The sequence below is a fragment of the Podarcis vaucheri genome (assembly GCF_965113315.1).
Source record: "Podarcis vaucheri genome assembly, chromosome: Z".
Taxonomy (NCBI): domain Eukaryota; kingdom Metazoa; phylum Chordata; class Lepidosauria; order Squamata; family Lacertidae; genus Podarcis; species Podarcis vaucheri.
In genome coordinates, this window is record NC_138758.1 from 17078974 (window position 1) to 17223152 (window position 144179).

Genomic DNA, 144179 nt, shown 5'->3' on the forward strand with positions numbered 1-144179 from the left:
AAGAGCTACAATTTTATCTCTCTACCAAGTGAACTCTCTAAATTGTGGCTCGCAGGGGGATACTGATCTCCTTACAACTCACAGCGACCTTAACAAACTACAACCCCCAGAATTCTTTAGGGGAAGCTGTACCTTTTTAAAGTGGTATCATAGTGCTTTAAACATAGGGTGTGCGTGTGGCCTTAGTGTAAGCATTTTTGTGCATGTTCGTTAGCTGGAGAAGTGTATTCCAAAATTTGGAGAAGTGTGAGTTTTTGGGAGTGGGGAGGAATGGGCTCTGTTTCAGTTTGCATGTTGCTTTGGAAACTGCAAATGACACAAGTTCACACTGAAATGTTAATTGGATCAAATTTGTCCCCCCACCCACGGACATAAGAGTTTTTCCAGACACTCAGAAATGTTCAGTGCCTTCAAGTTCCCTTTGTTTTCAGTGTGAATTGAGATCATACAACCTCTTCCAGTCTTTGCCTCCTAAATCTGCAAATTGCCAGCTTTAATATCACTTTTGACCTTTTTAATATTCTGTGTTTAGACAGTTCCCTCCCCCCTTGCTGCAGTGTTTTACAAACGAGGAAGCTACAGCAGAATCCAAGATGCCTACTCTGTGTGTGTCTGTGTCAGGGGGTGGGAGAAAGTGAAACCTGAAAGGGGATTTTAATATAGTTTAGCTTTTTTGGGGTGTGTGTGTAATTGTTGCAGTAGTACAAGTGTAATCTCTGCTAATTATACCATCTTCACATTGTTAGTGAATCTGTTTCCTACCCAGATTCTGTTGCTGCTGACTTCAAAGCAAGTGTGCAAAGCACACTTCAAAGCAACTGAGCAAAGCTGCCTTATCCTGAGTCAGATCATTAATCCATTTAGATTAGTATTGTCTATTCTGACTGGCAGAAGCTCTCCAACATTTCAGGCAGGAAATCTTTGTGGTGATGCTAGGGATTGAACCTGGGACCTTCTGTGCAAGACAGATGCTCTACCACTGAGGCACAGTCCTCCCTGCCCACCTCACCATGTTGATATTTATTTCTTTCTTAAATTTTATTTTATTCATGCATTTTACATATCTTAGTAAATCAGTTATACAATTATCTTGCAGTCCTTGACTTCAACACATATCCCTCTGCGGGGTCTTATTTAGTCCTTGTTAAGCTGCATCTCCTTAATTACCACACCTCATAGATTATTTTCATTGCTGCTCATATATCTAACCCCACTTGGAAATTTATCTGATTTTTAATTCCATCCCAAATTTTAATATAGTTATCTTTTAAAAAATTCAAATTCATAGTTGAGATCCAAATTCCCAGGTATTTTTCTTCACTGTTTTTATCTCTGATAAGTTTCTATTGTTTCTTTAGTTTTGTGGTCTAAGTTTTTTTGCTAGTATCTTTGTTTTATTTTTGTTTATATAAAAACCTGCCAAATTTCTGAGGTTGGTTATAGTTTCCAATGCCTTGGTTACACTCCTCAGAAGATTTTCCAAAGTTAAGACCATGTCATCTGCGAAGACTCTTAATTTATAATTTTGCTGTCCTATTCAGATTCCACTAATTCCACTGTTTTCGTGTATTCTTCTTGCCAGGACTTCTATTGTTAGGATAAAAAGTAAGAGGGATAAAGGATACCCTTGCCTTGCATCTTTAGTTGTATTACATCTTTCTGTCAGAGTTCCATTGATTAGTATTTTCACCTATTGTCCCATATATATGGCTTCCAGCCCTTTAATAAATGCTGCCCCAAAGTCCATCGTTTCCATAACTCTCTTCATGAACACCCAAGAAATGTTATCAAATGCCTTTTTGGCAACAAGGAATATTTAGATAGCTTCTTTTTCATTCTTCTTTTCTAAGATTTCAATAAAGTTCAATACATTTCTGGTATTGTTTCTTAATTGTCTTGTTGGTAGGAAGCTGTCTGGTCTTCATGTATATAGGTTTTTAGAATTGCTCTTAATCTTCTTGCCATCATTGCCACATAGATTTTGTAATCGTTATTTAATAACGAGATTGGTCTTTAACTTTTGGGGTCCAGTGGGTCCTGATCTTGTTTGGGAACCAAATTAATATATGCTTTCTTCCAGGTAATTGGTAATAGCTTTCCATGCAGTAGTCCATTCATTAGATCTTTCATTGGAGCAGTGAGTTCCTTCTGAAATACTTTGTAATAAGAGGCTGGAAGGCCATCTGGACCTGGTGATTTTCCCATTTTTGCTTGAGTAATTGCCAGATTGACCTCCATCGTTGAAATTGGGGCATTTAAGAGTGATGCTTGATCTTTCACAAATTGTGGTAGATTATACTGTTATTTATTTATTTATTTATTGCCGTCTTGTTACTGTACATGTAACAGCCAGTTACCATCAATATACCATGCTTTAGTGTGACCAAGAAGCAGATGGGACTAGGACCCTGCAAGGGGCTGGGGTAGCTGGGAACACTTGCCCCAGGTCTTGGAGGTCTAAGGCAGTGGGTGGAGCACCAGGGACCTGGCAGGCTTATGCTGTCATGCCAAGAATGTACAATGCCTCCCAGCCATTCAGGGTCTTAGTGAGTGAAACGGCCATGGGCAAAATACCCTTGCTTGTCTGTATGCTCCGCAAGGCTTTGATAGTTAAATCTGGAGCTGTGTTACTGCATACTAGTGTGTAGCATCAGATCAGATTAGGTAGCAGTGCCGTGCTGGTGTTTCTCATGAACAAGACTCAAACAAGCTCTGCATGGGCCTGGATGGGCTTCTGCTGACAAGGCAGAGGTAGAAAACTATGATCATCTACTAGCTGTGGACATCATCTACTTTCATCCCTGACCATTACCCATGCTGGCTTGAGCTGATGGAGGCCACATCTGTAGAGCCACAGCTCATTCCTGTGGAAAGAGGTGTATCAGAGCTGGGCTGCAAGCATCTGTCAAGATGGAAATAGAAGGCAAAAGTCAAGCTTGGGGTGAAGCCAGAAGATCAAGCCAGCCCAAGCAATGAAGAAGCCTTTCTATACCTCCTGCTTAGTAAAGGCCAGTCAGTCTGAGTGGGAAAAGCTAGAAATTTTTAATGCTTAGGAAGTTGCTGTAAGCTGCAGTCCTCCTGGTGGTTCGAAGCACAGGGTCAACCCCTGAATACTCATTCTAGGACACAGAGCATTGAGACATACTGTACACCCTCCAGATGCCCTTTCAATTTGCTAACCTTCTTTCCATAGGTATTCCACCCATCATAATGAGTTAAATTTTGTATTAATAGAACATATTCTCTTCAGTTACTTATACAAACTGTATGCATCCTATATTCAACAGATGCCTTTCAAATTTGCATTGATAATGCTCACTTCATCTTCTGCAAGGGATAAATATGTCTTTCCTGTTTCCAGTGGGTCAGAACCCTACTGTTGCTGTATTATGGGATGAACATATTCATTTGCCACATCTGACGTCAGCTGGTAGCTGTTCACATATCTCTAACCATGGTATTTATCTGGATTAAGACCTACTTCCATTTAAAAGTCACAGATTTCTGTATAATTCAATAATGACACATTTCCCCCCAGCCCAATGGAAAAATCTATGTGACAAAAACTTTTTAAGATTATAATGCTGCCAGATTAATCTATTCATTCAATAATTCCTCTCTGCTATATTGCTAGAAGAGTTACTTGAGGATTTATGGCTTTGGAAGAAGGGTTTAATATTTATCTGAGGGGCTGAATTGGATGGGGTGGTGGAAACAAGGAATAAAGCTGAATTAACTTGTAGACAGGTGCCTTGATCACACTAAGGAGATCTGTAAAAGTTATCAGGATTATGAATGTGTATTACTTTTTGGATAAGGAATCGGAAGCATAAATCTGATATGCATCAAATGTGCAACAGCATGTGTATTCTGGCTGCAATCCTGTGCACACTTTCTTAGAAGTAACACCACTGAAATCAATAGGACTTTGGTAAACATGCACTAGATTAGGCTGCCAAGTGTGGATGCTCACTATCTAGCTAGAATGTTTAGTTGCTGCCTTCCATTTTTAAAGGTATTATTATTTTTGCAAATATAACAGAAAAAAGAAAGAAAGCTGATAATAATAAAAATATTCAATCAATCCCAACTTTAACTTATAAATTGATTAGGCATTCCATATGTCCAAATAGATATGCAAATGAGATTGATGATTATAAGATATACATTTAAACATAGAAAAGGCAGTGAGATCTTCAGACTACTGAGTAGTAGATGCTGGCTCTATCCTTTCACCCTTTCAGTGCAAGTCTCTTTCCAAATAATGGACTCACAGGATCCACTTTTGTTGTCCATCTGTTAGTCCCCACACCACTGAAATATAACTTTAAAATATGTGAATATCACAGTTATCAAGGATTTTTCCAAAACACAAAGAAGACACCATGAGCATACCCATATCATGTGCCTTTCGGTTCTAAAAGTCACACACACACACACACACACACACAGCAACTAACAAAAATCATAGCTAAAAAAACAAAAACAAAGAACAGAAATCAGAGAAAGTAGCACAAATTATTGTAGAGAGAAGTCATTTGGGCTTCTTTTTCTTCTTCTAGTACTTAAGATAGCTTAGTCGGTAGACCCACAATCTCAGGGTTGTAGGTTTGAGCCCCACTTTGGGCAAAGGATTCCTCCATTGCAAAGAGTTGGACTAGATGACCTTCATGGCCACTTCCAACTCTACGATTCTCCTCCTTCTTCACTTCTTTTCCTCTAATGAACTTAAGGAAACATATATGTTTCTCCCGCTCCTAACTGTATCTTCACAACAGCCCTTTGGGAGAGATTAAGCTAAAAGACAGTGACTGGCCCAAAGTCACAAAGTGAAGCTCATGGTTGAGTGAAGCTTTGAACCCTGTTTCACCAGGCCCTCACCCAACACTGTAACCACTACAACCACATCGGATTTCATAAGCATGATGGAATTAGATAGCTTTCACCAGAGAATCCTTATAAGGCAAGATGTCCCATAATTCTTCTCCCACTCTCATAATGCTAGAACTTGGGCCATCCAATGAAGCTAAATGATGGAAGACTCAGGACAGACAAAAGAAAGTCTTTCTTCAAACAGCACATGGTCAAGCTGTGGAGTTCACTTTCACAAGGTAGTGATGGTCACTAACTTGAATGGCTGTAAAAGAATTTTAGAAAAGTTCATGGAGCATAAGGCAAGCAATAGCTGCTAGCTATGATGTCTATGTCCTGTCTCCACTGTCAGAGGCAATATGCCTCTTAATGCCAGTTGTTGTGAATCACAAGTGGGAAGAGTGCTGTTGCACTCAGAACATTTTTGAGGGCTTCCCACAGGCATCTGGTTAGCCACTGTGAGAAGAGGATGCTGGACTAGAGGGGCTGTTGACTGATAGTGCAAGGCTCCTCTTTTGTTCTTCCTTTTGGTGGCCTTAAGTCTACTAGACCGTTGGAGAAATAAGCAAAATATTATGACATTTGCTCTTTGGCCATGTGCTCTGCAATGCTGGGTAGTGTTCATATGACATTCTGCCTCTCTTTCTCTTTTCTCTCTGCCCCCTCTCTCTCCTTGACATATCGTATCCCTTACATCAATCATATATATTGGTGTCAGATCCCTTTGGTTTTTCTTGGATAGCTTCAGGCTGATTTGGTATTCATTTTTCGTAGGATTCCTTTTGATTCTCTCTCCCTCCTCCTCCCCACCACCCTTCTCTCTGACTTTAATTAAGCTCTTGAGCTTTGTGGATTTGGACAATCTTTATTAAAAATAATAAATGGGCACTTTTTTTGGAGGCCCTCCAATTCCACTTGAGGTCTCCCATAGGTTCAGAAAGGAAGCAATTGCATCTGATCAGAATAAAAATGAGTTCTAGAAGGTGCATTTGAGATCAAATATTTCAACCTGCCCTTAACATGCAAAAAGATAATTGAAAAGTATTTGTGGTTTTTTTAAAAATGTCAAAATTATTTGGACAATTAGTTATACAACTTGCATTCACAGTTAACAGTGATTTCCAGAACACTACAAGTATCATGTGGTACCTAGAGTTTTAACACACACACACACACACAAAAAAGGAAGAGAAGAGAAGATGGACATTTTTGTTTAGCCAGTTCTCATGCATATTTCTGCAGAAGCAAGCCCGAATTTGAAGGAGCTTAGTCCCAAGAACGTATGCACAGGATTACATTTGGCTTTGTTCCAGTTGCTCAAAGTTTGTGTCCTACCCGGAGGACTGAAACCAGGTCAGGGTTGTGCCAAGAATTATGTCCCCCTTAAGATGCTGATCTACAGAGGTGACCATCCTAAGATTGCAACTGGGCTTGCTTCTTCTGCCAATGGCGCTGAGGGCATCCAGTGCAGCTGGCTTAAATGCATCGCTGTCCAACCAGGCATGAAAGTGAACAGTGGCCAGCCAACTAGCAAGGCACAGACCAGCCATAAGGGCCTCTGAATGGCCCATTTAAACTTCAGGTCTTGGCAGGCAGTCATACCCAGACTGGCCAGCCAAGTAAATTACCAGCTAGCCAGCTAGCAACATAAGCTCTGACCGCCCAGGGAGGATGGCTAGAAGCAAGGGGGTTGCAACCATCACCCATCTGGGAAAGGGTGAGTGGCCATTGGTGCACTCCAGCTCCAGTCAGCCCCATTCAACATGGCCAATGGTCAGGGCTGAAGGGAATAGGATTCCAACATCATCTGGAGTGCCACAGGGACAGGGCCTCCATCCCTGGTTTTCATTTTGAATTGAAACAAAGCCAGATGATGTAATCCTGTGCACATTTACTTCTGATTGCCTTTAGAATTAGCGAGATTTTTTTGAAGGCACCAGACTGCATTGAGCCAAAGACTTCACTGAAAATCTGGGTTTTGAGCAAGGTTTGGAAGAGAGACTAAGAAAGAGCATGTGGTAGATCCCCACCCCCTCCATAACCTTGAGAACAATTCTGAATGTGTGTGTGTTTGCATGTATAGTGGTACCTCGGTTTAAGAACAGCCCTATTTACGAATGGTTTGGTTTACGAACTCTGCAAAACCGGGGTTTGCGAACTTTACTTCGGTCTAAGAACAGACCCTGAATGGTGGAAGGGCAGCGGTGGTGGGAGGCCTCATTAGGGAAAGCACGCCTCAAGAACAGTTTCGGTTTAAGAACGGACTTCCAGACTGGATTAAGTTAATAAACTGAGGTACCACTGTATGCATTATTCTTTTAGGATAAAAATAGGCAATGAACAAAAAAATAATAATTTACAGCTTGGAAGCTTTGACATTAGTATCTGGATCACATTTTGCTTGTCCATGAAAAGTGGCTGGGGATTTTGAAGTGTTGCACCCAGGTCAATGCTCTCCTGAAAATACTGAAATCTTGACCCTTTGTTCTTATTAAATGGCTTTTAAAATAGCATTTGTGGTGTGTAGAGAGCACTCCAAGAATCTTGAGTCATTAATGCATAGTGCAATGCAGCCATGAGTGTTCCCTGAGAACTGATTCATTGCTGCCGAACAAAGGCCTACATCAGAAGGGTCTTCCCACTTTTGACACCAATCTCCCTTCAGAAGAAAAAGGACCTACAGTGGTACCTTGGGTTACAGACGCTTCAGGTTACAGACTCCACTAGCCCAGAAATAGGACTTTAGGTTAAGAACTTTGCTTCAGGATAGGAACAGAAATCATGTGGTGGCGGTGTGGTGGCAGTAGGAGGCCCCATTAGCTAAAGTGGTACCTCAGGTTAAGAACGGACCTCCAGAACAAATTAAGTTCTTAACCCGAGGTACCACTGTACATGTCTATATGCAGTGATGCACAAGTGTTTATTTTGGCACATGAACCCTATATGTCACCCCTGTAAATTGGTTAATTAGCAAAATAATCTATAGTCTTATGCTTGAACATGGAATTCTGATTATGAGTAGGTGGCAAAGCGGGGAATGCTCACCATTCTGCCCCAACACCCCTATTTGCATTGCCCCTATTTTCCACTGCTGACCTTTCTACATATAATGAGAAGGTCTGAAGGGGAATTGTAAGCACATTCTGTAGAATGTACTAAAAATCCTTCCCTGATCCCTGGAGTCATTGTAAGTGCATTGAGGTCATATCTACACCATACATTTAAAGCACCATTATACTATTTTAACAGCCATGGGGAATCCTACAAACTGTCCAGGGTTTTCCACTGACGTGTTATAATGGTATGGCGTGAACACATTATGTGGGTGTGGCCTTAGTTGAACATGTTCACAAACCCGCTCTAGACATTCCCACTCCACATGTGAAGGGTGAGAACATTAGGAGCAGGGCTTTCAAGCACAATTTGCCACTCTCGGCATACAATGTCCACCATTCCTGGCCACCTTTTCTGGGACTGATAGGAGCAGCAACATCTGGAAAGCCAAAGGTTCCCCATACTTGGTCTAAAGTGTCAATGGCTCTCCAGGGTTTCAAACAGGGAACTGCTCCTAACCCTATGTCGAGATGCCAGGGTTTGAACATGCTACCTTGTGTATGTAAAGCAAGTGCTCTACCACTAAACTATACTTCTTACACCATTTGGGATCCATATGACCTGACACATGAATCATTCCATGCACGTTGTGTCATAAAATGAATGTGTTTTTTTATATAAAAAAAATGGTTAGGCGAACGTAATTGTTGATACCCTCATCTTCCCCCGCCTCCTCGCCTCAGCATCTGGCATATCTCGTTTAGATGCGTAATAAATGCCAGAAAGTCAAGATTTATCTTGGATTTCCTTGGGAGTTTTGTTGCCGCAGACATAATTTATGGAGAAATGGTGCTTTTTCCCTAGGCTTTATTCTGCTGTCACTCACACCACATGCATCTTAGCCCATGGTGCAATTGGAAAGAGAAAGCTCCATTGCTCAGGTTTTTCTTCCTGCTGTCCCTTCACTATCCATGTGATACCAGATCAATATCTTCTTTCTGCTCAAAACTGCTTTGTAAACTGGGGCAAGGTCCCAACCACAGAGAGTCCTATCAATAAAGGCCAAGACAAGAGTGACGTACTCGAAATTTGGCTCAGTTATGAAATCCAGTCCCTTTAATTTAGTGTCAAAAGCTGCAGGTAGCCATGGCAATCTATTACACAAAACCCAAATATTTATCTTGTTCTTTACTTGCTGTATTTATATGTTATCCAGTAAAATAATGGCAGTTAAAATACCCATAATATCACAATATCTCTATTTGCAACACAGAAGTAGGAGAGGTATTGATAATTCTAACATATACAGATCATTATTAGTGAATAAAAAGCAGTAAAATCAAATACGTACTTGTTAAAATTGCAAGCTTTTTTGAGAGATTGGGGGATATATATATTTTTAAGTCATCAACTGGCACTAAAAAGACCACAATGATGACACCAGGCAAGCCTTTCTGAAGAGGTATTCCAAAGCTGGGGTGCCAATGCTTTTACTCAGAAGAACCTTTCACCAAGGTGAAAGCAATAGTAGCCTACGGTGTGGTCTGAGGCACAGGACACAGCTTGCTGAAAATAAGCAGGCCTGGATCTGATCAGTACCAGGATGTGGGCATAATGCATTCTGGATGCATTCTGGATGTGGGCATAATGCAGAATTCTCCATTTTTATTTACATATTTTGTACTGCATGTATCCTTCCGTTCCTCCATATCTTTTTTTCCCATTCCTTGCATTGTGGATGCACAGAAGAGATGAAATTCCACAATTACTGTTTTCTTCCTCTTTTTTATCATCATAATGGAAGAACCAAACTAGATGTGATGGCAATTTCCTAGAATGCCCTAAGATTTGTATTTTTAATGCTATGTAAGTAGAAAATAAGGGGAAACCCTGTTCAGACTAAGAGCCATGAAGAATGGAAAGGAGGACTATTTCTCTCCCTATCACATTCTTGAGGAAGATCTCTCCTGAGCTGCTATTTGCAATAAAAGCAGACAATCTGGCCTTTCACATTACAGCTTTGGAGAAGGGATTTTTGTAAGGATTTTGTTAGGATTCCCTACTTGCAACTCCTGGTATCAAAACTGAACAGACTTACCAACAGCTGCGATTTTCATTTAAAACATGCATATAAAAACTGCTGGTATCATATTGTTGTTATACAGTGGTGCCCCACAAGACGAAATTAATTCGTTCCGCAAGTTTTGTCGTCTAGCAAATTTTTCATCTTGCGAATCACGAAATCCCATAGGAATGCATTGAAAATCAATCAATGCGTTCCTATGGTCAAAAAAAGTCCAAACAAAGCCAAATTTGGTACAACAACAGTTTATTAACTGCTCTTTAAAGTCACACATACTGTAAAGAGCAGTTCAAAAATTGAAGGGAAAATAAATTAACTTTATAAACAAAACATGTCTTTGTTTTTAGACAAAGGAAACAAAGTCGCGAGACGTTTTCGTCTTGCAAAGCAAGCCCATAGGTGAAATTCGTCTTGCGAGGCAAATCGAAAACGGAAAAACCTTTCGTCTAGCGAGTTTTTTGTCTTGCGAGGCATTTGTCTTGCGAGGTACCACTGTACAAATCTATGGTGTACTGTGTATAGTATATACCCTACACAAATCTATTAGGAATACTGTGTACGGTTCTAGTTGTCTCGCCTCAAAAATGATATCGTGGAGCTGGAAAAGGTTCAGGAAAGGGCAATCAAAATGATCAACAGGATGAAACAACCCTCCTAAAAGGAAAGGTTGCAGCATTTATGATTATTTAGTTTAGAAAAAAGTAATAGACCATGAGATAGAAATTTAAATTGTGCATGGAATGGAGAAAGTGGCTAGAGAATGCAATGTTGTCAGTTCTCCTTGATCTGTCAAAGACTTTTGACATCATTGACCATGGTGCTCTTCTAGAGCAACTCAAGGAGTTGGCAGTACTTGACTTCTACCCTGCAGTGTCACTACCAGAAAGTAGCACTAGGAGACCGCTGATCAGCTCTGTGGCTTTGGGCTCCCCAAGAGTCCGTTCTGTCTCCTATGCTATTTAATTTCTATATGAAACCACTGAGAGATGTCATCCAGGGATCTGCAGTATCATCATAGTGTCATAATTGCATATAATGCCAATCCTGGCCTGGCTGCACTAGCGGCAAATTAGTTTCTGGGCCCAATTCAAAGTGCTGGTTTTGACCTATAAATTTGTAAAAGGCTCAGGACTGAAATAAGGGATGCGGGTGGCATTGTGGGTAAAACCTCAGTGCCTAGGACTTGCCGATCGCATGGTCGGCGGTTCGAATCCCCGCAGCGGGGTGCGCTCCCGTTGCTCGGTCCCAGCGCCTGCCAACCTAGCAGTTCGAAAGCACCCCCAGGTGCAAGTAGATAAATAGGGACCGCTTACCAGCGGGAAGGTAAACGGCGGCGTCACGCTGGCCACGTGACCTGGAAGTGTCTCTGGACAGCGCTGGCCCCCAGCCTCTTGAGTGAGATGGGCAACCCTAGAGTCTGTCAAGACTGGCCCATACGGGCAGGGGTACCTTTACCTTTACAGGACTGAAATACCTCAAGGACTGCTTCTCCCTGTATGAAGTGGCCTGGAGCCTGCATAATAATTTATGTTAAATTTGTAACTTGTGTAAATTGCCAAAATAATTGCACTAATTGCATTAAACAGCAGACAGTGAGATGAATAACGGTCTTTGTCAGAAGCCTAACAGGAATAGAAACACTGTTGATTGGCCAGGGCAGAGATGAGTTGTAGTAAAGCAGCTGTACGGATTTTAAGGGGTGCCAATTTCAATAAAATTTACAAAATTACTTTGTATGTGAGCTGGGGTGCCAATATTGGGGGCAGGCAAGCTCCACCCCACATAATCTCAATATATGGAACATGCACACCATTTGAATGGCAATGCCCATCAATTTGGGAGTAGAGCAAATATTTTATTGGGGGGCCTGAAGGGACCTTAGCTCCTATTTATGTGAGTCAGATCTGCTTGACACATGTTCTCTCTCCCAACTGTGCCATTTTGGTAAAGATAGTGTACTTTCTCTCTGCTTCTTCAAAGGGAGATGAAGTTTTTGTTGTCTGAATCAGGGTCTAAATGCCATAATGCAGTCAGAATTGTGATTAATATGACTTGAGGGGGGAAGCCATTCTGCAAGACCATAATTACAAAATGACAGATATTGTACAAGTGTCCTAAAGATGCATGCATCCCAAGAATATTTATGATAAATAATTACAGGGAAATTCTTTCATTAAAAATAAACTGGATTAATTAGCAGACAATCATAATTTTTCTCAAATTACTTCTGCACACACTTCATTCATTTTACTTGTAATGGTTTGACATTCAGTTAAAAATTTAAGGGTTGGTCGTCGGGGCTGAGGAAGGGAGAAATCTGACTAAGTTCTCCAGATTCCTGGCCATGGAAAAAGCAGTATCTGGCTATGATGAAGGCCCAGTTCCTCTTTGAAATATCCCAGTTTTAATGCTTAGATAAGGAATGGAAGGATCTGCAGGGAGGGGAAGAGAGAATTTGCCAGGAAATGGTTATCTTTGATATGCAGGCTCTTAGAACAATGAAGCCCTGTTTCTTCTTATACTCTCATTCTGAGACAACCTGTTAATATGCAGAAGCTGTCGTCCAGACTGAGAGTTATAGCTCTCTTATATTCACAGCCCATATAAGTGTATCCTCACCAGCCGGTTCTGCCAACTTTCCCCAAGATGCCACGCCTCCTGAATGAGTCCAGGGCTGGTTCTAAGGCCAGTTGAGTGGATATCTGGAAAAGAAATAGGGTGAGAACTGGAAGATCAGTAGAGCCAAACTGGCCAGGAGATGGTGTCAAACATTGGTAAGAATGGTTCTTAATTCCTTGCAACATTTATATATTACCTTTTGGCCAAAGCACTTGAGTCAGCAATGGCTTAGAATCTGAGAGACTAAGACCACTGATGAAGTTCTGTGAGGGGGAAAAGCTGGAAGGGCAGTTGATCACAGCCAAGCTAATAAAAAAAGCCTTGGCATTTGACCTAGAATCACTGAATTCTAAATATACTTCAGAGGTCCTCTAGCTCTCTATTTGATGCAGGGCCCCATCCAACCACTGCTTGAATTCTGAGGTTCTTTGTTATAAGAGGCTGCATATCTAGAACATAGGAAGAGCCATGGTGGAGCATATAATCCAGCATCTTTTCCTCACAGTGGCAAACCAGATGCCTATAAGTAGCCTACACAAAGGACCTGGATGCAACAACATCTTTTCCTCCTGTGGTTTCCAGCAGATGGTATTTGCGGCTAGCACTTGTTGATAGCCTTTCTCCATTAATTTGTCTTATCTTCTGTTAAAGCCGTCCACGTTAGTGGCTATCACAACTACTTGGTGGAGCAAACTGCACAGTTTAATTATACACTGTGTGAAGAAGTACTTTCTTTTGTAAATCTCCCATTAGTCAACTGCATTGGATGTCTACAAGATCTAACGTTCATAGAACATGCATAATTTTATACACCATTATTAGGTCTCCAAAGATAGCTATGGCCTGTCTAATCCTTTCCATTGCAAGCAATTTCATTCTTGTTATCCTGTTCAGGCCTTGTGCAGATACAGTGAGTTTCAGAAACAGGAAGGAAAGGGCACCTTTTCCAATTCACCTGTGGCCTTCTCCTGCTATGCTATAGACTGCTAAAGGGTTTCTAGCTTCAAACACTAGATTTTTATAGCTGTATAGTGAGGGATGGCAGATGGAGTGACAGACTTCTGCTTGTGGGATTGACTTTGCTTTCTTACTAGAATCTAGAGATCTACCAAACATAGTTAGGTGCAAAAGGCATAGAGAGAGAAAAAATTCTGAGCCCAGGAATTTCTTTTGTGTACCAGAACTGAATGTTGACCTGAGAATGGGAAGATCCAATGAAGCTCATTGACTCAACAAGGTCAGATGTTCTCTCTCAGCCTGAACTACCAGATGGTTTCAAAGAAAGAAAGAAACATTTGGGGGGGCAGGGGGGCATGCTGTTTTTATTGTAATGATTGGCATGGTTTAAATAGGTTTAACATATGTATATAGTTTAATTCTATGAATGTTTAATTGTTTTTAAATGATTGCTCTTTCTATGCTTTCATCAGTTGTTGGGGTTTTTTTCTGTTTTAAGTCCCTTCAGGGGAAAAGGCAGGACACACACACACACACACACGAAAAAATAATTCCAGGTCAACCCAAGCATTCTTCATTTTTGCAATAGTATAGGGAAACAGAAGAAGTGGAATAATTTTGTTGCTGCTAGGGTTGGAAGGATCTGCCAATTTCAGTTCTCTTACATTCTCATTTTATCAGTTTTAAGTTCAGTACTCCATATTTTGCAACCATTTGTGATAAAAAAAACTTTATGGAAATTCAGCAGCATTTTAGTGTGATTTTTTTCCTAATATAATTTTATATGCTGTTTTGACTAATACATAAAACGGTTTTGCAAGCCATTTCCCCTAGTATAGTGCATCTTTGTATGTTATTTTCATTAATATATCCATGGTTATGCATGCCTTCCCTTAATACATGCATTTTTGTAAACATTGGTTGGAGAAATGCATTGCAGAATTCAGATAAGTGTGAATTTCAAAGAATAGCTGTCTTTCTGTTAGCATACCATTTAGGAAAGTGTGAAATTGATAGATCTGGCTTTCAATGCATACTGAATTGAATTTCTCCTCCACCCACAGCTGCTGCTATTGTTACACATCCTTGCCAATCAACTGCAAACTATCCAATAGATCCAGATGTAACTTCTTCTTACCCCTGTTCTAAGGCATAGGAAAACAGAAAGCTGCCCCTTCCTTTACTCTTAAAATATTTCCATATAGTGCTGAGAAGTCGCTAACCTCATGGCATTTATCTCCCGTCCAGGATACTCACTGGAAGCTGTTAAAGCAAGGATGGGGGAATTCTGTTCAGTCCGGCAACATTCTGGGGCTACATGCTGGCAGTGGATGAACCAAGTGGCAAAAGTAAGAAAAGAAATGGAAGCCTTATATGGCTTAGGACCCCAATACCTCAAGGACTGTTTCTTCTTACAAGATGTCACCTGGATCCTGTAATAATCCTCTGGTGGTAGAGAGGCCTCTGACTCGACTGGATAAACTGGCGAATCCATCCGTAGTCTTTTATAAACAGGTTGTTCTTCTTCAGATGCTGGGCGTTTCTGACAAAGGTCTTCTTCTGTGGATCTCACCACAACTTCCAGGAGCGGTTTTTCCATGGTCCTAATCTGGGCCTCAGCTCATAGCATCCTCTCACCTCCTTCCCCAAGTTTGCAAGGCTGAGCCTAATGTGACTTGCCTAAGGCTATCATGTTTTCTTATGGCAGAGGAGAAATCTGGACTCCTGACTTCTCTGCTTCACATACAGCTTTCTTAGCCATGGATGCTATTTAAAAGATGCTTAATAACTTATCACAAGTAAACTCCTGTCTAAATTAATTCAGATTCCTGTCAATTCCAGAAGGGTTTTGATGCCAGATGTGTTTGATGTGCTTTGTATTCAGCTGCTTAGAAATACTTTTTTTTTACATGTCTTCAAAATTTAATGTTAAGCAAGAAGAAGAAACAACAAACAAACAAACAAAACAACATCAGCAACCCAGCAACAACCCATCACCCTTGGCGTCTGTTGCAGATGGTCACTAACTTGCCAGTGCACTCAGTGAAGCATGCATTTCCAATCCGCTGAAACTCCACTTCCCTTTGTGCTCAGGAGACTTCTAGTGTAACGAGGAGTGACAGTATGCTTGGGTACGCGAGCAAGCACATGATATGCAGAGCATATGTTGGGTCTCACCTTCATCTCATAGCAAAGAGAATCAAAGTGGGTGGAGGAAAGAAATGATGCCTTAAGGGAAGTTCCTTCTGGTATAAGCACTGTTTGTAATAGCTCTCAGACAGTTCTAAATTGTAATCTAGATTGTGATACAATCTCTAAAGTTGCAATCTTACACTGACAGCAATCCTCAGAGAAAGAGTATAGGCACCTTGGGACGTTAAAGGGATGGCTGTACAGAAACTCCCTGGGAAGTTATGCTGGCCTTATCAAAAACTCCGAAGTCTCTACTTGAAACTCCTGAGATGTTTCTAAGGCTGGCCCAAGGCCAAATGGCAAATCCCTGTGAGGAAGAATTTTAGTGTAGGGTTACCAGACATCCCCGGTTCCCGGGCACAACACATCATATGGGGACTTCCGGAAAGGAAAAAGGGCGGGCGCCATGACCGCAAGCAGCTCCTGAAGCCAGCCAGAGCCAACTGTGCTACTAGGCTGGCTCTGGGCTTCTGACTGCCGCCGCCACAGCCGAAGGGGAACTGGGGGTGTCTGGCGGTACAGATCTCCTGCCCCCTGCCCCCTTTGTTTTGACTGATCAGGGAAGGCTCGGGAGGTGCGGGTGGGTGGCCATTGCCCAGTTTTTTTAAAACTCTGCACATTTATGTTTCACAGGGTGCGAAAGAAGGGCTTTGCACCTTTATACAATATGCATGTGTGCTTGGGGCCAGGGTCTTTTGCCTCACTAGCCCCGCTACTGACTCCCTGTTGCTACTCAGCTTCAAAAAAAAAAAAAAAAGGGTCCCCGGATTCATTGAAAAAAATCTGGTCACCATAGTTTAGTGACCTACTGCTATTTGCTCAGATACGGAATACCAGAATCTTAACCTACTTCACAACCTTGAAGCACAGTCTTCATGTATTTTTTCCTGCCATATATGATAGGGCACATTTAAAGACACTCATGGGCATACCTTTTGTTGAATGGGTATGGATGTTGTAAACTTTACAGCAAAAAGAAAAGAAATCATGTAATGTTGGTCATATGCAGAGCAGTATTGCCAGTATTACAAATAAAGATAAGGTGTTTGTATTATTTGTTCCAGCTGTTTAGGGGATAGTTGAATAGGTAGCCCATCTACGAATGAGAGTTAAATTTGATTCAGTTAGCATTTAAAGGTGAACCAACCAAATTCACACTTTTGAAAACAATATGCAAATAGAAACACAGCTGTCCTTCAGAATCTCTACTTACTGGAATGTTGTAATGCAGTTCTCCAGTAAAACAAGTGTGTGATAATGCATCTATTAGGGGAAAATAAAATCAACATATTAATGAAAATAACATACATTGAATGCATTGCCTTGGGAAAAATTGCATGCAAAAATTCATATGATAGTCAAAAGTGCATTCAAAAATGTGTTTGTTATGGTAAATTTGCATTGAAATGCTGGTGAATTATTACGCCATTCTCCAAAAGCATAGCAAAGTGACTGAGGGACAAAAGGAATTGGGGGAAAAGAACACACTGGCCTTTCTGCTCACAAGTCAGAACCATAGGACCATTTGATCTAGCATGCCTCCTAGCTGTAGTTCTGCCTATATAAAAAGGAACAGGCTGAATTTCATTTGGTTGAGAGCCAGCATGAAAGTGGGGAGGAAGGAGAGAAAATAGCTGGACAACAGGTGGTTGCTTACCTTGTCTTAAAGTATCAAGTTGTGTTATACACACACACAGAGCATATATACTTTTTGTATTACTAGTTTGTACTGTGATATTGTTTATTAGTAGTGCTGTAGCGTCAAAGGTCAGGTGTGCTGTTTCATTCTTACCTGGCTCTGGGTGATAATTAATGGCCCTTAAAGGTAAAGGTACCCCTGCCTGTACGGGCCAGTCGTGACCGACTCTGGGGTTGCGTGCTCATCTCGCTCTAGAGGCCAGGAGCCGGCGCTGTCTGAAGACACTTCTGGGTCACGTGGCCAACGTGACGAAGCTGCGTCTGGTGAGCCAGCACCAGCGCTGCACACGGAAACGCCGTTACCTTCCCGCTATTAAGCGGTCCCTATTTATCTACTTGCACCTAAGGGTGCTTTCGAACTGCTAGGTTGGCAGGAGCCGGGACCGAACGACGGGAGCTCACCCCACCGCGGGGATTCGAACTGCTGACCTTCCGACTGGCAAACCCTAGGCTCAGTGGTTTAGACCACAGCGCCACCTGCGTCCTTAATAAATACTTCACTTTTGATGAGGTTTAAAAAAAGAAATTGCCATAGAACTGAATTGAAGGTTGGGAAAATGAGAAATTGAGAGAACTAATATTGATAGGTATTTCCATCACACCCCTTGACACATGCCCCCTGAGACCAGTATTACAGGCAGTTAACTGATTTCACCTTACCCTAATTCCAGATCCAACCTTGGAAATTTGTGACAGAGAATTCATTTATAATTTGAGAAAGAGTCAGGCAATTGCTTGAGTTGCTGCTACCGAGCTCATCAAAGACTTTGTTTTGCCTGCCAGATGTTTGGTGGTCTGGGAGTTTATAGCATGTCAGTAGCTCAACACATGGCCCAGTTTCATCACCTTGCAGCAGAACAGGCAACATTTCCACTTATGTGGCATCAATCAAAGTGGGATTTCTCTTTTGGCAAAATCCAATGACAAACTAGCTTTGGGCAGAACCCATTCCACCCTCTTGAGAAATGTCAAAATGCCTTTGACTTACTTTGAAATTCAGATGTTTAGCCTGAGGAAAGTCCCACCAATTCATTCCAAATATTGTTTTTGGGTGAGATTTCAGTGGCAGCTCTAACAAAGATCTCAGGTCTTCTAATGAACGATAAGAGTATTAAGTTGGGAGTTTGGCAAGTTTGCTCAAGTCAGGCCCAGATGCAAACAGTGACGTATTTCAACAGCCCTTGGAAGAACTACATCTTTCATGGTCCTCTGTGATGCAGCATGGTGATGAGGAAAGTGGCAGAGAGAGAGAGCAAAGGGGGGAAAACCATTTGCCTTTCCTTTCTTTGTTCTAAGGCTTTGTCAGCATTTGGATCCATGCCCCATATTGCTACTCCATAGAGGATCTGGGAAATAATTCATACTGTAGGTGTTGCACCTGCACATTCCAACAGCAGTCTGCACATGGCACCAACCTCACACTCAACAGGGGCCAGTACCCCAATAACAGAGCACCTACACTCTGCTCCAACCAAAGAGTTTTTTTCCAGTGAGTCTGGGTCTTGCTCCAAGGCCAGCTGGAGAAGGCCTTGCAGCAGGGAGCAGTTCCTTCAGCCTTCACTGCAGCAGATCTTCCATTAAGGGTCTCCTGTTAAGTCCTGCTGATTTCATAGCATCATCTTGGCTGTATTGCTCTGAGGAGTACCGTAAATTTCGCTCCATAACACACAGTTTTTTCCTCCTAGAAAGTAAGGGGAAATGTCTGTGCGTGTTATGGAGCGAATGCCTACAGATGGCGGGGGAATCTGCTGCAGTCGTGAGCAGTCCGTGGCTTGCTTTGAAACAGCAAAGCGGGTGTAAGTGGCTCCTGTCAGCTAGCGGAGCCGGGGAGGAGGGAGAGAAGCAGAGCGGGAATTGGCTGCTTTAAAACAACCCCTGCTCTGTCCCTGCCTGCAGTTTTTTGCTGTCTGATTTTGGATTAGCCACTGTAGGGGCTGTGTGTGTGTGTGCTTGAGCTATCGTTCTCCTCCTCCTGCTTCCCCTTCACTCTCCCAGCGCCCCTGCGACTTTAGAACTGACACTCTCTCTGTGTGTGAGGGCTCCTTCTCCTTCTCTTGCTTCTGTTCACTCCCCCAGCGCCCCTGAGACTTCCAGCGCCCTAAGCCTTTAGGGCCAGTTCTCTCTCTGTGTGTGTTTTGACCTCACTGCGCTTGTTGGGGGAGAGTGTTGGTCACAATTTTTCTTGATTTGTCTCAGGGTGGTTACTATCGTGGTTTCCTTGCCGGGGAGGAGGGAGAAAAGCAGGGCCTGCTTGTTTTAAAGGAGCAAAGCCAGAGAGGAGACTCTCCTGCATTATTAGCAGCATCCTTCTCCACCCACCCCACGCGTGCTCCTTGTCCCTTGAGTGCTTTTCCTTCCCTCCCCACTTAAAACGTGGTTACAAAACACGGATCCACATGGATCCTCAGGATTTTTGCACTGGGTCACCCCAAACTCACCGTCAGATCACATGTTTGTGGCCACAGCATGAACCACAAAAAACATACATCCACTGTTTCGTTTAGAATATTTTTTTCTTGTTTTCCTCCTCTAAAAACTACGTGCGTGTTATCGTCAGGTGCGTGTTATAGAGTGAAAAATACGGTAAGTGGTAGGACTGCATAGCTTGAGAAATGACAGAAAGACTGGAAGACAGACTGACTGACTCTCACACCTGCATGCAGCTATATAAGGAGGGCTCAGATAGCCTGGAACCTTCTGGTCAACAATGATTACTAATAAGAAAGGACTGCTGAGTCACTACAGTGGTACCTCAGGTTAAGTACTTAATTGGTTCCAGAAGTCCGTACTTAACCTGAAGCGTATTTAACTTGAAGCGGCCTTTCCCATTGAAAGTAATGAAAAGTAGTTTGATCCGTTCCAGACAATGAAAAACGCCCCCTAAAACAGTAATTTAACGTGAATTTTACTGTCTAAGGAGACCATTGAACCATAAAATGAAGGCAATAATCAATGTATTGTACTATAAAATAAATAAGACAGTATTTTAGATGGAAAAAAATTAACATTGTTTTTTCTTTTGTGCACTGATGATAGTCAGTTTGGATGGGGGGGGGGATTTTATCCATTTCTGCAGCCACACAATCAACCAGTAGCTGAACTGGGTTCCACACAGTCAGAAAAACAAGTCACAAAAATGAAGTCACAAGCCACAGTCACAAAAGCAAAGCCACAAGTCAGTCCCATAAAATGAAGAACAAGTCACAGTCAAAAAACCAAAAAGGCCACACAAACCAAAATGCAAAAAAATAGCAAAAACAAAACCTCCAAATATAACTTCTGTGTTGCGTGGGTGCTCAGGACCCAACAGCTGGTAGACTCAACAGGAAGCCTCTGATTAGCAGCGAAACACTCAACAGGAACCAGACGATGAAAAGCGACCCCTAAAACAACAATTTTACATGAATTTTACTATCTAACAAAGCCATTGATCCATAAAATGAAATCAATAAAACAGTACAAAATGAAAATGTGATTTTTTTCTTACCTGTGCTGATGATAGTCACTGTTTGGATGGGGGCTCAGGGTTCTCTTCCACAATAACAATCGGTGATTTCTCTCCTGCCATTCCTCCCCTTGCCTTTTTTACACCACTGCCACCTGGTTCAGACTCCCTGGATCTTTTCCTTACCAAATTTTTTTTTATTGAGACTTGCTTTTGTCATTGTTTTAAGATTTGTCTAAAGTGAGAGATTACGTTATCATTGTAGGTGTTAGCAGCATAACTTAGAGCAGCTTTATCAGGGTGATATTTTTCAGCAATAGCTTGCACTTCAGCCCATTTTGCAAGCAGTTCTTTGATTGTTGCTGTAGGTGCAGTTTCTCCCCCCCCCAAATATTTTTATTAGTTTTTTCACAAACATAAATAAAACTTAATATTTTACAATCATCATTTTATGTCATCTTATTTACACTGCGTAAGTTCACGCCCGGACTTCCTTCCTTCCCTGCTTCAGTTTTCTTAGTTTATATCTTCTCTTGCCTTCTATACACATCACAATATTTATGTTAACGCTGCTACAGTTTTTAGACTTCTACAGTTAATTCTTATATATGGAACAAATTTACCCCACTCTTCAAACTTTGTCCCTTTTTGGTCTTGAATTTTATGTCATTTTATGTCATTTTAGCTAATTCTGTATATTCAAAGTGTTTGGTCTGCCACTCCAACACCGTTGGGGTCTCCTGTAATTTCCACTTTTGAGCCACAAGGATCCTAGCTGCAGCCGTAGCATATTGAAATAGTTTACGATCCTCCTTTTCCACCTCCTCCCCTATTATCCCTAATAGAAAAGCCTCCGTTTTTTAAAGGAAATGTATACTTAAAAAGTTTCTTCAGTTCATTATATATTAGATCCCAAAACTTTTTCATCTTATCACATGCCCACCACATGTGGTAGCGATCCCCATCCTTTAGTTTACATTTCCAACAGGCTTTGTTACTCAATTTATACATTTTTTGCCAATTTAACCAGGGTGATATATCACTGGTACATCATTTTTAGTAAATTTTCTCTTAAGGTGGAGCACGCTGTAAACTTCATACCTTCGTTCCATAATCTTACCCATTTATCGTATTCAATATTGTAACCGAAGTCGACCGCCCACTTTATCATGACTTCTTTTGTTAACTCATCCTTAGTGTCCATTCCAGGCTGTAGGTGCAGTTTCTCTGCTCTCCTCCTCCGAAGATATTTCCTCAGTTGCCACCATTTGCTGCTCCATCATAATGTTTTGAAGTTCTTCTGTGGCTCCTCCACTAACTCCTCCACATCAGCACAACTCACTTCCAAACCCATGGAATTTCCCAGAGACACAATTTCCTCAACAATAGGAGCATCCTCTTCAACAGCCTCTGTTACTTGTTCTGGGACTGTTTCTGGCCACAATTTCTTCCATGCTGCCTTCAGTGTTCTCTGAGTCACATCCCTCCATGCTTTGTCTATCATATGCAAGCAATGGAGGATATTAAAATGATTCTTCCAGAACTCTCTCAGCGTTATCTCTGTGTCCGAGGTCACCTCAAAGCCCTTTTGGAACAGGGCTTTGGTGTAAAGCTTCTTAAAATTAGATATGACCTGCTGGTCCATGGGCTGGATGAGAGAAGTTGTGTTGGGGGGCAAAAACTTTACACTGATGAATGCAAACTCTTCCAACAACTCATCCTTCAATCCTGGAGGTTGACCTGGAGCATTATCCATAAGAAGCAGGCACTGCATTGGAAGATTTTTGTCCTGGAGGTATTTTTTCACACTTGGCCCAAACACTTCATGAACCCACTCAATGAAAAATTGCCTGGTTACCCAAGCTTTGCTGTTTGCCCTCCACATCCCATGCAATTTGCTTTTTATGATATTGTTCTTCTTAAATATCCTGGGGTTCTCAGAATGGTAGACTAGCAAAGGCTTCAACTAAAATATCCACTTGCATTTGCACAAAATAAAAGGGCTAGCCTGTCTTTCATGGGCTTGTGTCCTGGCAATGCTTTCTCCTCTTTTGTGATATAGGTCGTCTTTGGCATTTTTTTTCCAAAAGAGGCCTGTCTCATCACAGTTGAAAACTTGCTGGGGAACGAAGCCCTGCGACTCAACATAATCTTTAAATTCCAAAACAAATTGGTCAGCCTCTAATTTGCTGGCACTGGCAGCTTCACCATTTCTCACAACACTGTGGATGCCAGTTCTCTTCTTAAATTTGTCAAACCACCCATGGCTTGCCTTGAAACTCTCAATCTCAGCACTTGGTGCAGGGGCGTTTGCGATGAGGTCAGAATGCAACTGTAAAGTATGTCAGGAGTGCTCTGATGGTGTTTCCTGCTTGGCAGGTGGTTGGACTCGATGGCCCTTGTGGTCTCTTCCAACTTTTTGATTATATGATTCTATGATTCTAAAGCTTTTTCACAAATTATGCTTTCAGAAATCATAGAATCATAGAATCATAGAGTTGGAAGAGACCACAAGGGCCATCGAGTCCAACCCCCTGCCAAGCAGGAAACACCATCAGAGCACTCCTGACATATGGTTGTCAAGCCTCTGCTTAAAGACCTCCAAAGTAGGAGACTCCACCACACTCCTTAGCAGCAAATTCCACTGTCGAACAGCTCTTACTGTCAGGAAGTTCTTCCTAATGTTTAGGTGGAATCTTCTTCCTTGTAGTTTGGATCCATTGCTCCGTGTCCGCTTCTCTGGAGCAGCAGAAAACAACCTTTCTCCCTCCTCTATGTGACATCCTTTTATATATTTGAACATGGCTATCATATCACCCCTTAACCTCCTCTTCTCCAGGCTAAACATGCCCAGCTCCCTTAGCCGTTCCTCATAAGGCATCGTTTCCAGGCCTTTGACCATTTTGGTTGCCCTCCTCTGGACACGTTCCAGTTTGTCAGTGTCCTTCTTGAACTGTGGTGCCCAGAACTGGACACAGTACTCCAGGTGAGGTCTGACCAGAGCAGAATACAGTGGTACTATTATTTCCCTTGATCTAGATGCTATACTCCTATTGATGCAGCCCAGAATTGCATTGGCTTTTTTAGCTGCCGCGTCACACTGTTGGCACATGTCAAGTTTGTGGTCAACCAAGACTCCTAGATCCTTTTCACATGTACTGCTCTCAAGCCAGGTGTCCCCCATCTTGTATTTGTGCCTCTCATTTTTTTTGCCCAAGTGCAATACTTTACATTTCTCCCTGTTAAAATTCATCTTGTTTGTTTTTGACCAGTTCTCTAATTTGTCAAGGTCGTTTTGAAGTGTGATCCTGTCCTCTGGGGTGTCACCAGCCTCCTGTTTTCCAGTTACCCACATTAAAAGCATTTTTTTTTCCATTTCTTCCATTGTCTGTGTTCGCTGCTTGAGTGTTTTAACACCCTTTGAAACGCTGGCCCCCTTAATAGCATCCTTATTTCTTAAGATGGTACCAATTGTAGATTTGGGCATCCCAAACTGTGTTGCCAGATCACTTTATACGGACCCCATTTTCATGTTTAGAAATAATTTCCTTCTTTACCTCAACACTTATCACAGTTCTCTTCTTGCCTTTGCTGCTTTGCTTCATGTCAGCAGTCCCAGAAAGCTGAACTGAGTTCCACAGATCCCCAAAACAATGGCAGAAGGCAGAGACCCCCAGAAGTCCCCCAAACGAAGGCACAAAACAGAGACAAAGCACAGGGCACAGGCACAGGATAAATAAATCCCCAAATCCCTTGCAGAATCCTAACATTTTCCACTCCCCCCCCCACAACAGGGTAGGTGGGCTTACCTGGCTAGGTGCCACCCATCTTGCTACAGCTAGGGGTGGGGCAAAGGGCTTTCCAGCAGAGGCTCCTGTTGTTTCTTAACAGCTTCATTGCTCTATGTCTTCGCTAGGTAAGTGATCCTTACCTAACTTTGGGGTTGGGATCCTGTGGATGTCTTGGGGTTGTTGCGGACGCCTTCTGTGGCTGGAGCAAAGTCACAGAGCCTTTGCAGGCTTGTGAATGTTGGGGCCTGGCCCCCCGGCCTCTGCAGGCCCTGTGGATGTTGGGCTTTGTCTGCCGGCATCCATTGAGGCCTACGGAGGCCTCCTTGGAAGTCGGGCTTTGTCTGCTGGCATCAGAGGAGGCCTTGGCCTCCTCGGATTTTGGACTTTGTCTGCCAGGATCCACGGAGGCCTATGGAGACCTCCTCGGAAGTCGGGCTTTATCTGCTGGCATATGGGGAGGCCTCGGCCTCCTTGGATTTCGGGCCTTGTCTCCTGGCACCGGCAGAGGCCTCGGGAAGCTCTCACAACTTACTTCCGGGTTAAAAACGTTCGTAACCTGAAAAAACGTAAGTTGAAGCGTTCGTAACCCGAGGTACCACTGTACAATACATTTTGCATCTAGGATGCACTCTAGGCCATTTTTAGGCCGTGGCAGATCTCACTCCCATCTCTCAGTTAAGAAACTCAGTAGATGGTGATTAAATCTGAGAAATACAAGACTTTGGGGGACATTTTCTTGATTTTCATTCTCTCAGTTATGAAATCCATAAATAGAAAGATATATTATTCACAATAAAGTTTTTTTTAAATGTTACAGAAACAACCTGAAAACATTTCCACATCTCTATCCAGATGGTCTCAATGACACTATTTCAAGAACCATGCAGTGAATTTGGTGCTGCCTTCCCAAATAATTCAAAATGAAGCCCTAAAACAAGAGTTTCAAGATAGTATATACTGCTTGTGATTCTTGTGAGCCGTGGTGCTCATCTACCCTATGTTCCCTGTGTTTGCCCATTCTCTTTGTGCTGCTTTTGATTTGTTGAGATTCTCTTCTGGTGGCACATATCACAAGCAGAGAAGTTCAGAGGTCACCTATGAAGCTCCACAGCTTAAGGGGAAGCTTCCATTAGATTCAGTGTTCTTTATCTGAGGCAGGCCCCAAACACAAGTCATCTTAGAAAAAAAGACTAAGCATGCTAATACCCTGAAAAAATGCTTTTGTCAATAATGGCAAGTCCTTGATCAGTGCTTTTTACCCCTCCAAGAAACTTATTTTTCAGCCTATATGTACAAATACAGAAGAAGATTTATTTTATATGTGACAATAGCAAGGAAGCAAACAAGTCTGAAATTAAAAGCAGAGACAACAAAAACAAGGCTATTTTTTATATATGGTTACAAGCAGTTACCTTGGAAGGGCTAAATTACTTTATCTCTGTATCGTTAATTACTAATGAGAGCTGGTGGCTACTTGTTACTGAACAGGCTGCCCTTCTTGAGTGTAGGATGAATAGAAACAGATGAATGTTGATTTCAGGTTTTTTCCCAGTTTGCCATTTTTCCAGTCTTACATTTAGTTCTACACATTTCAAAATCAATTTGCAGTTTTTTTAAATCCTCAAGAACATTCATCAGCATTTCAGTGCACATTTCTTCATACATACAAAAATTTACTCTGTGATTTTACCTAAGATACACGTTTTTGCAAACAAATTATCTTCTACATACAGCATGTTATTTTCACTAATATATTCATTTTTATCCACATCTTGGTCTGATTTACTGTATGCATTTTTGCACACACTACATGGCTGGAGAACTGCTTTTCAGATTTGGGAAAAGTATGAATTTTGAAGGATGGCTTTTGTTTGGTTTATGTATTGTTCCAGAAAGTGTGAAGCTCACTTGTAAATGCAAACTGAATTGAATTTCTGCCTCATCCTCAGGAGAGTTTGGCAATCTGAGTGCCAACAGAAAAGGAGATATAAGTAATGAAGGTCCCAAAACTTTTATTTTTAAAAAATCTGAGACTTAGTCTTAGGGTTTTATAATACTTATATGAAATACAGTGAGAGCCTGGGCCTGGATGGGTGGGATGTAAGCCTGGAAATCAATGTAGCTTGACTATGATATAAGCCAAGCTATTTCCTGATTTTTAAAGAAATCACTCAGCTTCAACCAAGACTATTCAATTTGAGCCAAGATGAGATCCTCCCATCACAGGAAACAAACAAAAATTTTTTTTTCCAAGCTGACAAAGAAGCAGCTTTAATGGGAGGCAAGGCAAGGTCTAAAGCTGCTCTTTAGGAGGGCAAGGTTGTTGCTCTCAGGGTGATGGGGTAGCCAGTGTGATGTAGTGATGGGGTAGCCAGTGTGGTGTAGTGGTTAAGAGCAGTAGTCTCGTAATCTGGGGAACCGGGTTTGAGTCTCCGCTCCTCCACATGCAGCTGCTGGGTGACCTTGGGCCAGTCACACTTCTGTGAAGTCTCTCAGCCCCACTCACCTCACAGAGTGTTTGTTGTGAGGGAGGAAGGGAAAGGAGAATGTTAGCCGCTTTGAGACTCCTTCAGGTAGTGATAAAGCGGGATATCAAATCCAAACTCTTCTTCCTCTTCTTTAAAGACAAGTACAGAATGCCTAGCCCAGTTGAATTCAATATAATTTACTCTTGGGTAAAGGTAAAGGGTAAAGGGACCCCTGACCATTAGGTCCAGTTGTGACCGACTCTGGGCTTGCGCGCTCATCTCGCTTTATTGGCTGAGGGAGCCGGCGTACAGCTTCCGGGTCATGTGGCCAGCATGACTAAGCCGCTTCTGGCGAACCAGAGCAGCCCACAGAAACGCCATTTACCTTCCCAGAGCAGTACCTATTTATCTACTTGTACTTTGATGTGCTTTTGAACTGCTAGGTTGGCAGGAGCAGGGATTGAGCAACGGGAACTCAACCCATTGCGGGGATTTGAACCGCCAACCTTCTGATCGGCAAGTCCTAGGCTCTGTGGTTTAACCCACAGCGTCACCCGTGTCCCTTACTCTTGGGTAGATGTGTATATATGTGCTTCCATGTGGCAGTTCATGGACTCAGTGCTGTTGCTGCCTGTAGTTTTGCACAGGGTCCACAAAACAACAGCCTCAACAAAATGCCATTCTATATCTTTTCCCATTTCACCCAGGATTGACCGCTTTCACAAAAGAACCCAACACATAAAAGAACACCACCGCCAAAAGCTAGTGTAAATCACAAACAGCCTAGGCATAGCTGTCAAATGTCCCTTATTTGGCGGGAAAGTCCCTTATCCCAGTGCGGTGTCCTGCTGCTGTCCCTTATTGATGATGTCCCTTAAATTTCCTGGGTTTCAAAGGAAGCAGCTTCTCTCTCTCCCTCCCTGCCGGCCAGGGAGGAGGGAGGCTCCAACTGTGTTGCTTGGCTGCGTTGCTCACCCAATAAGGCGTCTAAGAATGACTGGGGGGTGGAGCTTGCATGCCTTGTGCCAATCAAATCAGCTGCATTGCCTGGGGACTCGCCTTTGCTCAGTGCTTCCCAGCGGAGAGGTGACGGTGTTTTTCCTTGCTGCATCCCCTTTGCTGGGTTGCTGCTCTGTGAGAACCACTGCTTGAGGCTTTGTTTGGCTGCTGGCTGGGTTTTCTGCCTTTGGCTCGGAGGGGCTCAGAAGTTGAACATACCTGTGTTCGGAAAATCCCTTATTTTGGCTGCTGATCCCTTATTTTCGAGGCTGCTGGTCCCTTATTTTCAAATCTGAAGGTTGATAGCTATGAGCCTAGGAAGAATGCCAAATGCCAAAAAGTGAAGGCTGAAGGCATTAAGACCCTAGGCCTGAGATCCCCCACATCTGACCTAAGGCTTCTTAGCTTACATGTTATAGGATAATGTTGTAAGCCTTTGGGACTTTCCACTGGCCTTTAGCCAATCAGCATTGTGGCAAGGTTGGGGGTATTTACTTGGCAGTGCGACAATTCTATCCTAATGTTAAGGTGGCTAGATTTTTGTGGGAAGGGTTTTCCTTTGGTTTCTGCATACCTGTTGCATTTTCTCCTTCTTCGCAGAATCTTCCTGTTAAAAAATCCATTAGGGAAAGACCTGAGGTAGCTAGGAAGAAGACTGCGAGGGAAATAGCTTTGGGGTGCATGGCGGGGCCATTTGACGTCCCGCCTATTAAAAATTTGCATTTGTCACCAATAGGGGTAGTTCCTAGGAAGGCCCCGGGGGAGTTTCGTTTAATTCATAATCTATCTTACCCCAGGGGTAGTTTGGTCAATGATGCTATTCCTGGAGAGCTTTGCTCTGTCAAATATGCGTCTTTTGACCAAGTGGTCAAGCTCGTTCGTAAATTTGGTCCTGGTGCCCTTTTAGCAAAATGTGATGTGGAGTTAGATTACTTCCCATTAATCCTATGGATTTTCGTTGGTTGGGCTTTCAATTTGGGGGAAAAAATTATGTTGATAAGGCTATGCCTATGGGGTGTTCAGTTGCCTGTGCCACTTTTGAGGTTTTTAGTTCCTTTATCGATTGGGCCTTGCGTTTTAGGACAGGCCTGACAGGGGCACTCATTATTTGGATGATTTTTTTATTGGCCGGACCTGCAAATGACCTTTCCTGTTTTAACCTTTTGGAAGCCTTGGTGGCCCTTACAGAGGAGTTGGGGGTTCCGCTCGTGGCCGAAAAAAGTGAGGGCCCAGCTACAAAGTTAACATATTTGGGTATAGAACTAGATACAGTGGCCCTAACATCTAGGTTGCCCCCCCCCCATTGTATGCTTTTAAATTAGTCAGTTGATTCCTTTCAAAAAAGTAACTTTGAGGCAAATTCAGTCCTTGCTGGGATACTTAAACTTTGCTTGCCGGGTGGTCTCTCCAGGACGTCCTTTCTGTGGCTGACTGGCTAGGCTTTCCTCAGGTTTAAAATTTCCTCATCCTCGTGTGCATCTTTCTAAAGAGGTGAAGTTGGATCTGGAAATTTGGTGGTTGTTTTTGGACAAATTTAATGGTGTTTCTCTTTGGCAGAACACACTAAATCTGCATGCAGACTTTCAGGTGCATTCCGATGTGGCTGGATCCCTGGGCTTTGGGCTGTATTTCAGAGGTCATTGGTGTGCACAGCCATGGCCAAAGGAGTGGCTTGGCAGGTCCATCACGAGGGACCTCACCTTTCTTGAGTTTTTCCCAATCGTAGTGGCCGTGCATATTTTGATGGAGGAGTTTAGAGACCGCCGTGTTTGTTTTTGGACGGATAGCCAGGCTGTCGTGAACATCCTGGCCCGCCAGTCTTCTCGTTCCTCCAGGGTCTCTGGACTCCTTCGATCCTTTGTCCTTCAATGTTTGAAGTTTAACATTACCTTTTCAGCAAAGTTCATTCCTGGTATTACTAATGACATTGCTGATGCATTGTCTCGTTTTCAGGTAGACCGTTTCAGGGAGTTGGCTCCAGAGGCACAGCTGTTGCCAGAATTTTTTCCGGATCACCTCTGGAATCTTGGAAAAGTTTAGTGGTTAAGGGAGTATTCTCTTCTGTTTCCTCTTCCCCTTTTAGATCCTATAGAAAGGCTTGGACAGATTTTACAACCTTTCACTTTAAGTCATTGGCTATAGGCTGTGAACGCTCCTCCTCCATTGACCACGTCTTACAGTATTTAGCAAATCTATATCAGCTGGGATGTACGCCAAAGACGATTAAAATTCATGCAGCTGCTATTTCATTTTTTAGTAAAGTCTTATTTGCTTCAGATCCCTGTGCAGACTTTCTTGTGCGTAAAGCTTTGGAAGGTTGGCACAGAATGCAACCTATTAGGAAGTGCGGCAGAAGGCTACTTATGATATCCTGTGCAGGATTCATGCCAAATTGAGGTTGATATGTTGGTCAAAGTATAAGGCTCGCTTGTTTGCAGCTGCATACTCCATAGCATTCTTCGGTGCTTTGAGGGTGGGCAAAGTTGTTTGTGAAGTGGCCGTGGGAGGACATACTAGGGGTCTGCTACTGAGTGACATATCGGTGTTGGACACTGACCTGCAGTTTGATATTTCTAGGTCAAAAACAAAGTTAGGGCAGGGTGCCTTGTTAAGGCTGCCAGTGACTCTTCAGGCTGCTCCCTGCCCAGTGAGGGATGTTAGGAGGTTTTTGAAATTGAGATCTCCTGGTGTTGGTCTGCTCCTCATTCATCAGGATGGTTCCGCATTAACTAGGCAGCAATTTACATGTGTTTTGTGGAAGGCCATTGCGGACTGTGGGTTACCTGCAACAGAGTTTGCTGCCCATTCATTTAGAATAGGGGCAGCCACAACAGGTGTTCATTGGGGACTGTCTGTGCATAGAATAAAGAATTTGGGGAGGTGGAAATCAGAAACTTATAGAGGACACATCAGGGAATGTTGTTAGTTTTTTGTGTTTGACCCCCTTTTTGTTTACTTTCTTTATTCTTAGGTTCCTTGGGTTTAAAGGTTTGGATTTTTGGTCACAGCATCGTCCACTGGGCCAGTTTGCAGGCCATTGAATCAGGACTGGGTCGCCAGCTGGGTTTGCTGGAGAATGTCAGCCTTACCTAGGTCTCTAGACACGGGATGCAATGGGACGCAATACCGTATTTCCCCCCTCCTAAAAAGTAAGGGGAAATGAGGAGCGAATGCAGTCAGGAGGCTCTGCTTAGCGCTCCCTTTAAAGAGCTGCACACAGGCTCTGTGTGCTCTTTAAAGGGAGTGTGGCTCTTGGGGGAAGCCTTCATCCTGCTGCCCGGGAGAGGCTGTGCGCAGCTATCCCATAAACCAGGACAGCAAGAGGGATCGCTGCTCAGTGATCCTTCTTGCTGTCCTGGCTTAGCCATGCAAAGCCTCTTGTGGGCAGGGGGAGCCTTCATCCAAACTAGGTGCGTCTTATGGTCTGGTGCGTCTTATAGAGCGAAAAATACGGTAACTTCCTTTGGTCAAGGCTAAGGTGGTGGCTTGGGGACCGCCTTCTGCTCTGGTGATCCAGTTGGGGGAGAATGACCTGCCTTATTTAAAAGCGTGGTCCTGAAGCACCACATAATCAAAGACATGGACGAGCTGTTGGCTAATTTTCCTCAATTGACTGTTATTTGGTCGCAGCTACTCATGCGACATTGTTGGCGAGATCGTTGCTTCCCGGTTGCCACAAATAGGACCGGGAAGTTGGTGGGTCATGCGGTGGCCAAAAAAGTGTTGGCGCTGGGTGGTGGGGTGATACGCCACCCAGGCATTTCTTATCACAGGGATACTTTATTTTGGGCAGATGGCGTTCACCTCTATGAAGAAGGGAATGATATTTGGCTGGCAGAGATTGCAGATGGCTTGAAAGGATGGCTGCAGGTGTGATGGTATTGGCGGCGAGTGCGGTGCTCATGTGGCGGTTAGGCATTGGTTTAGGGGTATGTGGGGAGGGGAGGTGTGGCCATCACCTGCCCCTCCAATTAATAGAATATTCAGTTAAAGGAATTCGGGGGTCTGGATCTGAAGCCCAGAGAGGGGCTAGGGCCATGCCAGGACCCCCGGGAAGACCAGGGGTGAGCACCAGTCAATATACACTGATGGAGCTCCCCCTGCTGGTTGTTTATCCTTCCAGGCTTCCTGCAGGGTGGGGGAGGAGCCAGTTATAGTTTTGATACCAATGCCTAAGTCAATAGCAGTCACATTTGTGTATTTAATAAAGTTGTGGCCAAAATTTGTCCATTAACAATTAAACCAAATTCTGTCTCGAATGTGTCTTTATTTCCATGGGGGATGGGTTTTGGGGCTCGGAGCACAAGTAGGCCAACCTCTCCTTTTACTAAATTAAGAAATTAGAAGGGTACAGAACAGCACGCGAGTTAATTTCCCCCAAAAAGAATGAAAAGCCGATCTAAAGATAGCTTTTAAAAAACAACTAGATTATTGCCACTTGTAAGAAAGCAGTCCTTTCAAAGGTCTTTCAACTGCTCATGGTGAGGAGCATGAAACAAAAACAACAATGATAACAATTAGTAGGTTGCTCAGCAAAGATGTTTTCTGGAGCATGTCCTGTTAGAACAGCCATCCAGGACTTAAATGGCATATGGAATTGGAGATGACATTATTGCAGCAGAAAGGTGAATGTTACAACGTCAACACTCTTATCTGAAGGGGCCTCCCTGTGGAACTGGGGCTTTCTGGATCATCTGCTAGGAGGAAGCATTAGAAGAACTGTGCAGCTGTGTCACTCCTTCTCTGGAGGGGAAGAGAGACATTCTCCTGGGAGGGTCACAGCTGGCTTAGCCCCTTTAATAAAATGCACACCCAAATGACTCTGTTTCCAGCTGCCATAACAATGAATTTTGGAAACTACTATCAGATTTGATTCTTGCCATGTTATGGGTGAATTACAGGAAGCAGCTAGGTTTGGGGAGCAAGACAAAGGCATGGCAAGCACCAGTAGTTAAGGACAATTCATTTCTTCTTTTTTAAAAAGCAAGGCTGACCTGGAATATCTTATTGGAGTCAAGGGTACTCCCATGGCCAGCTGTGTTAGGAACTGCTTTTTAGTTCCTCACTGTGGGCACAACTCAGTGGTGGTGTGTAAGTTAAAACTGGGAAGCCAGTTTATAAAGTCCCCTAGAACCAATTCTAATAAACCTATTCCTAAACTCCATGTAGACATTCACAATCCCTGAATAATGAGCATGTACTATGGTGAAGGAGGTGGTACTCAATTTCCTCCTCTCTCTCCCATCCTCCATGTATTCATCCAAGCTATACAAACTGTGTGTATGTAGGAACCTTTAAAAAGAAAAAAGCAGGGTCCATAATATCATATAGGACTACATATGCATAGTTTTAAACCTTCAGATTAATGAATGAAGACTAAGGAATTATCCACACTTACCTTTCCCCAGCTTTTTTTGCAGGGTGGTCCACGCTTTAAAGCTCCGTATCCAAGTACCCTTCTTTTTGCTCCAGAGCTTTCCCTGCAAACCCTCCCCCCTCTTTAAAACCTGAAAAGAGTGTGGCTAAGCCCTAAGAGAGGGGACAAAAGCAGAACCAGCTCTTCCATTAGACAACCTCTCAGACATGCTACACATTTGCACCTCCATTACCACTGCAAGGCTTCACTCCTCGGAAAGTTCATTCCTCAAGACATGACACTGGGGGACAGGGCAGACCCAGAGCGCACCTATGTTGCTGCAAATGTATTTTAACCTTCTAAAAAAATTGCTGCTGATGTGGGGCTCTCTACCGCCATTTAGTCCTAGTCCCCGCAATGTCTCAGTCTGAGGAAGACTCTTATGAATCAGAGGCGCCATCATCTGAATAATAATAATAATAATAATAATAATAATAATAATAATACATTTTTATTTATACCCCGCCTTCCCCAGCCAGAGCTGGGCTCAGGGCAGCTAAGACCAGTAAAATTACAATAAAAACATAATAGGGGGAAAAAAGAAACCAATTTAAAATACAGGTTAAAATACAATTTAAAATGCAGCCTCATTTTAATAGTAGCCCATAGATCAAAACCATAAGGGGAGGGAAACATAAGGGTCAGTCTGAGTCCGAGCCAAAGGCTAGGCGGAACAGCTTCATCTTGCAGGCCATGCAGAAAGATGTCAAATCCCGCAGAGCCCTAGTCTCTTGTGACAGAGCATTCCGCCAAGTTGGGGCCAGTACTGAAATTAGGCCCTGGCCCTAATTGAGACCAGTCTAACCACCTTGAGACTTGTGACCTCCAAAGTGTTGTCATTTGTGGACCTTAAGGTCCTCCTCTGAAGCACATTGAGGAGGCCTAATGTATGGTCGTTCCTCAGAATGAGGCACTATAGAGGCAAGAGTCTACAAGTTTGCAGCTGCTGCAGCCTTTGCAAAAGCCCAAAGGATGGAAAAAGGTGGCAGTAGTGAGCAGCATTCACTGTTGCCTGAGAGCAGCTGAGTTTCTTTCTTTGGTACATGGCAGAAGGCTCAGTCCCAATTTCTCAACCCCTACAATTCACTGGATATCAAAAGAGGGATGTAGCATTTCATGTTGACGTTGATGTTAATGTTAATGTTAATGGCCAGACTCGAGTTAATTGTGGGGGGAATTGTGGAGGGGGGGGGACGGACTTTAATGAAATTCATAGAATCATAGAATCATAGAATCATAGAGTTGGAAGAGACCACAAGGGCCATCGAGTCCAACCCCCTGCCAAGCATGAGCCCCACCTTCCAAGTCTCCCCTGTTTAAGCCAACCCATAGCCCACTACCTGTAGCCACAGGAACCAGTAGCTCAGGCAGGTTTCACAAAATGTTAGAGGGGCAAACTACTTCTGGTCCCCCAACATATTTTGTGTAGTGGGTAATTGTGGAGGGAAGGGGTTTATGTATCTGAATGCTAACCCACTCAAACAGGCTTATTTTGCCGGGGGGGGGGAGCGGATGTCCCTGTGGAGCATTCAGACGTGAAAAGTGTCACTAGAAGTCTGAATGCAGTTTGGGATGGAGGGGGAGGGGAGGGGAGGAAGGAAGCTTTATCACTTAATTTTGCTGATTAATTAATTGCACAGGGAAATTTCTATGGAACCAAATGGTGCCAGCTGCAAAGAGCTGTAGCTCAGTGGCTGTGTGCATATTTTACATGCCAAAGCTCCCTGACTCATTCCTTGGCATTGCCTGTAAGGACTGGGTATGTCCCTCATGTGAAAACTGGGAGAGACCCACTGCCAATTCTTATAGACAATGCTGAACTACCTGGGCCAATGGTTTGACTCGACATGAAGCATGAACAATAACAAGATCCAAAAGTGGCACCATGCTATATTCAAAATGTATGTACTGTTGCATGACGTCACCCCAGTCTCTGAGCAGTGCGAGATTCCAGGGGTTCCAGGAGCTTATCCAGGGTTTGTGTTTGCTTTGGAATGAGGGAGAGTGGAGACTGTGTCTTTATGATATACTGTATGGTTTACACATAGATATAACCTGAGCCTGGCAGGGACGCGGGTGGCGCTGTGGGCTAAAGCCTCAGCGCCTAGGGCTTGCCGATCGAAAGGTCGGCGGTTCGAATCCCCGCGGCGGGGTGCGCTCCCGCTGCTCGGTCCCAGCGCCTGCCAACCTAGCAGTTCGAAAGCACCCCCGGGGCAAGTAGATAAATAGGTACCGCTTACCAGCGGGAAGGTAAACGGCGTTCCGTGTGCGGCTCTGGCTCGCCAGAGCAGCGTTGTCACGCTGGCCACGTGACCCGGAAGTGTCCCCGGACAGCGCTGGCCCCCGGCCTATAGATGTGAGATGGGCGCACAAACCCCAGAGTCTGTCAAGACTGGCCCGTTCGGGCAGGGGTACCTTTACCTTTACCTTTATAACCTGAGCCTAAGCTGGAAGGGTTCACAGAATTAACACCCCAAGGGGGCCTTGCTTCCCCATAGCTGGTGCCTTGCATTCAAACAGAAATCAAACATTGCTCTGACTCTCTCTGGCTTCCCAGTGTGTATCTTCTAGCTCACACCTTTCAACGATCACATTTTGTTCTTCTAACTACCAGTCAGTTGAGGGATAGCACAAATCCACTTCCTTTGTTCCCTTAATGGCCCATTACCTAGGCTATCACTTCGCCAGGAAGATAGCCTGGGTTATATTTTAACACGCGAGGCTTGGGGTGGCAGCCTGCATCCCGAAGCAGGGGGCGCCCTCCGGAGGACGCCCCATGCTTCGGGAAGGTGTCTGCAAGCCTCTTGCGCCCGGTGGGAGGTCCCGTCGGGCTCGCAAGGCTTGTAAGCAGCAGCCTGTTCTGGGGGCTGGGGTCGGGGGAAGCTCGGGCTTCCCCTGCGCCAGCCCTGCGCCTGGGGGGGAAATATATATATTTTTTGTTTATCCCCCCCCAAAAAAAACCTAGGTGCGTCCTATGGGGCGGTGCGTCCTATGGGGCAAAAAATACGGTAATCTGTGGAACATGAGAGCTCCATCTTGGCTAGTGCAGAGCTGGGCACTGGAAGGCAATGATAAAAATATTCAGATAAACTTCCAGTCCACCCCCCTACCTCATACCAATCTTCACTTTGTTCTTTATGAGTTCCAGTCTGTACATTGCATCTCTGTGAAGTGTCTGTGGGGGTTTTAACATCACTTTAACTTAGTTCACTGTGAGTCAAAGTTCTGTTTCTCTGAGGGAACCTGAGGGCCTGGAAGCAGCATTAAATTTTCTAAATAAGAGGCATTAGATTTGTGTAGTAAAAAGGCCCCTGGGATCAAATATGCTCTGTTCCCCCATCAGTAGTCTCTCATTTCAGAATGGACCTCTGGACCTCTGAGTCAGACGAAAGATCTTTACAATCATTAAATCAGATTGACAGGCACTGCCTTGAGACAATGGAAAGGCTTTCTTTCCTATAGTGCACCTTTGCCTCTTGATCCCAGAAGAGCTGTTATTCTCTTACAAGTATATCATTACCCAAAACTTGATGTATTATTTGCATAGCAGGCGAATCCAGCTAATTAAGAAAAAGAGCAGAAGGCAAACTGGGTGGCGAAGGACCTTTAAAACTCCTCGAGCCGCATTGTGGTGAAAGGGTTGTGTCTCCTTGCCAAGCAGTCTAGTCAGGGCCAGATTGACAAAGGGGGAACTAGCATTTCAGGATGCATTCTTGAACTCTGCAGCTAACAGTGACCAACTAAAAGTTTCTGTGAAACCCAGATATAACCCCAGCCTGACAAGGAAGCTTCCTTTGCAGACCCTCTCTAGTGTGAAGATCACCAGAGGGGACCCTCTTGGTAGTTTCATCACCCTCAGAAGTTATGGAGTGGCTGTGGTTCCTAAACAGTGAAATTCCCTCCCCATCTAGGTCATTTAGCACCCTCATTATCTTGTTTTCATCCTATCCTAAAGATGCCCCTCTTTACCCTGGTCTTTGACACCTGAATATATCCATGTCTATATCTTTGTGTGGGCTGGGCTATCCTTTGAAACTGTTAACTAAGCAAAGACATTAAAAAGACTATTTGAAGAATAGTTGCCAACTTCACCTAGAACTGTTTTGGAGATATATGTGAAATGACATCCTTTAGCCCCAGATACCCCTTCTCTAGGCATGACCTCTTCCACAACAGACGTAAGCATATTGGTAGGGAAATGCTGAGCCCTGCTGATTTATCTATTCTGGGGATAAACAGGAAATGCTGCAGTCCAGATCTGTCAATCTGTCAACTTTCTATAAGCAGCAAATCCACATTAAAATGCTTTTTAATATAGGTGAATAAGATTCATACTGACGGTTATGGATGCTTCTGGGTTTCTTTGGATTACTGCCTGCATCTAGAATGGGTGTGTTTGCAGGCTATTAAAGAGGGAGTTGTTGTTGTTGTTGTTGTTGTTGTTTTGCCTTTCTATGTGCACACCTCTTCTCTTACCATCAAAAACATAGTTGTTACTCTCTAAGCACATGTTCGCCTCCCAAACAAAGCTGGTGATCATCATCCAAAACGTAACTAAAGACCAGAAGATGTGCTAACAGCCATTAACGAATGGCTCCAGGGCAAAGGGGATTAGACAAATCTATTTTAAGATTTTTAGGCTGGCCTTGAGCAAACCAGTCAGGTCAGCACACAACCAGCATAAATGAAATATTGATTTAAAATGGATAAATTCACACACTGACAAACAACAGATGGGAACAAGATTTCCCAACTAGGTACCCTCTAGATGTTTTGTACCAGCATCAAAGCTGGGCGGGGCAGGGCATCCGCTGAGGTTCCACACCACTTCACGGAACTCACTGGCACGAGTACCCAGGACCCGCTCCTCCTCTTCATTGTTGCGACTTGCTTGTTCACCGCCTCTTCCTCTGACCCAGACAATAGTGGTAGTGAGAAGGAGGAACAGCAAATGCCACTGCCTGCTTGCTCAATGTTGTTGGCACCCATCTGTCTTGAGAGATAATGGAATGTGCCTCGGGGGGTGTGTGTGTGTCAAACTGCTTCTTTAGCAACACCGAAGTGACCTTTCCGGGGTGCAAACCTTGGCAGTGTGTATGGAGATCCTGGGTTGCCCAGACAAGACATTCTTCTCAGCCTCACTGATGTGGTCCAAAGGAAAACACTTGGCACCAACTTAGCTGCAGGAGAGGCTGGAAGGAGGTGTACAAGGGACTATCCAACTATATTAGGGACTCCACTCTTGATTTGTGTACGGTTCACTCCTTAGCCTTTTCTTCTCCCGATGGGGATAGCAGAGGTTTAGGATCAAAGTTTTCCTTCTCCTAAATGTGCTACATTCCCAGGTTGATAAGCCCCATCTGCCCTCACTTCCCACTATGAGAAGTGCAGAAACTGCCTTTTTGACCATTAGACCCACTATTGGTCTCATCCACTGAATCTGCCAAAGTCTATCTTTGCATGGAGGGGAAGTCCCTAAATCACCTCATTGGCTGCCCTCACCTGGATTAGCTGGACAATCAAAGCCACTTCCTGGGGTGGGGCTGCTGTTGCATGTAGACTGCTTTTAGGAGCCACAGATGAGAGCTGGGTATAGGATGGGGACCAAAAGTGGACAAACTGTTCCAGAAGGAGCATGACATGTCCCCCACCAAAGGTACTACCCCTTCCCTAACATCCCATACACTTCCTTGCTCAACAAGGAAGCTGGTGTTAGCAATTTTGAGGAAGAGCAACTTATGGGGAGTGAAGATGTAGTGGAGGCATGGTCCATGGAAGGTGCCCTGCCCTAGGGCCCTCCAAAACTTGGAGTCAACACATTTCCCCCAGAAATGCAATAGGAGGAATAATTCGGGTTGTAAGTTAAGGGTTAATTTTGTAGTCAGTAAGCCAGCTATTCAAGGGGGTGGCAGAGGTGCTACTTTGCACAATAAACCTATGGGTTTGACACCTGTGCTTATTTCTGCATATTCTGATTTTCTTATTCGCAGGGTTTAATTATAACATGGAAGTGTAAACATTTAGATAACATATTTCTAGAGATGGCTTTCTATTACAATATCTCAATTATATTATTCTATGTGCTATCAGGGAATCCATGGCTGATAGCTTCTTTGTCTTAGAAATAATATCAAAGAGTACAACACACAAGAGAAAACTCAAAATTGTTCCTCTAATGTCTTACTCTGGAGCATGTTCAGGTCCTTAAAAGTAAATAAAGATGGTTCGAGTTATGAAAACTCCATATTCTAGTCATGCATATCCACCCTTGGTTGGATCAAACAATTTAAGAAGGTGATGGAGTGATTGCACGCTAACCTTCAAGCATTCAAATTTACAGTGTGCATGTAGAAATAGGTATGCACACTCTAATCCAGAGTAGCCAATATGGTACCCTCCAGACGTTTTGTATGGCCAGTGGTCAGGAATATGGGAGCATCAACCAGCAACATCTGAAGGACCATAGGTTCCCAGTCCTTGTATAACAGGGGTAGGCAACCTAAGGCCCAGGGGCTGGATGTGGCCCAATCGCCTTCTCAATCCAGCCCACGGAAGGTGCAGGAATCAGCATGTTTTTACATGAATAGAATGTGTCCTTTTATTTAAAATGCATCTTTGGGTTATTTGCCGGGCACAGGAATTCGTTCATTTTATTTTTCCAAAATATAGGCCAGCCCACCACATGATCTGAGGGATGGTGGACTGGCCCATGGCTGAAAAAAGTTGCTGAACCCTGTTGTATAACTATGGAACCCATGACCTTCTGCATGCAGAATGTGTGCTCTAGTACTGAGCTACAGCAAGACTTACACCAGCCCCAATGTTTCTAATGCTAAACGTTTACCCCAGGTATGGGCAACTTCCAGATTTTGCTGGACACCAACTCCCATAATCTATTACTATTGTCAACACTGGCTAAGGCAGATGGGAATTGGGTGGGGAACCCCTAGCTGTCCAACTGTTGCTCCAACTCCCATCATCTCTTGCCAGCATGGCCAGTCATCTGGGAGGATAAGATCTGGAGTCTATCAACTTCCTTGGGTACCATGTTGGCTATTCCTGTGTTTTAGGATGCTCACTCTTTTTGAGTTTGCTATTACTCTGCTGTGCAGAAACTTCGACAATCCAAATCAAATTCTCTCTCAACTTTCTCTTAATGGAATTTAAAACCAATGAAATGTTCAGTAGAAAACAAGAGTCTCTAGAAACCCATGTCACAATTAATTTTTGTAATAAAATGTTTATATAAATGCATTGATCGACTTTTGGTTTTGGTCAACTTAAGATGCATTGTCCCTTCAGGTAAGGATTGGTCTTGGCCTCAATCAATATCAACCTCGCAGTTCAATGCATGGTGATGCTGGCTTTCACAAAAGTCAATATTTGCTTAATGTGTTGTATTCTTGTTCCAGATACAGAGTTTTCTATATATTTTCTTCCCACAGCTGTCATTGAGCATATAGCTCAGTGGTTACCACATTCATCAGACTGTGTTTCTTCATTCCTTCTCTTCAGTATTGGTTTCAAACTCAATAAAACTATGATACTCTTCCACACTGACTGCTCAATCCTTTTCACTTTAATCAAGGTACTAGTCTCATTGATTATAGTGGAACTTCTTGCCTGAGTAAATCAAGCATTATCTTGTCCTTTACAAGTTGCCTCTCCAGTCCTGTTTGGAAGACACTGAATTTAAAAACTAAATATGTTCTGCTTAGGATTATGTTGGCAGTGAACAAATGCAAATCTGCTTCTTGGTTGTATGTTGGACACTAAGCCATAGCATTCCTATACTATTATCACCAAAATGTTGTGCATGTAACATACTGAATGAGCACAGATGGGCAAGCATGCCATGCACTCTTCATTCTTCTCATTTGAACTTCCCCATCACATGAACATTCATGTCAAAGTTATACTTCTCTACTATTCACCTTCTTGCAACAAGTATCCCTCTACCACATTTTCAACAGACACGTATGCCATGCTCATCAAATTTATCCTAGGACTGGTGGTCCTTTCCACTATGTGGTGTTGTGAAGAAGGAGAATGGCATCTCAGATCTACTCTCAAAGCTTGCATCTCCCTCTGTATCTTTCCCAACAACCTCTTGCTGATTGCTTCTATCATTTCCTTCTAGTCTAGTCTCATCTCATCTTCCTTTCCATCTTTGCAGGGTTATGTATCACTGGACTTTTTTGTTGCAAGGTGCTGTTAGTTTTACTCCTGACAATGTTTTATTACGCGTTTTGTATGTTTGTGTTGTGAACTGTCTTGTGATCTTCGGATTGAGGGATGGTATGCAATAAATAATAAATAATAAACAGTGTAATGTCATTAAATCACTTTTTATCATTTTTTATAAGTGAAGAAGAGTAAATTCACATCATTGTGCTAATGGGTGGGAGAAAGTTTATCATCGACCCACTTCCCTAGATTTTCTAGTAAGGTCCGGAAGTACATCAAAATTCTCCTTTCCACTTGGTAGGGAAATGTTGATTGACTACAAGTATAGTCCACCTTTCTTCCATGATAAAGCTGAAAGTGGTGTACATAAGGTCTCCCTTTCCAGGCATTAATCAGACCAAGGCCTGCTTACCTTCAGTGAGACTGTCATACCATCTACCCAGGCCTAAGCGAGTTCTCTTACTGTGTATAATTACATACATACAGGGCTTTTCTTTTCAGTCAGAACTCTCCAGAATTCATTTCCGGCACTTCTCAAGTGGGCACCATTGCCAGCCATTGCCATTATAAGAGAACAAGGGAGCATCTCTTTTCCCCAGAAAAACAGCACTTCAAACCATCCTATACTCTTCTTGGTGGCTTCTATCTTCCTAAAGAGACTAGACTGGCTCCCACCTTGTCCTTCCACTGGCAGATGAAGACTCTTTTATTTAGGCTTTTGGAACTTGACTGCTTTTAAGGAAATGGCTTTTAAATAGCCATTTTTACACCTGCATTTTAATATATTAATATATGTCTGGTGCTGGGTTTTGACATTGGCCCACCATCTTCTTGCTCGTTAGGCACTGGGTCATGCAGTAACAAAGGATCCTGTGAAAAGTTACCATATGATGGTTTCATGATGTCAATTAGTGGGTGTTAATTCCCACTGGTCACAGTCTGAGGTTGCAGCCAGGATAAGGCCCTACTCTTTGTCTCTGAAGAAGATCTCATTGGGTTAGGAGGCTGAGCCAATCACAGTTGTTGGAAATAGAACTTCAGGGAACATTCAATCAGTAACATAAGGGATTAATTCTGCAGTTATTGTGGGTTACAGAAGATACTGATTGGATGGAGCTTCTAGTCAGTTGGGACTGAGAAAGACTGGTGAGATTTGCCAGCTGTAGAGATAAGTGGTTTTGAAAGAGTTTCCCCCCTATGGAGGCCTGTAAATAACTCAAAATCCCTCTGTTTATTTCTCCTCGTATCATACACTGTTTTTGTTTAGTTCACCTCAGTAAAGTTTTATCAGTTTCTTTTCTCTCTGGACTCCATCTGCTAAATTCAACTCCCTCAGCAGTGTCCAAATATACAAGGCGAAATGTCAGGGCAAACCCTATTAGGGTGGCTACTTAGGCATTGCTAAACCCAAGAAAGTGCATCACCTGAAAAGAAGACATACAGCAATTTGGATTTGCATACAATATGCGTATGCTAACTTATATGTACAGATGCAAATTTAGAAATATCTACTTTTTTTTAAAAAAGAAGAAAAAGAAATACAACACATCTCACTATGGTGAGGAAGACTGTGACCTGGTGACTTGTGGTCCTGCTACAACTGCCTCTCAGTGCTGACTGTTAAGAGACAACTATAAGGCCCCTGTTGTTCTCCCATCTTATGGTCTTGATCTTTAAACTGGACTTTAACTGGACAATGCTTCAAACAAAGGACCACTATCTGAAAAATAGGATACCTTGCCAATTTATTCTCTGTTATGATTTTGGGGGATGTATATACCACACCACTCTAAGGAACTTGGCCATCCCATTTGCCAGAACTGGAAGTTCCTGTGCAGGTTTGGTAGATAAAGTTCTTTGCAAAGTAACATTCATAGCACTTACAACTGCAAAAAGGGGGGGGGGCTTATTCAGCCAACTTTTTAGAATTCCAGCTGCATTCTGTATCCACATGAAACATTTATTGAAATGGGATATCATTGGGTAAAGCACTGAAAAGTACATTTGTCATTTCCCTCCTATCAGCAAGAACCGTATATCAAAATAGATGCGGCTGTTTTCCACATTATTTTCATAAATAAATATACAGGTTATTGATAATACGTATATACATCTTTGAGCTTTGTCACATCAAATGCAATGAATACATTGTCCAATATATTTACTCCTGGGGAGGAGAAAATATATATTATAATCAATTAATCAATTGTTGAATGAGTTGTGGGGGATTTTGCAGAAATGCTGTCAGGATGATGACATCTATCAGCAAATCTCTTTTTTATGGATGAGATGAATATTGTTACATTAAAAACCATCTAGTTTCAGCTCTTGTTCCCATCTTTTATTTTATTTTTTTGTAGTCATATGCTGTACTTGTTTTCTTAGCAGTATTGGCAAAGAAAATATTACTACTTAGGACCTGAGCTTGCTTGCAATGAAATCAATATCCACAAGGTCAATCATTAGCTTCAGTGGCTTTCATATTTTCAACTTTTTAGGGGCCCCGCTTCCATATTAACTTGTCTGCTCAGGATTCTCTGTGCCTCTCTCATGTAACTCCTGTTTCTTTCAAATGATTCAGGGATGTGTTCTAGAATGCCAATTTAATTCATGTGCGGCACTCACTAGATTCCACAGTGCTAGCCAAAAACCACCCAAATGCAATATATGTATCCTTGAACTAGGTCAAAAGCCAGCATGTTATGATGAGTGCAGCCAGGGGACAGGGAATGAGAATAGCCATTTGGGAAATGGTGGTAGTTCGGTGGTAGAGTATTTGCCTTGCAGGCAAAAGATTCCAGGTTCAATCTCCAGCTATGGCTAGGAATGTCCCCTGCCTGAAACCCTGGAAAACCTCTGCTAGTCAGTGCAAGCAATCCTGAAGTAGATAGACCAATCGTCTGTCTCAGTACAAGCTAACTTCCTAATGTTCCTAAAACATAAATACAAGTGTTCTAACACATTAAACATTAATTGCATTACTTCCTTTGGTGGGCAATAGTGTAGAATACCACCTGCCTGCTTTCCCCCCTTCTATCTCCATGAGAATGACATCCTTAAAAAAATAAAAATTAAATGTGAGAGACGTACTTTGTAAATTAAAAGCTGAACATTTGTTCTACAGAGGACCTGAAACATCACGGGAGGGCACCCCAATCCTGTGTACATAGAAACCTGCAATGTTCCTGGTCATATTTCTCCATCCAGCCTAGTACTGATTAGGAGCAGTTTTCCAGGGTCTCATAATAAGCCCATCTTGTGCTGCCTGCACTTTAATCTCAGGATGCCAGGGACTGAAGCTGGGACCTTCTCCATGCAAAATGTTTCTCAACCATTGAGGTACAGTATCCCTCCATGTCCTTGTCCCTGCCCCAAGTTGTAATGTACCAAACACCATTTTATGTAATGCTGCAGAAGAAGGTTGTTTGGGAGGAATTGACTTCTGGGAAAGCTCGCCATTCAGTATTGATGCTTCTCATTGAGGAAATATGAAAAAAACTTCTAAGGAAACCTACTACTTGAAACTCAGGACATAGACAGCCAAGGGTTGGGAGTAGGAGGTGCTGCTTTACACTGGTTCAGCTCCTGCCTGTATGGTCAGTATTCAGTGCATACAGATGAGATATGGCGAACAATTATTTATTGATTAAAACAACTGGCTAGCCAGTATTAACAGATCTTGCCAAGGCTACAGCGAAACTCACCTACCAGACACTAGCCATGTTACCAATATTCTCTGGCTAGAGATCCTTTGCGTTAAAGCAATAGTCACATCTACAGCAGCTGATCTCAGAGAATAGCATCAGGGGATTATTTGTCTAAAACCTGGCATATTAGCTGCAGCATGCCACTATTTTGTCTCCAATGCTATATAACACCTGGGATCTGGTGGCGTTGGGGTCTAAACCACCAAGCCTCTTGGGCTTGCCGATTGGAAGATTCGTTCAAATTCCTGTGATGGAGTGAGCTCCCATTGCTCTGTCCCAGCTCCTGGGACAACCTAGCAGTTCGAAAGCAAAGCAGTGCAAGTAGATTAATAGGTACTGCTGTGACAGGAAGGTAAATAGCATTTCCTTGTGCTCTGGCTTTCGACACGGTGTCCCATTGTGCCAGAAGCGGTTTAGTCATGCTGGCCACATGACCTGGAAAACTGTCTGTGGACAAACGCCGGCTCTCTCAGCCTGAAGCAAGATGAGCGCTGCACCCCATAGTTGCCTCTGACTGGACGTAACCATTTGGGGGTCCTTTACCCTTTACCCTTACCTTATGACATCTATATAAAGCCACTGGGAGCAATCTTCAGGAGCTTTGGACCACTGGATTAGCAGTACAGTGGTACCTCGGGATGCAAACGGGATCTGTTCCAGAGCCCTGTTCGCATCCTGAATGGAACGTAAGATGTCATGGTGCGTCTGTGTGTGCACGGGTCACGTTTTGCCGGTTCTGCGCATGCGTGTGACGTCATTTTCAGCATCTGCGCATGCGCGAGCGGCAAAACCCAGAAATAACGCGCTCCATTACTTCCGGATTGTTGCAGAGCGCAACCCGAATGCGCTCAACCTGAAGCACATTCAACCCAAGGTATGACAGTATTCTGATGTTGCCTAACTCCCTTTCACTATTAGTCAGGAGAGGCCATGCATAAGCTGAACCAGTGCCTGGATGCAGTGGTGGCATGGATGAGGGTCAATAGAAGCTGGATCCTGCTAAGACAGAGACACTGCAGATGAGTGGTTTCCTGGTTTGACCTTTGGAAAATCTGCCCGTCCTAGACAGGGTTGCACTCCCTATGAAGGAACAGGTACTCCATTTATGGGTGCCATCTTTGTCCATGGAGGCCTAGGTGGTTTCTGTAGCGAACCACAGCTAACACCAGCTTCAGCTGGTGCAGCAACTACATCTTATCCTGGACATAAATAACTTGGCCACTGTGATACATGCACTGGTTGTGAAGAGTGCACACTGGTAACCTCACTTTATTTTGCTTTTGGCTTTTATGTGTTTGTTAACTGCCTTGGTGTTCTCAAAATGAAGGGCGATACATATAAATCCTGTTCATAATAACTAAACATAATCCACAGATCTAATGGCTGCTACATGTGTTATAACTGGGTGGAAGGATTACCAATCAGATTTTAATGGTTATAAAGAATCTGGAATATATATATAAAAATAAAGAAGTGGGAGACCCCCCCCCAAAGTTATCCCATATCTATTATATGGAAACTAACTCTGCTTTGTATCACCTTTATGAAATGCTTCTATATATGAATTTTCACAAGCTGATGTGAAAATGTGGAGAACTGTATTTAAGACTGCAAAAAGTGAACCCAATGGGATCCAAAATTGACATTTGCCCATCTCTAGAACAAATATTTCTGCAGACCAGAACACTTGAGAGAGTTTAATACTAGCCAATGAAAGTGACACCATTTGCTTGAACATGGAATGAATTATTTGGGGTGGGGTGGGGGAGATAGCCAAACACAAGCTTTCAAAAAATACCTATGAATGAATGCTAGATACAGAAAGGACTGGTTACAGGAAGATCAGAAATCATGCGACAGGAAGCTGAGGAAACAAAAAGATAACATTAAAAAGTTGTATGATTTCTTTACTGAAGAAACTGAAATCAATTAACCAAAGTTAAGAAAGAGATTATTATATCTGTTGTAAGTCTAGGGCAATTTATATTGGCTATCTCTAAAAACAATTTGGAACAGACTCCAGCACAAGCAAAATCAACTCTAAATGAAACTTAAAAGTGGTTTTATTGAAATAGATTCCAAGAGCTAGCACCTGAATTATCTGCTTAGCCTAGCATAACATTCTGGTTGCAAGATGTCTGATGGCATTGCTGTTTGTGTTTGGGTTATTATCATCTTTGGGTTGTTGTGGCTTTTTTAGATGACCTAAGTTTACAAAAATTGTGTCTGGGAGCAAGCAGAGTTATGGCCTATATATCTGAGTGTTGAACCAATCATTTAGTTGACCTCCTTGATCTGCTCTCTACCCAGGTGTAAAATTAAGGGGAGCCATATAATCCCAAACAATAAGAATTCACTATCAAAAACAAAAGCCCAATACATTTCTTCCATCATCCCAAGAATGCGCATTGGGGGGGGGGGACACCTGAGCTATAAAATAAGGGAGAAATATGTGTTTTTTAAAACATGGATATGAGAAAGTTTTGAAACAAAGCTCAACCCCTTTCTCCTGCTAGCACTTCATATATACCATTTAATATTATCAATACTTCATATGTATATATGTGTATATGCAATTTCCCCCAATATACACATTTTTGAAGAATATTTTTGTATGCTGCTTTCACAAATAAATGTATATTTTGCACATCCCCGCCCCCAGTAAATGCATTTTTGTATCCATTGCTTGGCTGGAGGATTTGAAGAAGTGTAGATTCTGAAGGATGACTTTCTCAGTTCATGCATATCTTTGGAAAGTGCAAATTAAGTAGATTCGCCTTTAAAAGCAACGGGAACCATATTCATCCCCTATTCCTAGCTTGTGCACACATTACATTGAACATAGGCACTTGCCATTCTTACACATGCACAAGAGCTTGTGTGAAACAATTGTTTGTGTGTTTGAGAGTGTACACTTGTTGACTTATACAAGTCAGCTACTGTGTACATAGAACACGCATTGAATGTGAATACTCCTATATTTTTAAACAAAAGCCACAGGTGTCCCCCAGAAAGCCAGGTAATTGGCTGCAGAAATGTAGCTATATGCTGAATGGGTAAACTCACCCTGATACTACATGGAACCAACACCGTAACTGAATCTAATTTCTTACCGTTCCTTCCTATCCTTTGTATAAATTTGCTTTCCTTTTTGTTTGGCACTGTTTGTCCTTTAGTATTCAGTTTGATCTATGAAAACAGCAAGCATATTTTAAAACCTGTTTTCATTTTTACATCCTTATTCCCTTTGACCCAAAGTAACTTCCATTCCAAAGCTCTGTCTTTCTAATTTGTTGTTTGCTTTCCATTTCCCTCCCGATACTACACAGTGCACTTCAAGATATTTTCTTCCTATTGGTTTGATTACGGCAGAGAAATTGCAAAGTGTCTCCATTATGCGTTGATGGACTGCATTGTTCCTTTATTGCATCTGAGAGAGTAATTTTAAAATAGGATTTATTTTTTTAAAAAAAATATTTTTAAATTTATTTTATTTTTATTTATTTATTATTTTCTCCCTATCCCACCCCACCCTCTGCCACTCAAAAGTCTGACCATATAGGCAGACAGTAGAGGTTTATTGTCAGCAAGAGTTTAAAGGCTCATTGGGGGAGGGGGAGAATCCAATTAGTCCTGCTATACCTATTGGTTCCAGGAAGTGAGGAACATAAGGTTTCAGAGTCACAAGCAAGGGAAACCTAATTGCTACTTATCTTTCCATCACTTGCTCATTGCTGTTTCATAATTGTGTTCTGTTGTGCAGAGAGAAAGTGGTTATATTGGTATGATACATCTTTCTCTTTTAAATCTTTCAAAGCCTTCATGTCACTGAGCTGGATCACAGTTAACTCACAAAGCGAACTTTGCAAATGCATACAGAAAGGTATTTCTTTCTTTTGAACTTTGCAAATGCTACATATGCTGCTCTCCGACCCCTTTCCTGTTATACAAATGCTAGTGCACTGACTGTCAATATGTAGATGACAAATGTCATAACAAGTCATATTTTTATATATTTTTCATTTTATTTACTACTTTTATACACTACCTTTTTCCTCTAAGGTGCTCACCATTACAAACTGTTCTCTCCTCCTCCTTTTATGCCCGCAGAAATCCTGTGAGCCAGGTTATGCTGAGAGTGACTTGACTGGCTCAAGGTTACCCAGTGAGATTCATGAGTGGGTGGGGATTGGAATACTTAACTGAGCAGTTGCTATTTTGTGGTTCTGAGGAATGTTCTTATTTATTTATAAAAGTGTGGGACTGTTCAGGGTGGCAGGAGAGGATATATTGTTTATTAATATTCTTCCTAACTTGCACTAGCAAGTTCCTTTACTTAGCAGAGTGCATTCCCCTTTACACAGCAGAAAGCTTGTTGCAGGCTCGTTAGAACCTCTAACTATTATGCAGTTCAATCTCCCTCAGATTGAATTGTATGTTCCTGGTAAGATCCCCTTTTAAATCCCTCCTAAAAGAATAAAGAAACCACAGTCTTATTCATAAGCAAGGGAGGATGGTCCAGGCCAGGAGGAACAGGAAGTTTCAACTGGCTGGACTAAACATTCCCTTGCATGCCCACTCTAGCAAAAAAGAAATGTTGTATTTGACTGCTCCCAGAGGATTACATCCCACAAAAAGCACTTAACATTGCATAGGTGTTGAAGAAAGATTAAGGCCCCATCTGCACTATACACTTAAAACAGCATCGTATTAGCCATGGCTTTCCCCAAAGATTCCAGGGGTTTTTGGTTTGTTAAGGATTCTGGGAGCTGTCAGGAGACCCCTATTCCCCTCACAGCGCAATCAGTCTCTCTTCACAGGGAACTCTGGGAATTAAATAGGTACCGCTTTGGCGGGAAGGTAAATGGCGTTTCCTTGCACTGCTCTGGTTCATCAGAAGCTGCTTAGTCATGCTGGCCACATGACCCGGAAGCTGTACGCTGGCTCCCTCGGCCAATAAAGTGAGATGAACGCCGCAACCCCAGAGTCGGTCACGACTGGACCTAACGGTCAGGACTGGACCTTTACCTTTAAGAGTCCTTAGGTGGCACTGTGGTCTAAACCACAGAGCCTAGGGCTTGCCGATCAGAAGGTTGGCGGTTTGAATCCCCGTGACGGGGTGAGCTCCCATTGTTCGGTCCCAGCTCCTGCCGACCTAGCAGTTCAAAAGCACATCAAAGTGCAAGTAGATAGATAGATAGGTACCGCTCCGGCGGGAAGGTAAACGCCATTTCCGTGCACTGCTCTGGTTCGCCAGAAGCAGCTTAGTCATGCTGGCCACATGACATGAAAACTGTCTGCAGACAAACGCCAGCTCCCTTGGCCAGTAAAGCTAGATTAGTGCTGCAACCCCAGAGTTGTCTGTAACTAGACTTAACGGTCAGGTGTCCCTTTACCTTTAAGAATCCTTAGAGAATACTTAACAAACTATAGATCTCGGGATTCTTTGTGGGAATCCATGACGGTTTAAAGTGGTATTACAGTGGTACCTCGGGTTAAGTATTTGATTCGTTCTGGAGGTCCGTTCTTAACCTGAAACTGTTCTTAACCTGAAGCACCACTATAGTTAATGGGGCCTCCCGCTGCTGCTGCACCGCCAGAGCACAATTTCTGTTCTCATCCTGAAGCAAAGTTCTTAATCCGAGGTAATATTTCTGGGTTAGCAGAGTCTGTAACCTGAAGCGTATGTAACCCGAGGTACCACTGTATGGCACTTTAAATGTATGGTGCAGAGGGGGAGTGGTGGTGATCTTTGTTTCTCTTTCCCCCCAATCATGTTCACTTTTCTGCATTTCCACATGTCTCCCTGCTATGTGATAACCTTCACCGCCTTAATGGATGGCTGAGGAGATCTTGACCCAGCAGTTTAGCAACCTGCTGGCCAAAGTGCTTGCCCCTCCCTAGCCATGAAACTCACCTGGCGAGGGGTGGGGAGAAACTTTGTCCAGTGGATTGGGAAGATCTTTCACCCAGCCTGCAGCGGGGAGAGGAGTGCCTCCCCCAGCTCCATTCAGGCACGGTTGGTTTGCTGATGGGCATCCAGTTCCCCCAATCCAACCTGCAGTGAAGTTTGAAAGCTCTTTGTAAACATCTCCTTGGGAGTGTGTTTACAAAGCACAGTTTAAAATCCCCATGTCTCACTTTGAAGTCCCAGCAATTGGGGCTTCAAAGGGAAGCATCGCCTGATGTTACTGTGATGTCAGGTGAGGGACAGATGGGCACCATGGGGGTGACTGGTGCTGTGGGAGGTTGCTGGTCATGAATGGTGCTGCCAGTTTTTTGTTCGAGATGTAAAGGGTGGAGAGTTAGCAGAGGGGGTTGGCGAATGGAGAGAGCTGGGGCAGAGCCCTGTGTCACCTAATATAATGCATTTTTGTATGTTCTTTTCATTAATACATACATTTATATGCACACTTTACCCTAGTATATCATTTACTTGGCTGGAGAACTGCATTGCAAAATTTGTAGCTATGTAAATTTCATTGGCTGACTATGCTTTGGCTCATTTACTGTTTTGGAAAATGTTAATTAGCTAGGGTCGCCTTTAAATGTGAACTGAATTTTGTCACCACCCCATCAGCATTCTTCCTAGAGCTCCTTTATAAAACAGCTGAATGTGGCAATCTCATGTGTACTTTCAAGCAGTGAGTGAATTGTCTGCCCCCCTCCCCAATTAAAAGTTTGATTAACTGTTCAGAGGAGGTTGACAACATTGTATCAAGAAGCTGAGAGTTCTCAATCATTTTTCTATCACTGGGTCATGGGAAAACCTTTTTTTTTTTTTTTTTTGCCAGTTAGTGGCAATATTTCACTTAGGTTCTATAAAACCAGACAGAATAAAGTTGGGCTGAATTTAAGCCTCTCGTGTTGTCTGGTCAGATTGACTTCCCAGGGTAACATGCATCACAAATGTAATCTGTGAAATCTGTAAGCGATAGATGCAATCTGTGAGGGACACCAGCTGAAGGGCAGCTGTTTCATATCCTGTAAAGTATATTTTCTCTGTCTCACTCTCTGTCTCCAAAACACTTTAACAGCCACCCAGAATTTTAATGCTGATCGCAAGTATCCAGTTTGTCACTTTTCTCCTGCACACAGGACATGGTCCAAGTTAATAATACCCTCGGCAAAGACTCATAGCTGCAATACAGAGAGGTGTGCATGTATCCACATTTTAGGGGGTTAATTTCTCTCTTTTCAGCAGAACATGTGCAGCAACCATTCCCAGAGGTCCCCCCCTTACTGCGCTAAGTACCCCCTCATATATATTTGTTAACTCAGTGCCTTCTGTAAAGTTTATGTACTCTATGGGTTGCCATCTGTCCTCTTTTTCCAGGACACATTCTCTTTTTCATGGGTATGTAAAATGAGAGTTGTCATAGCAATCCATAGCTAAAAGTAGAAGTCGGCAAATGTGTCCTCTTTTTTTGCTCTTTGAAATATGGCAACCCTTGAAAGGGAAAAAATAACATTTACTCACTCAGAATACTTTTCGAAGAGTAACAGATAATAGCAGCGTTGTTCAGGCAGGCTTAAAATGGTAATCCAGTTACAAAGACATACTTTGGTCTAGTATGGAGTCTAAAATGGAGTCAGAGCTGTGGCTTAGACTTAGCATATGTTCTACATGAGGTGAAAGAGCAAAGAGGAAGTGCCCAGACAGGTGAGGAGATTTTATATGGCTACACCCTCGCCCATCAGGGCACAATGGGAGTGTCTCTCAGAGTTCTCTCTAGCACTCTTACAGGGAAGCTATGTGAAATTCAGCTCCTATCATGTGCCTACCTAGAAATAATAATAATAATAATAATAATAATAATAATAATAATAATAATAATAATAATTTATCCACCGCCCATCTGGTTTGGTTGCCCCAGCCACTCCAGGGAGCTCCCAACTCACATAAAAACACAACAAAACATCACACATTAATAGTAACAATCTGATCCAATATAAAAAGGTCACAATAACTTTAAAATAAACATATCAAATAAAGCAATATTCAATAATCTATTAAAATCTATTGGTAAATAGTAAAGTTAAACATCAGCAAATAATAATTAAACAGTTTACACTTATCGATTACAATAAAGAATGACTAATCTACAGTGGTACCCCGCAAGACGAATGCCTCACAAGACGAAAAACGCGCAAGACGAAAGAGTTTTCCATTTTTTGAGTCATTCTGCAAGACGAATTTCCCTATGGGCTTGTTTCGCAAGACGAAACGTCTTGCGAGTTTGTTTCCTTTTTCTTAAAGCCGCTAAGCCGCTAATAGCCGTGCTTCGCAAGACGAAAAAACCGCAAGACGAAGAGACTCGCGGAATGGATTAATTTCGTCTTGCGAGGCACCACTGTATAATCAAGAAAAATAACAGCAAATCACAATACATAAAATTCCACAAAAAATACAAAACCATGTAAAAGGATCAAATTGAGAAACAAGGACACACAACTTATAAAATATCCTTGCATTGTTGGTTTGACTGCATTGTAAATACCCCTCTTGTGGAGGGAAGGTACATTAAGAAGGGCCTCAGATGATCACAGGGTCCAGGTTGGTTCATATGGGGCAGAGGCAGTCCTTGAGGTACTACAGTCAAGACTAGAGGGAAGTTGCTGCCTCAGGAAGGAGGTTTGTGGATACATTAAGTAGCAGAAGTTCACTTCCTACCCCAGCCATCCTTCCTAAGTCATTGACCTGTGTTGGAAGGCAGAGCTATGTAGGCTGTTCTGCTTACCAAACACCACCTAAACTAGGCAGTTGCTTGGGCATTGTCTCATAACCAGAGTTAAAGTAAGATTCAACTGCCAGTCCAATAAGCTTCAGCATTATGGAATGGGGGAGGGAAAATGCCATCTTGCCTTTTGCCTCAAGCTCCAAAATTTATTGGCTCAGCCCTAGTTCTTGGAGCACTCAGTCAATGGTTCTATTTCTTAAATGGTCCAGGCTCTTCCCAATCTCCCAGCACCCAAATGCCCCAGCTGGAGAAAGGAAGGGTTAACACCCCCCCCCGTGATATAGTTCCATTGAAAGTTGCACCCATCTCTTGTGCTACTAAAAGCATCTCTTGATATAGTTGCTGTGGCGATGTGGTCTAAACCACTGAGCCTTTTGGGCTTGCCGATTGGAAGGTTAGCAGTTTGAATCTGTACGACGGGGTGAGCTCCCGTTCCTCTGTCCCTACTTCTGCCAACCCAGCAGTTCGAAAGCACACCAGTGTAAGTAGATAAATAGATACTGCTGTGGCAAGAAGGTAAACAATGTTTTGGTGCACTCTGGCTTCTGTCATGGTGTCCTGTTGTGCCAAAAGTCGTATAGTCATGCTGGCCACATGACCTGGAAAGCTGTCTGTGGACAAATGCCATCTCTCTCAGCCTGAAAGATGAGATGAGTTCCACACCCCAGAGTTGCCTTTAACTGGACTTAACCGTCCAGGGGTCCTTCACCTTTACCTAATCACACTATGAAAGTAACATCTATTTTAGCACTGAGGACACAGAGGTTTCTAAACTCCTCAGTTGGAAATATTTTGTTGATGAACAGATATGCATTTCTAAAATCCCCTTTAGTGCAGAGATCAGAATGAAATTACAGTGGTATCTCAGATTAAGAACTTAATTTGTTCTGGAGGTCTGTTCTTAACCTGAAACTGTTCTTAACCTGAAGTACCACTTTAGCTAATGGGGCCTCCTGCTACTGCTGCGCCGCCGCTGCACGTTTTCTGTTCTCATCCTGAAGCAAAGTTCTTAACCCGAGGTAATATTTCTGGGTTAGCGGAGTCTGTAACCTGAAACATATGTAAGCCAAGGTACCACTGTATATTCAGGACAAAATCTTTCCAATTAGCACCATGTGCCTGAATATGTGATGTGCTGATTCTGATATAAGGAGCCAGAGAACTCAGATCAGGAGTCATGTAAGGCAGGGGCAATTTTCCCATTCCCTGTGCTAGTGGGAGCCTCCGACTAGAAGTGGGAAGATTCCCCCTCCCATACTTTATCTTTTTTCTCTATATACCTATTGCTTTAGGATAAATAAATAAATATCTGTGTCGAGTCGGAATGAAAAAGAATAACTGGGAAATAATGTCTCCATTCTGAGCTCTCCCAAACAATGTATTTAGGTTGTGAAGCAGTATTTAATGTCTCTTCTAGGCCAAAATTAATTACAGAAAATGAAATAACAATTCAAGTTCCAGAATTGGCTTTTTAGTATAACCAGTTTTTTGTGGAGTTGTGTTTTATTTTATTTTTTTTGCTTGTTTCTCTTCCTCCCCTGTTCTTCTCAAAAGGAGTGTTTAAATACTCATTACAAGCATTGTGGGTCAAATGCATCCATGATTAATTTTGTCCATTTTGCTCCTTCCCTCTTTCTTTTTGTACTAAGTAGTGCTGTAATTGGCTCAATAATTTTTTTAATGCCTGGCATCTCTGTGTAATTTCTTCCCTTCTTTTGCAAAGAAATGCCTTTCCCCACCCACATCCGACCTCAAATACAAACCAACTCACTCCTGAGCCTTCTAAGGGGTTAAGAGTGCGATCAGGGAGCATAAGGAAGACGAGCTGTCTTCATACAACAGGCAGTGCTCTTATTTCAGATATTATTTTGGCCCTTATTTTGTGTTGGAGAAAAAAATCGGCTGTAAACATTCCCTTGTATCTGTATTTTCACACCACTTTCTTCCTCTCATTGCTGCTTCTACAGCTAACATCACAGACAGTGAATGCTATAAACATCACAGCTCCTTTTCAGATTTTTTTCTTCTTTTGACAGCCAGATAGAAGCGTTCAGGTAAACTTGCCATTTCTTCTATTTCTTCTGTGTCATTACTGCTCATACTAGACTCACTACTGCTTTATTGAGCAACAATTGTGTGTTAGCAACCAGGTGTTACTCTATGCAGTCTCCACTTATAAGTAGTTCGGGAGACTGTGTCAAAAGATATTGTAGCCATATATCCTTGGCTGCAGAGCAACCGTTTGTTCTGGTGTGATGTCATATATCCTGGATTCTCACTGATGGATCTCACGAGGCTTTAAATATGAGCTCTGTTTATCACCTATCTATCTGTCTCTGATGTCTAGGCTGTGAGTGCCATTCCTTATGTAGCCAGAATGGCATCACCCATAAACATGAGGGAGGTATCAGCCATCTTAGGGCAACCTCAAGATTTTCAAAAGTAAAAAATCTTTAGCGGGGTGGGGGAATATCAAGAACAGCCCAATGAAGACAGAGTGTCCTACATGCCTTGGAATGCCGACTTGCTGTTGAGAGATAATCCATTTAGCATTCAGTGAAGTTCACAAACATAAGGGCACCAGCCTTCTCCAACTCCCCCCCCTCCAACTAGAGTTCCTTTTTACCTGTTGTTGCTAACAGTCATTCAGAGAGCTATCATCCAAGCTGTCCAGTTCTTTGATTGGTTTTCCTGGTATTTTGGTTGACTGCAGAGGCGTAGCATGGGGAGGCAGTAGAGGACATCACCCCAGGCAGAAATTCTGAAGGGCACAACTGGGCTGCAGTGGTCCCAAACGTGCCATGAGGTTGGGAGGCAAGTGGCTCCCTTTTCTGGCAGCAACATGCAGCACATGCATCTCTTGGGGGCCCTTCCCTGCCTATACATCTCCCTCTCTCTGCCTGCCCCCTTTGGCGTCTCAGGATAGCGAGCCACATGCTTCTTGCACCATGCTTGGCCCTGCCACCATACACATTGGCCTACTGCTGCACTGGTTGGCCCCTTGGCTGCTCCTGCCCTGGGGCTGCTCCTGATTCACCTGGGAGCAGGGAGCTGCACTCGCAGCAGGGTGTCTGCCACCAGAGTGCCTGGTGTGGACAAAGAGGCACAGAGAAGAATGGCACATTCTTTGATCTATAGGGTGCATTACATGGTCCTCAGAACATTTCCAAAGTAAATATATACATGGTGTTATCTAAATCTGGGATCAGGCACCTTGTGGCCCTCCAGATGTTGTGTGACTGCAAGTACTATAAGTCCCAGCAAGCATGGCCAATGGTCAGGGATAATGGGTGGGTGTCTGTCAGGCATGCTGTGGTTCAGGTGTGGGAGATGGTTGGTAAGGATGGGAGTTTTAGTTCAGCAGCATCTAGAGCACCAAAGGTTTCCCAAATCGGCTGTAGTTTCATCCCATTTGCAGATCCTGCATTTAGCAGGGGGTTGGACTACATGACCTCCATGATCCCTTCCAGTTCTGTGATCAAATATTTCATCCATTTGACCTACTTCCTACACCTGTGTGTATCCTTCAATCCCCTCAAGGTCCATCCCATATCTAGAAAGCAAGGGGCTTATGGTTTTAATGCTACCTGAGTCCATCCTTGGGGAATACATGAGCCTTACTCTACCGACAGAGATCTGAAGGGAAGTTTGTTCTCCGTATTCCCACTTTAGAAAAAGGAGTCATCAGTGGGGAATAAAAATCTGACAGTGCAGTCATCTTATCCTCAAAAGACTGGACAATGGCACAAGCCATTTCGCATCTATTAGCAGAGAAAAGAGGAGAAAACGAGATCTAACTTGGCTGCCAAAAGCATTTGCCCTCCTCCTTCCTGTGTACATATCACAAAGACAATTCATCATTTTTCTGCACAGTTTTACAATAAAAAAATCTTCCACTTTTGCCAGCAACTTTCCTCTATCCCCCACCCCCACCCCGATGCCCTCCCAGTTCTGTTGGCTGACAACATCTGTAGCAGCAGAGCCAGCATTTGTAAGACTGATATATTCAGTTTTTGAAAGCTGGACCAAAACATGTCCAAAAATATTGAATAGAACGGGTGTTGCACTCATTAATAAGCAACAGATCTTTTAACATTCATGGATAATTCTGTGTTAGGCTTACAAATACATTCAATGCAGATGCCAAACAACATTCTCTTGTAATTAGTGTTACCTGCAGTTGGATTTGAAATATGGAATTGTTATGCTAAGTGGGTACAGTGTTGTGCAGCAACTGCAGTACATAGGCAATAAACAGGGTGGTGTTAGGCGAGATAGGCTCTTGGAGTGAGAGATTTACACTTTATGCTCATGGATTTATCAGTCGGCATGCTTAGCTGAAATTTGTTCAAGGAAATTTGGTGCCAAGACTGGACAATGACATATGCTGTATGAGTTTCTTGCATTAATTTTTGTTCTTCGCTGCTGCTGTTAAAGTGGGTCCTTTCTTATCCTGCAGAAACTTGTTTACTGTGCTTATTCTCCTCTGACAAAGGAAGATGGTAGCAAAATTGATGGGAGTACTTCATTTACTAGAGAGCAACACCACCGAGACTGAACTTATCAAGGTGTCTGTCTAATCACCGTCAGCGTTGGGGCTGAAAGACTCAGATTCCCTATCTACAGCTGAGGCCAGTAGATTGCTGAGACGGCACAGGAACTGTCCAGCCAAGCATCCATAGAGATGCATCACCAGTGATATCCATTCAGTGTGAAAAGCACTCCTATTCCATCCTAGCTTAGATCTAGAGATTCATGATTTCTCCTCCAGGGCAGAATTCAGGCTATGAGTCAAGTGCTGCATCTTTTGGTTTGGGCTTCACTTCAGGCTTTCTGTTGCCACTGCTGCTTTAGAAAACCAGGTTTGACTGTGGAGAGTCTGGAGCAAGAGGGTTCAGGACTCTGGAGAGCAGAGTATTCAAATGGGCTAAATCCTAGGGGCAATACCTTAAGAGACTCCACAACAAGCTACTGGGATCTGTGATAGGATTCTCCTCCATGGCTGCAGGGTACATACTGTGATGCAAGAGGGGCCCTGTACGATTGAGTCTCCTCTTCTGATGATGTTATTTTTTAGATGATAATAATAATAATAATAATAATAATAATAATAATAATAATAATAATTTATTATTTGTACCCCGCCCATCTGGCTGGGTTTCCCCAGCCACTCTGGGCGGCTTCCAACAAAGGTTAAAAATACATTAAAATGTCACACATTAAAAACTTCCCTAAACAGGGCTGCCTTCAGATGTCTTCTAAATGTCAGGTAGTTGTTTATCTCTTTGACATCTGATAGGAGGGTGTTCCACAGGGCGGGCGCCACTACCGAGAAGGCCCTGTGCCTGGTTCCCTGTAGCTTTGCTTCTTGCAGCGAGGGAACCACCAGAAGGCCCTTGGCGCTGGACCTCAGTGTCCGGGCAGAACGATGGGGGTGGAGACGCTCCTTCAGGTATACTGGGCCAAGGCCGTTTAGGGCTTTAAAGGTCAGCACCAACACTTTGAACTGTGCCTGGAAATGTACTGGGACCCAATGTAGGTCTTTCAGAACCAGTGATATATGGTCTCGGCGGCCACTCCCAGTAACCAGTCTAGCTGCCACATTATGGATTAGTTGCAGTTTCCGGGTCACCTTCAAAGGTAGCCCCACGTAGAGCACATTGCAGTAGTCCAAGTGGGAGATAACCAGAGCATGCACCACTCTGGCGAGACAGTCCGTGGGCAGGTAGGGTCTCAGTCTGCATACCAGGTGGAGCTGGTAGACAGCTGCCCTGGATATTGAATTGACCTGTGCCTCCATGGACAGCTGTGAGTCCAAAATGACTCCCAGGCTGCAAACCTGGTCCTTCAGGGGCACAGGACTAGGGAATCCTGCCCACCTGCCCACCCCCTGTCCCCCAGTGTGACACAGTACTGCCTTTTAGTAGCCTTGTGCAGAGATTCGGTGAATTTGTGGGCAGGAATTGGGAGTGGTTCCTCCATCATCACTTTAATTTCCATCTTGCTGAACTGAATAATGTACCATTGGGGACCCTGTCTTTTGCAGATTTTACAGAGAGAACCTATGTGTATATAATGTGCATATTGACCATGTGGAAATCAGGGAAACTGGCCACAATTCTGTCCTCACCCTCCCACAGAAACATTCACTGGATGTCTGCATGACGCTACCAAGTACTATTGGTCTGTTTACTTCATGATTTTGGTTCTGACTAGCAGCAGGTCGCCAGATTCCATTGGTGTCTGGTATCCACTGGGACTGGTAGGGTGGAAGGCAGAAACCCCAAAAAGGAGGTGGAGCTAGGGACAGTACCAAGCAGAAGCAATTAAGTCTTGTTTTGCTCTCACTCTCCTCCTGTCTATTGAGTTCTCCAGAAGTTCTCAGAAAGAGGAAACTGCCGCAGTTAGTCTTATCTCCTCGACTAGTTGCAAGGTCACCCACTTTGGGAAACACTGGACTATATGGAGATGATGAAATTGATGGCAAAAATAAGAGACGAAAAAATTGAAAGGTTTGTGGGAGAGTGGAGACGCTTTTCGGATTACCTAAGAAAATATTACAGTATAACTAAACCAAATTGCAGGCAGGACTGGAAATGAGAATAATAATAATAAAAAATGTAATGGAGAATATATGTTACAGAAATAAGTATTCTATCTAAGGCAGTAGATAAAATGATTTGAACAGAAACATCACGGAAGTGAGGATGGGAAGTCAAAATGCTAAGGGACTACAGTATGGAAACTGAATTGGATTTGTTAAATTGTATGAAAATCAATAAAAATCTATGATAGAAAAATCCTACACTGCCAGGACTTTTTCGGCCCTATCCTACAAGGCATCCTTTTAACCAATGATTCCATAGATTAGACGAACCTTATGCACGCAAAACAGGTTCTCAGTTGCTGAGCTCCGGGCCCTCCCCAGTACTATAGTCTCTCCTTAACGAACCGTGTGAGCACTTCTGCAAAGAAAGCCATGCAAAACTCAGTATGTGGCTCAGAAAATGGCAGGGTTTTCCTCCCCCCTCCCCTTCTGTTTTCCCCAGAATAAAATGAACTGCTTCTGTGGGGAATGACAAACACACTTACAGCATGATTTGGATTGCAATCTACAAGATGAAAGGCCTTGATCTGTAGTAAGTTATGCATAGTGTTTGCTAAGTTATAGCATTTCATAATGGCACCGGTGTGAGTGCAGCCGTGGAAATCCAGTTTTCTCTCTAAATTAAAGAATGCTGCATGCAATACAAGTAACCACAGCAGAATGTAAATTCTCTTTCCCCGCCCCGATACATACCAAGAAAAGGGCCGATGGTTGAGTTATAAGAGACATTTGTGTGTGTGTGTGAAGATACATCCACTAACCTGGGAATAAGCCCCATATAACAACAATGGAACTAGATTCTGAGTAAACATACACTGCTAATCCATTTATTTATTAATTCCTAAGCAAATCTGCCAAGAGGGAACCAGGGTCACAAAATAACAATCTAAGGGTGAAACTTGTTGTTTCTATTGAATGTGCAGGGTAGTGTTTTGTTTTGGTCAGAGCATAATCTATTGATAATTATTTAAAAATAATAATTTAACCGCATAAATTAAAATTATGGAACAAAAAAGTTGGAGCGCTCTGTTTCAATATTTTAAATTAATTTTGAAAGAATACACTTTATCTTAAGGCTTTCTACGCCTAATCCCTCTTCAATAAAGTTTGGAGCAGCCCTGAAAAGAGAAAAGTGTTTAATTTAGGCTGAATATGGGGTGGGGATTCAATCAATATGCTGGCTTCTGAAAAAAAGAGAGAGTTATATATCTCTCCCTCTCTGGCAAGATTGGCTGTGAAGGCTCATCTTGTAGCATTGGCTTTAAATAGCATCCCCATTTCGTCAAGAGAATTTCTAAGAAAAGCACTGCTGGATCTAACAGCCAAAGGCCAACTAATCAAACATCCTGTATACACAATGGCCGAGCAGATTCATAAGGATGACCATGCCTACAAACTGCACCTAATTCTGGCAGAAAATGAAAAAATTATAGACTTTTCCTCTGTTTTAAAACAATTGTAAAAGTGATCCGCATGGAAACCTTTAGATGTTATCTGCATGCAATTTTGCTGGCTTAATCCACTGTGGAAGGGCTCCTCCTCCTGCAAATTTCATCCACTTGAACCCAAAGGGGGAAAGTGGTTAAAGCTATTTTTAGATTCTGCACTGTAGTGAATAGAAAGCGTTGTTCTATACAGAGCGACTTGGAAATGGGAACCCAGATTGAAGCGGAGAGAACACAGAATGACTCAGTAAGAGATCCAAATTCTAGGCAAATCTTGAGGTCCATGCACAAACCTTTCATATAGCCATCATGACCAGTACTTCTTGCTATAAATGTTATGATTGTTATATACAGTAATATTGTTGTGATTTTGAATATGGTTGTAAGCTGCTTTGCAGAGAAGTTTTCTCAAAAAGTGGGGCATAATTTCTTAAATATCATGAAAGGGAATTCAAGCAAATGAGTTGTGTAGGTTTTTTGTGTGTGTGCATGTCATGGAAACAAAGGCAAGAAGAACCACTATAACAGTGACAGACTGGAATGGTGTCTAATCTGGATCAAGTAGAAAACAAAAACAAAACTTTAGCAACATCTACATGAGAGATGAGGAATCTTTGGCCCTCCAGGTGCTGGTTTCCATCATCCACAGCTAACATGGCCAATAGTCAGGAATAATGGAAGCTGTAGCGACACCTGCAGGATCACATTCTCCATACATAGCCAACAAAAATGTCTCATGACAATACCATCTTCATACAGCCATGTTGGCTAGGGCTTATTATTTTTATTATTATTATTACCCTGCCCATCTGGCTGGGTTTCCCCAGCTACTCTAGGTGGCTTAGAGAATATATAAAACATAATAAAACATCAAACATTAAAACTTTCTGATACAGGGCTGTCTTCAGATGTCTTCTAAAAGTTGTATAGTTCTTTGTCTCCTTGACATCTGAAAGGAGGGTGTTCCACAGGGAGGGCACTTCTGTTGAGAAGGCCTTCTACCTGGTTTCCTGTAACTTCGCTTCTCACAATGAGGGAACCAGCAGAAGAAGGACCTCAGAGGAGGACCTCAGTGTCCAGGCAAGCAATGGAGGTAGGGATGCTCCTTCAGGGCTAAGGCCATTTAGGGCTTTAAAGGTCAGTACTAGCACTTTGAATTGTGTTCAGAAATGCACTAGAAGCCAATGAAGATCCTTTAGGACCGGTGTTATATAATTCCGCCGGCGGCTCCCTGTCACCAGTCTAGCTGCCACATTCTGGATTAGTTGTAGTTTCTGAGTCACCTTCAAAGGTAGCCCCACACAGAGTGTGTTGCAGTAGTCCAAGTGGGAGATAACTAGAGCATGCTCCACTCTGGAGAGACAGTCCATGGGTAGGTAGGGTCTTAGCCTGCGTACCAGATAGAGCTGGTAAACAGCTGCCCTGGACACAGAATTGATCTGCGCCTCCATGGACAGCTGTAAGTCCAAAATGACTCCCAGGCTGCACACCTGGTCCTTCAGGGGCACATCTATCCCATTCAGGACCAGGGAGTCCCCCACACCCGCCCGCCCCCTGTCTCCCACAAAACAGTACTTCTGTCTTGTCAGGATTCTACCTCAATCTGTTAGCCACCATCCATCCTCCAACTGCCTCCAGACACTCACACAGGACCTTCATCACCTTCACTAGTTCTAATTTAAAAGAGAGGTAGAGCTGGGTATCATCTGCATGTTGATGGACACCCAGCCCAAACCCCCTGAGGATCTCTCCCAGAGGCTTCATTTAGATATTAAAAAGCATCGGGGAGAGGATGGAACCCTGAGGCACCCCACAAGTGAGAACCCAGGGGTCTGAACACTCATCCCCCAACACCACTTTTTATGGGAAGTGTAGTCCAAAGCATCTGGTTGGCGAAGGCTGTTCTATCCTGCAAGATGAAGTGGGAAACCTTTTTCAGTCCAACAGCCCCATTACTTCACAGGCAAACTTCTGGATGTCTCATGCCAGCACTGGGTGGAGCCAGAGGCAAAAGTAAGTCAAGCAACAGATGTGACTCTTACCTTTGTACAATAGACTACATTCCAGCCACACAAAAGCCAGAGGCACCTATACATCTGCATAATCTCAATTCAGGCAAGCAAGAGGTATTAGCACACTATAAGACACATTACAACATCCTTCTTGTTCCCTGTAGCTCAAGCAGCTCATCACTCCAAACTACCTTTTGTGCAGCAGAAAACCCAAATTGCTGTTTGTTCTGATTTAGCATTAAAGAGAGGGTTTGGTGCGGAAAGCACGGTGTGTGTGTGTGTTCAGACACAGAGCTTTAAAAGTAAAAAGCATAGAGTAAATGTTAAGTGTGGATGGAACCTTAGACCTGCTAAGGCCCTCGGCACAAGCTGTTAGCTCTGCCAGAATAGGACAACAAAGCACAATGTGGACTTGCACTCCCCCCCCCATCAGCCCAGTCTTACTAACACTCTCAGTTCTTTCTTCCTTCATTTAAAACATTGCCTGCTAGATGTTTAAATGTTATCATGTTGTTCCTCTAGGCTAAATATATGCAACTCCTTTAATCTCAGTGGTAAATTCCTAGTTAAATGTTTTAAATAGATGCATTTAAATCAACAACTTGACACAAGTAACATTCATTTAGCATGTCAGGTCTCTGCTATTTCTAAAGACTTCTCTTTTTCCTCTTTTGAGTTTCATCATTTTGCCTTGTTTAAATGGCCTCTTTCTTAGAAATTGGATCTATTAATCTATGGTGTAATGTGAGGGTTACAATAATTATAGAGAGTGTCAATAGGGGATCTGTACAGGTGGAAATTCTATGGCCCAATATATGTGGTGAGGAGGTTGGGCAGAATTGTCATAGTGTAGATAAGCTCAGCTGCTCTGCAGTGTGGGCCTAAAGTCTGTATTGAAGATCTCTCAGGTGAGAGGTTATAAGATTCAGCAGAAGGTCCTTCAGTGCTGGTGGAAATGAAGATATGCCACTGCCATAACAGATACACCACCAGAACACTCTAGATCCACTGGCACAGTGCCCTACCAGGGGAGAAATTCCACCAGTGAGGCTATAGCAACATAATGGCAGAAGTAGGATGGAGTCATGGATGGGATGCCGTCTGTGTGGGTCTGTAGCTGCCCTCCTTGCCTGTTTTTTGGCTGCTTATAAAGAGAGTATTTCCCTTCCTAGCTGGATCTTGAGTCCTTTGCTCAGACGGACCGTGTATGCTCTCTGCAGGTGTTGTTCCTAGGGAGCTTTGTGGGTGCAATGGTTTTTTTTTGAGCTCCCCTTCCTCCTCCGTGTGTGTACCGGTCTCCTAAAACAGTTTTTGAGAGCAGCACGAGAGAATCCAAACTTGTTTCAAGGGTTGGTCTCTTAGGGGGAAGAGTGCCCTGCCCCACTGCTCTCAGCTTGTGTGCTTCGTTTTTAGAGCTCCAGTGGGTGGAACTGTATGCCAGCTCCCTACTCCTTATTCTCAGTGCTGCCTCTGCAGGGTAGAAGGCATGGACAAAATAATTGTTTCTTCCTATCATTGGATCTGGTTCCACCTACTGTTGAGTTCCCTGCCTTCCTCACTAACAGTCCCAGTGAGCACCACCCACCCCTGTACTATGGTATTGCTGTGAACATCGTGATGCAAGGGTGTGTCTCCATCATGACTTCACTGGCTCCCTCTGTGTATCAGTGGCATGTGGGCATCACTGCTGACCCAGTCCCTAATTGAGGGAGGAGGCATGTCTGTCATTTTAACATATATATTTTTTATCTGCTTCTGTGCTTTCTCCCTCCGTTCTGGAGCTGAGCACACATTGGATAGGGCATGATGTGGCTGTGTGTCTATTCCTGCATAACTAGAGTAGTTTGTGATTGCTCTGCCCTTCTATTTGCATGAGCCTTTATTTTGGTGTTCGGGGAAGAAATAATATTGTTGCACGCCACCCAAATTCTCCAAGCTGTGCAAGATTCCAGGGGTTCCAGGTGGTTACCCAGGGTTTGTGCTAATTAATCTAACATTTGCTAGGCCCAGGGATTATAGGCACCCCATTTAACATCCCAATAAGAACACTTATTGGTCCAGGAATTCACAGTGGTCTGACACCTGCAAACTCATAACACTATTTTTCTCCCTTTGTAGGGGAGGAACATGAAAAGAGAGAGAAGTAGAATGTGCAAAACACATGCTTAAAGGCATGTTGTTAAAAGTAGCTCTCCCCAGGGATTAGGCCTTGGGCTGATTAACCGTCTATGTCCTTTTAAATGTGGGTATTTTTTTGGGAGGGGGGATTATTGTTTTGTTTGTATTCTTATTATGTTCTTTATGGTTTTATTCTGTATTTTTATGCTGTGAACTTCCCTCAGATCTTCAAATGAAGGGCGGCATATCAATCAATCAATCAATCAATCAATCAAAGTGATATATAGTAATTAGGGTTCAATAGTTGTCACCCCAGAAGCTTACTTGAAGAGCTGTGTGGCAATGAGGCTATCTGACATTCTGACATCAATGTCCATAGTTAGGGATGGGAGAAGAAATTCTGTTTCCCCTTCCTGAAACAATTGGCGAATGAAAATGCAGATGTCCTTGAAAAGCTGCACTTTTCTGAATTTTGAGATGCTCTTCTCCAGTCAAATAAATGGCATGCAAGAATGCATTGTTAGGTAAGATTGCTTTTAAAAATATGCGCACTAGCCAAAGTTGCATACAAAGATGTGTATATTAGGAGGAATGTTTAATGTTGAGAGCCAGTGTGGTGTAGTGGTTAAGAGCGGTAGTCTTGTAATCTGGGAAACCGGGTTCGCGTCTCCGCTCCTCCGCATGCAGCTGCTGGGTGACCTTGGGCCAGTCACACTTCTTTGAAGTCTCTCAGCCCCACTCACCTCACAGAGTGTTTGTTGTGGGGGAGGAAGGGAAAGGAGATTGTTAGCCGCTTTGAGACGCCTTAAAGGGAGTGAAAGGCGGGATATCAAATCCAAACTCTTCTTCTTCTTCTACTAAAATACTGGTGAATATTCAAAAGGACTATTTATTTATTTATTTAAAACACAAATTGATGTGGAAATGTGGCAAACTGAACTGAAGATTGGACAAATAAGAAACTGGAAGTAAGGACCCAAAATTTGTGCATCCTAACATTTTCACCAGGGATGTGTTAATCATTCTGGAGGCCCTTTCCCAGGGCCATCTTGAGCACTGGGGTGCAAAGATCTGCCCAGCGCCCCCAATTTTTTGGGGGGAGGGGCAGGTCAAAGTTGTTGAGCGATAACTCCATCCTTACATTTTTGCGATCATGCAAAATGCAAGACACCATTAGGGGCGCCACCAGATATGTTGATTCAGCAAAAGAAAACAGAAATGAGCCATCGACCGCAATCACCTGAGGATCGCGGTTAAGAGCTTAGGCAGCTTCAGCAGCGGGCGTCCTGGGTAAAGACGGCCCTGCCCTTTCCTTTAAATAAGATATGTCTTCACAATCACCTAACACAAACTAGTTACCCTTTGATACTATGAATGCATTCATAGGCCGGTGATCTTCCCCAGTCCTTCAGATGTATATTTAATAGTTTTGGCTAAACAAATAAACAATAATATCTGTAGTAGTGTGCATTTGCTGGAAAACCTGGAATTGTAAACTGCAATGACTGCAAGTAAAGAAGCAGAATATGGCAGTTAATGTATCCTAATATATATCAAGCACAAGGTTGTGCTGTTGTGCAGATGTTCCTTCCTGTTGCTGAAGAATGGTGTTAATCCAGCCACAGATTCATTTATGTACATTCTAACTGCTCTGGTGAAGCTGTCAGCTATAGAATATTGACTAACAGTGTGGTTTGGGTAAGGGAAATGAAAAGTCATTTTGGCTGGCAAAATCAAATCTGTGGAGATAGGAAAGGCTGTGCAGTGGAAATGAAGAGAGGACAGTAACAGTTGTGCTGAACAGGGAAGATGAAGGCCAGTGGGAAGAGATCTGAGGGACTAGAAATAGATCTGAAGGCTAGAAAAGTCAGGATCTGAGGGACAGGTGGGTGGAGCAGGCACTGACGAGCAAAAGAGATTAAATTGAAACCTGGAGGAAAGATGCCTATTACAGGGATGGGGAACCTGTGGTCCTCCAGATGTTGTTGGGCTGTAGCTGCTGTCAGCCCCAGTCAGAAGGCCAATGGTCATGATGGGAGTTGCATCAACATGTGGAAGGTCATAGGTTCCTCATCTCTGGTGTAAAAGAATAATATTTTACACTGGAGAACCAAAGGATCAGGAACATCCAAGAGGTTGTGCTGAATGAATTTCATCTGAGGTTGTGTACCTCTTTTTTCCTACCTTGGTTTACAAATGATGCTTATTCTTTGAATTTTTTTAAAAAACCACATCTAGGATATAATCACAGACAAATAGTGTCAGGGAGTGTTAGAAGAAGCTGATGGGATTGCATCTGAGTTCTGGGAAAGGTTGAGGACAGGAAGGTTAACATCTTTCATAAATGTTGAATGATATCTCTGATCCAAAGGACATTTGAAGAGTGAAAACAGCAGAGTTTTATATTGGTGGAGGAGAGAATTAGCTTGAGGCACTGGAAGGACAACAGAGAATGGATTTTCAATCTGTCGTAGAAGGAGACTTATTAAAGAGTAATCTGCAGAATACAGAATGAGATTTATTTCTGTTGATATGGAAACCATTTATGGATTATGTTCATGAAGGGGAAAATATTATATATAATATATAGCAGAAATGATATATGGGCATTGACTTGAGTACCCGGGCTTGCTATTTTTCCTTGCAAAAGGAACCATAACCTTCAAGATGTTTCCCCATTTGTTTACTGGAACACTTTAGTAGCCACTCTATATGAGAATTTGGGTTTTGTTGTACAATAGGATCTTTGAAATGGACTTTGGTGGGCTTGCCCTGATTGTGGAAATAGGCTAAAGTGAGCATGAGATGCAAAAGCTATGATATGTTACTAATGGCTGTTAACTATATTTACAGGGATGGTTATTGGGAATTGGGAATGCATCTTGAGTGCATCCTACCTGTTTGCCCTTGATGTTCCTTATCAGATATGGTTTTCTGACAGTTGAGGAGCTCTGCCTTTTCAAACAAGCTGTGCATCGGAGTTTGATGGAGGTGAAATTTGCCCAGCGTGGAATGGTTGGGGAGGGCAGAGGTGGGTGAGAGAGTGGGTAAAAGATGGAGGGAGGGAGGGAGGGAGGGAGGGAGGGAGAACATACATCAGCATACAGGCAGGAATCAAGTCACAAGTGCATCCCTCTAGCAATACAATAAGGCTCAGTGGATCCATAAGGCAAGACAGGACCAAAACAATGTGGGGCATCTTTGCTAGTCTCAGGTACATCATCCTCCCCATCCGGATTTGGGTCTGAAAGCCCAAGGGAATGTGTGAGTGTGTTTGAGAGTAAGTTGTAAGCAAGCATAACATTGCACAACATCATTGCTGGCTGCAAGCATGTCTGTTGAGGCAGCAGCCTTAGATTCTAATTTGCCAGCTTTGTGGAGCTTGAGCCAACATAAGATAGCCTTAACCAATGTTGAGAATGCTTTGATTGATGGAATTGGTGCTGCTACAGGTGGTGGTGCATAATACCCATTCTACATTTGATCATTTAGTGTGGCTGCACCGGCACATTGGAACTCCCTGCCTATTGAGATCAAGCAGCTGGCTTCACTCTGCTCTTGTCAGCTAGAGACATTCTTGTTTAGACAAGCCTATCCAGATGCTTAGGACATTTTGAAATAAATAAATGTGTGCTTTCTTTGACAACCTGAAAACAGTTGAGCAATAGTTTTCATAAAAATGTTCCGGTGACTTTTTTTTTTAAATCAGATTGGGTTAAAATTTGGCATCTCCATAAACATCATCAGGTAGAATATGTATACAAAATTCCAGGTTATTAGCTCAACAGGTGACATTTTTTATACACGATCCTTGAGATTTAGAGTGGTGGAATACCCGCTCCTTTTCTGCTACCCTTCTTAACTAAAGACAAAATTCCATGTCCCTTTAATTTTGAACTGTTGGTAGCAAGGAACACAGGGCCAAGTTAAGCTATTAGTCCACCTGCCTCAGTATGGAGTGGCAGTATTTCTCTAGAATTTCAAACAGGGTATCTGTCCAAACCTTACATGGAAATGCCAAGAACTGAAACTGGGACCTTTTGCATGTAAATCAGATGCTCTATGACCCTGACCCTTCGTCAACTATAGCTTTTCCTCAGTATGATAACATATTGTAGTACAATTATATTTCCTCGGTATATTTGACCATGATATCCTGGCTTGTAAATCAGGGAAGGGAATGCTATTGTAGAAACACTAAATAATGAATGCAGCCTATAGAAGGCCAAGTATTCAGGGGGAGATGATTGTTGTTATCAGGTAATGATCCTCGTTGTGAAAACAGGGATCTGGCAAGCATGCATCTCTTTCCCTTTGTGCAATGTTGGAGACAAATCTGTTTTTAGGGGCTGGCCTAGGGTTGGTGAGATCCTGGCATCCATCATTTCAGTTTGCTCAGAAGCATAAGCAATGGTTTGATGAGGTGGGAGGAAAGGGTGACACACACACACACACACACACACACACACACACAGAGAGAGAGAGAGAGAGAGAGAGAGAGAGAGAGATAACGATAGCAAGATCATGTTAGATGTTGGACAAGGCCTGTTTTAGTACATAAATAAACATCAGTACTTGTCAATAGATTGCTGCTGCGGCAAAGGGTTCAATTCATATACAGTTGACAACACATTTCTCACGGTAAGCCCAGATACGGAGAACCAGAATTTGTTATTCCCCTCTGAAAGCTGGCTTAACTTTGCATTTAATGCATATTACATGTAAATATTAGTGGTGCCACCCTGACTGCAGCTAGGTTTGCATTGACATGTGGCAAGAGCTTCTCGGAGATGGTTCTGCATTTGTGGAATGCCCTGTCTGGTGAGGAGTGCTTGTCTCCTTCATTACTGGCCTTCAGGATAAATTTAAGTCTTTCTGTTGGTGTTCATGCACTTAAAAAGAAGAAGAGCTTGCATTTCAAAGGGTGCCTAATGGCCAGTAAGAATCCTACACATCTGTTTTTTAAAAAACCCAACCTCTGACTTTCCCATAACTCTCTATGTTCCTGCATTCTCACTCTCTCATGCTCTGGTGTGAAAGGCTTCTCTCAGCCTCAAAGTTTTCTCCCTAAAAAAAAAGGGGGGGGGGAGATGTGGTTTCCTTTTAGGAAGTCAGATATAAATTAAAGACATTTAGATGGAAACTTTGGATAAGACACTGCTTCTTCTCTCATGCACTTTAATTAAGATTTTATTCCTCCATCTCTTTTCAAACTAGTATTTTTTTAAAAAAACGTATCACCATATCCTACCCTGAGAATTGTTTATTCATTATCTGAGCCAGAACCCATGGTGTGGAACCAAAATTTTATGAAAATCTATATAGCCCATGTCATCTCTGCATTTTCATTATATCAGTTTTTCAAAAAAATCAAAATAGGATGTAACACACTCAAATCCCATACGGTTCTGCCCTGTTACTTCATTACAAAAATGCAGTTAACTTAGGTACTTCTGACATTGGCTGCTATTTGTGCCATCAAATTTATTGCTTGCTTTAGAATGGGCAGCTCAATGGTCTTCTCCAGTGATTTGTAACGTTGCAGCAAAAAAATAAAATAGAAGAATGGGTTTTTGTGTGGAAGTTGATGCCTAGACTCTCAAGTCATATTTCCAAAATCTGAGATGCAAGCAACTTTACTGCTGTATATTCCCATTTCCCACAATGCAAAGATGTTGGAGTCAGTCATCTTCCAGCAGATATATACGTACCCATTTTTGTGAGTGGGTTCAACCCATTTCCTGCTGCCCTTCTACCCATCAGGCCTGGTATAAAAAACAAAGAAACCCTAGGTCTTATTGCAGGGCTTGGGAAACTTTTCCAGTCCAAGGGCCACAATCCCTTCTGGACAATCTTCTGAGGGCCACTGGGTGGGGCCAAAGGTAAAAGTGGGCAGTGCAACTAAGATAGCTTTTACCTTTGTAAAGTAGGCTAGTTTCTGCACACACTCACGCAGCCCTCCATCCAGACAAGCTAGAGGCATCATAAATGTTCAAGGACGCATTCTAGCCAGGCAAAAGAATTTCTGGGATGCAGAACAGGGCACTTGAGGGGTGTGGCCTGGAGGTTGTTCTGAGAGAGGCCTTTGGGGGCTGAAATTTCCCATCCATGTTTAAGAGGCAAGTAGCAAGTTGTGGGGTTCTTTACTCAACCCACTGTTGTCAGAAAATAACCCCTGCCACTTATACCCAGGTTTAGTACTATGTGAGATACCCTTCCATGTTTTTTTCTGACCCTCGCTGCTTGTTTTTACATCCAAGCAATGCATTCACAGCACAGTCCTATGCCTATTCATTCACTCAGTAGTCAGTCCCATTGTATTCAGTGTTTCTTGCACCCAAGTAAAAGTGCACAGGCCTTTACAGTGGTGCCTCTCAAGACGAAAATAATCCGTTCCGCGAGTCTCTTCGTCTAGCGGTTTTTTCGTCTTGCGAAGCAACCCTATTAGCGGATTAGCGAATTAGCACTATTAGCGGTTTAGCGGCTATTAAAGGCTTAGCGCCTAAAAGGCTATTAGCGGCTTAGTGGCTTAGAAAAAGGGGGGAAGCAAAAAAAATCGCAAGACTCGCAAGATGTTTTCGTCTTGCGAAGCAAGCCCATAGGGAAATTCGTCTTGCGAAGCGCATCGAAAAACGGAAAACCCTTTCGTCTAGCGGGTTTTTCGCTTTGCGAGGCATTTGTCTTGCGGGGCACCACTGTATATGTCTTCTTGTTTTGGAGGAAGAAAAAACAACTCCAGAGTGATCCTCCTCCTTCCCTTTTACTTCCATCTTCTCCTGAATTTGTCTTTACTTTTATTTATTTATTGTAAACACTTTATATATATCTCCCTTCAATCATATATCCAGGGAGATTTACAACAGGATTGAAACAATTAAAAGGTAAATATGAAAAACATGGCAAGCTTGTGATGTAATCCCCCAACCAGGCATCAACATTTTTTTTTTTAAAAAAGAGAAAATACATGAACAGCATTTGGAAATTTTATTACAGTTTTGTCAGCTGCTTTGTACTCTCTTTGCTTTAGTATCCGCAAACTGGCATTACTAATTTAACATCACCACTTGTTGTCTTGCAATCTTCAGGGTTACCGATTAATTTCAGCTCAAATTGTCACTGGGCTGGACTTGCTTTGTTTTTAATTAGTGCTGTGCTGAAATCTGTCCTCTGGTTTCTTGTACATTTTCTTCCCCTGTGAAAGAGGCGTTGATTTTGCTGCCTCATTCTCAGGACACTTTACAATTTCTTCAGAATTTTAGTTGGGTGTGAGGTTTTGAGCTTATATCAAGGGTGGTAAACCTGAGGCCCAGGGGCCAAATGTGGCCCTTGAACTCTCCCCAGGCCACACCCTTCACTGGCCCCTGAATGTTTTTGCCTGGTTGGAATGTGTCCTTGAACTCTGGTAAGAGTACTGTATGTGAATGTGTGTGGAAACTAGCCTGTTGCACAAAGGTAAAACTGCATCAGTTGCTCTGTCCACTTTTGCCTCTGGCACCACCTACCACTGACATGCGCCCCCACTCCCAAAGGTCACCCAGATGGGAATGAAGCCCTCAATCTAAAAGAGATGACCCACATCTGGCTTACATTTTCATCATTTCAAGGTGGCCAAGGGAACTGCATTTTTTCTTTCTGCCCAATGAACATTTCTCCAACAAGCTGTCCACACTTCTTGATTACAAATACAAACAAAATGCATCAGGAGTTACCTCATTACATCTTCCCCGGGCTTTGACTGAAGTGCAGGCACCTGGGAAGGCTGCAGAACACAGACCGCTGGTGAGATAAATTGCAGAATGAAAGAAAGGACTAGGGCCAGGCTACCCATGAGGGAAAGGTGAGGCAACTGCCATGGGTGGCAGAATCCACAGGGACAGCAGATCTGGCCTCCAAAGAATGCGCTGTCTGCCACTGCTGTTGCCACAGTGGCAACAACAACTGCAGCATACTCCTTGGAGGCCAGATCTGCTGCCTCCTTGGCAGCCTCCCCCAATGCTGCCTCTACAACGGCCTTTCAGCAAATAGAAGGCCCTGTTGGTCTCCCAACACCCACTGGCTGTCCTCTGGGTCTCCTGGGCTTTGAACCCACCTGACATGATTCAGAGTGGGCCCCTTTCCAGTTCAACCATTGGGTAAGGTTGATTCCCCCCCCCCCCGTTCCTAATGTGTATCTTCACTCAACCCTTCTTCCCTGGCAGCAGGGGGCACCATTTTGTGGTTTGCCTTAGGTGCCAAAATGTCCTGGGCAAGCCCTGGAAAGGGCATTTACAAATATACCTCAGTCGCATCAAAAGTAATGTGCACGTGACCAAAATTCTGAATAAGAATTTCACGAAAAGTTTATCTCTCCTTTGATAATCTTCTGAGACAGTTTGTTTTCTCATTTACGGGTGGAAAAACTTGACAGATTTGCCCATCCTCAGCATCACCTCCGTAGCAGGATTGCTGAGATCAGTCTCATAGTTTATATTTTTAAAGTCCCATAATTTAAGCATTGAGTTCCCCAATAAATGAATAAAAATCATACAGCAGAGCAGAATGAAAAGTCATCATTCAGACACCCCTCTCTTCATTACAAACTGTTCTAATCTCAGCTAGAGATGAATAAATCTGTCAGTTTTGGTTTCTCTCAGTTTCTTATTTTTATGTTCTGAAGTTCAGTTCTCCCCATTTCTGCATCAATTTGTTATTTTCTATTTCAAATGTCTTCATGAAAATCCATGCCAAATATCTCCCCCATCGCTAATATTATCTACAATATGTGGGATGAGGGCAGACATTTCCAAACACTGAGACAAGAGACTAGAGCTGAATGGGTCATTTTGAAGAAAGCCTGTGTGTCAATATAGGTCAATAGGATGCACTTGTCACAGAAGGAATCCGTGCTATTGACATCAGTTGACAAGAAATCCTTCTTCAGCTAAAAACTGCAGTGAGTAATAGCAAATTCTGGCCCCTACCATACAAGTGGGCTCAACAACCCCCCTCCTCAAATTAATTACAACTGCATAAATTACTCTGCTTCTCAGTCAGATTTTCTGTGCACTTGCTCCCATAGGAGACAGTGATCAACCTGTGTCGCTTTAGAAGAAGATTAACCAAATGCATAGAAGAAGATTAACCAAAGGCTATCAAAGGCTGCTAGCCATGATGGTTCTGCTCTTCCTCCATAGCCAGAGGCTATGGAGGAAGTGTCTGGATACATATCTGTGTCTGAATACTAGTTGCTAGAAACCACAGAAGGGAGAGAGTGCTGTGCTCAGGTCCTGTTTGTGAGTTTCCCAGAAGAGGCATCTTGTTGACCTCCATAGGAACAGGATTCTGGGCAAGATGAGCCATTGGCCTGATCCAGCATGTACACATGATTCTGAGAAGGGCCATATATCAGTAGGAGAGCACATTCTTTCCACTTAGAAGGTCACAGGTTCAATCCCCGGTGTCTCCGGGGGGGGGGGGGTTGCAAATATCCTTTGCCCAAAACTCTGGTTAACTGCCACCAGTCAGTGTTAACAATGCTGAACTAGACAGACCAATGGTTTGACTCAGTATACAGTGGCTTCTTTTGCCTCCAGTGAAGACATGGGTGCATGCTGACAGTGCAGTCTCATGCACTGCAACCAATGGAGGTATGGTACACTGGCACTGTTTAAGGCAGTCATGCCTCTCCTAACGCCTCAATTTCCAGCTCTATAGTGGTTTGCAGTTTCACTTGGCAACCAGAGTCAGTTATTAGGTTGCCCAATAGATCCCTCCCCAACACACATTATTGAAAGCCAGGACTGGGCAATTTGTGACCTGCCAGATATTGTTGGACTTTGACTCACATTACCTGCAGCCAGAGCAGTAAATGGTTGGGGGTCAGGGGCCAATGTGCAGGTAGAGCGTCTGCCTTATATGCAGAATATCCCAGGTTAATTTCCTGGCATCTCCAGCTAGGACTAGGAATGTTCCCTATCTAAAACATTGAACAGCTACTGATAGCACTGTGTGGACAATACTGAGGTAGATGGACCAATGGTCGTCAGCTTCCTGTGCTTCTATGTCGTCCAGCAATTCATGAAGGGCCACAGGTTCCCCACCCTTCTTGTAAATACCGTAAATCACACTATGGCCTTTAGTTAACCCCAATTGCTATGCCCTGTGTGTGTTTATTCCAGACATATGCTTCATTTCATACAAGCACTGGTGTGGTCCTCTGGTGGAATTATGTAGCAGGAAAGGGACTCATGACTGCCTTGGCCTGGCAGTGGCATCTTAAAAAAAAAAAAAATCATCTTCCTTCCTTTTGCAGCAACATAAAGGATGACACCAGCTGTGCGGAAATTGAGAGTTGGGTCCCTAGCCTGTCATGTTTTGCAGTTCATCCCAAGTAAGTGCTAATAAAAGCTTTATCTCTTCCCACACCATGACATATTTTGTTTATGTCACTCATTTTACAGAGAAGCTCATCTTCAGAGTTCTAAAAAAATGTTATTTGGTACTGTTTTATATTATACTGTTTTCACTATAAATCCAGACCATGTAAAGCTAGCGTGCTTCCCATAGCAACCACGGGAATATACACTCAGACTGCCTTTACTTACAAGGAACACCCCCCCCTTCCCTGGTCCCTGTCCCTAGTAAACCAATGACCCTGTTTTTGCCTTATTAATATTGTTGCACGCCAGCCCAAGATTCAAGGCATTCCAGGTGCTTACCCAGGGTTTGTATTTCCTTTTGTAATAAGGCACCACAAAGATTGTGGTGTTTTTACGATATATGGTTTATTTACACACACATATATATAACCTGAGCCTATGATGGAGGGGTTCACAGGGTTACCCCCCCAAAAAAGGGTCTTGTTCTCTCATAGCTGCAAACAGAAATCAAACATTGCTCTCTCTCTCTCTCTCTCTCTCTCTCTCTCTCTCTCTCTTCTCTCTCAGTTCCCAGTTTGCTGCTTTGCTTCTAGCTCACATCATTCCAAACTCTCTGACCTCAACTCTGCCTTTGTCCTTCTAAATAACTGCAAGCTGTCTTACATAGAGCCCCTCTCCTTTGTTCCCCTTAATGGCCCATCACCCAGGCAATCACCACAAAAGGAAGCTAGCTTGGCTTCTATTTTAACACTTGCAGGATACAGGGGTTAGGAGGGTCTCTGCATATAGTCCACACCCCACCCCACCCCAAACTCATAACAATATGTTACTCATTCTGAGGAGTAGTGGATGGCATGGTGGGGCCATGATGTTCTGACCTCCTGCCAGCTGAGTCACTGCAACTCACTGGGAAGTAGAGGGGGAAGTGGTGTGTTTTGTAAAAGCACTGGGAGGAGAACTCAACTTGTGTGTTTGCACCAGGTCAACCTCCTCACCACCAGTCCCTCTCCTTCCTGCTAAACAGCAGTGACTTAGTTGTGAGGTGAGGGTCACTGACTCACTGCCTGAGTTGCTAGGGTTGTCATTCCCCATCAGCTCTCTTCCCAGGGTGGATGAGTTAACATTCAAATTTATTTATTTATTTTAAAAAATTACGTATTCCTTGATATTTTGTGCTGTACGTTTTTGCTTAACAGAGAAGCCTTGAGGGATATAAAGATGAGTAATTTTCCCTCGCTATCCAACAAAGAACATGTGAGAGAATTCTAGCATTAGAACTACCGTTCCAAATTGCTAGACCCCTCCCATCCTCAGGTCAAGCAACCTAGCCAATTTAAATGGGTGAGATGAAAGAGAGAAAGACAAAGGCTGGTTTGAAACAAGGGCTCTTTTATTTCTTTTTAATAACATAGACAGCTTTCTAAAGCTAACATTTTAGGGTATATAAATTCAGGAACAATATACTGTTATGAACAAAGTGCTAAATGGATCCATCATTATTCTGTGCCTCTCTCTTTCATACCAGCAGCGCTTAAAGGTGTTTCCATGCCTGGCAAACCAGCATCATTCAGAATGAGTCTTTTGTAAACTTGTTTCTGGGACAAAGTGGAGGGTGAGCTCCAGATAAGATGAGGGGACAGAAGCAAGGAAGGAAGAGGAGGAGGAGGGAGGAGATAGTTCATGAAGGTAAAAAAAGGGGGGCGGATTGATGGATTCCAGGTGTCTACTGTCATCTATCCCAGCTGCCAAATATTACTATGGAGCAGTAGTTGTATCTTACACAACTCTCAAGTGATTTGTACATCCAGGAGAACTGATCCAGCAGTGACATACTGTGCATGCAAGCAACAGGAACACAGTAATAAAATCATTAAAAAGGCCTGCTGGATTACAGCAAAAGTCTTAGCCCAGGGGTCATCAGTCCTTGAGTGCTCCCTTCTGCCTCCTTGATAATGAGGTGGTGTGGGAAGTTACCTTTTTCTTCCTTTGAAAGAACTTAAGAGATGAAAGAGGAACAAGGAAAACTGACTTCCTCTTTCAACTCTTTGTTCTTTTGAAGGCTGAGATTAATTCTACTAAATCTACCTTTTATCCAGAACCCTTGGAAAAATGAAATATGTGTGCACATGGTTTCTCTCTCTCTTGTATCTGTGTCCAGAAACAAGTCGGATGCAAAAGACAAGCTTATACAGTATAAGTGTTTTGTAGCTATATATTGAACCTGTCTAAGGGCCAAACTAGATGTGACATTATTCTGGCCTTTACTAAATAAATAAATAGCTGGTAGAGTCTTTGAGTCCAAATGGAGGGATAATTGTCACCACCATCATGGGCTTAATCTGAATCAGTGTGGCCTAGGCACTAGCTATTCTCATAGTAAATACCCACCATGATAAAGAGAAAAGGTTGAAAGATAGTGTCGTGGACCCCTCCATCAAGATGTTGCATGACTTGGCATATCCTGACCAAAGGAATGGAGGAGGAATGAGCAGGAGCAGGAACAGAAGTGAGGCTTGAATATGAGTACCGAAAGGTGGAGGAGATAGGTTGTTTACTGATGTCTCTAGATGCCAGAGAGGAGGAATTAGACTTACCAGCTCTCGAGTCCCAACAGGGAGGTGAGAAGGACTTCAACCAGCCAAAGGGAGTTGCTGAACAGGAGGAGAAGGTGGCGGAGCTGGAAGCAGAGGAGCAGGACGCAGTTTTGTCACTGAGAACCAAACACTGCCTTTGTAGGTGGGATCAGATGTACCCACTAAGATGGAGCCTGCTTGGGCATGCACAGCAGGCTCACCCCATCGCATCTTCATTCATCCTCTCCCCTAGCATGGAAGACGAAGAACAGACTCAATTTGAGGATCTCTCCCTCATTACAGTCAATCAGGTATATGAAGACGAGCAGCAAAGTCAGTCCTCAGGGAATGTGCAGGCGATCTTGGAACAGACAGCTCACGGAAGAACCCCGACCAAACCTAAGAGGAGGCGTGTAGTGGTGACAGGGGATTCCCTACTGAGGGGAACAGAAGCAGTGATCTGTGGGCCTGACAAGATGTCTTGGGAGGTGTGCTGTCTCCCCGGGGCTAAGATCCAAGATGTAACTGAACGACTGCAAGGAATCATAAAACCCACTGACAAATACCCCTTCCTCTTGGTTCATGTGGGAACCAATGACACTGCAAGCAATAGCCTCCAGAAGATCATAAGAGACTACGAGACTCTGGGCAGGAAATTGAAGCAATTAAATGCACAAATTATCATCTCATCTGTCCTCCCAGTTGAACGACGTGGTCCAGGGAGAGAGGGAAAAATAGTGGAAGTGAACAGCTGGCTTCGCAAATGGTGTAAACAGGAACGGTTTGGATTCTTAGATCACGGACTGCAGTTTCTTGAAGATGGACTTCTGGCAAGCGATGGGCTGCACCTCACAACGGTTGGGAGGAATGTTTTTGCCAAAAATCTCAGAAACCTCATCAGGAGGGCTTTAAACTGACTAATGTGGGGGAGGGAGACAGTGCTCCTGAAGGTAGGAGTCTATCAATTGATGAAAATGATCATCCAAATGTCATAGACCAAATGGAGCAAACAGCACGCAGACCTAGTGGTGGGAGGAAAAAATCCTTAAATAAGAGACACGGGGGAATGATTAATGGACTTCAATGTCTGTACACTAATGCGCAAAGCATGGGAAATAAACAAGATGAGCTTGAGCTCTTAGTACAGCAAACTAAATATGACATAATAGGCATCACTGAAACCTGGTGGGATAAGTCCCACGATTGGAATGTAATAATGGAGGGATACAATCTATTTCAGAGAAACAGACCAGACAAGAAAGGAGGAGGAGTGGCGTTATATGTCAGGGATGTGTATACCTGTGAAGAAATCCAAGATTTAAAACCTCAAAGCCAAAGTGAGAGCATTTGGGTCAAAATTAAGGGAGAGAAGAATAACAGAGACCTCATTGTGGGAGTTTACTATACATCCCCAAGCCAAACAGAGGACATAGATGATGCCTTCCTGGAACAGATGGCCAAGCATGCAAAAGGAAGGGAGATAGTAGTAATGGGGGACTTCAATTACCCGGATATTTGTTGGATGTCAAACTCAGCCAAGAGCATAAGGTCAAACAGATTCCTCACTGGACTTGCAGACAACTTCATTGTCCAGAAAGTGGGAGAAGCAACAAGAGGAACAGCCATTTTAGATCTGGTCCTAACCAATGTTGATGACCTGGTTAGTGGGGTAGAAGTGGAAGGATCATTAGGCGCGAGTGATCATGCTCTTCTGAAGTTTACAATACAGCGGAAAGGAGCAGCCAAGCATACTAGGACTCAATTTCTTGACTTTAAGAAAGCCGACTTCATAAAACTTAGGGAAGTGCTGGGTGAGATCCCATGGACAGTAATACTAAAAGGAAAGGGAGTTCATGATGGCTGGGAGTTTGTTAAGAGGGAGACAGTAAAAGCACAACTTCAGGCGATACCAATGAGACGGAAACATGGAAGGTGCCTAAAGAAGCCAGGGTGGCTATCTAAAGAACTTTTAACTGAGTTAAGATTAAAAAAGGATGTGTACAAAAAATGGAAAAGGGGGGAAACCACCAAATAGGAATTCAAACAAATAGCCAGCACGTGTAGACACAAAGTCAGAAAAGCTAAAGCACAGAATGAACTCAGGCTTGCTAGAGAGGTTAAAAGCAACAAAAAAAGGCTTTTATGGGTATGTTCGTAACAAAAGGAAGAACAAAGAAACAGTGGGGTCACTCAGAGGAGAAGATGGTGAAATGCAAACAGGGGACACAGAAAGGGCTGAACTCCTCAATGCCTTCTTTGCTTCAGTCTTCTCCGATAAAGAAAACAATGCCCGACCTGAAGAATTTGGAGCAAATGATTCAGCAAAGGAAACACAGCCCAGAATAACTAAGGAGATAGTACAAGAATACTTGGCTAGTTTAGATGTATTCAAGTCTCCAGGGCCAGATGAACTGCATCCAAGAGTATTAAAAGAACTGGCAGATGTGATCTCAGAACCACTGGCAGTCATCTTTGAGAATTCCTGGAGAACAGGCGAAGTCCCGGCAGACTGGAGGAGGGCAAATGTTGTCCCTATTTTCAAAAAGGAGAAAAGAGAGGACCCAAATAATTACCGCCCAGTCAGTCTGACATCAATACCAGGGAAGATTCTGGAGCAGATCATTAAGCAAACAGTCTGTGAGCACCTAGAAAGGAATGCTGTGATCACCAATAGTCAGCATGGATTTCTGAAAAATAAGTCATGTCAGACTAACCTGATCTCGTTTTTTGACAGAATTACAAGCCTGGTGGATGAAGGGAACGCAGTGGATGTAGCCTACCTTGATTTCAGCAAGGCAAGCATTCAACAAGGTGCCCCGTGATATTCTTGTAAAGAAGCTGGTAAAATGCGGTCTTGACTATGCTACCACTCAGTGGATTTGTAACTGGCTGACTGACTGAACCCAAAGGGTTCCTCTTCAATGGTTCCTCTTCATCCTGGAGAAGAGTGACTAGTGGGGTGCCACAGGGTTCTGTCTTGGGCCTGGTCTTATTCAACATATTTATCAACGACTTGGATGATGGACTCAAGGGCATCCTGATCAAATTTGCAGATGACACCAAACTGGGAGGGGTGGCTAACACCCCAGAGGACAGGATCACACTTCAAAATGACCTTGACAGATTAGAGAACTGGGCCAAAACAAACAAGATGAATTTTAACAGGGAGAAATGTAAAGTATTGCACTTGGGCAAAAAAAAATGAGAGGCACAAATACAAGATGGGTGACACCTGGCTTGAGAGCATTACATGTGAAAAGGATCTAGGAGTCTTGGTTGACCGCAAACTTGACATGAGCCAACAGTGTGACGCGGCAGCTAAAAAAGCCAATGCAATTCTGGGCTGCATCAATAGGAGTATAGCATCTAGATCAAGGGAAGCAATAGTGCCACTGTATTCTGCTCTGGTCAGACCTCACCTGGAGTACTGTGTCCAGTTCTGGGCACCACAGTTCAAGAAGGACACTGACAAACTGGAACGTGTCCAGAGGAGGGCAACCAAAATGGTCAAAGGCCTGGAAACGATGCCTTATGAGGAACAGCTAAGGGAGCTGGGCATGTTTAGCCTGGAGAAGAGGAGGTTAAGGGGTGATATGATAGCCATGTTCAAATATATAAAAGGATGTCACATAGAGGAGGGAGAAAGGTTGTTTTCTGCTGCTCCAGAGAAGCGGACACGGAGCAATGGATCCAAACTACAAGAAAGAAGATTCCACCTAAACATTAGGAAGAACTTCCTGACAGTAAGAGCTGTTCGACAGTGGAATTTGCTGCCAAGGAGTGTGGTGGAGTCTCCTACTTTGGAGGTCTTTAAGCAGAGGCTTGACAACCATATGTCAGGAGTGCTCTGATGGTGTTTCCTGCTTGGCAGGGGGTTGGACTTGATGGCCCTTGTGGTCTATTCCAACTCTATGATTCTATGATTTATTCATCATTTTATTTATATGTCGCCTTTCCATAGTTATAACCACACTCAAGGCGGCTTATATCATCCCTCCCCAATAATTGCAAACATAAGAAAAGTAGTCATAAAAATAAACCACTTCAGAAAGTACAAAATGAAATTCCACATAAATCATAAGATCTAACAATAAATATACAAAAAAAATACTATCAATAACAACAACTCCCCCCACCCAAAAAAACCCCCAACCACACCCCATGCAAGATTCTGTTCAGCAGCCTCAGCTTTTGTATCTGGAGAGTCAGGGTCCGGTCCTCCCATGCTAGGTGGGAAAAGCCTGCAAGGCAGGGAACAAGTGTGCCAGAACTCATAACCAAGCTTGGTGAGAAGGGTGTGTAAACTGTCAGGCCATCTTTGTCGCTTCCGTTTGGTTAGGAACCTCTTGCCATGGTCATCTCCCTTGGAATCTTGACTTCTGGGCCTTGTAGTTGCTGCTGAGCCAGTCCTTCTATAAGCCAGAATAAATAACTCTTCATTACTTCACGAGAGACTGTGTGTGCGCACGCACACTCTTGTACATGTGCAAAGAGGAGAAATGGGCAGAGCCAAAGAAAACAAAGTGATGCAGGGCTGGGGAGGAAACTTTCTGCAAGTGTTGAGTTCAAACCTATGTTAATGGAGGGGTGGTGGCTGTGCGGAGGAAGCAGCACCAAAAGAGAGAGCAGAGAAAAAGAGATGGGAGGCACATGGCACAGAAAGAAAGAAAGAGAGAGAGAGAGAGAGAGAGAGAGAGAGAGAGAAAGAAAGTAAGTGCTATGCAATCCTGAAACCCTATAAACCCACTTCTGTCTCTGACAATGCTTACTAGCAGTGGCTGCCAGCCCCTTACATATTACCCTTAAGGGAATGTGGGCCTATTATTATTATTATTATTATTATTATTATTATTATTATTATTCCCACTTCCACTGTTTTGAACTCAATGGGATTTATTTCTTAGCAGACAAGTACTGTAAACCTCACTGTAGATTTTCCAGGTACTTTATAACAATAAAACAGTCCTAGTTAAGCATTGGAGGGTCTCAGATTGTTTTGCTGCAACAGAATAGATTCAGAGTTGTGAAAATCACTATTTTTCCACTGGCTTTTTTATGGGGTGGGGTTGTTGTTGTTTAGTCGTTTAGTCGTGTCCGACTCTTCGTGACCCCATGGACCAGAGCACGCCAGGCACTTCTGTCCTCCACTGCCTCCCGCAGTTTGATCAAACTCATGCTAGTAGCTTCAAGAACACCATCCAACCATCTCATTCTCTGTCGTCCCCTTCTCCTTGTGCCCTCCATCTTTCCCAACATCAGGGTCTTTTCCAGGGAGTCCTCTCTTCTCATGAGGTGGCCAAAGTATTGGAGCCTCAGCTTCACGATCTGTCCTTCCAGTGAGCACTCAGGGCTGATTTCCTTCAGAATGGAGAGGTTTGATCTTCTTGCAGTCCATGGGACTCTCAAGAGTCTCCTCCAGCACCATAATTCAAAAGCATCAATTCTTCGGCGATCAGCCTTCTTTATGGTCCAGCTCTCACTTCCATACATCACTACTGGGAAAACCATGGCTTTTACTATACGGACCTTTGTTGGCAAGGTGATGTCTCTGCTTTTTAAGATGTTGTCTAGGTTTGCCATCGCCTTTCTCCCAAGGAGCAGGCGTCTTTTAATTTCGTGACTGCTGTCACCATCTGCACTGATCATGGAGCCCAAGAAAGTAAAATCTCTCACTGCCTCCATTTCTTCCCCATCTAGGGTGGGGTAGACTGCATTAAAAAGAGCTGCCAATATTGATACTGATGGCATTCATTAAATATTGTTTCCATTCTCCCAAGAGACTTAGTGGGTCAATTTGTTTCCTTACCTTGCCTTCATGTTGTCAATCTTGCCTTTGCGTGCTCCTCAGCAGGAAAACTGTATATACAGTATATGTGTTTGTTTTCTTACCAGAGATCTGATTATCTTTTAATTTCCCTGCATCACTCCCTTTTGGGGACCAATTTAGTTTTAAATTACTTCCCATTTCCATCGTTTTTTAAATGGCTCATTTCTACGAGAACACATGATTTGGATCATCACTGTGCTGAATGCTTTGCAAAGCAACTCTTTTTTGGTAGTTTACTTCTTCAGTCCTTATTTTATCTGCAGTGTCTCCTCTCACCCAGTTCACATCTTTAGATTCTGTGTGGCTTTGCTTTATAGCTGTGCTGGCCTATGCAACCCAAAGCTGTCAATGGTCTTTGTTTTTTTTTTTTAAGGAGCAGGGGTTGGTGACCCATAAAGATTTTTGTGATCTTTGGACATTTAGAGACTTTTTTTTTCATATTTTGGTGGACTGGTGGGTTTGAGGTATCATAAGACTGTGGTCAGTCTTTCTTTTGTCTGGCTTCCCCCCTGGGGAGGATGACTGTTTACGGTAATTCTTTTTTTTTTGCTGTCAATCCTAAACCTGAGTAGTGGTAGGAAGTTCCAGGTGTGGTCCAATGGCCTAATCTCATACCCTGCTGGGTTAATGCTGATGGGCAGAAGTTACAGTGCAGCAACACCAGGCATTCCTCTGCTCTTCTTTTAAAAACAAGAATTACTGATTTCTCTCTCATTTGAAACAGTGGAAGAGAAATAAACTATGCCAGCACCAGGACTGGCATAGTAACCTCCCCAGTTTTGGGGAACTGGGAAGGCTATGTATCCTTTGGATTAGTGGCTTCTCTGTTCCACCACAACACACAGCCAGTTTGTTCCTAGAATTCTCCAGAAGTTTCTGCAGCGGCTGGAAAGGACCATTTACCCTCAGATAAGACTGCCATTGCCCTCCCAAGGTGGCGAACACAAGTCTGTAAAAATATAATAATAAGAAGAATGGGGATGGTGACCTCAATAATTACTACTAATAAAATAAAAACTAGAATAATCTTACTGAGTAACAAAAGAAAGTCAGTGAAATAAGAAAATGTAAATTTCTGTTTTAAAATGCTTATAGCAACTGGCATGTTAATAACTAAATACAGGAAGACAGGCAAGGTTCCGCCTATAGAGGAACGGTAACAGAAAGTTTGGTTGTTTTGATGATAAGATTTCAGCAATCATTTATTTCTGTTGCAGTCATTTAAATGCAGTTCAACCATATGTTTAAGAGCAGAATCTACTGAAAAGCCAGACCCCCTTACAATTGTGCAAGTTGTACAATTGTACAAATGATTGATGCTTGGCTTGATTTAATTGCTTTATATCATTCTTCTGATATATTTGGGAAACGCTTGTAAGTAGGAAGTTACAAGGCTAGCAATAAAATACTATAGATGCCTATTCAGAAGTATGTCCCTTCTGAAGTATGGATTTGATGACTGTTGTGGTTAATAACTGTGGACAAACAGGGAATATTGATACAGAAACTATTCAGGGACCAACTCAGGAACCAGTACTGATTGGGCAAGTGCAGAAGTCAATGGAGGAGGTTGCAGTTGCACCTCAAATAATACAAATGGAGAGACCCGAGGCCCTACAGGAGCATAAGCTGCTGTCTTTGAAGATTGAAGTTGGAGTCGGCCAGAGGGAGTCTGGAGCTGAGGAGGTTCTTAACTTTGGAGAGACCTCGAAATATGTTTTTAAATATTTTTTTACTACATTCATGACTGTGGGGAGTGGAACTCTGGGGAATGGGCTGGTTGGATGAAGGGAGACGAAGATAATTTTGGGTTGGAATCCCCCAGAGACCTACTCCACAACGAGAAAGGGAAGAAACTAAGAAAGAGACCAACAAAGGACAAGGAAAAGTGCAAGTATAAACAACAAGAAGAAGATCTGCAGAAGGGACATGGAAGAGACTTAAGGGCCTCGGACATTAGATTACCAGGTTGATGGACTAGATGGAATGGACAGTAAGGACTGACACGACCCGAGACCAGGAAGAAGAGACGTTGGATGAAGATTGGAAGAAAATTTATAAAGAATTTTTCCCCCCTAGGGAATTGTTAAATTGTTAAGATAAATTATTTAGTAAAAATTGAGAAAGATGGAAAGAATTTGCTGAAATAATCAATCAAACTAGAATATAAAAAGGGAGGTGTGAGGAGGTCAATGAAACAAGCAAATGGAAGTTAAAGATATGTAATATGGGATTTGTGTCTTTTCTTTTTTTCTTTATATCTTTTTGCTGTATTGTTGCATTGGTTTTTATGTCGTTTTTTTCTATGTATTGTAGTGTTGTTTTTAATTTTTTCCTTTTTTTCTGTAATTTTGAAATTATTAATAAATATTATTTTTTTTAAAAAAAATAATCTCTGACCCTCCCCATTTCCCCCTTTTTAATACCCACTAATAGCATTTTGCCCCTAATGGGCTGTCCATGAGATATTTTGGTCCCTGTACTGAAAATGATCCCCACCGGGTGGTGCATTTTATATTAGTCCTTGTGAGTTGCTGCTTTGTGGTTGTGTGTCTTTAATAAATAAAACAGTGCTTTTTTCTTTTAAAAAATGTACTCTCATTTTCCTACTCGTATTGAAATACTGCCCCTCAATAAGGCCAAACTTAGATTCACAAAATGTTTAGGGGTATGCATACCCCTGCGTCCCCCCAGAAAAAAGCACTGAATAAAAGTGTACAAATGAATTAATAAGTAGTTGAGTTCAAAACTGATGCTAATCTTCATGGAAGAGGTGGGGTTTGGAGGAGTGGTCTGAAAGGAGCTTGCATTGCAGAAAGATTGCATTGAATATATTGCAAACTTCAGCACTGTAGAGCTACTGAATGAGTCTATTACAACGACATAAAATATTTAAGTCTAATGTTGTAATTTTGGTTGCTATTACTTGGTTCCATATGCTGGAACATACATTGTTATTTTATTTTCCAGTTTTAGTGTTTCCCTTTTCAAATTCTTTCTCTTTCTTAATAGACTGGAAATGAAACTGATTAGTTGCCTCAGTGAATCTATTATTTCCTTTGGCATGCTTCTTTTAAATGTTAGCTCATCATATTTGTGTGTGTGTGTGTGTGTGTTCTCTCTCTCTCTCTCTCTCTCTCTCTCTCTCTCTCTCTCACACACACACACACACACACACACATACTTTACATAATGTGCTTCCAGCAGTAAAGGCCACATTCTGTAAAAATAAAAAGGTGCAGAGAAATATAGCACGCCTGGGCAGCAGAATAGGGGACTATACGACAAAGTTCTTTTGCAGGTTTTATTTAGGAAAAAAACAAACAGGAAAGAAACCTAGGAAAAACAGAGCAATTGAAATTTTCCAGTCACTTAAATTCTGTAATGGATCCTTATCTAGTATATATTACATATGCCATTGCCTGCTAATTCACTCATCATTTCTACAAGGGGATATATATATAAATAAAATGATGTTGTTATTTAGTTATATTATTTAATTAGAGGCAGCATTACTCCAACTGGCAGGAGCAGTTTATTACTAGCATGACATAACCAAATACAAAATAATAAATTTCTGGAGGGGAAAATATATATGCACCAGGAAAATCTAATGGGATGAAGAAGGGAGGGGCTGACTTATGGAGGATTCTTCAAAAGTGCCTATCTCGCCCTTTTGAGCTGTGAAAACTCTGGAGGCAGATGAATTATAAAATCACAGCAGAAAGTTCCCAGGGAGACCACAGCAGGGGGTGTATTCTTCTCTGGGGAGAACTTTGATTCTGAATGTTAATATATTTAAACTAGTTGTGAACTAAATTGTTTCAGATAATGCCACTGGTAATGACACATTTTCCATATTAACATGTGTGCCTTTTGTTTATAGATTTAACAACAGGCAGACATACCAGGCCCTAGGTGCTCTTCCAATACAGTTTAAGGTTGTAACAAAACATCCAGTGTTAACAGCATGCTTATCTGCGTAAGAAATGAACAGATGCTAATAAATAAAATTTACTCCAGCCACGTTAACAGATTCTTGATTTGCCACTTAAGGGAAGCTCTGCATTTTGAACTGCATATGATTATGCCTCAGGTGTTACAATAGGTTATAGGTTATAGCCAACTATGTTCTGCTCAGAGTAGACCCATTGAAATTAATGGACCATAGTTGGGTCTCATCTCTACCATGCATTTAAAGCAGTTTTAAAGGTAAAGGGATCCCTGACCATTAGGTCCAGTCATGACCGACTCTGGGGTTGCGCGCTCATCTGGCTCTATAGGCTGAGGGAGCCTGTGTTTGTCCGCAGACAGCTTCCGGGTCATGTGGCCAGCATGACTAAGCCACTTCTGGCGAACCAGAGCAGCGCACGGAAACGCCGTTTACCTTCCCGCCAGAGCGGTACCTATTTATCTACTTGCACTTTGACATGCTTTCAAACTGCTAGGTTGGCAGGAGCAGGGACTGAGCAACGGGAGCTCACCCCGTAACGGGGATTCAAACCACAGCGCCACCCGCGTCCCTAAAGCAGTTTTAATAGCACTTAAAAAATAATAATCATCATCATGCTTTCCTTCAAAGAATCCTGGGAACTCCAGTTTGTTAAGAGGATTTTTGAGATCCCTAATCTGCTCATAGAGGTACAATTCCCACAGTGGTTTAACAACCAATCCCTCTTTCCAGGGAACTCTGAGAACTGTAGCTCTAGGTGGGTGGGTGTGGGTGTGCAAAGGGTCTCATAACAACGCTCAGCACCCTTAACAAGCTACATTTCCCAGGATTCTTGTGAGGAAGCCATGACTTTTTAAAGTGATTTGACCATAAATGTATGGTACAGATGGGCATGTAGTGATGTCCTTTAAAATTTCAGTGGGTCTGCTATGAGTTGAACAAACACTGGATTCAACCCTGTATCTCTGGCCAATTTTTGTGTCTGTAGCAGGCCTCTTAAAATATGTTGGGTGATACCCTGCTAAGTCATACTTAGTGTAGACCAATTGCAATAAATATGCTTAAGTTGACTGCATCTCCTGCCTTCAGTGGATCTGCGCTGATTACGATTAACATTGGATGTCACCCAATGGTTTGTTATGGATGTTGAATATATGCAAGGCGAGGCCTTGAAATGTTGCTGCAAATATTTTCCTTTTCCAGTCCCTACCCCGAAACCTGAAAAGATGTATCTTGTCTGAATTGCGCACACTCAAAAGCTTGGTGTGTGTGTGGTGGACCTGCAGCGATGACTGATGTCCATTGGGAGTGGTAGGGCAGTACACAGGATGTCCAAACAGCAGGGAGAGCCAGAGGCAATGACAGGTTCAGGTAAAGCCAATGACAGGTGAGCCAACGACTTCCCATTTTGTCCCCATCCTCTTTCTGCTTGCTGAGTTCTACAGCAGCTGAGACTACAGAAGCGGAAGCTGCCAAACGCAGTGCCACACCCTCAACTTGTTATAAGAGAGATGTCATGAAGGGTCTGGCTGAGGCCAAATTAAGGGTTGGTTGGACAGTGCCTAATTTGCTGCAATGAACCAACCTCCACTGATGTGGTGTGGGGAGAGTTTGACTTAGCTCAGAAAGTGGATCTGGTTTGCCTTCCCCTCTGCCAGACCTAAGGGCTGCTGAATTTAAATGGGCAGACTGGGTCAACCTTCCAAGAGCTCTCCATCATCTCTGTCCAACTTTCCATCCCTCATGAGATCCCTACTTATTATTTAGGCTGCTCTAACTTTATTGCACCATTCAAAGTGTCATAAGACAGTGGCAGATCATCTGCTTTCTATGCAGAGGGTACTAGGCTTAACCTCTGGCAGCTCCAGCGATGGCTGGGAGAGACATAAGAAGAGACATATGAACAGGAATGTGTTTTACATGGAGTAAGGTAATTGGTGGATCTTGCTCAGTATTGTCTATATTGATTAGTAGCAGCTCTTTAGAGTTTCAAACAGGAGATAAAAGGGAGTGAACTTGGGATCTTCTGCCTGCAAACAAATGCTCTGTCACTGAGCTACAGCTTGTCCCCTGTTAGAAACCCTGGAGAGCCTTTGCCACTCATTGTGGATAATTCTAAGCTAGATGGCCCAATGGTCTGGTTTGATGTAAAGCTGCTACCTATGCTCTTATAATCCTGAAGAGCCAGCAACCTCCTAATGTTTCTGGATGCTGCTTACAGTATCACTTTCTACCTGAACTGTAGTTTTGCAGGGTTGTGGGGTTTCTGTGTGTGGCTCATTTTAGCAATTACTGTGATTAAGAAAGGAGTTGGCTAGAGTTGGTGTTCAGGTACTCTGGGAAATTTCTCTCTCTCTCTGATCTGTCCAATTCTCTGCTACGTGCTGTGTTGCTATTATGAACTCAAGGCCAAAGCACAGTTATCCACAGCACCATAAAAGCGCTATCCCCATCCCCATCATTCCCTCTCTTCCCACACCCTGCACCCTTCATTCCCTGAGCCAGTCTATCTAGTTTTCACTTCTCATCATTGCTATTTTTCTAGGAAAAAATGGTCCTGGAACTCACAATGAACATCTCCCTTGTTCTCTTATAATGGCAATGGCACCCATCTGAGAGGTGCAGGAACTGAGTTCTGGCAAGTTCTGGCCGGAAAAAAGCCCTGCTTCTCATCACAATGTGCACCTAATGGACCCTAGAAAGGTTCAGGCATAACTAGGAATGGGTGACTGTCAGTTTCAGTTTTTCACATTCCACTCCCAGTCTTAAATTCAGCTTTCCACATTTCCACATTAGTTGGTGGTTGTTTTTAAAAAGAGCCTCATGAAAATTCATCACTGGTTTTCTCCTAATATATATTTTGTATGCCATCACATTTTTTGCAAAGCACTTTCCACAATACAACACATTTCTGTATGTTATTTTCACTAATATATGCATATTATGCGCACTTTGAATTTTTATATGGAACTAAAACTGAACTAAATTTCTTCCACTTTCTTATCAAATTGTCATCTGATATAAGAACCTCTTATTGATCACACAAGTAATGTTAAAGTGACCACCAATGGTTCCAATGGTTCAGGCACCATGAGCAAAATTACCTTTAAACTTTTAAAATGAAGGCTTTTTAAAAATCATTTGCTCAGAGTCATCTTTTTTAATGATAGTATAAATAACATGTTCCCTTTAGATGTCCTCTCCACTCCATAACTTCCATCAAGCTTGTCCATTGGCTGTGCTGTCTGGGGATGATGGAGTTGAAATCTAAAACATCTCGAAAGCTAAGGAAGACTGTATAAAGATGTGTGGTTTCTTCTTTGCCACCTCTGACTTGGTTGTTTTCATCTGTCTGTAATTTTAATTTGCAGGAAAAAATACAGGATGATGGGGGGGGACCAAAACTTTTGCAGAAAAGAAAAGAAACCTAGCAAAAATGAGACATGAAGGCAACACAGGGGGAAAATGGATTTAAAATGGCACAGTACATGCTGATTTGTACTTGTGTACCGCCATGTGGACAGCAGGCCTTGATGTATGCTAATGTAATCAACAGCAAGGAAATGCTCACTTCTGCATCAACGGGCCATGTGGCAGAATTCATAAATCTGAAACAGTGCAAAATGATGCTTGCTTAGGTGCCTATTTACTGGACTTGATGATGCTTAATATTCAAGGAAAGTCCAGATTTCGCTCTGAAAACACACTGTGTGGAACCTCATGTTTCAAGGGAAGTTACTCACTTTTACATTCAGTCTTTAGAAAGTTTCACTTTCTTCAAAGGGGGCACCAAGACCTGTGAATACTCCCGTGGAACTAGAAAGGCTGTAACTCAGTAGTAGAGCATCTGTGTCACATGCAGAAGGCACCATGTCATATTTTAGGCATCTGTAGTTAGGGCTTGGAAAGACCCCATCTGAAATCCTGGAGAGCCTGCAGCCAGAAATGAAATTACCAAACTTGATGCAGCCGTGGTCTGGTTCCATATAAAGCAGATTCCTATGTTGGAGTCCTCATTTTACCTTCAGGCATTCTACTCATGAGTAAAGGTGGCACAAAAGTGAGAAAGTGCACTAAGCTGTGCTCCCTTCTATCCCCTTCTGTGGGTTTAAGATGTAAGTGGGAAGACTCCCTTGCTCACAAAAGCTCCCTGCAAATACAAGATTGTGACCTGATGTTGGATATCATGGAGGGAAGGTGTTGATGATGTATTGTCTGCCTGAATGAAGCTAAGGGAATGATGAGTTTCTGAGAAATTTAAGGGCATATGGAGAACTCCAATCAGGTTACCATTCTTCGTTGCGAGAGGTCCAAACTACACTTGATGTGAATCACATCACTGACAACTGAGTGAAGAATTTTCCTGTGGAAAGAAGCCAGCACAGGAACCCGAGCTGGATTAGGGACTGGTACGGTGTTTGAGGGGTTTTAGCCCTTTGCTGGCCACTGGGATCTAAATTGAATTTTCCCTTGTCCACCCCTGCAATTTGCTTGAAACAGAAAGCTCCCATTAAATCGAGTGGGACCTTTTCTTCATGCCAAATGCCTACTCCAGGCCAGGACTTCAGCTGGGGGAGAAAAGGAGAAAATGCCCTTGGGGAACTGAATTTATTTTCAGGACCCCCATAATCAGATTAATTTGCACTCTTTGATTCTGAATTCACAAGTACTGGTGCCAATTTGAGGCTTTGCTGCATCCAGAGTTGAGCATAGGAAGCTGCCTTACTAAGGCAAACTGTTGATCCATCTAGATGACTCCAGAGTTTCAGATTGCGGACATTCCCAGCCCTACCTGGAGATGCTGGGAATTGAACCTGAGACCTTTTGCATGCAAAGCAGATGCTCTACCACTGAGCTGCCGCCCTTCCTTCTACTGTAAAGACTGGTCTCTGACTGTAATCCATTTATATTTTAACATATTTTATATCTGTCTTTTTATATTTGTTGTTATTGTTAGAGAAACCCATTCTTTTCTAAGGCTGCAGTCACACAGCTGTTTATTCAATTCCCCCAGTATTTCCATAACCTTTCATTTTCTGCATTGTATTTGAGTTTTCACATCATGGGATAAAGTCGCTTCCGGGAAACAATGGAAGATTCACCACAGAGAAAGAAAATACTGTACTTACTCGATGCAGTTTGCTCCCAGAAGAGCAATGGCCACCAACATGTGTGGTTTAGAAAGAGGGTTAAATAAATTCATGGAATATAAGGTTATCAATGGCTCTATTCTACATTCATGGTTGGACACAGTATACCTTTAGGTGCCCAAAAGAGGCATCTGATTGGTCTCTGTTATGACAGGATGCTGGAGTAGATGGGCCTTTAGCCTTATGTCCTTACGCATGTAAATAGGACAAGTTGGATAAAGGGCATTAAGGGCTAACTAACCTGAACTCTGCTATCTGTTTCTTTGTTCCTAAAATGAAGACATGAAAGCTGAAGAACTTCCAACAGTTTTGAATCTTGCTTAAACTGTTTTCTGTGTCAAATGAAGTCTCATTCTCTAGGGACTGTCCTCAAGGGAAAATCTATTTCTTTTTTTTGTAAATACTTAAGGATATAGGGGCATGTTGATAGGTTGAATAATTATGTATATATGGATTCCCATAGTGAAGAGTCCCAAAGCATTTAATTTTGTTTACACTAAGTTCTTGCTGAAGGACTCTAGGGGAAAACTCTCAGAAAATGAAATTTCAGTGTGGGTTTCTGCAATTCAGATTTTAGAACAAGCATAAAAAGAAGTGGTTTGTGTTCATAGGTTTTTTGGTTATTCCCTTCTCTTTCCTTCTCAAGGATTTTTATTTTATTTTAATAGGACTCATCAATAAGGAGCTTATCAGATGAATGGTCTTAATGGTCTCATCAGATCAATGGTCATGTGCTCTCATTGCCTGACATTATTTGGGGACTTGGTATTGTATATTGTATGTAGGGCGGTATATTGCTGCAGTGCTATTTTTCTAGAAAAAGAGGTGCTGAAAATCACAATGAACACCTTCTTCATTAATGGAGTACATCTGAGAGGTGCTCGACCTGAGTTCCTGTGAGTTCCCCCTGTAAAAAAGCCCTGATTGTATGTGGTGGCTGGTTGGACAGTGATAACCAGAGCAACCATCGCAGCAGCTGCAGCAAGTAGGCAGGTAAGCAGGCATTGAGATGACACTTGCCAGTTCTGCATGTGGAAAGAGGCTAATGGCAGTGCCGAGTGAGTCAAAGGGGCTCTTATCCATCCCTCTCAAGGTCCAATAGCAGTGCATCCTATTTCACCACTTGAGGCAAAATGGGAAGTGCAACCCTCCCCTTTTGTTGCCACCACCACCACACCTGCTCCTGCCACCTGCAACACTAGTTCTGTGACTGCCACCACCTGCACTGTCTGCCCTGCAGTGGCAATATCCGCAAGATCTCCTTTTGTTGTTGTTGTTTAGTCGTGTCCGACTCTTCATGACCCCATGGACCAGAGCACACCAGGCACTCCTGTCTTCCACTGCCTCCCCCAGTTTGGTCAAACTCATGCTGGTAGCTTCGAGAACACTGTCCAACCATCTCATCCTCTGTCGTCCCCTTCTCCTTGTGCCCTCCATCTTTCCCAACATCAGGGTCTTTTCCAGGGAGTCTTCTCTTCTCATGAGGTGGCCAAAGTACTGGAGCCTCAGCTTCAGGACCTGTCCTTCCAGTGAGCACTCAGGGCTGATTTCCTTCAGAATGGAGAGGTTTGATCTTCTTGCAGTCCATGGGACTCTCAAGAGTCTCCTCCAGCACCATAATTCAAAAGCATCAATTCTTCGGCGATCAGCCTTCTTTATGGTCCAGCTCTCACTTCCATAGATCTCCCATTATTTAGAATTAAATCATGGTCGAAGTCACTGAGATCTTGCCTGAAATTGGTGCTGCTTTTCCACCGCTGGTGGAGGTGGAGGGGGCAGGCGGGGGGAGGTGGTGTCCACAGAAGTGTCACCTCAAGGGCTTTCACACTTGAGGTGGTGGCCTTCAGTGGCTATGGTGGGCCTGCTACGATCCATGACCTAACCTAAGGGGTTCATATTAGTTAATATGTGAGCTGGCCTTGCACAAAACCTTCTCCAGGCAAAATACAAGGTTCTGCTATGGCCACGTTTAGGACACCCATTGCTCAATCAGCTCATAGTTCTTTTTAATTTTTGAAAGTTAAGGGGGCGATTCACTTAAATTTGTGAGTCAGACTTTACATATATCATGGTTTGCTGAACTGGTAATGAATGGATCTATGAGTAATTGATGTTTGAGTTAACAATTATGCCACGCAGAATGCCTTGAATATTTGATAACCATTCATTGCAAGATGATTCTAGGCTTTTGATGTCTCTCTCTTTCTTTTCTTTTCTTTTTAACTGTGGCCACCCTATGTGCTGAGACTCCTATGGGCATACTCAAGATCACACAATGTAGTTGATCTAATGCAGATGTTAGAAGCTACTTTTCATGCAATAGTAGTTCGAGACCAAGTTCATACAAACAGTGGATTTCTAGGGCTGAAGAATTTTAAATGATGGATAGGATGGTTTGGGGAAGAGAAGGAACATATGTTTGAGTGTTCACATATATATATGGGGAGTTATAAATTGAGTGTTCAATGTGCTTAACAGCCAGGCATTGTGCACATCCACCAAGCCTCATGGAGAATGCGTATATATTCTGTCAATGAGGAGGAAACTGTGCATATGTCTCCATCAATATACATAATCTCCAACAGGCCTTGGTTAATGTAGATATCTCCAGAGCATTGTATACATTCTTCAGCCATTCTGCATAATCTCAATAAGAGTTTGGGGAATGTGCAACATGAAATTATTTTTGTGTAGTGTTTTATTGATTTGCAAATCTGCACTGGCTCATCAGTACCACTAAGAAAGAAAGAAAGAAAGAAAGAGAGAGAGAGAGAGAGAGAGAGAGAGAGAGAGAGAGAGAAAGAAAGAAAGAAAGAAAGAAAGAAAGAAAGAAAGAAAGAAAATATTGATATCACATTGTGTATACAGTGGTACCTCTGGTTACATCCGCTTCAGGTTACATCCGCTTCAGGTTACAGACTCCGCTAACCCAGAAATAGTGCTTCAGGTTAAGAACTTTGCTTCCAGATGAGAACAGAAATCATGCTCCGGCGGCATGGCAGCAGCAGCAGCAGCAGCAGGAGGAGGCCCCATTAGCTAAAGTGGTGCTTCAGGTTAAGAACAGTTTCAGGTTAAGTACAGACCTCCGGAACGAATTAAGTACTTAACCCGAGGTACCACTGTAGTTAACTTAAGCTTGGTTTCTTGTGACCTGAGTGATTCTGGACAAATTGGGTATTATCACAGCAAAAGAATATGCATTTAAATATACGCTTTGAAATACAGCTTCAAGAGAAATATATATATATGGAACGGAATGGGATTATGGATAAAAACATGTGAAAGTGACACAGTCTAGAAACAGGCAGATCCATGCATCCACCCCACTTCATAAGAACTGTGTATGCACAAAGTTTGGAAATGAAAAAAATAGAACAATAAAGAATTACTAAAATATCAATTCCACTTCAGAATGTGGAATGCCAAAATCAAGGTCAAAATTCTGATGTGGAGAATTGTGGAAGCACCCTTAACCATACGACTGACCATTGCTAAGACTTTCTTGGCTGATGTAATTTTTTTCCTTCACTTGTGTCCTTTGCGAGGAGATAGCCAAGTTTTTAGTACAGTGGCTTGACTGGCTGTTGCCTTGGTAACACAGCACCAGCAAAATATGTCCCCTGTCCACAGAGAGAAAATGTGGAACAGATCTAGATATAGATATAGATACAGATATAGATATAGAAACAAATTAGTCCTTAAAGGTATCCTCAACTTGAAACCCATCAGGCTGCCTTTTAATAGCTGGGCTTGAGGAACAATAGAATGTGAGACATGTTTTACATATGCTGCTTTGTAAGGATATTCTCGAAGGTTTGATACAGAAACTTTGGTTCAATAGTAAACATTATTTGCCATGTGCTCTTGTTTCTCATCTTAGAACAAAACATTTTCATTTTTGCTAGCTAGAAGGTCAGATTTTAATGCCACTTCTAGTCTGTGGCTATTTTACCAAAGGGATTCAACTGTGTAATTAAAGTAGATTTGTCACTCTTGTGCAGCTACAAGGGGAGGCAATCAGGAATGGGACCACAACGACACATGAGCAGTGAGGCTTAACTCTTCCCCATCAGTGCCACAGTCCCAATGTCCATTTATGAACTTAGCTTAGGAATTTTTAAGAACATAATAAGAGCCCCCTGGGTTATGCCACTGGCCCATCTAGTCCAGCACTTTCCCCCCCACAGTGATTAACCAGATGCCCATGGGAAACCTGCAGACAGAATCTGGGAGCAGCATTACTCTCCCTATTTATGTTCCCAGCAACTGGTATTCAGAGGCATTCTGGCTCTGTCTGGCAGAACATAGCTATCATGGCTAGCAGCCACTTTTAGCCTCATCCTCCATGAAGGATTCCAAGTTGGCAGCCATCACTACCTCATAGGGGACCAAATTCCATATTTTATGTGTTGTGTGAAGAAGTACTTTCTTTTGCCTTTCTTGAACCTGCCAAAATTTAAAGGTCCGTATAGTAAAAGCTATGGTTTTCCCGGTAGTGATGTATGGAAGTGAGAGCTGGACCATAAAGAAGGCTGATCGCCGAAGAATTGATGCTTTTGAATTATGGTGCTGGAGGAGACTCTAGAGAGTCCCATGGACTGCAAGAAGATCCAACCTCTCCATTCTGAAGGAAATCAGCCCTGAGTGCTCACTGGAAGGACAGATCCTGAAGCTGAGGCTCCAAGACTTTGGCCACCTCATGAGAAGAGAAGACTCCCTGGAAAAGACCCTGATGTTGGGAAAGATGGAGGGCACAAGGAGAAGGGGACGACAGAGGACGAGATGGTTGGACAGTGTTCTTGAAGCTACCAGCATGAGTCTGACCAAACTGCGGGAGGCAGTGGAAGACAGGAGTGCCTGGCGTGCTCTGGTCCATGGGGTCACGAAGAGTCGGACATGACTAAACGACTAAACAACAACAACAACAGATGGCCCTGAGTTCTTGTATTATGAGATAGGGACAGTTAGCTCAGTTGGTTTGAGTGTAGATAATGCCAAGGATGAATAATTGATCCCTATATGGGTCACCTTCATATTCCTACATTGCAGGAGGCTGGACTAGAAGACCCTCGGGGTCCCTTCCAATGCTACAATTCTATGATTCCAATGAGGAATTCTTTTCTCTTTTCAGTTTCTTCAGACCATTCTGAATTGTGTATGCCTCTGTCTGTTCTTACTCCTCTTTTCTCTAAACTGAAATGCCAAATATTATTCTAGATAACTTTTGCTCTAGAAAACTTTTATCAGGATCAAGTGGAGGTGGAAGAAAAGGTTAAGCTTGCTTTTAACATGCTATGGTCCAATCCACTTTGCAGCTGCTGTTTTAATTTAAATACACATTGCATACAACCACACATTTAACTCTAGTTTAGCCCTGACACTCCTAGCTAAGATACAGGGGAAGCGCTTGAATGCTTCCCTGATTTTTAATATTTTTTAAAAAACTGAAAAGCAGCCAGGGAAGGCTGCCAGTTTCTGCACAGGAACAGCTGTGGGAAGGGGTTTCCAAACCGTTTCCGTCTTACTGTTGTCTGCTCAAAAGCAGCCACCTACATAGCTTTGACATTTATGGGGGCAGAGGGAGAGCAGATATGGGTCAGTAGTGCTGCAATCAGGCAACTTTAGACTTTTGCAGCACAATACAAACTCAAGAGCCAGGAGGAAGAGGTAGCTTTGGTGGCTCTTTTTTAAAAAATGTTCACAACCACCTTTAATTGACAATAAGGACATGAACTGTGGAGGAAGAGCAACAGTGGAACAAAAATATGTTTCTACCGGTCTTTTAACTCCTTCAGTCTTCTGATGGCAGATTTCACCGTCACCGCTGAAGTGGTGTTGTATGTCCAGGCGCCACCAGCTACTGTTTTCATACAAGAGCCACAGTGCCAGATACCCACAGCTTTCCTCTTCATTTTGGTCCTGCCACAGAAAGAGCAAGTATATTTAGCATGCAGGCTAATTTCAATCTTCTTCATAATTTTTCTCAGGGAAGCTCCCTATCGGGTACCATACTTACCCACAATCCCAACCTTCTTGGTTCGTTTGGCCATCTTGTTACTGCCGCAGGCTGCAGGGAGAGAGCGCTTCAGTGGCTCTTGAGTTTTCCTGGTAGAGCCAGGGCTCAGATGGGGCTAAAGGTAAAGGTAAAGGGACCCCTGATCATTAGGTCCAGTTGTGGCCAACTCGGGGGTTGCAGTGCTCATTTCACTTTATTGGCTGAGGGAGCCGGCGTACAGATTCCGGGTCATGTGGCCAGCATGACTAAGCCGCTTCTGGCGAACCAGAGCAGCGCACAGAAACGCTGTTTACCTTCCCGCCGGAGTGGTACCTATTTATCTACTTGCATTTGGAGGTGCTTTCGAACTGCTAGGTTGGCAGGAGCAGGGACCGAGTAAAAGGAGCTCACTCCTTCGCGGGGATTCGAACCGCCAACCTTCTGATCGGCAAGTCCTAGGCTCTGTGGTTTAACCCACAGCACGACCAGCGTCCCTTCAGATGGGGCTATGCCAGCATAAATCTCTCTGCTTAGCAAGAGCTGGAGAAATCCAGGGGTGACTCCCTCACTTCTTCTCAGATGTGTGACATACATTACATAACACATGTTGGCATACCTAAGTTCAAAAAATGAGCATGTTGGGAGCAGGAGTGGAGTAAGCACAGACCTAAAACACCTATTCTAAACCCTGTTCAGCTCAGTCATGTCTCAGGCCCACACTGCATGCTTAGCTAGCAGTAGCCCCTTCCAGAGGCTCCTGAACAGAGTTTGGAATAGGGATAACTTACACCACGCTAAGTTACATCAGCTTCTTATAGCTAGGACTGCTGAGTGGGGCCCTAGACGTCTGTCCAAAGTACTGTATCCCATGGGCATCTGGTTGGCAACTGTGAGAGAACAGAGTGCTGGATTAGGTGGGCCCTTGACCAGAACAAGTAGGGCTCTTCTTATGACATTGCTTTTCAGTCCAACCCAAGATCACTAGGGTGTCAGATAATGCTGGGTGTCTGTAAAGGTAAAGGGACCCCTGACCATTAGGTCCAGTCATGGCCAACTCTGGGGTTGCAGCACTCATCTCGCTTTATTGGCCGAGGGAGCCGGCGTACAGCTTCTGGGTCATGTGGCCAGCATGACTAAGCTGCTTCTGGCGAACCAGAGCAGCGCATGGAAACGCCGTTTACCTTCCCACCAAAGCAGTACCTATTTATCTACTTGCACTTTGACGTGCTTTCAAACTGCTAGGTTGGCAAGAGCAGGAACTGAGCAATGGGAGCTCACCCCATCGCGGGGATTCGAACCACCGACCTTCTGATCGGCTAGTCCTAGGCTCTGTGGTTTAACCCACAGTGCCACCCACGTCCATGGATGTCTGTAGCCCAGCTTAATGGGTCAATTGTCCTGATTTGGTATATAGCAGATTAACTCCTGTGTATCATCTGACTTAGTCCTTAATTTGCTACCATTATATTTATTCAAAAATATTTATATACTCTTTTTACATGTTTTTCTTTTTTCAATGCACACACAATAATAATAAACCTAGCATTAACACTGTTAACGTCATTTTACATAATCTTAGGGCACTAATGGTCAATGTAGACTCTCCGCAGACGTGTTTGTGAAATTGGTGGGAGAAATTTGCTATCGACTTCCTTTATGTAGGAAAATAAAGGAGACCAGGTTTCATCAAAGGTGTCTTTCTTTTTAACACTTTTTGCTATGCTTCTAAGCCCAGTTAGTCGCTCGAAAATAGTCATGCCCCAGATATTGTTGAACCATACCTCAAGGAGTAGCTTAGCCTGGGATTTCCAAAAATACTCTATCACTAAATGTGCAGCCATCAGTTAAAAAAAAAAATCTATTATGCAACATCAAATTATAAAGTAGAAAAAAAGACAATAAATCAGTACAATGCCATAAAACAGTACCACATGTACAATCCAATCTGACAGTTCTGTGTATAGTCAACATTGATTTGAATTGGCATTACTAATGCATGGGTAGTTTAAAGAGAGGATTCAGGGTTAAGCTCCCATTACTACCCATGAAAGCATTGGAAGGGGGAAAGCTCAGTGGCAGAGCACTTGCTTTGCACGCAGGAGGTCCCAGGTTCAACCCCAGACATCTCCAGGTAGGGCTGATAATGTTCCCTGCCTGAAACCCTGGAGAGCTGCTGCCAGACAATGTAGACATTACTGAGGTGGATGGACCAGCTGACTTATAAGGCAGCTTCCTAGGTTTCCACGTGCACAGAAAATGTGCCTTTCACACACCTGTCTTTCCTCTGCTTTGCCAACTGGGGTTGGGTAAGAGCAATGTTATTTCTCAGGGCTGCCATTTGATCTCTGCTTTACCATATACCGGTACTCAGTTTGCAGTGCAATCCTCATCACGCCTGCTCAGAAGTCAAGTCCTGTTGCATTCAGTAAGGTTTACTCCCAGGTAAATAGGGTTGGATTTCAGCCACAGCCAGATAATTACAGAGTGCAATTCAGCTACATCAGAAACCAGCAGGAGGCAAATGTAGCGTATTTCATATTTTAGCTGGTATTTCTGAGCCCCATTTATTTCATTTCTCTTTTTTAAAAGAATTGTTTACCGAGCGAAGTCTGTCATTCTCATTTAGTTCCAGTCTAAAGTGGGGGTGGATTCATCAAAACTGGGGGAAAAAACATTTTGGTGAATGGAGCCAGGTGTTGCAATGAAATGAGCAGTTCAACGAAAATTGCTGGTTTGAGACTGTGTTATGAATTCTTTTTAAAAAACATATCTTCACAGTGGCTCTATTCAGGCATTTAGAGCCTTAGTTAAACAAACACACAGCGGGTGGGGAGTGGGCACCAGCATGCTAGCTTTGCAACCTCCCACCTCAGCCCTGCCACCCTCCATGAATTCAAGGGGACTTGTTTGCAGTGAGTAGACAGTCACTACAGATGGACCAACCTGGCAGTTTTGGTATCTCTCTCTGTTTCTTGTTTTTCTAATCTTAAAAGTTCAGTTTTCCACATTTCTGCACCAGGGGCTTTAAAAAAATAAATCCTCATGAAAACTTGCCAGTGTTCTAGTGTGAATTTCTCCTAGTGCTCTTATTTTTTCATTTTCTACCCGATTCACATATTTGCCTTAATATAACATGCAGTTTTGTTATTTTTTCGGTTTTATGCACACTTACCTATAATATGCATTTTTGTACACATGGCTTTGCTGGAGAACTGCACTTCAAAATTCACTGGACTGCAAATCTCACAGAAGAGCACGCCATTCTTCATCCATTGATCTGCTCCATACATTTGTCTTCATGCATTTGGAAATTTAATGCATTTCTCCTTAGTGCGAAGTGAGAACTTAGGGAGGGTCTCTGGTCCCCCATGGCTCAGACACATACCACCTTGAGCTGTGCATTCAATTCTGTGATCACAACTCTGTCTCAAAATCGGCAGGCCCCCATCTTGTTTAACTTTAGATGATTAATGAAGACCTTTTTTAATTTAGCACGCATTTTAAGTAAGTTGTACATTTTTTTTGTTACCTGCTTTGTTGTTGTTGTTTAGTCGTTTAGTTGTGTCCGACTCTTCGTGACCTCCTGGACCACAGCACACCAGGCACTCCTGTCTTCAACTGCCTCCCGCAGTTTGGTCAAACTCATGTTCAGGGCCTTCTTTAGCATATGTGCTGCCAGGGTGCAAAAATCCACCCAGCGCCAAATTTAGTTTAGCCCCCAAAGTTGACCTTTTTTTGGAAAAAGTTGCCAGAGTTGTTTACCTTTATGAAGGGGCAACACTGCGCCCCGAGCACTGTATGACATTGTGGTTTTGGCACGGCGAGCAGCAGGTTCCTTTGCAGACTTAGCCTCTGGCAGCTTGCACTCTGAGCATTGGGTTTTGTTGCTGTTGTCAGTGTTGCCCCTTCATAAAGGTAAACAACTCTGGCAACTTTTTCCAAAAAAAGGTCAACTTTGGGGGCTAAACTGACAACAGCAACAAAACCCAATGCTCAGAGTGCAAGCTGCCAGAGGCTAAGTCTGCAAAGGAACCTGCTGCTCGCCGTGCCAAAACCACAATGTCATACAGTGCTTGGGGCGCAGTGTGCACAGGCCAAAACAAGGTGAATACACCACCCTATAGCTGGCGGGGTGGTGGTGGAGGCAGCACGGAGCCTGTGCTGCCCGCCATTTTGTCACATCCCCCGGCTGGCATCCCATCCACCCAAAGGTTAACCTGGTTTGCCTAAGCTACTAAAACTAAGGCGCTAGGATGGGAAGATGTGGGGCAGGGTGGGAGAGAGATAACACTCCTGCTATCAGTTACGCCCAAGTTTTCTTTGTTGCAGGATATTTGTTGAAGGATCTGTCTGGTTGGATTTTGCAACATTACAAAGCAAGGCCTCTCTCCACCCCACCCCGCTCGCTCCTCACCATTCAATTCACCCTCACCCTGATCTTTCTCCTCTTGCTTTTTCTATATGTCCCCTCTCCTTCTCTCACTCTAACCTGCCACCACCCCACTCTTCCGTCTCTCGCCCCCATCAGCCCCCACCCCTGGAACGCAAGACACTTCCTTGCAATCCACTGAATAACTTAGCCAGAGAGAGAGAGGAGTCAGTTTATTTATTTATATGTCTTTCCCATCCCCCCCGGCACCTGTTTCGTCTGCCTCGTGCTCTCTCTGTGTTTTTTAAGTGTGGGGAGGGAGGGAGAGAGGGGACTCCCTGTCTAAAAAGCACAGTTAGGTGGAAAGAGGTGTATGCATACACAAAATTTGGGGTGGGGGGTATCAGTCTTGTTTCGGAAAAGGCTCCCCCCCATTTTTTGCTCTTTCTGGTGATGGAATAGGGAAGCTGTGGAGGGGCGGGGTGGGCTTGCTGAAGCTGAGCCTTAGCTAGAGGGAGGAGAGAAAGTCAAAAGTCACACTTGCCGCACTCGCTGACACCCAGAGAGAATGCAGGAATCCTGTGGCTCGCTCCCTCGCCCACCTCTGCCTTGCCAAGCCCAGCAATAACTAAATAAAATAAACAGTTCTAATAGACATTGGCAGCCAGTGAGGGGAGCTGCAGTAAATGTGGGATCACAGTTTTGGGTGGTAGCCACATATTTAGTGCAATGCCTATTTTGGCTCTGGTTTTGGCTTGGCCTACCCACAAAGCACGGTGAGATGGTAGACCCATGAAATGGTAGAATGGATTGTACCACTTCAGGCTGGTGACCCAAGTTCCCTGAAAATTGAAAGCTAGCACAATAAAGAGTAGGGTAGGCTAGAAGTTATACCCTTGATGGGTTAGTTCATCCTGGTTTTGGCTCCTGGAAAACTTGCTATCTTCATTGCAGGCCTTTTCCACCTGACCTGGGAGGGCGGGGCCCTGACTGACTCCAGCTACAAAATCTGAAGCTGCTGAACAAACTCTTTGGTTAGGATGTTGGGGCGGGGTGTTGTTTGTTGGGGGGGGGTTGTTGCTGTTGGTTTTCTGTATCTTTATTTTAGGTTTTGTGATTTATGTGAAAATTATTCAGTTTGGTTCTGTTTTTTATGTTTAGGACTGCTTTTGTTATGGTGCAGTTGCATATTGTTTTCATGTTGTATGCCACCTTGAGCATGGTTGGAACTGTGGAAAGGGGTCATACAAGTAAAATTATGTATGTGTGTATGCATGCATCACTCACAGGGAAGTATTTCCTTTTCCTTTTCTAAAAGCATGTTAAAAACTTCAGCCCCATACACCTGGAGTCCAAAATGGTACAGTCATTTTGCTGCCTTAGTACTCTACCACTTCATACTGCTGCATGTGTAGAGACCAGACCGTTTTTGTAAACAATGGGCTGGTTCGGGGCTTCAGAACCTTTGGCCCATTCAGATGTTGGAGGACTGCAGCTCCCATGAACCCTGGCCAGCATGGCTAATAAATTCTGGATTCTGGGAGTTGTAGTCCGGCAACATCTGGAGGGCCAAAGGCTCCCAATCCCTCACTGGTTGAAATAACTAAATTTCCTGAATGGAGGGGAGTGCCCAATGTATTCACACTGGGAACATGGAAGAACAAAGTGGTAGTCAGCATGCATTCCTTAAGTTTGCAAAGCTGCAAGGCTCTTGTGTGAATAAGCAAAATGCATTCTTTAAGGTAACATCTAAGAAAAGTGTTGTCTTTTCTAATGGCTGTTATTCCCGTTCTATACCCTTTTGTCTAGCTTCACCATCAGGATTCTTAGGGGGCTTTTTACTTTTTATTTTCTGTATGCTCTCATCCATGAATGCTAAGATTCAGCACAATACCTTTCTCTAGATCCTACACAAAACCCAGGGAAACCTTTACATTTTATCCCTGCTTTATGGAGGTTTTTTGAAAGCCACTGCCGCCAAAAGTGTCTTTATTTAATTGATTCTACCCACAAAAACAGAGATTTTCAGACAGAGAAAGAAAAAAACCAAGCCTTCATTTTCAAAATTAGAAAGTGTCTAAATTGCTGCATTTCACACACACAAAACCCGTTTATTGAGCATCACAGCTGCTCACTGTATGATCCTTTGTATTTGGGTGCTGGTAGATATTTATATCTAATTAGCTATCTTACACGCCATCAGGCAATCTGCATTTAGGGGAAAAGAAAGCTAAACCGTATGGAGTCAAAAGCTGCCAAAACCCTGTAGTAGAGTGGTTCCAGTTCAGGCATGCAGTGCATAGCAGCCATTATCACACCATAGAAATATTTGTGAACATTCCCATGCTTAAATTGAGAGGCTCAGGACAGAAAGATCTCAATCTGTTGCGTATTGTCCCATACTGGGTTCATTTTGCTTTGCTTCTCTGTAACTGAACCTGAGGAACTGGGACTACGTTCAAATAAATACATTCAAATTAGTGCTATTTTTCTAGAAAAGGGGGTGCTGGAACTCACCATGAACACCTCCCTTGTTCTCTTATAATGGCAATAGCGCCTGTCTGAGAGGTGCCGGAACTGAGTTCCAGTGAGTTCCAGCTGAATAAAGCCCTGGTTCAAATTAATATGAAGCCACATTTCCCTTTGCTGTTGACCACTCATCTGTTCACATTAGGTAAAGGTAAAGGACCCCTGACAGTTAAGTCCAGTCACAAACGACTCTGGGGTTGCGGTGCTCATCTCGCTTTACAGGCTGAGGGAGCTGGCGTTTGTCCGAAGACAGTTTTTCCGGGTCATGTGACCAACATGACTAAGCCACTTCTGGCGAAACCAGAGCAGCGCACGGAAACACCATTTACCTTCCCGCTGGAGCAGTACCTATTTATCTACTTGCACTTTTTGGTGTGGTTTTGAACTGCTAGGTTAGCAGGACTGAGCAATGGGAGCTCACCCCATTGCAGGGATTTGAACCGCTGATCTTCTGATCAGCAAGCCCAAGAGGCTCAGTGGTTTAGACCACAGCGCCACCCGTGTCCCATGTTCACATTAGCTTATGTGAAAACTCTTTCTGTGCTCTGCTGCCTACAGTGGAAAAGTCGGTTAAGCAACCTCAGTTTTTGTAGCTGGAGTCAGTCAGGGCCCTGCACTCCAAAGTCATGGGAAGAGGCCTGCAAGGCAGGGAGCAGGTCTTCCAGGACTCACAGCCAATATGATTGCTTGCTTCACATACAATTCTAATAGTTCTGAAACTATGTAGAGAGAAAACAACTTTTTGAAATCAGGAAAAATAAGGAGGAAGTGAATAGGAAGGAAGGAACTGTGATGGAGTGGCATTTGAAGGAGGTTGGGGCTGCATTAAAAATGAGCAGCCTCTGGTCTGCAGTTTGCCCATATGTGTACTCTGACCTGGTTCAAAGAAACAATGATTGCATGTGGTTGATTCCCCCACCCTACTCCCCAGCAAATATCATTTATGACTCTTTGTTAAGGTCATGCTCTAACCATGTAATTCCATATCTCAGGTTGTGACACCGCATAATTGATTCACCTCTCTGAGCTGGGAGGACTGTTTGTCTGACCCAGATTTTCCATAAGATCAGGCTGAAGCTGTGATCTCCAATGCATCGGCTGACGGAGCTGCTGTTGTATGCAATGGGACTATTGTCACCGGCCTAAGAAAGGTCACTTGTGTTATCATCCTCGCTGCCCTGATGTGCTGCTCACCTGCCCTTGTTTGCAGCAAATGCACCAGCTTTATCCCTCTGAATCCGCGAGGATTGTCCCCGCCTGCCCTTGAAGGCAAATATTCATCACATAAAATTCCTCTGCTCTCAGCTCACTGATGTGCTCTCATGAATATCTGGGAAGGGATGATAAATGCAGCCCCAGTAGTGTTTAACATGGCAGCTGACCACTTTCCCCATATCTGTTTGTAAGATCAATCCAACTTGCCTTTCCCAAGAGCAAGGACCTGTTAGAAAAAGGAAAGCAACTGTCACTGCAATTTTTCTTTGGCTGTCGCCTTGCCCCTTTCAATGTTTTCCCTCAGTCATTTGCAATGTCACTAAAATTAGTGTTGTGCCAGAACCTGTCCTCTAATTTCCTGATTTTTTTCTCCTCTCCTGCAAAGGAGGCTTCTGTTTTTCTGCTTCAACCACACGGTGCTTCAAAATGTCTTCAAAATTTTTGGTGCATACAGATTATATCTGACCCTATAATTGCAATGTGGCTCTCTGATGGGCAAATCTGTCAATTTCAGTTTCTCTCAGATTGTATCCCCCCCCCATCTTAACTTCAGAATGTATGCAAAGGAGGACAACTAAGATGGTCAAGGGAAAACAAGCCTTATGAGGAACAGTTGCAGGAGTTGGGCGTGTTTATCCTGGATAACAGGTGGATGAGAGGAGATGATAGCCATCTTCAAATATCTTAAGGGAGGAAGATATCACCTGGAGGATGGAACAAACTTGTTTCTCCTGCTCCGGAAGGCAGGACCCAAGCCACTGGCTTCAAGTTATAGCAAAGTATAGTAAGAGCTGTTCAACAGTGGAACAGACTCCCTTGAAAGGTGGTAGACTCTTCTTCATTGGAAGTTCTTAAGCAGTGGTTGGATGGCCACCTGCCATGACTGCTTTAATTGAGATTCCTGCTTTTCAGGGGGTTGGACTAGATGACCCTCAGTGTCCATTTCAACTACAATTCTGTGAGTCCATGATTCTCTGCATTTGCACATCAGTTTGAGATTTTATTTTTATGAAAATGAGTTTCCTCGTGAAAACTCACCAGCATTTTACTATGATCCTCTACACATCTTTGTATGTAATTTTGCCTAATACCCATTTTTTATTTTTTATTTGCAATTTTGATGAATAGATGCATTTTTTTATGCCAACAACAACAACTTTACTCTAGATTATGCAATTTTGGACACATTGCTTGGCTGGAGTGCAGCATTGTAAAATTCGGATGTCGATTTTTTAAGGATGTCCTTTTACATTTTACATTTTAAAAAAGAGGGGGATAACTACCACATTTTGAAGAAGAAGCAAATCTCACAATCATCAACAATTAACAATTCTGAGGCATATGGTAGACAGCCTCTCTGTCCTTTTAGGAAAACCTAGCTGAGGATGTCATTGGGCTTTCAGGAACTGTGTGAGCACCTGAGAAGACTGAATAATCAAGAGTGCAGAAAAGGACAGCCACAATCACCTTTTGGTCACCTTGAAAGTCAGGTAAACACAACAAAATCCCCGCACTCCGAAGGGATGCATAAGTGAAACAAAAACCCTGCCCCCCCAACTATGAGAATTTCCTCAAATACTTCCCTCTAATAATTTTTAAATGCAAATTCTTTTCTTATTAGATGACAGGGAATGTTTTTTTAAAATGTGGGCGCCATGCTAATTAAAATCCTCAACATTGTTGAATGCTTGCAGTAATCTTGCCCAAACAGAAAAGCAATATCATCTTGTTTGGAGCATTAAGTAGCACCAGGGTCTGTCACACACTGACCCCCATTGTTAGCAAGTGTGAAGAGTGGGATGGGAAAACTGCCGAACAGTGCAAACTCTGTATCGACACAGAGGTCACAAACAGCATGCAGCTATATGCTGTTACAAAAATAGATAAGGCTCACCAAAAAAATTCTATGCCCATTACTGATGCGAAAAAAGAGCAGTGCCATGAAGAAATATAATTGCTATGTAAAAAATAAATAAATGAAAGTAGTTATCAGCCTTCCTGCAAAATATTTCAATAGCCATCTACATGGTTCATTGACAATCTGAATGCAGGTTAGGGCAGCAGTCCAAATGTTAAACTTAAAGGAACATGCTCCAGAAAGGCACAGGGAACATGCCACAATATAAAACCATCCATACCCACACTCTGAATACCCTGAATGCAATCTTTATTCTAGCAAAAGGGATTTGAAATAATTGGGAGGGGGGATGTAAAGGGCAACAGCAAAGGTCAGAGAATAAGCTTACTTCCATCAGAGAAGAGGCTTAGAAGATTTGGCTTTGTCACCCTGAGGAAGATGATATTTATTCAAGATTGATTATGACTTTTACAAGACCAGCTCCAGTTTATGGGGTTGTCAGAAAAAAGAAAGAAAACAAGATCTCTGCTGGAACTAAGGCCTATCTAGTCCAGCATCTAGTGGCCAACCAGATGCCTCTGGGAAACCCTCAACAGGACCTGAGTGCAGCAACACTCCCACTTTGCCAGCAGCAGAGATTCAGAACCATAGTACCTCTGACAGTGGACACAGAGCATAGCCTTTGTGGCTGGTAGCCATGGATAGCCTCATCCTCCGTAAATTTGGCCAATCCACTCCATCCAAATATAGCCCCATGAGCCCACAATGGTTCCTCAAGATTCAATTTTATCCCCTATGCAATCTACTTGAAACTGCTGAGTGGGGTCACCTGGAATTTTGGAGTACATTGCATGCATCATACGTGGGGATGCCTCTGAAGATAGCTTGGAAACTTCAGCTGATGCAGAATTTGACGGCCTGGTTGCTCTCACCAGGGCAAGCAATTACAACAATCCTGCCCCAATTGCACTGCCAATTTGTTTCCCAAATCCCACCTCCCCCAGGATCAGCTTTATATTGATCAGGAAGGGATTTCAGCAGATATGTACAGATAAATGCAAAAGGCATTCTGTACTTTCGTAAGTGTTCCTTAAGTACCACAACACAGTTTTATAATACAGTGGTACCTCATGTTAAGTACTTAATTCGTTTTGGAGGTACGTTCTTAACCCGAAACTGTTCTTAACGTGAGGTAGCACTTTAGCTAATGGGGCCTCTCGCTGCCGCTGCACGATTTCTGTTCTCATCCTGAAGCAAAGTTCTTAACCCGAGGTAATATTTCTGGGTTAGCGGAGTCTGTAACCTGAAGCGTATGTAACCTGAAGTGTATGTAACCCAAGGTACCACTGTACATATTTTGTTCCATGCAGAATGATTATATATATATTTGTGCATGTTGCTTAGGAACCTGTCTGGTCTTGCTGGCCTCTTGCGACTCAATAAGATGAATTCATATTTAGAAAACACTACGTGTAAATTTACACAGTGCTTTTTTTAAGGAAGTACTCAAGGGCACACAGTACCGGCACTGAATCCACATTATCAGTTTTTACATTTTACATAAGTTTTGGATCTACATTTGATTAATGGTGCCATCAGGTCAGGCTTTTTGGGTAGAAGTCCAAGAGCACCACTCAGCAGAATGAGCAAGAGGGCCACCAAATCTAGCACTGATGGCTTACCACTAGGGGTGGGTGGAGGTGCCAGTTCTGGTTTCTCTCCATTTCATATTTTTCCACTCTTAACCGAACTCTGGATAACTCAGTTGGTAGAGCATAAGACTCTTAATATCAGGGTCATAGGTTTGAGTCCCACATTGGGCAGAGGATTCCTGCATTGCAAGGAGTTGGACCAGATGACCTTCATGGTCCCTTCCAACTCTAGGATTCTGTTTTCCACATTTCTACATCCGTTTGCATTTTTTTAAAAAAAGTCCTTATGAAAATGTATCAGCATTTTGGTACGATTTCCCCTAATATACTCATATTCACAAATTGGCTTTCCTTAATAGAGTGTATTCTTTGTACTCCATTTTCAACAATGTATGCATTTTTGTATATATGCTTTTGATTGGCTGGAGATCTACATTGAAAAATTCAGAAAACTGTGAATTCCCAAAGGACGGCTTTGTTTCAGTTTCTGCATTGTTTCAGAAAGAATGAATTAGGTATGCTCACCTTTAAATGCGAGCTGAATCAAATTTCTTCACTATCTCTACTTACAACATTTCAAGTAAAATGACACACACAGCTGTCTAAGAGGGGGCTCCTCCATACAACCATTAAGTCCATAGTTCAGAATGGGAATACATTTCCCTGTCATGAGAAGTCCGTCTTCCCTGAAAATCTAGTCATGTTTTTGTTCATTGCTGTCTTCCTTCCATCAGCCCTTTCCCATGTGCAATGTGATGAAATTTATGGAGGGACTACAGTTCAGAAGTAAATCAATTACGAATTATTAGTAATGCATGCATATTATTTTTTTAATTAATCAATAGGTGCCCTACCTGTTGAGATATTTTCTCCCAATGGTGGTTTCCACTGTATTTAAAATTGGTTTGCAAATGTTACAGCAGATACAACAAATGGGGTGGGGTGGGGAGGGGAGATTGGGGGGAATAGTTCCATAATTTCATCTAATAAAGAAAGTTAATCAAATTAAAATTCAAGGACCCGCAGCACAACATCTCCAATATATACAACTCACTAAAAGCCAGTGAATATAAGTAGGTCTACAAAGCCCTATTAAGCACTGCAGAGACATAAAGGTCCACAACTGCAGGGGGCACTGCTGCAAAGACTCTTATTATCGGTGGCCATCAACTGGTGAGCATCTGAGGAAGCCTTCTAATGTTGGTCTCAGGGTATGGTCAGGTTGATATGGGTGCAGGCACTTCTTCAAGTAACCAGGGCCCAAACCATGTAGGGAAATAGGCCTGGGAACTCACTTTCTGCCAGTGAAACAGGTACAATCTAGGAATAGGTGGAATATCTGCAGTCACCTGACCGCAGACAGTAGCTGGATAGCCACATTTTGAGCCAGATATTCCTAGGTTCAACCCCCAGTATCTCTGGTTATGAAGAAAGACCTTTGCTTGACTCTCACGAAGAGCTACTGCTAGACACTGTAGAAGAAAGATGGCCAACATTTTATGCTCCGTGTATACTTTCGTATGCTGGGAAAAACTGTTGTGTGCACCACAGTACACTGAGCATAGCCTGCATGCTATTTTACTGGCTGTAAGAGAATGCTTATTTCAGTGGGGACAGACTTACAAGCAAGTCCTTTTTGGGTTCAGGTGCAGGAGCCAATGCTGGTGACCCTGGTCTAAACAATAATAGGCTAGATGAAAAAATTGCCAGATCTGCTGTAAGGCAGGCTTTTGTGAACTTTTTTTCTGCAGCTTATCTTTTGTAAGAAAGAATAAGGTTTCTCTATCCCCAGATCAGAGATGGAAAACCTGTGGTCCTCCAGTTGTTGTTGGACATCAACATATAAATGCCCCAGCCAGCATGGGGAGAAGCCAGGGATAGCGGGTTGTATTTCAGCAGCACCTGAAAAGCTAGATATTCCCTATCCCCCTACCAGTATTTATTATTGGTCTCTTTGGGGTGCAATATTAAACTCCAGATTGCTTTTTTCTGGCCCAAAACCGGAAAGCAAAAAACAACAAGCTATGCATATTTGTAGGGCATGCACTTTTAAATCAAAATCCACAGTTGTCTCTCCCAGAACCCAGGTGACAAAGAACAAGGAGATAACTGCACACATCTTGATTGTGTATAAACTCACCCTAATGCTGCTTCCCAGGAGATGCTCCCTTATCAGCAGGCTCCTCGATTGCCACATTCTCCGCTCTTCAGGATTGTTCTATTCTCAAGATTTTATCCGAAGCACAAAGAGAAAGCTGGCAACAATCAACATAAAACCAATTTCTTGGAAGAACAGAATCATGTTTGCAGTCATGTTTTTTCTCTCTCCCCCCTCTCAATTCAGCAAGCGAATTTTAAAATATTCCTTAAACATGCTATTGATGTTTGTTATTTATATCCTTCCTCTCTCTCTCTCTCTCTCTCTCTCTCTCTCTCTCTCCCTCCCCCCTCCCTCCCTCCCCCCTTTTGTATTTTCAAAAGGCTGGGAAGGAAGTAAATGTTTCTTTCCTCGAGGTGTAACAGCAAGAGGTGGGTGTTAATTTAGATAGAGTTCACAAGCGAGTGATATAATGCTGCGAGCGTTCCAGTAAATAGAAAACTGCTGTACATCTTGGGTAATGCAGTGGCGGCATTAAATAGATTGAACAGTTTTGCTGAAAAGAGATCCAAACCACTTTGAAGAGGTTTGTTGCTCAATTGGCAATCATTGTATAGGCAGTTTCCACTGATTTAGCATCTGGTAGTCAGTCAGAATTCATAATTCTGAATAACTGTGAAATGCTGCTCAGACACTAGCTTGTTCCACTTGATTGTATTTTATTTATTTTTTTGTTACTTGGGAAAAGAAGAAGAGAGGATCAAAAATGTTGAAAGAAATCAGAAAATCTCATTAGGGGAAAAATGCATTGCATTTGTGTTGCTCCTCTAAACTACAGCCTTGAAATGCTCATTGGTGCTTGTTCATTGCAGGAGAGGAGCTATTCATGAGGCTCGTACTTTGGCTGGCTTAGCCCAAATTAGATAAAAAATGAATACAGCCTCAATTCCTTGGATGTGCAGAGCTGCAAGAGATACTAAACAAAGGGACTTGAACTTACGTAATTGTAGCTTTATCAAGTGCAAATCCAGGAGATCAGCACTGTATGCAAAGAGCCTCTGGTTCAATCTCCAGCATCTCCAAATAGGGCTGGGGGGGGGGAATTTTGTCTGAAACCTTGGAGAGTGTCTGCCAGTCAGACATGAAGGAGCTATACTCAATACAAGGCAGCTTTTTATGTACAGACATACATAGCGTGCCCCCCAGACTCATTATTTTGAGGATGGATGCATGCACGTACCTGGAATTTAGGTTTGTGCAATTAAAAATGAATTAAAGTGTTGTATTGCCCTAATGCAACAAGTCCACTTTTTACAAACAAACAACAATGACTTTTTGCAGTTAGGAAAACAATGGGGAAATAAACGTAAAAGTATGGAATGAGCAAATGATTAATGGGAATATATAGAAATATCCCACAAGCAAATTAGAAGGAATGCTCAATAAAGACCAGACATAGTCTAATCTCTACATGAACCTTGTGCAAGCAAATCAGGACGAATGATGAACACAGTTGATCTGGAGGAGCCCACATGTGTACAAAGCCAACCCCAGGCACTTCTCTGTCTGAGGCAGAGCAGCAAATGGCAGCCCTTCTCCTACCAAATCAAGGTACAAAATATCCAAGGCTAATCAGGGTATTTTGCCACCCCTCAGAGAAAATCCCCCAAAAGCTCCTCCTCCCTGATAACAAATAATTAACATTCAACTGGAGACAGCTCACTTAGTTTGCCTAATGGCAAGATAACCCCTGTATATGCATACTTTTCACTTTACAGGGGAAGAGTCAATGGATTTCTCAGACGTCTGAATGGCACATAAGAGCAGACGAGAATGTGGAAGCCTGAGAATAGGGACAGGTGAATGTTCTGGTTTCTCATTTTTCTGAGCTTCTGCACTTCCCCATCAATTTGTAGATTTCTTTTTAAAAGTCTTCATCATGAAGATTCACCTGCATATTTGTGCAAATTTCTCCTACTAGACATATTTTTATATGCAAGCTTTTTTTTTGGCAAAAAAACAGTTCCCTGTAATTTATTGCATATTTTATTATATGTTCAGTAATATATGCAGTTATATGCACGTTTTAGTCTGGCATATACATCTTTATACACATTACTGGAGCACAGCATTGCAAAATCCACAGCAGTGCGAATTGTGAAGGAAGGTTGTGTTTTGGCTAATATATTGCTTTAAAAAGGGCAAATTAGGCAAATTCACCTTAGATATAGCATTTTGTCTGTACCGTGTCACATCTATCTTTCTATCTATCAAAGACTGCCTTTAAATTGCTTCCAGCTCTTGATCAGGTTGAAATGCGGGGGTGGGGGGGTGGGCAAGTTCATAATGTGGGGAGCACATCTGAGGTGTATATACATGCAGACACATACACAGGCCTCATTTCTTCTTCTTTCTTCTTCGTGGTTTTTTGTTAAAAGTAGAAACAAAGACCAAAAGGCTGTAGCTACATTTCATTTTAATGGTGAGATTAAAAAAATTATACCCATAAAGAGATTATGTTTAATCTGTTGTTCGGAAAGTTCAGAGAACGGATTTGTTTGCTGCCTTATGTTCACTCATCATATATCAGGATTGCTGAATGTAGATTCTTCAAAAGGGCTCTGATGTGCGTTTTTCCCCTCAAGGAGGTGGCTTGAGCAGTATCTGCAGTTGATGAAGTATTTTACAAGTTCCCTTTCACTTTTGTGAATCCAAAGCATTTTGTACATTTACTAGATTCTTAACTTCAAAACCTCAGAACCTAAGGAACAACGATTATGTGTGTGTGTTTTTTTAAAAAAAAAAACAACCTCAAAGGGCTTTCTCCTTACTCTCCCTGACCCACAGTGGGAGGAAATCGCCAGTGACTATTTCAAAAGATGTCACAAACTTTTGTACACCCGTCTACAGATGAATGGGTTATGGTTCCAGGGGATGTGATTTGCAAAGACAGATATTTAGAGCACATATTTAGAGCACATATTATGGGAAAGTGCCATGAGTGTCGCAAAATGGCTAGCACAAAATGCCTTCCGCATCTAAAACCAGCAGGAAAAGAGGCACAATAAAAAAACTATGCAGATGTTTTCCCATCACCCACTCCTCAATCAAGGGGTAAATGACACCTGCATCAGCCGCTCTGAGATAAGCTATTTGCACCTCCTCTCTGTTCAAAATGGAAGGGCGGGTGGGTGTCCAATGAAATGTGAGCATGTTCAGGATAGGAGAGACTGAGCTAGTGCAAACAGGAACTGAGCAGGAGGAGCTATCTCTTGCATGTTGTAGATTTTAAGGGGATATTTTACTGTGACCACATACCGGTACCACAGGAGGTACTCAGTTGCCACATTGGCATAGCTGTCAATGTTTCCCTTTTTAAAAGGGAAATTCCCTTATTCTGAATAGGATTCCTCGCAAGAAAAGGGGAAAGTTGACAGCTATGCACATTGGTGACCTCCAATCTAGCAAAAAACCAAACAAACTGAAACATGTAAGACACAGCATTTTAATTGTCCTAACCCACCCTGGGATCTTGGGATGAATGGCAGATAATAAAATGTGATAATAACGATAATGACCATAACTAGAAGAAAGAGAAGAAGCTGTTCTTTGGTTTCCCTGAAATATTTTTACTGCACAGTGTGCTATTCATATGTAGTTGAAAGGATCACTCTATCCTAACTTTCATCAACTTTAGCTAGACTTATTCATATGGGATAGATACTGATTTCCATCTCCAACGCCTCGAAAAATCCCATCAGTGGTGTCTCAAAAAAATTTTTACACATCACTTTGGAAGACAGGGGAACTAATGTCAGTGTATTGGAAAAAGCAAAGATCACAAGTGTCAAAGCAATGATTGTTCAACATCATTTTTTTTAGACTGGTCATGTGGTTTGGATGCCTGATTATTGTCTTCCAAAGCAACCACTCTATTCCCAACTTAATAATGGAAAATAAAATACTAGTGGACAACAAAAGAGGTTTAAAGATGCTCTCAAGGCAAATGTTTAAAAATGCAGTATAAGCATGGATAATTGGGAAACAGTGGCCTGCTAGCACTCCAACTGGATAATAGCCTCTACCTCAAACTCAGGACAAAGGGGAGAAACGAGCTAAGAGGAAGGCACATTTGGTAAATCCTCACCGTGATTAACTCCCACCTGGAATCCTATGCCCCCACTGTGGAAGGACGTGTGGATCCAGAATTGGCCTCCACAGTCACTTATTGACGCACCATTAAGACCGTGTTTTTGGAAGACAATCTTACTCAGCTGCCAAAGATCGCCAAAGACAGAAGACTGATTTCCCATCAGAACTAGGTGGATTTCTCCCAAGCTTATAGGCTTACATTGCTAATGCATTACCGTATCTTGTTTCCAGATGGAGCATTTCCGTGAGCTGGCACCGGAGGCAGCCCAGACCCTGGACACCTTTCCAGATGATCTGTGGGAGATTGGAAGCAAGAAGTAAACCAGGGAGTATTGTCAGCATTAGCACTCTCCACTAGACATTCCTATTCCAGGGCCTGGGACGCCTTCCGACTTTTTCGTGGCTCCATAGCATGGCGCGCTTCCAAGGAGGAGGTGCTTCAATTCCTGGTTCTCCTAAAGCGCAAGGGCCTTGCCATTAAAACTATAATAGCAGGGCAGCTATCTCATTCTTTTGTAAATTCCTTCATTGGCAGGACCCCTGCGACAGCCTCCATGTCAAGAAGCTGCTGGCGTCGCATCATTCCCCCACATCAGGATGGCAGGAAGCCCATACTATCGACACACTCAAACTAATTTGGAAAAAATTAGTAGAGATCTGCTGGTCAAATTTTGAAACACATCTCTTTTGTGCAGCATTCTCCCTAGCCTTCTTTGATGCCATGCGCATTGGGGAGTGTTTGGCGGCTGGGGCCCCTCATTCAGGGTTTGAGGATACGGACATTAAGTTCTCTGGGGATACTGTGAATGTCAGGATTCGGTCCTCAAAAACTGATCAATTGCGAAAAGGGGTCATGCTGGCACTGGCCCCGACAGAACAGGAGGGCCCCTGCCCATATCTGGACACACGCCCCTTCTTCAGGGTCCGGCCCAAGTGCAAAGGCCCTTTCTTCATATACGCAAACACGCAGCCTTTGACGCGATCCCAGTTCACGGCAGTCTTGCACAAAGTCATAGCGGCCTATGGAGTTGATTCCCAAGAATATTCCGGGCGCTCCTTCCATACTGGGGCTGCCACTTCAGCAGCACTTCAGGGTTGGGACCCCACCCACATCAAGACATTGGGGCTCTGGCGCTCAGCAGCTTACAAAAACTGCATTCATCCCAGCTCCTCCTCCTTAATGCTTGCAATTTAATTTTCTTACAGGTTTGCCCACCACGAAGATTTGGGTTGTGGGGCACTGCATTGGGTGGCAGAGCATGCCTGGTCGCACAATGGGGGTTGTAACCTTAACATTCACCCCAAGGTATGCATTTATTGGATGAGCCACCGGGGCATGCATTGGGCAGGCTTGATGCCCATGCTGAGTAAAGCTGCAGCAGCACATGGCCCTCCAAGAGTCCTCACTTTGCACCTGGGCAAAAATGATCTAGTTGAACAAAAAGGCATTGCCCTGACCTTTGCTGCAAGGGCAGATATAGAAAGCTTGCATGTCTTGTAGCCAGCAATGGCCATTGGCTGGTCCAATCTCCTTCCCCGTCTGTGCTGGAGAGGGGTTTCCAATCCCTCTCGCATCAATTATGCAGTGAAAAAAATCAACAGGGCCATGCGCAATACCATGCAGCAGATCGGCGGATTCTCTATCCCACATCCCACCATCAGGGCAGATACGGCCGGCATATTCAGGGTGGATAGAGTGCATCTGACACCATTTGGTAATGACCTCTGGCTGCATGACTTGCGACAAATCCTCAGGGACTGGGTAGACAGCAGGGTTTGATGGCAGAGCATGGGTGATTGTTCCTCGATTGTGGGACTCTTGGCAGCGAGGCCCTTAGGGATCTTGGGTGGCAGTTTTAGGCCTTGGCAAGGTATCCTTTAGTCTAACATCAAGTCGGGGAGGATGCATTCATGCTCCCTCCCCATGCAGCGGTGCTTGCAGGGCCCGTTAAAGGGCAAAACCGGGAGCCCCTGGCCCTAGAGTGGTGGCATGTAGGTCAAACTCCCAGGACAAGGTCGATGGAAGGGCATGCTGTGTAAGTTTGTTCTTTACAGTCCCCTCTCACTGGATCTCATCAGCCTGCATATCCTTAGCCAGATGGGCCAAGGCCTATGCCAAGTTTCCCACTTCTGAGGCTTATTAAGTTGTGGCCAATTTGAACCCATGCTCTGGTCTCTTATCTCATTATTTGGGGGAAAGGGTAGGCACCACAGACAGTGTTTAGCTCTTGTGCCCACAATTACTACCTTTCCCCTGGTTTGAAGTTGGCTCTCCCACTGGGTTCTTTTATAGACATTGTTCAAGTAAAGAGAACTACCAGTTTCATTTTGCCGCTTCAACTGCTTTTTGTTTCTCTTGTTAATAGGTATGGTGATGCTTATTACAGCTCCTCAGATGTTTTAATAGCCTGTAAAAATACCTTTCCTTTGAGGGGTGGGAAATCATCCTACAGGACAATTAACAAGTGTTTACCTGCATCAGGATACACAGTGTTGCTTTTTGCTGAGCTCAAAGACCTGATCACCACTGCTTCTCCAAACAGGAAATAGTTGCAGCTGCAAAGTGGTAATGCTTTTCAAAAGGAAATTTTGAATCCTTTCCCAAATCCCCACCGGATTTCTCATGGATAAATGCTTTCCAACAGCTGGAATCCCTCGCAAATCTCATAATAGAGATCTAGCTGGAATATGTCAGTGTTCTTCATTTTTTAAAGTTCCCCTGTTGCTCAGTAACTCTCTCTCCTATTTTAATTAATCAATGCATTTTCATCTCTGCCTGCTATAATCCAATCGATGGTCTATTCAAGACTTCCATCCTTATTGGATTCCAACAATCAAAGGGGTGTTCATTCAAGCCCATATCTGCCTACAAACTAAGCTAGCAAGGGGTGAGTGAGATCATACCGGATTGTCTCTGACAATGTCCTCAAAGGATGTATGAATCTGTCAGTTTCATGCATGGTGGGAGTGAGAAGAATGGACATCAGAGGAAAAAGAAATGCCAACAGGGGATAATGTCCTTTGTTCTTACCACCAGCACTGCTTTGCTAATGACCACTGCAACTATTTTGCTTTTATACAATTGCTTTTTATGCAATTGTTCACATGTAACTCTGAACACAGATACTAACTGTTTACTAACTGTAAACACTTATTGATTTGTACAGATGTGCAACTGTTACATTGTGCAACTGTTATGTTAACAGGTACACATACGGTACACTCATTGAATATAATGTGTGGACACCCCTGCTTTTGTTATACCACTTTTATTATCCTCTGACCTCACTCTTCTCTATCTCCCACCCCAACCATATGAATATCTGCCTGCCAATGTGGGGTGGAACTTTATGAATCTCATGAAGTGGACTGCACTCCAGGAAAGCATGTGCTTTCATAAATGTGTTCCAAGGATCTTGGTTTTGCTGCAAAAAAACTAACCTGGCTACTCCTGGACAAGTTAATGCAGCTGCTGTTAAAAGCACAACTACAAGTAGAGTGTGAAAGGCATCAACCCTTCATGAAAGCTGTCACTGTGTTTTGTATGTGTATACACAGAGGGGGAGAGGGAGAGAAATACCAATGATTTCTCCATGGTTTGATTGCTTTTAACATAGAGTGAGAAGCAGAATGGCCCTTTGCAACTCTAACTAAAAGAATTATAAAAAAAATTCCTTCCAGTAGCACCTTAAAGACCAACTAAGTTAGTTCTTGGTATGAGCTTTCGTGTGCATGCACACTTCTTCAGATACCAAGAAGTGTGCATGCACACGAAAGCTCATACCAAGAACTAACTTAGTTGGTCTTTAAGGTGCTACTGGTAGGAATTTTTTTTATTTTGACTATGACAGACCAACACGGCTACCTATCTACTACTAAAAGAATTATGGCAGGCCAAATACGGTACATCCTCAAGAAAAATCAGCAATTCCAAGTGCTGCTTACACTTTCCTGATTATACGTCTCTTTAAAAAAAAATCAAGGAGGGGAAAAAATGATTAGATAAATTGCAAATGCTCCTGAGAAGCAGTAAATTGGCTTAGCATTCTATTCTAGTGATAGTCGCTTTCACTTCTTGCACCACTGAAACATAAGTGTGAAAACCCACTCAACAAAGCTCCTTCACTTAGGGTCTAAGTGTGTGTTACAATATTGTATGTGTTACAATAATTGTGACATTTCCACCCACATTAGAGGACTACTCTAATGGCACCATTGTAGCAACATAGAAGTTGCTTTATGCTGAGTCATGTCAATGGTCCATGTAGCTGAGTACTCTTTACTAGGGTCCCATCTGCACTGTACTTTTAAAGCTATTTCATACCACTTTAAACTGTCATGCATTCCCCCAAAGAATGTTGGGAAGTGCAATATGTTAAGGGTACTGAGAGTTATCAGGAGACCCCTATTCCCCTCCCAGAGCTACCATTCCAAGTTTCCTGGGAAGAGGAATTGACTGTGAAAGCAGTGAAGCATACAGCATTGGTGTCCCTCTTCAGTCTTTCATAGTCTACACATGAAGGTTGGAGCTTAGCTAGCCTTGCCTTCTTCCTGCATAAACATATACTTTGGGGAAGAGGACAACAAATCTGAGACCAATGTGTGAGAGCAAGATGTCTGCTGTGTGTGCGTGTGCTTATGATGAGTGTGAAAGAGAGGGGGAAAGCGAAGATTAAAATCAGTACACAAAATTTGAGGAACCAAAAGGATAATGTCAAAACAAATACTCTGTTTTTCTTCATGTTTGCAGAGTTTATGTTTACAGCAAAAGTATTGCTGAAATCACCTCACCATTCATAGCAGAGTAAATACAGATGGTTCAGCAAGAAACAAGAGAAAATGCTTTTTATTGAAGGATGTTATGAATGGAAAACAATGCAGGAATTTTAACACACACATTTTGTGTGTGGGGGGGGGGAGAATCTATCTCCAGGTCCCAACAATATTTGGCCCATATATTTTGGGTATTTGGAATGTCACTGCAAAGTAAACCCTTGCTTTAGGAAATTCCATTGACCATAAGAAGGAAATAAAACAAGAATTGGATGGAAATTGCAAGCACAGCAGCCCATTCTGAGGTGATGCATCGGGGAGGAGGGGCATGCAAATAGGTGCATGAATTTTTGTGATAGGTTATTTTCACATTTAGGGCACCTCCCATTTTTATTTTGGCAGAATTGGGTAAATTTGCTGGTATAACGGCATGCACTAAGAGGATGAAGCGTGACAATTTTCAGACAATTAGGTGCATTCGTTTGTCTCAGAGAGAAGTCTTTAAAGATTTTTTTTAAAGGGAGAAGGATTCCCCCCCCCCATCCCCACCAATCAGATGGAAAAAGACATTTGGAGATCTTAAAAAAAACACCAACCCGTTAAACTGAAGCATAGTTGGAACACTTAAAAACTTGAAAGTAAAGGTTGGCACCCAAACAAGAGTGGCAGTTATAAGCTGCAGCTTTCCATTTTGACAACTTGAATATCTGATTGTTGTGGATTGATTGGAGTCAAGTGACAGAGCATGTTATATTTTGCAGGTGGTAAAGGTGTCCTGTCTTTAAAGATGACAGAGAATATAGTAACAGTTTGATTAGAAAAAAGTGGAATGCACTTGAAGTGTGCTATATTGATGACAGTGGCGGCGGCAGGGATGGGGTGAGGACAGACAGCGATTTCTAGAGACAAAACTCTAGAAATCTAGTTGCAGCAGCTAGACTCACTAGATACAACATATAAAGGTAAAGGTAAAGGTACCCCTGCCCGAACGGGCCAGTCTTGACAGACTCTGGGGTTTGTGCGCCCATCTCACATCTATTGGCCGGGGGCCAGCGCTGTCCGCAGACACTTCCGGGTCACGTGGCCAGCGTGACAACGCTGCTCTGGCGAGCCAGAGCCGCACACGGAACGCCGTTTACCTTCCCGCTGGTAAGCGGTACCTATTTATCTACTTGCCCCCGGGGGTGCTTTCGAACTGCTAGGTGGGCAGGCGCTGGGACCGAGCAGCGGGAGCGCACCCCGCCGCGGGGATTCGAACCGCCGACCTTTCGATCGGCAAGCCCTAGGCGCTGAGGCTTTAGCCCACAGCGCCACCCGCGTATATATATGTTGGATACAACATATATATATATTTTAAAAGCCACAACTAGTTTTTGGATGGCTCTTGTTTAGGGACTTCTTCCCAATTATTTCAGCTTTATTATTTGTTGCGGACTGCTCTTTTTCTTACTTAGAAGTTTTTTAAATTGGGAAACTGCTGTAGACAAGATGTGCAGGAGAAGGTAGAGAATCGCAGGAGTTGTTGTTTAACCCTCCTCCCTGCACTCCATAGTCCCAGTCATAATCACCAACCCAATGCCTGCTACTAAATGAATGAACAACACAGAAATGAATCTGCACATTTTAATGTACCATCTACTTTAAGGTTACCAGACGTCCCCGTTTCCCAGGGACAGTCCCCGGATTTACAACTCAGTCCCCATACAAAATCAATTGAAGTTGAAAAGTGTCCCCGGTTTCATTGAAAAGAATCTGGTAACCTTAATCTACTTTAGTCTGAAATCAAATGGCTAAATAAATATGAAATAATGCGATTAAAAAAACATATTGTGGGAGGGAAACAGAGCAAAAACGATTTGCCCCTCCCTTCACTCTTCACCCCAAACTCCCCCCTCTCTATCCCCTCACCATTTGCTCCAGTCCCAAGTTCCCTCTTAAAGGACAGGAGAATGAAGAAGAGAAAGTATTCCTCCTCTTTGTTCCACATTGCCAAGAGAATAAAGTGTGTGAAAGAAGTGTCACAGGGTAAAAGGCTTTTTCCTCTTGACTCCCCTCTCCTCTGAAGCAGCAGTATCTTGATACTAGGGAAAGTTGTAAAGGAACAGGGAGTCTGGGGGCAAACTGTGGCTGGAGGCTACAACAGTGATAAGCAGTCCTTGGTGAGCTGGGTTACCCACTCAGTCAAACCACGGGCTTTCCTATTGTGCATGCCTTCAAGCGGGTAAGCTGATGGTGGTGGTGGTGGTGACAACACAGGGAACAGGGGAAGGCCATCTGGGTCACAGACCTGCCTGATTTACTCACCTGTCGTGCCTGCTGTTGGCATGCTGCAGTTCATGGGTCCACCCGTTGGCAGCCACATGAACTGCAGTGTGACAACACCTTACGTTTTTAGGTATTCAGGGAGATCTATCATGCAGCCATTTCAAACATATGATTATGTGTTCTTAAATGAAGTGAGGTGTTACTGCTGCAAAAAGACATCAAGAGTTGTTGCCATGGGAAACTGCATGTCTTCTCTATAGAATCTTTAGTCTGAAATGCCCGCTCTTAATGATGTTCCTGATCTCAAATATCGTTTCATCTGATTCCAAGAGGCTTGACAGGGTAAAGATACAAAAGGCGGTGACAAGCAGGCTTCTGTAATGAATGGATTTTATATCTTTGTGTATCATGGCAATAAAAAAACAAAGAAATCACAAAATAAGCCTTATATAAACATGACCTATGCTGTACTCTGCAAGAAAGCTGAATAATACTGGCAACCTGCAGTACTTTTCATTCCAAATACTGAGAATAGCCAGAATTTGCATTCAAAACTTCTTGAAAACATTCCTAGTTAAGTCAAAGATCTTTCTGTGTGTGCAAGTGGAATGTAGAGTAGTAGCAGATCTACAATGGAAATTCCTGAACTCTTCCTTCATTGCCTGCAGCATGTTTACAGCTAATATTATAGTGATGGAACTGGATGATGCATTTTGGACAATGAGAATCAGAAGTGGAAAGGAAATGGGAAAGCAGCGAAGAGCAAAGTAGAAGTCATTGCTTAACTGAATCAGGTATCCAAGTGTGACATTCATTCAAGCCATCCCAGAAAATCAGCTGCTGTTTTAAGCTGTCATCTAATGCAATGGTAATGAAGCATAACTGCATGCACCTTTCACAACAGAGGAAAGGGGTTTGCAAAAGAAGGGTTTTTTGTGTGTGTCATCAATATCTTCTGTTTACATACTACAATATCAAATTCTGCTAGCAAAAGCAACAAGGAAAACAGCTCTAAGCTCCTCAATAAGCAAGCACATTGCTACACTAGCACTGACATTACATCTTGTGCAATTATGAGATTCAATGAAATAGGCCATGGGTGAAGTATGTTATTGTGTGGTTTCATGCCACTGCCCTGGGGTCTCTGTGTTATGTAGTAGGCAGTAACACTCTTGTTCTTGGATCAAAAAGTTCTATGCAAACTCTCCTGATGTTTTGTCACACTTTGCCATCTTTCCATGGAGAGGCCACCTTGTGTGTTTTGCACAGTGACCCACTAGAACTGGCTGGGATTTGCAGGATTATTCCATAGTTCTGTGTGACTTCCAGATAAGGCTGTGCTTCCCAGGACCTCAAAAGGGAGCCCCAATGACAGAGCTCTGCTTGATTCATACCAGGTCTCCCTTTAGGGAGAGGTTTATTGCTGAGAACTTTGTTGGCTACTGGTTGACAGGGTAAGAAAGGGATATTGCTCACACGTAACTGGCCCAGGATGAGACGTTTTTCACTTTCCCTTCAGCCAAAGATGGATGCACTGCTAGATGTTTGTCTCTATTTTCTGTTTCAACTTAGGCAGAATAAAGCATTGGATAAGGTCATTAATAAAGGGGGAGCCTATGGGGTGTTGGGAATGGGGTGTTGGGTGGTAGACCTTGGCCATGGTTTATAGGATTAGGTCTTTCAGTATGCAGCCCAGATTGCCAGCTGGAACCCAGATGCTTGGCCTGTGTCGTGGGGACTGGCAATTCCCAGGTGGCCCCAGCAGAAGGCCAGAGTGTTACAATCAGAAAACAGGTGCCATCTCTGATATCCTTGTCCTGCACCTTCTGCACCTGCACATGATGTAAAACTGCTACTGTACCTTAAACGAAATTGTCCCAAAATCAACAATGAACCAAGTTTGGGGCTATAATAGTCATACTTCCCCCCTCCCCCAACCAGGATCCCAGGGGAATGACTGGAAAAATTATTCAATTTATTGAAAGAGAAAAGATGGAGAAGAGGAACCACACAATGTGTATGACACATGCAGATAACATGCTTATTTTTCATATATCTTCCAGATTTCATAAATATACTGTATATATTGAAAACTCTGAAGAAAATATGGATACACAAAGCTAATGATATTTAGGGACAGACGAATCTGTCAAGTTCACTTCTCTCAGTCTCTCATTTTCTCAGTCCTAAAGTCACAATTACAAACCACACCCCCATGGCTTTTAAATTAGGGAGAGACAAAGTTAAATTAATATAGAAAATAAAGGACTGATTGCATCAGGGGTAGGCAACCTATGGCCCTCCAGATATTGCTAATTGACAACTCCCATAATTCCTGATGGCTGGGGCTGATAGGATTTGGAGTCCAGCAACAACTGTAGACACACAGGTTCTCCACCTCTGGATTAGAGACTTCAGCAAGAGGTAAAGCGTTAGTCAAGGATCCTTGCAGTGGACATACATGCCCCTATTTATATTTGTGAAATGTTGGGGGTTATGTACTGTTAACGGAAAAATCTGAGGGCTCCCTTGGACAAAAAGTAAAGACACCAACCAGGATAACTTGGAGCAAAACAGCAGCCTGTAGGCTTGGCCTTTATTGAACTGTTGCAACAGGGTATTCCCCTCACTCGCAGGAGAGAGGAAAAAGACCCAGAACAATGGGCTGCAAGACCTTATAAAAACTTTTGAAATTCCCCTCCTCTAGCTCAAGCCCACCCCCAGAAACATCATGCATACATTTCAGAAAGGAGGCATCATGCATACGTTACAGAAAGGAGGGGTTGAGGGAGGAGTTGTGGTGGTAACCTGAGTGTCCTGTCACCCAGCTGGTTCCTCCTTTCCCCCTCCCCATGAGTACTTTCCAGGTGACAATGGGGAGTTTGCAGTTTCCTGCCCCCAGAGGGAAGATCTGATCATTGTCCTTTGTTTCAGTCTGTGGTGAATCCACTGTTCTTTGTGATTTTGATTGTCTTCTGTCTGGGATTATCAGGGTTGACATAGCAACTGGGCAGGGCTCCTGTGGATGTGCTGGGATGGTGAAGGGATGGTTCCTGCTATAGTATCCTGGCACATGTGAAAATTCCATCTTGCTCTTTCAAAGAACCACAGCTTTCATACAAATAGGAATGAGAAATATTGCTCAGTTAATACTTTCCACCATGCCATTTGTTGCACTTTCTGGCAGTTAAAAATCTTGCCCTGTATCCATTCTCAAGGCTCTGTCTTTCTGCAAGCAGTGTAAACATAGTAAGACAGAGCCGACAGCAAACTGCATCCTCAGAGACATATAGCAAAGTTTTCTAAAAACATTGATTGAAGCTTAAATTTGCAAGGCTTCCTCTGGTGAAAGTTGCACTGCATGTTTATGGCCTCTCTCCAAAACAACAGATCTTCTCAACTAAATCCTCCCTGCCTCCTCTTTGCCTTTAAACATCTATACCATTTAAATACTGTTAAGTCCCAGCAATTAAGCTGCTTTTGAGAAGCCTTCTGTGCCATGTTTTCCTCTGTCCTTATGCTGAGTCCTTGATAGTTATTTTTTGCATCCATTGTTTTTGTTGGGTGCTTGAAGTCAGTTCCTCTTTTTGCAGATGTTATTGCCCTTCTAGAGGCTAATGTTGCATGTTTTGTTTTGTTTTATATATTTGCAGATTTATAAACTGCTTTGGAGCTAAAATCTACAAGTGGAATGCAATAAAAAAGTAAGATACAAAAGATTACAAACTCAGTAAACCAAAAGCAATAAAACCATCTCTACAACTTTACAATTAGTATTCCATAAAATGATGGGATCACAGTTCAAGATAGGGATGATAGAGAGATTTGATTCAGGTTGCATTTAAATGCAAACTCACCTAATTCTCACTTTCTTAAACAATACATGAACCAAAACAAAGCCATCCTTCAAAATTTGCATTTCTTCAAATTTCGCAGTGCAGTTATCCAGCTAAGTAGTGTGCATATAAATGCATATAATAGTGAAAGCAAGAAATAACATTATATTATGGACACTGTTTTGCAAAAATATGGGAAAATATGTACACCGGGTTAAATTGCATACAAAAATATGTACTTTAGGATAAAATTGCACTAAAAGACTGGTGAGTTTTCTTGATGACCTTTAAAAAAGCAAACTGAAGTAGAAATTAAGACAGGAAAATAAATGGGAAACTGAGGATTGCCTCTAAAAATAGATGTGCTTTTAAATATTTACACAGCACTTCTACATTGTATGCATATCATTATCAGGAATTGCACACCATGCTCTCATTTCTAAATCACAAACTGCTACGGGGCAATATAATAAAATAACAAAATTATCATTGGGGGCAGAACACAAACACAGTACAGTGGTACCTAATTTGTTCTGGAGGTCCGTTCTTAACCTGAAACCGTTCTTAACCTGAGGTACCACTTTAGCTGATGGGGACTCCTGCTGCCGCCGCACCGCTAGAGCACGATTTCTGTTCTCATCCTGAAGCAAAGTTCTTAACCCGAGGTACTATTTCTGGGTTAGCGGAGTCTGTAACCTGAAGCATATGTAACCTGAGGTACCACTGTACATAGCATTACAATCAGTTTAATTGTGCACCATACCCTCTGTACATCAGCACAGGTGCAGTACAAACAAATGCAGATCTGAATTGTGGTTGCACTTTGCACGTGTTGTTAATCACTTTTACATGGATCTTAAAATCATAGCTGCAAGCATCCTGGCTGGTTTACAATAAGTATCCATAGCAGCTTTGACAAGCCCATCCTAAAAAAAGAAAAAAGAAATGTGGGCTGGTCCTCTAGAAGTGTTGTGTGGCCAGGTCCAGCGGACATTTTTGCCCAGTTCTGAAGCCAATATACCATCAAAGGTGTTATGAGAAATTAAAATGGAAACTAGACTGCTAGGAGTATTGTTGCTGTTCTGTTGCTCACCTCTAGGTAAACCCACCAGGACCCACTAGTGGCAGAAGGCACCTCTAGAAATTAGGATTGCCCAGCCACCTTACTCAAGCCTGGAGCTGCCACTGAGCAATGTGGATTTATCTATCTATTTATTTATGTATTTATTTATTTATTTTTGCTTTGGGAGCAAAAGCCCCCACAGATATTTGTGACCTCCCTACATCTTTGTTTTAGTCTCAACAGCCAGAAAACTTTCAGCCACCAGTGGATCCATAACTCTGTTATTTGGGGATGTGCAATTACTCTTCCTCCTTTTTACAATTTGTCACTGAACCTGCCAGCCTCATCTCAGACATCCCATGTTATCTTCAAAGGCTTTCCTTTGGTGTACCTTTCAGCATTGCTTTGGGGTTCTTCAGCTTGCTTGTGTTTTCATCTGAAATAGTCAATCATCTAAGCAGTCCTATAGACTACTTTGTTCTGTCATGTTACCTTGGTTGTACATAGTCTTCTTCACATATTTTATTTTGTTATAGTTTGGAAAATGAGAGAATACAGACTGAATAATAGTGTCAGAATATGAAGTTAAAAGAAGAACCAGGGAACACCGTAAACAATGGCTGTCAAGGAGAAGGTTTAAACATTGAATTTTGATTCATCTTGAGGGAGGCTGCTTTCTTTTATCAAAAGGACTTGCAGAGTGAATGTCTAATGCAGGGGCCACTAACCTTTTTAGGGCTGTGGGAACATATGGATTTTTGAGCAAGTGCTATGGGTACCACATCTTCTGTTCACATCTCTCCCACTCCCTGGATCAGTTCTCCCTCCTGCCCCCTCTGCCACACAGAGAAAGAAAGGGATCTGGGGGAGTATAAGACCAAAATTTGACACCCCTCAACCTAATGCTGCCTTTCCAAAGCCAGAAAAGTGAGGTGCTGGGCTTTGACAAGGATGTGTGAGGCTCCAGCAGGGTCCTAAAGCCCTCTCTGCTTCTTGCCAAAGCTGGGAAAGTGCTAACTAGGCTTTGTGAAGGAGGCGGGAGGACTCTATAACACTGCCTCCCTTAACTGACTTTGAGAAGGCAGCATGAGGGCTGGGGTGTGTGTTAAATGTTGCTTAGGGCCACTAAAACAGGCATCAAGGGCTACATGTGGCCTCCAGGCTGTGTGTTGGACTGCCCTGATCTAAAGGGCGATGGTCATTAATATGCACAGATGGGGACTTCTCAGAATGGTCTCTTGATCTTACAAGCTTCCGCTCTAGGAGACCATCTCATTGCTCTTCATTTAATGCCACTCTAGGGGATTTTCTTATTGATCCAGGCTTGGGGGCTTACCTGAGTTGCCCTTTCACAGATGCCAGAGGTACAGAAAGTAACTTGAGGTTTCTTGCTAGCTTTCAGAGACACCCAATTTATTCATAGAGATTTTATTTAAATGTAGATGTGATATGCAGAATATGCACTGCAATTATGGAAAGCTTTGATATTTTGTTCACTTGTAAACCCATGCTCTACTCCAGTCTTACTAAGCTGATCCCCAGTTGTGGTTAAAGGGGAATTTTGGCTTCCCTGCATTGATTTAACTTCAGTTAGGAACCTGAGGCTTCCAGTTTATGGCTGCGTACACTCTCCATGCTCTATTTACAGTACAGCGGAGAAGGGATAATATTTCCTGCAACATGAAAATGTCTTTAGTCCCATCTCTTTGCATAAATACAGTAAGCAGAACATTAAAGTTGGGAGTGAACTGAACTGAACTGACAAACCCTAAACACCTGAAATTTAGGATTGCATTTATGGATTGCATCAACGGTATATCAACATAAAACTGTCAGAGGCTGTAAGACACAGATGAACAAACATTTATGTGGCTTTGGGAACTTTCAGCTTAGAAGCTGTCTTCTTCTGCATTGACTAGCGTGAGCCAAAGCAGCAGCGTGAATGTCATCTTGAGGCTTGTTGAACAGCAGAATGGGAGGCTTAAAAACAAAACACTGAACCCAGGAAAGGAAAATTCCCAACTAAGGCCAATGAGTTAAGATATTCAATAAAGTTGTGCAGTAAAGAGATTGCCTCAATTTTGCAATGTTAGGTTTGCTTAGGAAAGGGCCATAGCATTTGCTTTGCCTGCCAAATGGCCCAGATTCCATTACCAAAAAAGGCCTGCTTTCTGATAAGATGGTATATGCAGGAGGCCTTCACATGCAGAGTGCAGTATCAACTGGGAAGAAGAAGAAGAAGAAGAAGAAGAAGAAGAAGAAGAAGAAGAAGAAGAGTGCCATTCATCTAACTGGGTTTTCCCAGCCACTCTGGGACACTTCCATCAAACACAGTAAAACACCAAACATTAAAAAGTTCCCTATACAGGGCTGCCTTCAGATGTCTCCTAAAAGTCAGATGGTTGTTTATTTCCTTGACGTCTGATGGGAGAACGTTCCACAGGGTGGGCGTAACTACTATGAAGGCCCTCTACCTGGTTCCCTGTAGCCTCACAATGAGGGAACTGCCAGAAGGCCTTTGGAGCTGGATCTCAGTGTCCGGGCTAAACGATAGAGAGATCAAATGGTGAGATGATCTTTCATGTATCCTAGCCCCAGGTAGGGGAAGGGCATTTTGCCAAATACTGGGAGGACTGGATTTGAAATTCTCCAGCAGTTCAGGAAAAGCTTGAGAAAGAAAATTCTCAGAAACTTGATCAGGAAATTACATTCTGAGAAATGTTGCCCCAGCTCTAGAAATAACACATTCTCTAAGTTCCTTTTTTTCTTTTGCACATCCCTCAGCACACTGCGTGAGGATTGATGCCTCCACTTTTAGAATCTTTAATGTTTTAATCATCACTTCCTTATCAGAACACTTAAGGGATCCTTGCCTGCCATTCCGGAGAAATATGGTTCCTTTAGGCAAATCTTTGCAGCTCTTTTTTCTTAAAAATTCAGACACAGCAAGAAGCCACATAGACAGAGAGTGAAAGCAATTTTTCATTGACAGAATAGAAATAACAGGCTGTGCTGTCTTGTCACTTACTCTCCCACTTATGAATCTGCGTGCGGAAGATTGATCTTGGGTGGCTATTTTTTAAATGTGCCTTCTAATGGCTTTCCCCCTTCTCTAGCTATATTGGTAGTGGTGCAAACAGTTGAGTTTAAACATGGCTGCATTCTTCTGCTGTGTTTGAAGCCGTGCAACTTCACAAGAATTAGCTTGCTGTAGCAGGTTAATGCCACAAAAGTCTCAGTTAGGCATCTTAAGAAAAGATGAGGCATCTTCACAATGAAGCCTACCTCAACAGGATGACAATCTCATCTACTTAGGAACAGGAGAAGCTGCCTTATGTCATGTCAAATTATTGATTCATTTAGCTCACTATTGACTACACTGACTGGCAGAGGCTCTCCGGGGTTTAAAACAGAGATTTCTCCCAGCCTATGTGAAGAGACTTGTTTTTTTTAATACCCAAATAAACCTAGTAACCTACATACATGCACACCAATGTCATATCAGTATTGGTTTCTATAAATCAAGGGTGGCCAACTCCCAAGAGACTGTGATCTGCTCACAGAGTTAAAAACTGGCAGTGATCTACCCCCTTTATTGGGGTTCAGGTCAAAGTTGAGCTTTTTTTTTAGGCAGCCAAAGTTGTTGATCTTCTTTGGGGGGAGCCACTGATCTACCAGTGATCTACTACAGACGATCTACCTGTTGGACGTGCCTGCTATAAATGAGGAAATCAATATATTTTCTTCTTCTTGCCTTTACCTCTCCAGAGTCTCAGGCAGAGAGGTCTTCTTATTTTTCTAATGGGATTATACCAATTTGCAAAGGATAAGGCATACCCTTTATGCAACCTCCAGATTCAGAGTCAACATGCCCCTGAATATCAGTCACTAGGGGACAAGAGGCATGCCCTTTTGCCCTGATTGTGGGCTTCTTATAGGAATTGGGTGAGCCATTATGGAATATGGGACGATACACTTTTGGTGTGATCTAACTGGGCTCCTTTCACAACTTTCTCATCATCTGTAACCTGATCCTTTTAATTGGAGATGGCAGAGACTGAACCAGGCATAATCAATATGACTTTGAGGGGGACGTTCTTGATGGATTTTCTGCCAAAGGTACCAAGCTAACGTGGCTGGGATTAGGGGGCTATGTGTCAGCTCAGCTCCATCATGATCCAGCGTGCTTTGGCAGTGCCAGATGGAAGAGGAGGGAGAGGAGGAAGAAGAAGCAGGTGAGTAGCTGGGAAGGCTGGTAGCTCAGGAATGGAGGAGGGAGGTCCTCCCCTTGTGACTCTAGGTAACAGAGAGGTTGAAGCAGATCTGATAGCCCTCTCCACTGCTCCTCTTGTGGTGCACAGAGATGCATCAGGGAGCGGGGAGGACTTCAACTAGCCAAAGGGAAGGACTGCATAGGAGGCAGTGGCAGTGGAGCTGGAAGCAGATGAGCAGGAGAGTCTTGTCACCAAGAACCAGGCACTGACAACATGGGTGGGATGAGACATGCCTTTGTACATGGAGTGAACATAGTCATGCACAGCAGGGTCTTGCGAGTGAGCTTACCCTGTCTTGGCTTTAGAAGCTTGGTGGGAGTGGTGTGTCAACTATTCGGACCTCTTCATAGCTTCCATTCATCCTGAATAAAGATCTTTTCCTGGCCCTTAAGTAAGAGCTAATGTTATTGCATCTGGGGATGGGAGCCTAACACATGTGCTTTTGAAGATGGGGGTGTGGGCACTATTTGCTGCTCCATCTTAGTGCTGCTCCTAGGCAGTTCCTGAGACTGGTCCAAGGCTGCTTACAAGGATGGCTTTTTAAAATAAAAGTCAAATAACTATCTCCTTTATGCATGCTGGAACCCTGCCTCTATGTAAGGAGGCGTGTCAAATGCTCTGACCCAGTATAAGTGAGCCTCGTGTGTGGCTATGGTTATATGGGGTGCAAACAGAAACTTGTTCTCACCCTCACACGCATATAGCCTTTCATGTTTTCTGAAAAAGCAGATTCAGGTTATATGAGAGGCTGTATTACACCAGTATACAACTGGGAAGAAAATGCTGTTTAGCAGTTAATAATGTGCCCCATTGACATTTCCATAATTATATGAAAACCATCCTGTAATTAGAGATACTCTATTAATAATGTTACCAAAATACACTTAAAAGACATCTAAAGAAATTTCAGAGTTGTTTAAAATTTCAGAGCCCCCGAAGAGAGGAGGAGGATGCAGGCTGAATTTGCATTTCCATGTTCAGTCCAAAACTATTTTGCCTCTAGCACAGCCAGTTTTTAGATTAATTACGCAAAACCCTTTTTTAATTAATGAGACACCCCATCAAAAAGAACTTTGAGCTGATATCACCTTGTGGAGAACACTATTTCTATGTCTTCTTGAAGATTCAAAACCAGTAACTTAAGAACAAACATTTTTAGAATAAAACTGTACAGCTTGTAACCCACCAAACCATAAGCTCTCCACCAGCTTCATATGATGGACCATCAGTGGTTCAACCAACCTTATTTCTCATCCTTCCTGAATCTAGGAAATTTTGGTTTCTGGTGCCTGGTTGTCAGCCTGCCTTATATTTAAGGGGAGGGAATTCCTTAGGGTAGGTGGCACTAAAGGTGTAATTCCTCTATTGTGCAGAATGGACCTCTTCATAAGATGGTGTCTGCAGGAGACATGTGAGTGGTCAGCTCCTTACATAAAAGGTGAAAGAATTATTTAGGTACCCTGGTCCAAATCTGTATAGGGCTTTATACATCAAAGCCAGCACCAATAGTTAACTCGCAACCAATTCAATACTTCCAACCATGGGGTAACGTATAGGCAATATCCTGTCTCAGTGAGCAGTCAAGGCACTGCATTTTGCACCAGCTGCAGCTTACAGACCAACCTCAAGGGCAGCCCCATTGAGTGCACTGCAGTAATCCATCCTGGAGGTAACCAGAAAACAGTGGTCAAGCTATTCCAGTCCAAAAATGGCCATATCCAAATCAGGCAACTGACCGATAATCTAAACTCTGCCTCTGTATTGACAGAGTTATGAATATTCACCTTTTAAAAAATTAGAATAAGGGGCTCCATTGGGGATCTTTTCAAAACAGAGTACAACATAATTGTATCTGGAACAAATGACCAGCAATTCTGGAAGTGTAAGCATCTTTTCATTTCTACCATCTCCTGGCTCATGCATTCCAAGTCCACTAGGGTGTAGAGCAATTAAACTACTAATAAAAATGGAGCCAGTGGCTTTGGTGCCACAACTTGCCTCTCCCATCTTCTCCTACGGGGTGCAAGGAGATTTAAATGGGTGTCTGTCTGCACACCACCTCTTTCTATAATGAGTTGCTGGACCACTAGAATACAGGATGAAGAGATCTGTGTCCCAAAGTATTTAAACTGTATTAGAGCAAGACTCAAGATCCTGACTGTGTTTTGACAGCATACAGAACTTATGTGATCATCCAGTTAGATGCAAAATGGGAATTCTTGAGAGGATAACAAGAGACAAAGACTCCAATATTCTTGAGCTGACAATGCTCTTTTAAAAGAGAAAAGAGAGAAGTGGAAGGGTACTTTACATTGGCATGAAAAGGGGTGAACAAAAACAAACCAACCTGTTATTTGAAGGGAAGATTAAAGCTAACAACAAATTTATTCATTGTGAATTAAATAAACAGGAATAATAGGTTTAGTTTGGCCAGATCGTTAACTAACCAGTCACCATTCATACAAAGTCATAGGATAACTGAGAGTTCACATCGTTATATTAATCCAGATTGCTTCTCAACAGAGTACAGTGAGTTCCCTTCTCAAGGAAACAATAACAATAAAATAGCCCTCTATATTTTGTGTCACCTTTTGGAACAAAATGACATTACATTATTTTTCAAGGAGGATAAGGCTATCAGTGGCTACTACCCAAGATGGCAATCTTCCACCCCCAATGTAAGAGGTAATAGGCTCTTATCATTTGCTGGGCAACATAAGGTTCAGCACCTGCAGAGTCTCACCTGATACACCATGGTCAGAGAGGGTGGAAGATTGTTGTCATCTACATACTGGTGGCATTGTGCTCCAACTCACTGAAATGACATAACTGACCTCACATTCTAAATTCCCCCATGGATTGATATTCTGGGCTGTGTCCAGAAAGTGGAGGACTCCCTGGTCCTGAATGGGATAATTGTGTCCCTGAAAGACCAGGTACACAGCCTGGGAGTCATTTTGGACTCACAGCTGTCCATGGAGGCGCAGGTTAATTCTGTGTCCAGGGCAGCTGTCTGCCAGCTCCATCTGGTACGCAGGTGGGGCCCTATCTGCCCTCAGACTGTCTGGCCAGGGTGGTCCATGCTCTAGTTATCTCCCGCTTGGACTACTGGAATGCGCTCTACGTGGGGCTACCTTTGAAGGTGACCCGGAAACTGCAACTAATCCAGAATGTGACAGTGAGACTGGTGACCAGGAGTGACCGCTGGGACCATATAACACCGGTCCTGAAAGACCTACATTGGCTCCCAGTACGTTTACAAGCACAATTCAAAGTGTTGGTGCTGACCTTCAAAGCCCTAAATGGCTTCGGCCCATTATACCTGAAGGAGCATCTCCACCCCATTGTTCAGCCCAGACACTGAGGTCCAGCTCTGAGGGCCTTCTGGCGGTTCCCTCACTGCAACAAGTGAAGTTACAGGGAACCAGGCACCCTGTGGAATGCCCTCCCATCATATGTCAAGGAAACAACTATCTGGCTTTTAGAAGACATCTGAAGGTGGCCCTGTTTAGGGAATGTTTGATTCTATTTTTAATATTCCATCGGGAGCTGCCCAGAGTGGCTGTGGAAACCCTGAAGGATGGACGGGATATAAATAAATTATTATTATTATTATTATTATTATTATTATTGGTACCGATCTTGATAAAAAGCATGGAGGACAGGATGAAACCTGCAGTACCTCAGAGCATTACTGCCAAGGAACAACAGTCCACTAACGCCTCTTTCTGGTAACAGTCCTACAGGTCTTCAGCCAGGGCATCAAGGTTCTTTCAGTTCTGAATCTAGCCCCAAAACCAGAATTAAATGGGTCCAGATAATCCTCTTCCTCCAACCACACCTGAAAGTGACCACCAGCCACCACTGACTCAACAACCTTGCCCACCCTAAATGGCTTTGTAAATGTATATAGTTCTGTGTGTCTGTAGTTCACATGGAGTGAATGAGGCTTCCGTCCATTGTAGTGTTGCAAAACAATTCTTTTGATAACCAACAGGGCACAGCTAATCCATTTTTTGTTGTATTGGAGTAAAGTTCCATGTGATTAGGAAGAATCCTGGCAACATGATGAGTTACTATGACTTTATAGAATACTGTTAATTGTTTTTCCTGTCCTTAGGTTATATAGCTCGAGTAGTTGTCCAGAATTATGCTAATGTCCAAATCGGCCATGAATTGCAAAGCCAAATAAACTCATTCATTGTGCTTCTTCAACAAAAAAAGTATATTTACAAAAGAAGCTTGATAACAAGGGATAAAAGCTTCAGCAAACCCCCCACAAAATTCAACCTGTCTGGACAGCCAGCAATTCCTTGTCTCTGCTCGTTCCCCATTATAGTCACCTTTCTTTGTGGGGCTAAAGCCAATCCTTTTGTAGGCCTTATGTTCTTCCCTCCCCCACCTGCTTTTTCCAGGGAGGAAGTAAGGCTACACTTATTTCCTAAACCACTTATTTCCTAAGGCTACACTTATTTCCTAAATTGTAGCCTAACAACTGGGGACGCAAAGGTGAAGAATACTAGTTTACAGTTACTGGCAGTGGCTCCTCAAATGTTCAGACAGAAAGTATTTCTCAGCTCTACTTAGAGACACTCGTGGCTGAACATGGGACCTTCTGCTTACCCAGCATGTGTTCTAGCACTGAGCCACCATAAACCTTTTGCAATCTGTGCACCCTAACCTTTAATTCTATTGAGTAACAAAAAGCCAAAACTTGGGCTTGTATAGGGCTGCTCAACAACTTGCCAGATTTTCACTTTGCGTGGCAAGTTCCCGCCTCCCCCCGATGGAAATAAAGACACAAGACACAATTAATTAGGTTAATGGGCTAAAATGGCCACAACTTTACTGGTTACAGGTAATGAGTGGCATTGGCTTAGGCATTGGTCCTAACCAACTATCCGGCTTCAGTCCTAACTGACTATGCGGGGATTCCCTCAATCGGCGCGGGGGCTGAGAGTCAGCCCCCACGCACGTGGAGAAGGCGTGAAGCCTGCAACTCCACCTTCTCTTGAATTCGGAAGTGGCTTTTAGAAATATGGCAACCCTAGGCTACTGGGAAAATTCGGCCCGTACAGTTACCCTAGAGAGCATTGTGAACTGTATATTCATATGACATTGTCACCAATACAGGAACTGGGTGTGGTTCATTTGATAGATTCACTCTCTAATCAGTGAGAAGAGTATAGATCATGTACGAAAATGTCAGCTGAAATGTTAGGACTCCATAAGGTCATTCATTGCATCTTCAATATTTTATCAGAAACTTCTTTGGAAATTGCTAGCCCTGTCAAGCAGTTGCAAGGCATTGAGGAAAAAAATAAAATAAATAAATCCTTAACTGTTCATCACTTTGCTTCTGGGGGAAAAACTTTTAGGACCCCCCCTCCAAAAACCCCAGTTTCATTTATAAATAATTAAATACAAGCTACACTTAGAACTTTTGATCATCAGTCTCCTTTACAAGATATGCTAAGAATTTCTTTTTGGCTCCGATGGGGGTTTCTTCTGAAGTTGCTGAAAGAAATGCCACAGCATCAAAGGTGGGAAGCACATAATTTTTAAATAAATAAAGTGGTATTCCCTAGAAATGTGTGTGTGTGTGCGTGTGAAGAGGATGAATGCCCCATTAGAAAAATAGCATCCATTCACCCACAAGTACTGTAGTAGAGCCAGCATATCTAAACCTGAGGAGAGGGTGTGCAGAAATATACCCCTTTGCATACAAATACGCCTACCTCATTGTAGACCACAAGGGATTTCTGCTGATGATAGCATAGGAACATAATGTAAGTCTGTTGGATCAGACCAATGACCCATCTAATCCAGCACCCTGTTCTAACAGTGGGTGACCAGTTGCCTATGGGAAGCCTGCAAGCTGGACATGAGTGCAACAGCATTCTCCCCACCTGTGATTCCCAGAAACTAATATTCAGAGGTATAACGCCTCTGACATGAATTTGTCTCATCCTTTTTTTTAAAGCCATTCAATCTAATGAAAGAAGAAGATTCCACCTAAACATTAGGAAGAACTTCCTGACAGTAAGAGCTGTTCGACAGTGGAATTTGCTGCCAAGGAGTGTGGTGGAGTCTCCTTCTTTGGAGGTCTTTAAGCGGAGGCTTGACAACCATGTCAGGAGTGCTCTGAGGGTGTTTCCTGCTTGGCAGGGGGTTGGACTCGATGGCCCTTGTGGTCTCTTCCAATTCTATGATTCTAATGGCCATCACTGTCTTCTGTAGGAACAAGTTCCACAGTTCAGCTGTGTACTAGATGAAGAAGTGCTTTCTTTTAAATGTTCTGACTCTTCCAACATTAAGCTTTATTGGATGCCCATGAGCTCTGTTGTTTTGAGAGAGAGAGAAACTTTTCCCTATCCAATTTCTGCATGCCATGCATAATTTTATAAACTTTTATCATGTCACCTCTTGTTGACCTTTCCTCTAAACTAAAAAGTCCAGAAAAGCGCAACCTAAACAATGTCCTTCACCAAGGTCCCATTCCACCACCAGGGGTTGGAAATTGTAGTCTAAACCTCTGGAAGGCATCAGATAGGTGAAGTTTGATCTAGACTCTGCCAGGAAGGTATTGCTTGTTATTTGCACTAAAACAGGGGTGGGATAGTGGTGACCTTCCAGATGTTCAACATCCTTATTCCCATCAGCAGTCAGGAATGATTGGAGTTGGTGTCCAAATGCTCTCCATCCTTGAACAAAAAATTAAAGAGTCTGGCACAGGCAATCATAAAGAAGATACCCTTCAGTGAGGTGAGTGTTTGGGTGTCTGGGCAAAAACGTGGCCAAATAGTAGATCAAGCAGGGGACTGGGTTGGAGAAACCACTCACAACAGCTGAAGATACATTCACTTCCAATCATACCCACTTAATATACACAGAGATATATTAAGCCATTTAATCAAATTCTGGCCACGCTGTCAATTCCTTCACAAAGTTCTGACTTTTCAGTGAGCTAACTCTATGCATTCATAAAATTAAATGTTTCCAGTCCATCTATTTTTCATAGCTCTTGCAATTTACATGCTGTACTCTGTTAACCTTCTGACAAAGTAGATTTAGCTTTCGTGACCAATACAATACTTCCCAATTCTAGGTCAGCAACTTCAGCTGTTTGGGTGGGAGAAGCCTGGAGTTCTCATGCATGAGGGTTCAGCTCTGTGTTACTTTTGCTTAATGCTTTCTGCCCCCAATTGCTTCTGCTGGTAAAGCCTCAGATTGCTCTCAGGCCTGAAAGAAGGCCTTTGTCAGTGTTAAAATTATTTTACCATTAACCCTTATCTATTTTCAGCTATGTGTGAAGGAAACTAATTGATATGCTTTTGACTCCTGCCTTATTTTGTGGGTAACACTGTGATGCTTTAAATTAATTTGGCAACCCACAAGATCCATTTTGCAAAGAGGAGAAAACTAATCCCTACTCCAACGTTCTGAAATCAATTCACTCAGTCTGGAAACTTGACTGTATAGTCTGTACATGTGATATCTATCTAGCTTTCTAGCTAGCATCTACAGTTTTCCAGTAAACATAAAGCCAATGCTTCCCTTGAGGTTGGTTTGGAAGCTGCAGCTGGTGCAGAATATGGTGGCCAGGGTGGCTATGCTACAGTGGCCATCTATTAGCGACAACCATTTTCAGTGTGCATAGTCTTCAATTCACGCAGAAATGCTGGGACTGTCATGAAAATCCTTAAGCCATCACGGCTTCTCACTATATCATGCAGAGTCCTGAATTCTGCAAGCAGGGAAATTATGCCCCTCCCCCATCTTCTTCCCCATTGAGTTCTACATGGGCAACCTTGAGACCAAGGAGGAGGAATCTGACAGGGAGTGCCACTAACTAAACTGGTTGTAAGGAAGAAGGCAGGCAGGTAAGGGCTGGCTGAGAACAGACTGAGGTTGGTGGAGTATTGTCTCATCAGCTCAAATGGATCGGCCTCCATTGATTCGAATGTAAGTTAAATGTGATACTTGAATTCTTCCTGCCTTGATTTTTATCATGGTACTAATACTTCTGAATAATAAAAAAAATCCTTCCAGTAGCACCTTAGAAACCAACTAAGTTTGTTATTGGTATGAGCTTTCGTGTCCATGCACACTTCTTCAGATACCTTTTCTTCAGATACTTTTCATGTGCATGCATTTTGTTTCGACTACGGCAGACCAATATGGCTACCTACCTGCAACTAATACTTCTGAGAGTGCCAAATTAAGGCCTTTGTGGCTGATATTTCTGCTTCTGAAAATCCTGCTTGAACATCCCCAAAGTTGGTTGGGTTTTGCTTTTTGATTTTGGGGGTTTTAAAAACTGTTTTTAATCTTGTAGGCTGGTTTGTGTGTCCATGGAGTAAACAAATGGAATAAAAAGAATAGATCAAATCAAGCCAAGGCAGCCAGAAAAAGAATCATTGAAGCAGAAACAAATATCCAAGTGCTGTAGTTCCTCCAAAACTTAGTTACCTATTTGAAAAATGAAACCACTCACAAAGTTTTCGGGCATCAGTATCTGTCAGGGCCACCTACAGTGAAGAAAGGTCTGTCAGACATACTGGGCCAGTGCAAACAGTCACTTTAAAAAGTACTGTGTAAATTAAAAACCTTAACACAGGAAAATGTCCATGGTTATAAACTCATGTGGTTCTTTCTCCTTTCTCCGAAGGAGAATTTGGGAAGCAAATTCCTTTTTTTAAAAAACGCTTTATTGATTTTAAAAACAAAACAATATAAAACAGTCAACAAAAACAATCCAAAATTGATACACTTTCAAAAAAAAAAGTTCACACATAACTAATTCCAACATGACTTCCAAATTCCTTGTAAGACCCTCCTTGCTCTTTGCAAATTAAAATATATATATATAGAAATTAACCTAGATGGGGGGGGGACCCCCAAAGGCCATATTCATTCATGCTCTTTGATGAAGCAGAACAGCAAAGAATGAGTGTTTCCATTTTAGATGGGGGAAAACAACTCCCATTCCCTCTTGAGAGGATCTGTTAGCCAGTACAGACTGCCTGTTCTTCTCCTCTCACTGAGAGCCTTCCAGTATGAGTACATGGCTCCCATGGGGAATGTGCAGTGATGATAACGCCATATGCGAGGATGATATAAAATCAAATGCAAGCTGTATGACAACCGACCAGCATTGTCACCTCATGCCGTGCGGTAAATGAAAAGACCGTTAAAATGTATGAATTAGTCCCCGAACTGTCACTGTCTATGCAGATTAGATAAGTTTCCTAATTGCAGAAATGCTCAGTGTTGATGAGTCAATACACTGTTGTTTTGTGCCCTAAATGCATGTACATTATTAATGTGGAGAGAAACGAAATGACTTTGCTTCAGAAATGCTGCGGAATAGTTTTTTTTTTTTTTAAAAAAAAAGAAAAACACCTTCAAGGCTCATTACAGTTTAGAGCACACTAGGTCTCAGCAACACACTTTGCAATACAGTTCAGATCTAAGCCGTTTGCAAATGGGTAGAGCCAAAAGAAATATCTGCAACCATAAATCAGGATAATATTTCAATTTCACCATTCAAATAAATGTCAAAACACAGTTTGAATTCACAGTTCAAATGTGATTTGATTTATTTATATATTTTTAAAACTCAAATGCTTCAACCTTGTTGGCATTTTTTGAGAGAGTGCAAGCTAGCAAGCATGAAAATAAAGAGATGAGACATTAAGTTTGGAATTAATAAGGGATGTAGCTTTATTTGCTTTTTACTGTGGAGGTGGGGAAACTTTTTGGCCCAGTGGCCCCCTTATCACACTGGCCAACTTTTACAGATGAACAGAGGCACCCACCTGTCAA

The 144179-nt window shown here is 42.9% G+C and overlaps 3 long non-coding RNA genes and 1 pseudogene across 5 annotated transcripts; 1 reads left to right on the forward strand and 3 right to left on the reverse strand.

Annotated features, from left to right (window-relative positions):
• Positions 1-20211: 20211 nt before the first annotated feature.
• On the reverse strand, positions 20212-25096 carry LOC309524189. The gene is made up of 3 exons (XR_014215841.1): positions 24853-25096; positions 24479-24822; positions 20212-21156 (listed from the first exon to the last, which is right to left on the reverse strand). It is a non-coding gene; the product is annotated as an uncharacterized lncRNA (long non-coding RNA).
• On the forward strand, positions 24751-79545 carry LOC309524191. 2 transcript variants are annotated; one of them, XR_014215844.1, is made up of 3 exons: positions 24751-24837; positions 76704-76781; positions 78296-79519. It is a non-coding gene; the product is annotated as an uncharacterized lncRNA (long non-coding RNA). The 2 variants fall into 2 exon arrangements; XR_014215845.1 differs by lacking the exon at positions 24751-24837 and adding an exon at positions 25092-25278 and having other exon boundaries at positions 78296-79545.
• On the reverse strand, positions 52720-61216 carry LOC309524194. The gene is made up of 3 exons (XR_014215850.1): positions 61108-61216; positions 57818-57991; positions 52720-52939 (listed from the first exon to the last, which is right to left on the reverse strand). It is a non-coding gene; the product is annotated as an uncharacterized lncRNA (long non-coding RNA).
• A 20410-nt stretch (positions 79546-99955) lies between the features above and the next one.
• On the reverse strand, positions 99956-100337 carry LOC309524021 (large ribosomal subunit protein eL43 pseudogene; annotated as a pseudogene). Its single transcript has one exon. The product of its transcript is annotated as a large ribosomal subunit protein eL43 pseudogene (transcript).
• Between the last annotated feature and the right edge of the window lie 43842 nt (positions 100338-144179).